At 45.2% G+C, this 132522-nt stretch overlaps 2 protein-coding genes and 2 pseudogenes across 4 annotated transcripts; all 4 read left to right on the top strand.

Annotated features, from left to right (window-relative positions):
* The first annotated feature begins 27451 nt into the window (after positions 1 to 27451).
* LOC144121434 (uncharacterized) lies at positions 27452 to 97559 on the top strand. 3 transcript variants are annotated; one of them, XM_077654624.1, is made up of 32 exons: positions 27458 to 27826; positions 30236 to 30378; positions 31258 to 31367; positions 34407 to 34540; positions 34801 to 34874; positions 38430 to 38488; positions 39069 to 39138; positions 39378 to 39451; positions 39934 to 40030; positions 40564 to 40658; positions 41731 to 41885; positions 42832 to 42878; positions 43324 to 43385; positions 43573 to 43736; positions 43836 to 43873; positions 47790 to 47926; positions 48200 to 48303; positions 48663 to 48768; positions 51119 to 51189; positions 55759 to 55840; positions 60782 to 60817; positions 63062 to 63103; positions 68017 to 68094; positions 68619 to 68657; positions 83396 to 83440; positions 83528 to 83572; positions 84298 to 84495; positions 84927 to 85133; positions 91267 to 91395; positions 91788 to 91946; positions 93027 to 93074; positions 97339 to 97559. In XM_077654624.1, the coding sequence occupies exons 2-32, from the start codon at positions 30267 to 30269 to the stop codon at positions 97480 to 97482; spliced, it is 2961 nt and encodes a 986-aa protein (XP_077510750.1). In that variant the 5' UTR covers positions 27458 to 27826; positions 30236 to 30266; the 3' UTR covers positions 97483 to 97559. The 3 variants fall into 3 exon arrangements, with proteins under 3 accessions (XP_077510752.1, XP_077510750.1, XP_077510751.1); XM_077654625.1 differs by lacking the exon at positions 84927 to 85133; XM_077654626.1 differs by lacking the exons at positions 83528 to 83572; positions 84927 to 85133 and having other exon boundaries at positions 27452 to 27826.
* Positions 97560 to 109562: 12003 nt separating this feature from the next.
* On the top strand, positions 109563 to 118784 carry LOC144118699 (uncharacterized). Its single transcript, XM_077651550.1, has 4 exons — positions 109563 to 109633; positions 109947 to 110054; positions 111684 to 111763; positions 118633 to 118784. The coding sequence occupies exons 1-4, from the start codon at positions 109574 to 109576 to the stop codon at positions 118778 to 118780; spliced, it is 396 nt and encodes a 131-aa protein (XP_077507676.1). The 5' UTR covers positions 109563 to 109573; the 3' UTR covers positions 118781 to 118784.
* Positions 118785 to 122092: 3308 nt separating this feature from the next.
* On the top strand, positions 122093 to 123692 carry LOC144119798 (uncharacterized; annotated as a pseudogene).
* A 112-nt stretch (positions 123693 to 123804) lies between these two features.
* On the top strand, positions 123805 to 125146 carry LOC144119799 (uncharacterized; annotated as a pseudogene).
* Positions 125147 to 132522: the final 7376 nt, after the last annotated feature.

Here is a 132522-nt window from a genome sequence, read left to right on the forward strand (position 1 = left end):
TCATTTTCATACTTCACAGGTTGTTTGTTCAAAGCGTACTTGAGCCCTTAAATGTGCAAATTTATAAAATCGCTCCGGCGCTAATCAGTGGTTCTTGTATTCAAATTGCCTTCGACGTCATTTTCCTTCAAAGTGCACAACATTTACCGCCCCGTTTTTTAAATAGACTATTATAAGATCATTTCAGGACCCTTCCTAGAAACATTGCGACAGCAACCTACGCCTCTAAACGCAAACAAAAAGACAGATGAGGGAATATAGTGTCCGCTTTTAGACTGATCTTTCTGACTGCGCCTTCCAGATTTACTCTTATTTTTCAAGCAGGGGTTTCTGACAGCAGTGCTTGCTCTAGGCAGTCTAGACGACCCTCTTCCGCAGTGGCAGTCACTACTGATTCCTTATATTTGTGTTCCTCCCTCTGCTCACCTGTTGACTCTCCGATTTTAAGCACATTCTTATCTATGCTTCCTTCACACTTGAACCTTGTACATTTAATATGGGTAACAGGCCAATGCAGTGTAACTATAAATGAGGTTCCTGACAACCTCGCAAAGGCGGCTTTATTCGGCACCATGCTGCCTGTCCTCCCGGCTACAGCCTATTTTAGAACAGCGCAAAACAGAGCACATTTAACATCAACGGATTTGAACATACTCCCGACGGAAGAAATTTTGCGAACTCGGCAGCTTGAAGTCTCTCTGACGAGGCCACACTCCACTATCCCTCCTCTAAATTTCTATCCGTACATGCCTGGTTTGCCGCTATCTAGCCTTCGCGCATTTTGCCATGAACCCGAATCTAGAGATAATTCTTGGCTCCATTGTTACCGCTTCACCAATTTGAGAATAAGGTTGCTGGAGATGCCCTTGCAGCATTTTGACCTTAATTTGAGCAGTCCGGTCTTGTTATCGTTTGGCGCCACCACACTTTGGTTCAACCACAGATCAGTTTTTTCCCGCTGGGCAAAATATCTTGCTGGAATCACATCGACTGCCGGGATAAGCATTAACACATTTTCTTTTATTTGCATTATTACGTGTTCAGTTATTTTATTTTTCTTTTTATTTTATCGTATTCAAAACTATATATCTTTTTTAGTCATTTCCTTACTTGAATTAAACCCACCGCTGTTGCACTCCCACATGTGTTTCGTCTGCCTTTATTTGTTTGCTTGTTTATTACTAACATTATTATTATATTTTAGACCCCGTAAAAGTACACATGGATAGCAATCTATGCCTGCCGATTCTTGGCTGATTATTCGGTGTGGGTTTATGCTATCTTTTGAAAGGCCAACAACAACAACTCAGCCAACAACAACATATCACGTTTAAAGAGGAGGCAGAAGAAGAAGAGTCCACGAAATCCTATGGAAATCCTATTGTAAAAAATTTGCTTATCCTTTAACTGTTCTTTTGTATAACATCCTTCCGACATAAAACAGTAGGTCCTCTGTATGAATTGTCTATGGTGACATTTTCCCGAAAAACGCTACGCATTTACCACCCCGCATTTTAAATGGATTACGCCGTTGTGTACTTTACATTTCATTCTCATTTTTGTTCGATGAACACAGTAAGGGGTCACAGGAGGAGCCAGACTCTCTAAATTGCATTTTTCGCGTCAAAGCGTGAGTGAGAGAGGGAGGAATCATCACTGTTCTTTGATTCATTCGCTTCTTTCACTTTTTCTTTCTACAGCTGCGGCTTTCTTTCGAAATAAGCCTTTAATCTGCAGCCGGGAGCCAAAAGTTCGGAAAGTTTGTTCCCAACCAACTAGGCTATGAACTACGTCAGTAAATCGCCCCTTGTGCTAGTTCACTGACACTGATGTTAACGGGTCGTGCCGCATGTTGTTTATTGTTGCCGTACAGAGTTGTATATCGGTGATACTAGGAATGTACTACAAAGTAGTTGAATATATATGAGAGCTGAACATTCTCGATGCCTACACTTTCATGTTCATGCCCGCAGCTCCAGGAGACTCCTGGATAAGTATTCTGATGGGATTCTGGAGCTTGCTCCTCATTTTCGTGTTCGTGGTTTGTATCTGCGCCTTCGCGTAAAGGCGAGTCCCACTGCTTTCCTTTACTTCTAACTTTTTAGAGCAGCGACCTTAAAAACTCATGCGGGTAACGGCGCAAATGACGGCGGTCAAAGACGGAACACAGGCCGAGTGCTCTTCGTCCCATTATTTTGCGCTGCTGTCCTCAATATTGTATAATAAACACGCCCATTTAGCAATTGCGTTGACCTTAAGAACACGCAGATTGGTGGCAGTCCGTTTTGCTTATGGAGCTCAGAAAATGCAGTTTCAATTAGCCGCGAACGCAGCTGCTGCAGTGAGCAGTTCCGCACAGCGTCGTGTCCTTATATGGAGCGCCGCATATTTCATGTTTTACCAAAGAATGCTGGGTAGAATGTTTTTGGAAAATTCCTGTGGCAGGTTTTCAAGAACCTTGACCACCCATGACGGATGGTGGCAGGGCTGTGTCCGTCCGCAAAGACGGCCCTGCGCTGCGGTTAAGATGGCGAGAGAAGGAAGCAGCTTTAAGAACAAGAGAGCCGATATACACAGCTAACAAGAAAACTCAACTCCAGCGCATCTTCTGAAACCTCGACATATTTTTTTTTTTTTGCTGTGCCTGCTTGGATAGTGGCTATTAAGAGCGATATATCACGATGATGTGAGGCTCGGACTTCGGGATACAGTTAAACTTGTTGGTGGGCCGATTAGGAAGAAATATAGAGGGATTAGGTAAAATTATAGTGCAGATTCTTGATTGTTGCTATCGTCTTTGGTGGTATACGGGGACGAGTGCATGATTGGTCAGAAAAAAAGTAAGCTAAAATCATATTTGGTCGTCACCCTCCTCTATATATTCCATGCTATGAATAGTTCCTAACTGTTTTTCGTCTTTAGAATGTTTGGTTTGGCCCCAAATTCCAACGAAATGTCTTTTGTGCGCTGGGAGGCGCTGCTGACCAGCGATAACCTGGAGGACCAACCGGACCTCATACAACAGGTCCGCAGGGCAGCTCAAGCCAGTGGAGCCCTGGAATGAGGGCCCCACCCTTAAGCTCGCCCAACTCCCCTTCACTTTAATAAAGTTTTTTCTCCTCCTCCTTCCTAACTGTATAGTCGAACTGTTGAGGTTCTGACCTGGCAGTTACCGGGCTTTAAACTTTGAGCGAGTGTTACTGGCGGTTTTACTGCATGGGCCCATTCAAGTTTTGCGTATGGTTTTATGATAACTATACAGTGATGATGTAGACGAATTAGCCCATGGTACTCTAGGAGTTTGGACGTAGTTTGCGTTGGTAAATGTTGCAATGTTATTGTGCTGGACGTGTTTCGAAAAGGGGTTTATTTGTTGATTTCAGCGTAATTTGCAGTGTTGGAGATATTTGCTGTCTTGTTTTCTTGATGGTATAAGAAGAATGGCGTTTAAATTTGTGAATGAAAGCGGAGTTGTGTGGCGCTGTACGCGATCACGTGACATACCTCGTTCACATCTCTGCCGCTACCTTTGCCCTCTTCCTTAGTTCGTCTTGGAAGCAAAGCTCTCGCCGGCCACGCTAGCTTTTCCCGTGATCACGTGACCACCTCGCCTACACAGCGCGTGCTTAGGGAGTCGTATAACGTTCGTTGCCATCGGGAAGGACGCGCGGTCCTATTACGCCGCCGAAGGCTTTCACACGTTTCTTGGTTGCTCTGTGCGCGTCTGTATAAGGGTTTATTAGTTTAAAAGAATGGCGCGTCAGCATCTTACACGGAGTGTACGCGTTAATCATACTTCGAAGGAAGGAAGCTGGAAGAAAAAAAACTTACTTGTTACGTTCAGGATTGTTTTCGGTGAGTGTCGCTATTTTATGCAACATACGTGAGGGTAGTCATTTTTCTCATGAAAATGATGAAAGAACAAAGTTATCGCTAAAAAATAAGGTAAAAGCTCCGTGGGATCTCGTAATGTCCTTCTTAATCCCTTCGACTCAGTCAATCCTAACAGCAGAGGATTCCGGCCGTCATGGACGCGAGGCTATGTCGTCATAGCGTCGCCGACATAGCCTCGCGTCTAGGGGCTTGGGCGTCCGCCTCGGCTGCGGAAGGTGGTTGGTTCGAAACCCACCGCCGGCCACCCACCGGTAAAAATGGGCACAAGCGTCCCCCGGCTCGGCATCCGGCTTCCTCAGGGGTATGTGCTTGGAAGAGGCTCCGCAAACCCCGCTGCACCCTACAGGGGGCAAAACCAGTTTCGAACACTCAGCCTGCAAAGGTGGTTCATGATTCAGATGAGACAGTGAGTTGATTTGGTGTTCGATGAAGTTTAAATGAGCTCGCTCTAGGGAGTTCGCAGATAATAATGTGCTCGAAGAAGTTCAGCATGCTGCGCCATCAAATACTTCATTTGGAGTATCGCGGAAAAGCAGGTGTGGGCATTTTTCCACTTTATTGGGTTGGTCCTTCCCCTGCGTCGTCCCGACTTTAATTGTTCTGGCAGAATGATAAAAATAGATACAGGCATGGAATAATTTCAAATAGATATAAGTAGAGTCGTTGACTCGTTCTCGCAAAATTTCATTTTTTTTAAACCTCAACAAAACAAAACTGACATGCTTTAAAACCCCCCATGAAATTTTTATTTTAAACCAACCACTGTATCTTCACGCATCCCATTGTTACCAGAGTAATTGTAAAGCTATGCAAATGGAAAGAAAGGTTCTCTATCTGGGCATCCACTTCGGCCAACACCTCGCATGGAGCGACCACATCGTCTACCTCTCTAGAAAGATAAGGGCCATTGCGGCTATGATGTATCACCTTCGTGGAAAATCTCCGCTTCATCTTAGACGATTGGTCCATACAGCATTCCATAGAACCTGTTTTAAAGTACGGCATTACTGTATATGGTAACTGCTCCGAATACAAGAAACAAGCATTAAATGTTATCCTAAAATGAATAGTGAACACTGTATCTTACGCCACCAGACTACACTTGGTTGACATGAAAGGGAAATACGATGAGTTAGACATCCTTCAGATTCGTGAACTCTTCCGCTTTGTTGTGTTAACGCAGTATTATTATTCAAATGAATATAAGACTCCCGTAAAAAAAAAAGGTGTCACCTTGAGAAAAACGGAACGTTTTGTTAAGCCACGGGTTTATGCAAACTATGGTAAAAAGATACGCAGTTTTAAGGTACCAACTTTATTTAATGAAATTCCCGATGATCTATGTATTGCAAATAACGAGCATAGGATGATGATGGACATAAGAAATTGGTGTGCAAATGTATTGCCTTGTGTATAGCTTGAGTTCTTTCATATGTGCTATTTCGTGTTCAGACTCTTTTCTCTGTGTTAGCATGACTGTTTAGAAAAGAAATATATTCATACAGAGTTATTTCTCCACCTGCTGCCTGACCAGCCAACAAGCAAAATGTGCTTAGGCAGACCAGAATTTATGAATATGTACCCATACAGACGAATGAACTTTGATTTGATTTGTTTTGAATTATTAGCAGAAATCTTAACCTTAGGTAAATTAGAATTCACTGTATCTCAAGTCATGGTTATTACGGACTGTGCCTATTTGTTCTTCATTACCTATATCCACTGAGTCTCGGGCATTACGCCTCTAAGTTCCTGATCCTGCTTCACCTACATTCGGTACGGTTGCTTTGGGTACCGGGGTACATGGGCATTCTCTTATATGAAGTTGTAGATTCGTTAGCAAGGGTCTCTCAACGCGGCAGAATTATTGCTTTCCTGCCAACCTGTGCATATACAGCCGTGGTCAGGTTTCGCAGCTACACAATATTTCAGGAATTTACTGCCTGGGCTCTTGCATCACCTCCCGATTGCTAGCATCTTCTGCATCCTTGCAGTAGCAAAAACCGGCGCTCGAGCAGGCTGAAGGTCTCTTTCACGTGCTTGGGTTCCCGAATTCCACTGCTTAACTTCTACCTTCCCAGATTTGGTCTGGCGGTCTCCCCAATGGGCCCATTTTGTGCCGAACCTGAGACAATTAATAGATCACTGCCTGCGGTTCTGCCACCGCGCTTATCACGAATTTCCTTTCAACACTAGTGTCTGCCTGCGTCCGCTGCGGTTGTTCTTTCGAGTGGCGCTTATTTGCTTGGAGGAAGAGACAGGAGTTTGCGCTCTGCTGGACAAAATTATCTTCTATGAACGCATTGGCTCCCATTCCGAGTGTTTTTTTTTTATTTCCCGCCCAGTCAATACGAACTTAAAACATCACAATCATTAGATCCCGATTTGAACATAACACCATTCTCCCGTAAAGCGTCCTAGTTAGCAGGTCCTCTATCGTTCCGCCGTCCAATCTGCCAGGAACTATTCCAATCATACTTTTCTCTTCTGTCCTCCAAACGCTCCTGTTTCCTGCAGTTCACTGCCTATGTCTTGGCCAATTCCCCGTAGTGAGTATGTGCAATCACTATTCGAGGCCATTTAACGAACCAACCCGTCACAGCTAACCACTCGGAATGGTAGGCGACAGCGATGGCGTAGTAAGGCCTGCATTACGTCTTACGTTTGCGCCGAGAGTTTGCAGTGTTTTTGTGGGGTTCCTCTTGGGAGCGCACAAGTCGAACCGACCTTTTACGGCCTGTCTGCGATGGAGGTCTTGGTTTAGGCTATTTGTTTGTCCGACAGTTACCCACTTTCATTTCTTTCGGGTTGATAGAAACCCCATTCTACGTGCTATTATTCAGCTGAAACTGGACAGAGGTTTGCCTGAATTGGTCATCACATGACACTGAACTCAAGGTGCTTTTCATGGATATTTGAAGGAAGTGGTACAATGATTTATTTTCTGCATACAAGCTTTTTCTCAGATATATCTTATTAGAGTGACTACAAAAATATTTACAAAGATCTTTGAGTCAGTCTGCCCTCCACTACTGTCCAGGACCATGTACGGTGCAGGTCCATCAAGTTTTGAAAAGGTTAACAAAACGATTTCTCCTGCTGCCGAAAACATTTCTTATTCGTTTACACAGCGGCACTGCGGCGTAGATGCAGGAGAAATTACAACCTTTGTCCGTAAAGTTCTGAGACTGAGTCCATTAAAAAATGCGTTTAACATTGAAATAATTTGTGCAGCACCCCTTCGAAATAGTCTCTCTTGCAGTCTATACACAACTTCCAACGCTTCTTGAGGTCTTGGAAACAGTTGGAAAACGCTTCTTTTGGCAGGGCTGTCAGCTCCTTTTTCATGGCGTCTTGAATGACTTCTACTCTTCCCATCCAGCGACATTTTAGGACTCTCTTCACACGCGGAAATAGGAAAAAATCGCATGGGGAGAGGTCAGGCGAGTATGGCGGATGGGGAAGTAAAGTAATGCTGTACTTGGCGAGAAAATTTGTCACACTGAGAGCAGTGTGCGGCCTTGCGTTATCGTGGAGAAGGCTCCATTGTCCAGGTGCCCATAAGTCAGGGCGACGGCGTCGCAGTGCATCACGCATGTGTTGGAGCACGCGGACATAAAACTCCTGATTCACCGTCTGTCCTTGTGGGACGAACTCGTGGTGTATGACACCTCTGGCATCGAAAAAAATCTATCAGCATCGTCTTTGTTTTGGTCTTCTGTCGCCACACCTTTCTCGACGCTGGACACCTTGTGGACCGCCATTCGGAGCTCTGCCTCTTTGTTTGAGGATCGTATTGAAAACACCTTGTTTCGTCTTCAGCAATGATGCTGTCGACGAATGCAGCATCCTTCTCTGCCTCGGAGATCAACTCAGCGCTGACTGATGCCCGCGTGTCCGTCTGGTCCTGTGTGAGGGAGTGTGACACAAGTCTGGCATTCAGCTTTCGTTTCCCCAAGTTCTCATCCAAAATTTGGTGGCATGTTGTCTTACTAATGTCTAGAGCATGTGATAGCATGCGAACTGTAATGGTGCGGTCTTGCTGTAGGATATCCCTGATCCGAGCCACGTTGTTTTCATTCCGTTAGGTTGAAGGGCGCCCCTACCTTGTGTCATCTTCCACCGACGTTCTCCCCGAAACAAACCTCTTGCGACACTCAAAAACCCTCGCCCGCGATAATGTCTCGTTGCCGTAAGCGTCACGAAGAAGCTCATACGTCTACATTACGTACGTCTACATGACGTCTTACGTCATACGCCTACATGACGTCATACTTTATACCTTAAAAACCTCTCCCGTATCACTCACATTAACCCTGCCCAGCTCCGGATGCGACCGCCTCACCCGCGGAAACTTCCGCATCTCATTGGCCCCTCAAACACGCCCCTATTGGGCTTTCTTCACTTGGAGCACAGTCCGACATCTTACAGGGACATTGAAGGGAAATGTCAGAATAGGCTTGACGGACACATTATTCCTCGAGAATACAACGACGTTTTTTCTGCGCGTAAAACTGCCTGCATTAATGAGAAAATCACACATGAAACTCACGATATTCGTACACATTCATGCCGCCGGCGAAAAATGAGCTCAGTTACGTCATTCGTAAGGCGCATTTGCAATGGAACTCCCCGTCTCCGACCGATCAGAGGCGCCGCATTCAGAAATCGGAAACGCAGCCATAATCCAGCAAAATGAGGACATCACAGCGCTCCCATGATACCCCGACCCTCATCGAATGGCACCTGATCTCCGCGGCATCGCAGGCGGGCGAGGCTCGTTGCAGCGCATTTGTATGGTAGAATTAGGCTCCGTAGGTGCGAAAGAAACTACGTGAATTTATCGAGGCCAGACGCAGACTGCAGAACAAACTCCTAATTGCGCTCACAAACGTTAACATCGGTGACGAAGACGTGAGCCCTATGTGCGTTGTGCGCTGTGGTGAAATTTACAGTTAAGCTACGGGGATACTGAAAATCAAGACCTGCTGAACAAGAGACCTGCACACTTGGCACTGCTCCAGCGCGCATCTTCTAGTTCATGTCTTTTGCCGCTAGGGAAGGGCACCTACGGGAGGCGTGGCGCTACAATTAACCTGTTGAGCAAGATGGCGTCGGTTATTTTAATTCAAGGATGTAATAGTTTGTCATTTGTCTACGTTATGAGTATTCATCATTCGTCCATTGCCTTAGCAAACATGCCAGAAAGTCTCATGCATGCATGCGCGCAAACAGTACATTCACCGCTAGGATTGTAAAAAATGTCATATTTGCATCGTTCATTACTAGGGTTCAAAATATTAAGACAGGACAGTAGACGAACAGGGAGCCAGCGAGAGGAGAGAAATCATTTGTGAAAAGCAGACGATGATGATGATAATGAGAAACAGACAGGTCAACCGAGCGCCCTCAACGGCCAAAAAGTTAACGAAAGTTGGCGCACGCAGTCCCATAGGACCCCGCTGACCCCGCCAAGTGTGCAGGTCTCTAGTTCAGTAGGTCTTGCTCAAAAGCACGCAAGCAGCAGGCCCGCACTAACGTATTTCGTGTGACCGAAAAATTGCACGCACATTGTGCATAAAAACGGCGCGCTGTGCAGTCTATAGATATTCGCGTGTTTGTTGAACTACGCAGGAAGTATGATTGCAGACGCCCTCGGTCGCGTGACTCTCCTGTACTAGTTGCGATTTGTACGCTCGTGACAATTGCTTCCTGCTGTGAGGTGCAAGGTGGAAAGAATCAGAGTTTGTTTCGCCTGACTTTCAGTCAGCCGTTAGCTGTCGCCTGGCAATACACGTATAAACTTGACCACATGTCGCCTTGTTAAAGCGTTTTCCTCGCGAAAGCGCTTCTGCCATTAGTACCAATTTAGCTGCATATCGCATCTATATGCTACAGCTTTGCCGTACAGCCCACTGAACACTGTGTCATCTTTCAGACGACTAGAAGTAATCTTGGAAAGATGTCCAACCTGTCTTGAAGACGTCCTAAGTGAATCTTCGAACAGTTTATAAACGTTTGGAAAATGTCTTGCCAAGACATATAACAAATGGCTTGAAAAATATTTCCAGATACCTTTCAGACGTTATGTAAATGTCCTCTAGCTCAGCTAATGCTGCACCTATTTGAGCTACAAGATGTCTTTAGAGGACGTTTCGTAGCTGGCCCAAGATAACTTCTAGACGCCCACAAAAGTTAATCGGACATTTTATAATCTAGATAAACCGTCTTATAGACATGTCAGCTGGCCTCTGAGGCAGTTACTAAACGTTTGTAAAATGTCGATATATTGTCGTCTGCTTGCAAAACATTTTTAGACATCTTGATACATCTTGTAGCCATCTTCTAGCTCAGCTAGGGCTCCCACAAGATATGTAGTCTCAACTGGCTAAGAATTTTTAAGCACTCCTTAATAAAGGCCACCACAGTCATCCATACAAGCCCACGAAACATCAAAGAATACAAACCCTGTAGCACTCACCTTATACTACCAGGAAACCTTAGCTGATCATCCTTATATACCCTACTCCAATGTCATCTGCAATGTGCATGGAGAGAACTGCCTATCTACAAAGTTCCTGCAGATATTTTCGTGTTTGTTAACTTATTCTTGGTGCATTAGAATTAGTCTGGTTTAAATGCGGCGTTCTATTACTTGCAAGTCTTTATTCATACCACAGAAGAAAAATAAACTCAGAAATGAAAGCTAATTCATGGGCACACACACGCATTCTACATAAAAAACGTCAAGCAGAAACGTCTTGTAGACGTCTGTGAAAGATTTCTCAAATTTTACTGAAACATCACTATTAGATTTCGGAGTCTTTAAGACGTACTGTGCTCAGTGAGCAGCCAGGCAGTATACTTTCGGGGACAGCTCAAAATGAGTTCTTGAGACTTCTGATTGTCATACATGTTTCCTGTTGAAGACAGTCACTCAAGCCGGTGTACACCTCTAGAATTTGTCTTTGAGAGATCTACCTGAAGTCTTGCAAAAATTTTGTAGCTCAAAAAGTGCGAGCATTAGCTGACCTAGAAGGAGTTTACAGAGTGTTTCAAGATGCCTAGAATCGCCTTGTAATCATCTGCAAGATGTCTTGGTCAAGACGTCTAAGAAATATCCAATACCTGTCTCAGAACTCAGTTGAGATGCCTTAATAAGATTGTTCATCTTGGGAAAACGCATTATATCTCTTTAGTAGATGGATTGGGGCTCAGTGGGCAGGGAGTTGCCACGCATGTGCCCCAGGAATCGGAATAGCGTGTCCGGGGCAATAAAATATTCCTGCCATATGTAGTCAGGCATGCGTGTACGTGCTGCCAAGATGTGAATTGAACTCTTTTCTATTGTCACGTTTCTGATGGCCACATGTCTCTCTAGGTGTTTCCTATTTAAACGTAAATATTTCACTGCAGCTATATATAAGTCGAGCCGTAAAACGTCTTGTGAGGAAGCCCTCCAGGCTTCTGAAGCAGAATGCATCGAAGACAACTTGCTTAAGCGGATTAGTAAGTAAAAATACTTCCTAAGACAGCTTCCGGACATCTTGGCTAAATATCTTCTAGACAAGTATCAAACAGCGTCTTGTAGATATCTTTTGTAGTCCAAGATGTCTATGACCATTACAGACCTTTCAAGACATCTACAAGATATGCTGTGCTCAGTGGGCAGAACGATGCACTCGAATCAAAGGCGCAAAAATCCGGCCGTGCGTGAAGGCGCGCTAACGCACTGCATGCATATGACGGCCCGCGCAGGGAAATTTTTTAGTGTGCTAGCACTTACAGTGGCCGTTCCTCGCATACAGCCGTTGTATGTTTGCCTGTTTTGGGGAGGATGCTATCTTGCAGACACGTAGGTGAACAACCTGCCTAGGTATGCCTTGCAACCTGCTCACCGTATCAGGTGGCAGCTCTATTAATCGTGAGAGGCTGCACGGGAAGGGCAACCTGAGTCGCAACCCGAGTTCCGCCGATGGCCGCAGCTGCCATAGGAGAAAAAAGCGCGGCAGCCACGCGTCTCGAGCGCATGCGCCTCATTTCGGCTCCGGCAATTTTCGTCCCGGTTACCGAAAAATTCTATGCGACCGCGGAAATTCTGCTTCTGCAGACGAATAACATCTAGTGGCGCCCAAAGATACTTCTCTCGACCACGTGGGCTAATGTTTGGGGTTTTTGGGCCCATTTATGTCTTCACCCTGTGGGAACTCCAGCTATATATTCCTCAGAACTATGTCGAGCATTTGTGGTTTTAAATCTAGAAGGAAATACTCTGATCACTTTCTCTCGCATGTCTCATAGTCAGTGATCAAATGACAAGCTAATGGTAAGGGGAAAAGAATGAGAACTCATGGAACGAAAGTTTTGCGCACGTGCCATAAAAATTTACTATATCGCGGAAAAAATTCTCTACGACGCGTGAGCCGTAAATGCGATAGCGCCGTAGCTGCTGGCTTGAAACGACACTTAATTGTAGAATTGAAAGTCAGACTCATGTACACTAAGGTTGTACTGTCGAATAAATTGATTGCTGCGAGATATTGCGCCCATTCAGCTTTTCGTACGTCTTGAATGTATTTATTTTCTCCCTCATACACGTTGCAACTTCCTTAAACGAGAGGCCTGTATCGATAGCTCAGAAGAATACTAACTATATAGTAATGTACGAGCAACTGTTAAGAAGCGCATTGTAATGCATTGTTCTCTGCTCGAAGCCGATGGCACGCGCATTTTCCGCTTTTGTTGTCAAACGAGAGGCCACCAGATTTCCCTGGAATGACTGTAGCCGCGCGCAAGCCTCTCTTCATGTTCAAAATTGTCGTAACCGCATTACGCGCCTATTGTTTCCCGTTCCTTGTCAGCTTTAACTTTTGCAAGGCCGCCAGCGACCGTCCTTCTGACCTTAGTTGACCCAGCGTTGTTTTATAGTTGCGTCGTTGTTGTGCCCGGACAACCAGCCCGGATCACAAATCTACGCGATGCAAAATTTCTCCTTCGAACGCCCTTGGATAAGCCCGGTGCTGCGCCGCAAGGCAACAGCGCCCTAACGCTTCATTGACACGCTAAGATGCTGTGCCGCCAGACAGCTGTGCCCTATGAAGAAGCATCGTCGTCCGACATGTCCAAACGCAACGTAACGTTGTTGGGAGATAGGGGAGTTTTAAAACTTACCGCATCTACTAACGTTGGTCTAAACGTGCGGCAAATTGCCAGACAGCCAGGCGCCAGTTCCCATTTCCCCCTGGATGTCACCGCGCGCGGCAAACTTGAAACCAGCGCGGTCGCTGGTTGGACCTCTCGGACGGCCGTCATGTGCTGGCTTTGTATTGGACCGTTTGAGTGACAACCGTTTCTCGGGGCTTTATAAGCCCCAACGCTGCCGTCTGGAGAGCACCTCCGATCCACCGAGCCCGATCTACAGAGAGACCGACCCACCGTGAGCCGATCGAGTGTCGCTCACGAGGGGAGTGGGATGTGTGACGCGTGGGAGCCTCGCCGGACGTCGCCGTGCGAGAACAGTCGCGTTTGATATTAGCTCTCGGCCCCCGTGGCGACCTTATAATGTGTAATGACTTCTACATAGTGTATAACATCCCCTTTTGTTATTCTCACCGACGCCTGACTCGGAGCCGTCGATCGCTACCGGCTTGAGAGCTGGCAACGCTCTGTCACAAAACGGGTAGCGAGCGCACCGGGTCCACCTCTAAGTCACAACTTCGCAGAGCTGCTTCCTGTTTGAGGGCACGAGTTCGCCCAATAAACAGTTTTCGAGTGGGACGCAAGCTTTCTTGTCGTCATTCTGGCCTAACAAACGTTAAGTACGTAACAGAAGCAACCAGTACACGCAGCGTACGCTGCCACAGATATGGACGCGTACTCGGTATTGCAATTCCAGGAAGTATGTATGTCCGGTGAGTGACTTCAGCTACCACAAAGAGCGTCATTTTTTGTTGACCACGTATAAACCTGCGGCGTGCCCTGAAGCTGCCTAAAACAATTTGGTTTAAATATCTTTACAAAAGATCACAGATTATGCAGGTGAATGTCCAATGCCCTCTATTCTCTTAAATTCAAGGACTTTTATTCACATGTAAGCATCGCAAATGTTAATTTTTAATTCCTTAGATTGTAAGCTAAGCCAGCCGGTATAACGCCCATTGCTGTGAGGTTTAGTGGAGCTCCGTTAGGTTGCGGAAAACCTCTTTAAGGGGTGGTATTTCGCTTCCTGAATGACGTGAGGAAAGTTCATAATTTCGGGAGGTTTATCGCAAGCGATGACGAGGCTGCAGAAATGCAGTAGGATAATGCAAAGCTGGTAGTCATCGCCTCTCAGATAAGTCCGTTCGCTCGTAAAGGCCGATTTTATTGAGACAGAGCGCAGTCCCGAACTAATTTTGCTTTGCTGGCAGTTAGTTCGTGCTTGCAGTTACTGTCAACAACTTAATTTCAGCGTTGTCATCGGGTGGGACGGGCGGTAGTGAGACGCCGCCAAACTTCAAAATGTCTTTCCAAGAGATCTTTGGTGTCGCATGCGTGCAACGTGCTCTGCTCCTGCGGCCAGGGTTGGGTTCCGTCTATAACCATTTCTTTCGTGAATAACATGCGTTTTTCTTGGGAGCACCATGAATTCTTAATACCGCTGTTGTGCAAAATTAAAGCAGCTGTGCCGGTATTATACCAAACGGCTTTAGATGCCCGCTAACTGCATCGCTGGCACCCACAGCGCTGTTGCGAGAGCGTGCCACCCTCCAACCATCGCTGCTCCAACGTTTATAGATATGCTTTAGTTTCGAAACTCTCCCACCGGAGCCGGGCGCGACTTTCCCCTAGGGAATGTGAGGGCGCTGCAGTCGACGCTTGCGCCGTCGTGGGCGTCGCGCGGTGCGGGCGACAGCTAGTGCTCATCTCGTTGGATGTGGTGGAGAATGTTTACTCTACGTCCAGTTTTTTTTTTTTTGTCGAGATGTCATTCCATTCATGCTTTCAGTAACGGCTAACCGTTCTCCTTCGCAGTTTCCTATCTATCAAGGAAAAGTTTGAAAGGTGCAAAAAACGACACTACCGCTCATGCATGTTGTCGCTTCCTGTGATCAGGAAGTGTTATTCTTATTGAACTTCCGAGCGTTTAAGTGGTGCGGCACTGCTTTATCTTCTCCGATTATCTGATATTCAACAAATATCACGGCCTGCTTCATACGCGGTTGCACTAGCGGCTGAGGATACATAAGAATGGCCGCAATTTGCTCACTATGTGAACCTCTGTTCCTGAAAAAGTGAGAAACATGAAAATCCTTGCGCTGTCAGGCTGCTCGAGAAAACACACAATATATGTGATTAAATTTCAAACAATCACTTAGCGTAAAAGCAGATACATCAATGGTGAAGTCGTGGAAATACACAAGACGCACTGAAGGAAAAATCCGCTCTTACGCGATTTCCGATCAGTTCTGCCAACTGATCTCCACCAGGGGGCTGTATGCCGCATCGGGTGCCCGAAAGTTAAGCCATCGGAAGTTGGGCAGCATGTCCCGGAAGTCAGCCTTTGGCAGAGCATGAAATTGGACATAAGCACGGTTTTTCTTGTTTTAGTTTTCGTTTTCCACTTAGCACATTGTCTTTTCGACGTTCTCGTCTTTTTTCATGACAATGCGTACCTGTAGCGCCTTCAACTGCATGAGGAGAGCAGCAAACTCCTCGGGAAAGACGTTTCAAAAATAATGGTCATTTGCATCGCTATGGAATGACACTTATAGTAGGATACAACTTAAAAAAACAGCAGTTGTTAACACTTGGCCACGGCCCGCGGCGTATTGTATTACTCCGCCACCCAGTCACAAAATTAAACGAAACAGCTTTTAAATGTTTGACTATTAAACAAGGCAGGTATCAAAATTCTAGAGCTTTTAACTTTTTTTCTCGTGGTTAGCTACTTCTTTAGGCGACAAGAGAAATTTTAGCAACGGACTATTTTTTTGTCGTGGAGGAATTCTGTAGACGTTACACGTAGACGTAGACGTAGACGTTACACGAAAACAACGCGAAAAAATGAGAACGGCGAAGGGCGAAAGACGCGACTTTTTGCATTGAAATACGCAGCAGACACCGAACTTCCGGGACATGCCTCCAAACTTCAGGTGGGTTCACTTGCGCCCACTTCGGAAAGCGGGAATGCGGCATTCAGCCACCTAGTACAGATCAGTGGTTCTGCCTATCGACCAGTCGTTATTTCATAAAGCGGCGATCACCGAAGAGGGTGGACGGAGTTTATAGCAGCACGCAACCAATATCTTTTTTTTTTCTGATACTGTAAGTCCCATCAAGGACTGCAACAGGAAGGGCTCTGAATGATACAGTTGTAGTACACATGTTGGTAGTAAACAATTTAACAGTAACATATGGCAAAAATAGTTACAAAATCGGTTAGAGAATACAAGTTGAGGTACAAATAATAGGCGGCAAACATGACGACAAGCATACCAAAAAAAGCAAATCGGCTGCAGTTAGTGTTGTATTTTCAATCTAGGCACAAACAAAACGGTAAAAATTAACAGGGCAGAAAAGTGCGGAAAATGAGAAAAACTACTGGGAAACAAACAGGTGATCTATAACCAGGGCACTGAACGCATCTAATGATGAGCTGTTAGTAATATCTATGTCTAGATTGTTCCATTCTCGTGTAGCTGGAGGAAAAAATGAGTATTTGAATATGTCAGTACGGAATTAAGACTCATTTAATTTGTGTGTGAGGTTGTGGCGGGTCGATCTAGTTTTTGTGGTCGTTATGTATTTTGTAGCGGGCACTTTTAGTTGGTTGTGTATTAGCTGATACATAAGTTTAAGTCTTGCGAATTTTGCTCTGTTCTCCAGGGTTAGGAGTTCTGCACGTTTTAGTAATTGTGTTGGTGAGTCTGTAAGGGAGTGTTTATTATATACACATCTTAGTGCCTTTCTCTGCACCCCTTCAAGTTTTTTAATGAGCTTGTTAGTAAAGGGAAACCAAACGGTGTTGCCGTATTCTAGAATTGGTCTGACAATAGTTTTATATGCTAGTAATTTTGTTTCAGAGGGTGCTATTTTAAGGCGTCTGTTAATGAAGAAGACTTGTTTTAGTGCATTAGATGTGATGATGTTAACGCGCGAATCCCATCTGAAATCAGAGGTTAGTGTCACACTAAGGTACTTATGCTCAAGGACAGATGCAAGATGACTATTATTAAGCGTGTACTGAAAAGCTGATGTGTGTTTTTCCTAGTTATAGATAAAAGAACAGATTTATTTAAATTGATGTCCATCTGCCAGTCCTGACACCACTGGTACACTGCTGTTAAGGCGTTATTTAAAACTATATGGTCATCAAAAGAGTTAATTTCCTTGTAAAGGACGCAGTCATCTGCGAAAAGTTTAGTATTCTGTGAAACACAAGCTGGTAGGTCATTTATAAATATTAGGAACAGTACTGGTGCTAGGACACTTCCTTGAGGTACTCCCGATGTAACATTAGTTGTCGCTGATTTCTCATTGTTAATTACAACAAATTGCATGCGATTACTAAGATAGTCTTTAATCCAGATTAGAATAGGGCCAGCTCCTAAAATAAGTTGAAGTTTTGCAATAAGTTTGGTATACGACACACGGTCAAATGCTTTCGAGAAGTCTAAAAATATAAGGTCAATTTGTTTCTGGTTATCAATGCTCATGGATATGTCATGTGTTAATTCAATTAATTGAGTAATAGTAGAAAGACCCTTACGAAAGCCGTGCTGACACGGGGTTAAAATGTCATTTACTTGAAGATAAGCGAAGCGTTTATGTTTTTTTAAAACAATATGTTCTAATAACTTGCAAACTGTGCTCGTTAGTGATATAGGTCTGAAGTTCGAAGGGTCGGAATTATTTCCTGATTTGTGTATCGGTGTTATCTTGGCTGTTTTCCAATCCCTAGGGAGGGTGCAAGTGGATAATAATTTGTTAAAAAGTAGTACCAGGAATTTAGCTATCCACTCGGCATATCTATGTAAGAATATGTTAGAGATGTTATCAGGCCCTGGTGCTTTCTTAGTATTCAAATTTAGTAAAAGGTTTAACACTCCTGGTTCAGTTACCGTTAGTGGTTCGATTGTCACGCCCTGTGCTAGAGCTCATTCCTGGTAGCTCTCCGTTGTGAAGATTGAGCAGAAGTAGTTATTTAAAGTAGTTGCTGCATTCCTGTCATCCTCCGGCGATGCCTGTCTTTCACCTTGTTTTTTAGGGTTTATATTACGCCAGAATTTTTGGGGAGAATTTTTCAGAAATTTAGGAAGTGTTTGTGTAAAATAATGTGTCTTGGCCCTCTTCATTTTTGATTTCAAATCATCAACAGCGGAAATAAGGTTTAGAACTGTTCGTTGTGACGGATGGCCTTTCTGTCTTTTTCTGAGTCGTCGAACTTTTCTTTTTGCGTGGATTACGGTTCGAGTTATCCAGGGGTTATGTTTGTGGGTCTTTTTAGTTTTCAATGGTACGTAGTTAGTGACACAGTATGACACAACTGTTTTAAATTTATGCCATAGGGATTCGATGTTTGTGTTTGTATCGTGTGCGAGTTGATGGAAGGATGAGAGTTCGAGTGATAGTGTATCAATGATGCCTGTATCATCTGCTCTGCTGTAATCTTTATACATTATTGTTGATCGTGAATAAGGTAGAGAACCATTATATGGGATAGCACAAAAGACCAGTTTGTGGTCTGACAGGCCGGCTGACACTTCGAATTTTGCCTCATGGATAGGCAAATGATTACAAAGAAATACTAGGTCTAAAATGTTTGAGCTAGATCTTTGTACCCGCGTAGGCTCGTTTATTATCTGGGTTAGATCGAAAGAAAGCATGATATCAAAAAGAACATTCGCGCAAGGTGATCGATGGTGTAGTGTGTGCCAGTTAATGTCAGGTAGATTGAAGTCGCCCAGTAATATCACCTTGTTTCCCTTCACATCCTGCTGCATATACGCGTACAAAGATTGCATTGTAATCAGACTGGAAGAAGGACAGCGATAGATGCATCCCACAGTGATGGTAGTATCTACAAGGCAAAGTTTACAAAAAACTGCTTCAACTCCTTCAACGTCCGGCAAGGTAATGAACGGTATTTCTTTTTTTATCAACAAAGCAACGCCTCCGCCTCGTGTTGGCCGATCTTTGCGAATAATGACGTAGTTTGGGGTAGTTATTTCAAAGTCTTTGATGTCTTTGGTTAGCCAAGTTTCTGTTATGGCGATGAATTCTGGCTCAAAGTCTAATATTATCGATTCGAGGGGATCAAGCTTGTTAATTATACTTCGAGCGTTAACATTAACGAAGGTTATTTTGGACACTGGGGGCGGCGTGGACGCTGGTTGCGCGTATCGGGGTCCTGGTTTTTTGGTTTATTAGAAGTGGATACTATGGGAGACACCGCATTTTTTTCTTCATCCCAAAAATAAAGACGACTGTTGATCTTTAGTTTGTCATAAACCAAAGCCACTTTATCACCAGAGTCCTTCTTTGGTTTCCCATATTCCCATAGCCTCCGCCTAATGTCTCAGTTTGGGTAAGAAAGGTGAGGCGCATAATTATTTGGAGAGCACTTATCTCGCAGCTGTTACCGAAAACGATGCTTCCCAACCTGCGACTTCCTCAGAATTGGAAGACCTCGCAAGATCAAATTACTTTAATGGCGCTTTTAGAACCGGAGCCTTATTTTCCGGAAGTGCATTTTCTTATGAAACGGAAATAAGAGGCTGTCTATCTTCAAGAGAATTGAGCGTTAGTTTTCGATAAGCTGCCTGGAACGCTAGATGAGCCCAATTGGTTCGTTTTTATTCAGTAACACACATGCATTTCTTTTTTTTTTTGCAAAAGTAAGATGCAAAAAAAAAATATCCGGCAAGGAGAGCGTCTCTAGTGGTGCTCCCGGGCCCAGAGCGAGGCTGGAGCAGCCTAACACCGCTTGGAAAAATAAAAGGAACGCTCGCTGGAGTTTACCTCTAAACACGTCCACAGTATAAAATGGCAAGAAATTCCAGTGCTTCCTTTCATTTTTAATAATAGCCTCAATATCGTAGTTTTATTATTCTCGATAGCTTTCTTGGTGTCACTTATCTTCGACGATTGCTTTCCCTCATACGCGATCCTTCATTAGGAATGTTCGCATTAAAACGATGGTACGTTCCCCAGTGGGGTGCAGTTAGAGTATATCATGATTCAGTAGATTGAGGAATGCTGCATCATGAGCAGCAACGTAAACGAGACAAACGGGGCGCTGAGCGCACTTAAAATTATTGGACGTTGCCGGGACCAGTGTGCACGGAGCTACGGTGGCCTTACACGACAGATGATGAGCAAGTGCTTTTCAAATTATACCGCAACACGCCTAAATTAGTGCCATATGCACACTAGCTCGTGTGCACTCTTGTCGCAGATGTCAGCATGGTGAACGCCGCATGTTGAAGCATCTCTCTGCTGCGTGCTAGCAGGAGCCGGTGCGCAGCGTATGCAATGCTACAAAAAAAAAACAAGCCAACCCTGCTCAAACTTTATCCGCGCAATAAAACAAGCGTGCCTAGTTGTCGAAGAGGGTCGCTGAGCAAACATTCTACCAGCGAACTCGGAAACCCCTGCGCAAGCGAAACGTTGGGTGCTAGCAGACGACGCTTGCTCCGACAGCTCAACCGTCGACCGCAGCGCCGCGGTGGCAGAAACCGTGGCGGGCCGGCTCCTCCTCGTGGGTAACGTGTACTAGAAGAGAGCAGTGGGCTCACTGGCCCTGGTGCCGTTTATGTCAAGTACGAGACGTGGCGCCACCAGAAACTTCAGGCCCCGCCGCGGTGGCTCAGTGGTTAGGGCGCTCGACTACTGCTCCGGTCTCCGGAGTTCCCGGGTTCGAACCCGACCGCGGCGGCTGCGTTTTTATGGAGGAAAAACGCTGACGCGCCCGTGTGCTGTGCGATGTCAGTGCACGTTAAAGATCCCCAGGTGGTCGAAATTACTCCGGAGCTCTCCACTACGGCACCTCTCTCTTCCTTTCTTCTTTCACTCCCTCCTTTACCCTTCCTTTACGGCGCTGTTCAGGTGTCCAACGTATATGAGACAGATACTGCGCCATTTCCTTTCCCCCCAAAACCAATTATTATTATTATATTAAACTTCACTGTAGCTTCTCGCTGGTCCAGCCTACGGTGCTTCTCGCTCGCGCACACTGATCGATGTACGCGCTGCTTTAATTCCTGCACCTACTTTTATGGGGGAAACGGCTGACGAACGGTCCGTACATCATCTGCAAAGGAATTTAGCGCTTTTATGCCACAGGCAGGGCGAGATGTAGCGCGGTACCCAATCAGCGATTCGTCATCATTAGCGATCTGATAGAGACAGATGGTGTCAAAGTAAATGCTACTTTTGTCAGGTTTTTGCGCCATGTTTCCATGCTGCTGAAGGTAGCGATTTTAAGTCTGGCGACACCGATCAAAGTGTTAGCCAGAGCTTATCTAACCTTTTATTTTTAGCCTCATGCAGGCCAACTAAATACAGATTGTAGCTCTAACTGTAGGACAAAATGTGTGGTAGTCTTTGATGTGGACGGAAATTCTGAGAGCATGCAGTATTCTTTGAAGCTTATCTTGGACATTAAGATAGTCAATAAGCGTCGGCGAATGCTCTGCAGTGAATCCTGAATGCGCATGGTTATAGCGCATGACCGTGGTTCACGGCCTCTTTTAACATTCTTTTAAGTGATTAATGTATGCACATTGAAGAGGGGCCTGACAAAAGTAATTCGTTATCAGGCCTCAAACAAAATTTGTCACTTAATTCAACAATACAGTTAAAAGCACTTCCACATATACATCATGAGCAACGGCTCAGCTTAAGATGCTTTACTTTTTCTCGCTTGCCCATATTCTTGGAGTCTATCCCTTTCACATAAAAGTGAAGCCGAGAGATTATGTAAAAGCTGATGATCCTGGCAGAAAAAATAGGTGCGTGAGCTGAGCAGCCAACCTCTTGTTCAAACCTTTCTTTCACAACTGCCAGCACGTTCTGGATGCTGTCAGTCTGCAGGTGATGGCAACTGAAGCATTCAGTGAGAAGGTTTTCAAGCTTGCTGACAAAGTCGAAGAGCACACTCGACGGGTACAGCAGTCCCCCTTTATCGAGAAAATGTGTTAACCGAGCGAGTTAGAAGTCATCACGAAAAATCGGCTTCCCACGTGGAATTCGTACTTCTTTTCCTTCGATGCTGTGCACATAGTCCCGAAGCACATATTGCGGCTCGAAATGCAATTCACAAACCGCGCTCGTGTATTCCAGGGTTCTGTACGCGCGGTGCATATTCTTCTCCCATTTTTTCGCAACTCTTCGTTCTTCAGGACTTCAAATAATGATATCTTTGGAGCACCCTTCACGTTAACGTAATCCGTCCTACCCCCAGGTGCGTAGTGGTGGTTTTGTCGGCCTTCAGACATGCTACAAAAATTTTACACGAAGTCTTGGTCACATTCGCTGCACACACCTTTTCTGCACGTTACTGGATAACAAAGGTTCATAGACAAAACGCGAGCAGCACAACGCTTCAAGAGAACGCGATAATAAATACAAGCACGCACGCACAGGATCCAACATAGTCGACACGGCCCGCTACAGTGAGGTTGACATCAGCGCCGCGACGCGGCCTTCCGGTGAATCAAAATCGTTGATCGCGGAGGCCACGCGTTGACATTTCCGGCGCGCCCGCCAGCACGGGCTTGGCTGGAGAGTAAGCCCACTGCCCTCTTCTAATACTCTTTACCGTAACTGAAGTACTAAAAACGTTGCTAAGGTGTATAGTGAAGAATAGTATTCTAGTTCACTGTACTAAGGTGGCTAGACAGTGGGCCACCATAACGCTGCGCTGCTCCACTATAGTGTACTAGAATTAGGAGTAGTGGGTCGAGGGAAGGCGGCGGGCTGAAGCTGCTTGCGCCGACGCCGACAGATGGCGCTGCCGCTCCCTTCACCTTAGGGAGCCTACATACATGCCGCCTGCCGCCTGGCCGGGAGGGGCGCGACATGTAGGCTCCCTACTTCACCTGGCAAGCAAGCGCTCGCTCGCAGCAGCTCGGCGAGTAGCTGGTGATCAGGCAGGTATGCTCCTGAAGTTATTCGGGCTCTGCGAGGTTTAATCTTACATCAGACATTTATGGAAGAAAGGCAGATAGTCATCTCTTGTAAAGTCATAAACGTTCCGTGTGACGTATGGCTGGCGTGCGTTCACTGTAGCTCACATAGGCATGTGAAAAGTCTCATTGCACTGGAAATATATACAAAATGGCTTTATTTGCAATAATTCCCAAATATTTCCAAGAAAACGCAAAGCTGCAGTGGTGTAACTGACTGCCGTGAATTTTACACACTCCTGCTCAGCTTAGCAAGTTTGGCTCTTTTTCGCTTTGCGCTATTTTCGCTGTTCAGTCCTTTGACGAGAAAGTGCAAACGCGTAAGGACATAGAAAGAGACCATCTTCATGCTGATCTCTTCCTTGTGTACACTGCACCCAACAGCATTAGAATGAATGAATGTTTGCCTCACAAGCGATATCACGTCGGAGGTGCTGTTGGCGTGCAATTCTCCGGTGCTGAAGCATTCTGTAAATAAATTTTCCAATTCAGCGACGAAGCAGTACAAATTTTTCGAGGGGAATAAAAGTCCACCCCAGTCACAATGTTTTGTATACTCGGATGGGAGATGGTGCACTGCTGCCTCATTTGGTTCCACGAGAAGAATGTCATTGCAAGACGCACAGTTAAGTTTCAAGACACATTTTCTGGCCACGTACCCTGCCATATAATAAATAAGTCTTGAGTCACTCTTTTCGACCACTAATGGCAAGTGTTGGTCATTTGCAGGTGGCACCTTAACGAGAGAAGTCTCAGCCTGGTCTAGTTTACCTTGGGCAAGAAGCTCATCGACTGTCTTTGGGGTTATAGTTTTGTCCTTGTCACTTACGTTCAGGAGGGCACTTATCGCTTCTGGAGTGGCGTTGGCCCCGTCAACGCTTCGAGCAAGGTTATAAAATGATAGGCAGTTTACAGTGATGAGGAACTGCTCTGGAGAAGGATGGGAATTGCATCCACTGGACTGCCGGATTATTCCGAACAAGTGCTCCACAGGGTCTGTGCACAAACGCGAAGTCATTAGGTACTTAAATCGAAGCGTCTCTGTCAAGTACTGCAGCAATGATAGCGTGCTAGCAAGGGTAACTCTAAGTCCAGTCGCTGTGGAATCGCTTAGAAATCCTTGTTTTCCAGAGGTGCCAGCTTCCCACTTGTCAAGATAGTCCAGAAAGTCCACAAGAATGGCAGCTGTTGGAGATGCTGGCCTGAGTGCTTCGGCGGGAAACCTTGACGTCATGGCCGCTATCAATTAGTTTATCTTCCTGAGAAGAAGACAAAAAGAAACACAAATCAAACGTTGTATGCAAGGCTAATGCCGACTGACAAATCAGTAATTCATGGATAGTATATCTTACGTGAAGAATTCTTGCGTAGCTTCGATGGAGCCGCATTTCCTTTCAATATCTTTCTTGTAAAATGCCATTCCTCTCAGGACGTTTGTCCCGAAAAGTTGGAAGGCGTACGAAACCCTCATTTTCTCAAAACAGTTGGGATCTGTATGCGCTTCAGTGAGTCCAGGCATGACTTTCAGTGTCCGCACGCTGCAGTCGCGTCGGAATGCTTCTCGAACAGGCCACATTGAAACCTAGAGAAATGCAAAAACAAGATTGCAGCTTTCCTCAATTACAAACAGCGATACGTAGTTTCAAGTGTGCCGAATTACCTTTCCTTCAGGGGTGGTAAAGTCAGCCCTCTGGAGTCCATTTCGTAAGCACTTAATCAGATGAGGGAAGTCCGAAACGAAATGCAACTTCCTCTCTCTGTCAACGGGATGATCCACTTTGCACGTAACACTCTTTGCTGATGCGCCAACCCCAGCAAGCCTCCACACTTTTCAGTTCCAGGCCGCCCCATCGCATGTTATGTAATCTACGAAAAGTCCGGCGTTCTCAACAATAATCACGGCTTCGATCATCATCTTCAATAAAATGTCGCCCTTTACATTTCCTTTTGTCGCAAAGACACCGACGATTTGGCTCCATTTTCCTACAAGGGGCACAAACATAATTACCATACCATGATCGCACGGTTGGTGTTTATCCTGTGGTTTCGTAAAAGTACCAAGGTCGACGAAGCCTTGAACTTCTCCTGACGAGGTTACGCTGAAGTGCTCAGACAGCTTTACCTCGTCGACTAGTAGACCCCCATGCCTTTGGAAATTTGACATGCTCGATGTCTTCTTTTTTAGAATATCCATTGTCGTCGCGCTAAAGCCAAACGATGACCGGTATGACCTCATATATTTTTTTATAGTAGTCTTGCTTGGTAGCACAAGGATCTCATGCTTTCGTATGTGTTCGTACAAACGGGGACTTTTGAGCTTCATCAGAATGCACTCTAGGATCCATTCCTGGTTGTAGCGCATACCCCTCCTGCTTGACCTTTTTGTTGCTTGAAAACACTGCCGCACACTAGCCTGCTGTTTTCGTGGAAGGCAACTGATGCTTTTTTCAAGCACATCTTCTTCAATCACTGCATTCTTGGCCCTCATTTCCTCCAGGCGTGCTGTTATACCAAGGAGCTTGGTTGAAATGCGGCGATTTTTCTGGCTCAAAAGTCAAAATTTTGTGGTCTTTGTGGCAGCTGTGCACTTTTGTACCCTCCGCTTCAAATGGCTTTTTCGTGTCAATAGGGCCTTCCGCAGGTACTTGCATGGAATGCATGTTGAGCCTGTAGAGAGTTTCAAAAGAAAAATATATTTCTACGCATTGCTTGGCAACAACGCTATCAATTGTTTTTTTTATGTTGATCCTTCTATTGTATTTTAATGGCATGCAGCTGCAATAGTGCGATATGCCGCACATGCAGTAAGATCTAATCAATGAACTGTAAAGGCTGCTTCAGCGAAGGTGAACCAGAATTTTCAAAAATAGGCTTTTCTAGATACAGCGATAACTGCTTGACATTGGGATACCTGTGTGTTTATATGAACAAACAGATAAACCATATTGATTTTCAACCTCATTAACTAATTGTTTAACATATGCATCAGTAAAACTCTGTTGCTCATTAAGAATTTGGCTAGGCCAGTAAAAAATGTGCATTGATGCAAGGGCTCACCTTTGTCATTTACAGTTCCGTTGCATTTGGTGCTCACAAAAAGGCCATCTGCATCCGATATCTGCTGCTTGAGTCTTTCTGTGAGCGGCACACCGACGAACTCTTCTGGTCTACCCACGCCTTTACAAATTTGCAAAGAATCTGCATCTTGTAGCACTTGCTCCCCTTCGCTCAGTGAGCTTAAAACCTTTTCGGAAATCAGTGTCTTGCGAACAAACGTGCGGCAAAGCACTGTACTTGGGCTTTCCCCATAGTTCATGAACACAGATTTCTCTATGCTGATAGCGTGTGTTTCACAATTGAGGGAGCCGTGGACGAAAGCAACACCATCGTAGTTCCAAAACTTGTGCAGTGCCCAGAGCTCAGATGGTTTAGAGACTTCGCTCAGCTGAAACGCATAATTCTCGCTAGGCTCACATAACTCCGCTGCTTCGTCATTCTGGGACGTAATAATCGGTGATATATCCTCTTGTGTGCACTGCCTCTTGGCTGACGGGTCGCTGGGCACTTGCGAAGACGTTCTTTTCCTTGCTGGCCTCTCGCGCGAGGGCTTTTTGGACAGATACGCGGGAAGGTTGGGCAGAATTGTTGGTTCTGCATCTGGCGAAAGAGATGGCTTGCCACGTGGTATGCGCACCTCCTTGCCGTTGATGATATGCACATAGTCTCTTAATATGTACTTCTCTTCAAAATGCAGCTCGCACACGGCATCTGTCATTTCCAGGGGCTTGTCCGCACGGTGCAAGTTGCGCTGCCATTTGCGGCGCCTTGCTTCGTCTTTAGGAACCCCGAATAATGACAACTTCGGAGCATCCTTCACTCCACTGTAGCCGGTCCTACATCCAGGAGCAAAACAATAGTTCCTCCGCCGAGGTTTGCTCATCTCGTAATATCATGGGCTGCACAGCGCAGCATAGATGAAATCAACACGCACATGAATTAACGTATGCAGGAAAAACGCTTGCCCACGACGATCTTGTTGAAACCAGCGCGCGTACCCTACGTAGATGAGTGCACGTGCTAAGATTGCCGCGCAAAGTGTTCCGTTTCTCGTACGGTCAGTGGATGGCCCCTACCTGTTCCCTGGAGAAAGTCACACCTATGTTAAACAACATAACAGAGCATGACACACTGAAAATACACTCCAAGGCAGAGCACGCTCCCCGTGTAACAAGCCGGCGCCTATCGCAGCGAGCTCCGGAGTGCGAGGGGGCTGCCAAGTGAAAGGCGCAGCAGCGCCGCCGCGCGGCGGCCCGAGATTTCGGCGCCGCCTGCTTCACGCGCTCCGCTGGCGCGGAGCTTCACTCGCCCCACTACTCCGAATACACTATAGCTCCACTTCGCGAAGCGACAGTGGCGGCAGCAGCGCGATTCCGGGTTTGCAAATTTTGCCAGTAACAAGAAAGAAACAAGTATCTTTTGTGCCTTGCGAGAAAAAATAGAGAGTAATATCTTTTATGTTGTCACTTTATCTAACTACATGTCCGTTGCTGAACTTAGTTTAATTTTCAAATTATAACGGCTTTCGTCTGCACGCCGTCTGGTATACCCATCAGTGCGCCCATCAGTGCGCAGTTGGTTCGCTGTATGTTTCATTGGCTGCTTTTGTGGCGCCAGCGCGTTCAACGAAAGTGAAAACCAGGTGAAAACATCGCCGGACATCACAAAGTGTCGTAATTCGCGACATCCTCGCCCCATTAACAACGGTAAGACCTAGGTATCGTGTTATTATTTATGTTGTAATTCTAGCTGTAAAGGATGTGTAGAACCGTGTGTGCAGTTTCGCTCCTTTGGTAGTTCGTAAACTTTGTAGCCTTTTTCATTTTGGTCTCAGTGTAGACGACAAAGGTGCAGAATATATATGCGATAGTCGTGTATAGTTAGCATTAACAGCTCGTGACTGAAAAGCATTTTTTTTTTCCTCGACTGCATGCGTTGGAGCGCCAGCGTACATTGCCCGCGCCAGACAGGTCGGTTTGTAGAGCATCTCGATATTGTGTTACATTTCCGATTTTCATATGCTAGTGCGCCGTATTTATTATTGATCGACCTTTTTTTCCCCCAGCAATATATGGTGAGCTTAATTGCTTTTTTATGGTGTAATGACAAGTTGGATGTCCCATACTTACACACGTATAGAACGGTGCACGCGCCCCGTAAAATGCTTCTCACGGTTAAACCACTCGCTTATTCGCGCAGGAATTTGACGCAGAGATGGCATACGACAGTCTTGCTTTCTCAATATACCAATTCTGGATGATGTACTTAATTTCCTCATGTGATCAGAATTGTAATAGTTTAGTAGCATTGGCGATCCATAAGAAGCAGCTTTCGCACAGCTGGTGCGCGTTTAGCGTTGCAACACGGTACTTAATTAGGGCATCCCGATGATCGATAAAAAATGTGCAGGTGGTGAAAGCACGGAAAATGTTAAATTTTTATTCGGTGATAAAAAAAATAGCAGGTATCTCATAATGTTTTTATTCTGGTTGTCTAGAGTGTGTTTTATTTTATCATGCAACTTCTGAGGAATGTCCGGCCCCGCTAGGCCTACTCGCCAAGCAGTCGCCATTTTTGTCGCTGTGGCACCCTCGACAGACGGTGTGGCGGGAAGGCTATTTGCCGCCATCTTGAATCGTTTAGGAGCCCATCTGAAAAACTGCAGCTGGGCAATGCGCCATGTATATAATTACGTAGGTCTGTAATCGAATCACCGTAATTATGATTCGCCCGCGGCTAACAATGTATGTTCTGCTGCTGGGACATGAAGAGGCGGCGCATATATACTGACACCATTTCGCGCAGCCTTGTCGCTTTTTCGCCGCTGTTGGGTATCAGCAGCTTTGGCTCTCAGTTTTTCGACTTCTGCAGAATGAGCCCTGTTTTGCAGCTTAGTGATTGTACCTAACAATTATGACTGAATTTTGTGCTTCTTGCAACCGTTCCAATTAATAGGCATTTAGTAGTCGAATTCCTAGATTAGTTCCAAAATACTGCACTGGCTTCTTGCTCCTCCATTTTTGCGAGTGGAAATCTAACATCACCATGTAATTAACTTGTTTACATATGCATGGTCATTAAGCAAATTTAATTTCAGTTCTGTAAGCATTCGTAATAAGCTTGTATAATGATACATATTACAGCTCTGATGAGCATGCAGATTTGCGCAGAGAAGGAGAGCATGTGGTCTTGTAGCTGGCTTAGCTGCAGAATTAAATTTACTTGAAAAAGTGCACTGAATCAAGTGTTGCTGCTGAATAGATTAGCTTTTGTATGAGAGGACTTTACAGCTGCTTCCGCTGCAATATACTGTCTGAGAAGTTTAATGAATGTGCAGCTTTACAGCTTCATTGCAGCAAGCACTGCAGTTAATTCACTGCGCTCTTCCCAGTTTGGCTTTTGGAAAGACCTCAGGAAAGAGCTGGCTTTCGATAGCGACTGTTGGATTCAGTAGCTGTAATATATGGCATTTAGTCTTGGACTACCTTACCTGCAGCGATGAAGAGATGACCAAAATCTACGGAATTCTACTGTGCAGCATCGAAAATGCGCACTGATGACAAGATAAATAACATGCTTGATTGTGCTGTCTGCATGTCCCTCGAAGTAAAATTGGCACTTGTGAAGCCCGATGTGTTTACTTAGCAATGATAGCTAAAAATGATAAAAATTTGATATTGGAAGGCACTCATGCAGTAGTGAATCATATGAATGATACAACAATGGGCAGGCAAAGGCTCAGTCTTCAGCTCACCTAACACTGAATGGGCTAATGCAGGTGCATTTGTCTGCACTCTTTTGTTTATCTTGTTATGGTTTGTTTTCTTGTAGCTGCATGGCACAAGTAGTGAGTGGTCATCGCTCACTTATTCCAAGTTATAATACATTAGATATATTGGCAGTTAACTCTGCCTCTTTAATTCTTCTAAAGTGGTGGTTTATGATGTATGAGATGCTTTCGTTGTGCCGCTTCTTCCATCTGATGTCTCCTTGTTTTTTTTTTTTGCCGTCCTTAGCAGAAGCAAATTTTTCTTACCATCTAGGTGGTACACCATGCATTGTTGATCTTTGTTCCTCTTGAATTTTTGAATGCTTGTATTTTTTCTTTTTTGTAGAAGACAACTATCCCACTGCACAGGAAACACAATGAGTGCAGACCGAGGCCAACATCAACGAATGCCAACAACACGAGTTGGAACTGTTGGTCCTGCACAGAATGGTGATTATGGATCCTCCAATGCTGCTGAGGGGCAACCTGGTAAGACAGCAGGATTAGGCGTTGTTATTGAGTTGAGCTCTAAGGTTTGAAGCTGCAGCTTCAGGACAGTTTAAACTGTCTTGCAGAAATTTTTGGCTCACTTGAGCCATCTAATTTACATATACTGTTGGGTTGCTTGGATAGAAAATGTGAGCGGATTTCTGCTTTTTCAATTTCTGGCTAAGTGTGAAACTTCGGTTGTGGCACGTTAGAAACTATGAAAATTGAAGTAATGGGCATATTTTCTTACGGTGCTTTGCTATTTAAGGGACATTATCAATGCAGAAGAGATGCAAAGGTGTAGCGCACAGGTAGGTTGACCTTCGAGTCTCCCGTGCAGGTGTGAAAGGGGGCTTGTACACAATTAAGTCAGGGGAAAGAGTTCGCGGCGGGCGACACAAAACGACGAGCAGGACAGCGAGCAGCGCCGACGGCCAGTCCAAAAAAACCAAGCGCTCTCGTGCAGCGCGGCGAAACTTTGCCTTTCACCAGCACCTCGTCTTCATCGGCGCTTCGTCAATGATCTGCCTATGCGGCATCAGGAGCAACCGTCATGGTTCGCTACAACTGCCCCGGGAACGAAACGGAGCCACCCTGGCTATCTAGGGCGAGGACAAGATGAGCGGGTCGTAGTAGGTCTTCAGGCGGCCGTCATGGTTCGCTACAGGTGCTTTTTTTTTTGCTGAATTGCGTAGCTGTGACACAGATTTGAGTTCTTTATCCTGTCCTTTTTTTGCACTTATTCCAGTTAGCTGACCGCTACTGCCCACAAATATGGCTGTTAGCTGACCATTGATTGTTCAGCTACAGTCATAGTTTATGTAGGAAACCACTGCTTATAGATTTTTTGTACGCACATGGCATTCTTTTCTTATGCAGGTGCAGGCGTGACCTTGAGGCAGCAAAGACCTTGCTACTCGGAAGATTTGGATTTCATAAGAGAGACACATGACAAGTTAATCGCATTGACATTGGAGCTCGAATTTAAGGTAAGAACTGTGCTGCTTTGTGCATCAGTTTTCTCATCACTAACAAAGGCAGATACGCATGAATGATACCTCAGTTGTTGAGCTTCTGGCTGTATTTGCACTAAAATTTTGCACAAATTATTGGTATTTTTCCTGCAGAATGTGGTCTCACTGAGTGTTATATCTGACACACACATTCACAGTACACAGTAAGCGCACTTTGATGAAGATTTCAAAAAGCATTAGCCAGGCTGTCACCGGCACAGTCATTCACAAGCAGTGTGAAGAGTACTCAATTTTAAGGCGAAAGCCTTATATGACCCATTAGCAATGAAACATGACATTGTCGGCGTCCAGGAAAATTGGTCGAGAAAATCGCCAATTAGAGTTGCTGTATAGTACCTAGAGTTGCACGTAGGTCTTTCATATTGCTATCCAAAGTAACCATACTAGTATGCGGAAAAGCCGCAACTCCTGCATGGAGGGGCGGACTTGATGTAGTGGTTAGAGAAAGTGCAGGCTCAATCCGCTTGATTCTGGCTACCAAACTTGCTCTATTTTTTGCATTGAATGAAACAACTTGCTAGTAATTCATCAGCTGCACTAATTAGGCATATCTCAATGAGCTATCAACAAAATGCTTGCCATGTGGTGGATGAGTGGCGCTGTCTGTTGTAGCACCTCAAATCACAAGCGTTTTCTTTTTAACAATATGCATACACTTGCTATAAAATTGCTTGTTATTGATAAAAAATCATCGACTCAAACATGTGCTCTCGGACAAAATTAAATGTCACGAAGCAGGAGAACAGTAGGCGTAAGAATGGACTGTTAGCAACCGTCTAGGGCTAGACGATATGCAGCAGCTGTGTTCTCCGCAATCCATGGATGCTTTTCAATCATGTAATCAGGTTTAGCCGTTAGAGGTGTGAGCAGCGCAGGGAAGACTAACGCGCAACTCTAGGTTTTTGTACAGTAACTCTACCCCCTTTGTATCGTGGTCAGCAAAGTAAAAGATTTCTTCCAAAGGTGTGTGGAATTGAACCCAGGAACGTCAGATCGTGAGGCGACCATGCAACCCATAGGACACAAAACCACATTGCTTCTTGGCGAATAATGGTGAACCTAGTGAATGCATGCATTGCCTTACGACTATATGCTAATGAGTAGGTGTGTCATTAGAAAGGAAGGAAAAATATAAATTAAAAATTAAGGATTTCACTTTCAAAGCATGTGTATTTGTTTCCTTAATTTTTTGTTGAAGGCACACACAAGGGAATTTTCTACTGTGGCTACGTTTAATAAATCAAGGTCTATAATTCTGACAAGTGTTTAGCCAACAACTTAATGCCCAACCTTTCCCGATCTCCACTTAGCACCTTCATATGTGCAAAAGCATCATGTTCACTTGGTTCCCTACAGCAAAATCTAAGATGTACTCTTGCTCGTGTCTAGAAATCAGCCTAAATAACCTTGGTACACCCCCCCAGCTGGATATCTCACCATATTTGCCTAGAGTTTCTGTAGAATTGCCTAAAAGTGATACTAAAAAAAATTGGGTAGCTGCATTTATTTTCAGTAACTATATATGCACAAGTTCAATGCATTCGAACTTGATAAGAGTTACTGGCACCCGCCTTTGTACAACAGCTGTTCGGTTTGGATCTTCTGCCTAATGCATAAGTATGGTTGTCAATAGCAGCTCTTCACCTGTGCCACTTGGCACTCCTCGGTGCATGTCTGGACATGCATAACCACCTTGTTTTTTTGCTCATGTTCAGACATGCATAGGACAGCAATTCATTGAGACTTATTCTTTATGCTATATATCACTTTGGAATTAGCTTCCTGATATTATTTCGCCTAGATCTAACCCATTTTCATTCAGAGTCCAGATATAGCTTGCATAGTGAGCACTATTTGTATTCTTTTGCTGCCTTCATATTCCTGTCTTTCTTACCACAAAATCCTTATCATATACTTTATCTCAATGCCTGAATTTGTTTTTTTTCTAATGGTAATCACAGGGCTGTGGTTTGTTTGTTCATTCATTCATTCATTAATTCAACTAAGGAAAAAAGGAATATTTGAAGACTTTATTCGGCCTTTGGCTGTACTATTGAGTATTCACAATTTTTGTATAGAGAAAAAATGGTGGAAACTGATAGTGACATTATTGCACTAACATGGACTGGTATTCACATGACTTAGTTGAAGATTGTAAGTTTCATTTTGTAGAAGTGGCGCAGGAACTGTCTCGCATATCTTGATGGACACCCAAACCACGCTTCAAGAGAAAGGAGGAAGGTGGGAGTGAAAAAAAAAAGATGTGCCATAGTCGAGGGCTGGAGGATAATTTCGACCACCTGGGGATCGCTTAACGTGCACTGACGTGCTGATTTAGTTTGTCGGTTTGACCAGTAGCGACTCATGCTGTTACCAGAACCACTCTTTCTTTGCAATGAAGTCTGTTCTAAACTTGCCAGCCGTCAGTTTTATAGTGGCATTATGAATGACATGATTAGCATTAATAGCGTGAGAAATGAGGACAGCCTCATCAGATGTGCTTTGAAAGATAGAAAAGATAAGCAAATTTGGCTCCAGGTACACAAGGCACAATAGTCTGTGCACTATTGTATGTCCTTTGCTAGGCTTGTGGTGCTTTGAGCAAGGATGTGGAACTGGTGAATTTTGATTGGGACATTGCTTACTCAGGTGACTATCTGGCTTAGTCTCAATGCTTTATGAGCCCCAGCTGAAAAATTTCATTGGTTCCAAATGGAATCTAATGAACCATTTGGAACTAATCAGGTTTTCGGACTCTTTTCAGCTGGTTCCAAATGGCTCCATTTAATAAATTGTAGTGGGATGTAATGGAAATTTTCAGCTGAATCCAATTGAAATTGGAACCAATTAGGCTGTTGTACAGTTCAAATCGGTTCAAGTTATAGTAATGTAATTTTGGATTCAAATTGGAATCAATGGATGTTTTTGTTGTTGTGCAGCAAATTTCTGAACTTGCACCTGCTTTCTGTCTCTTTGCTTTTTGATTTCTGCTAGGAGCGTAAATTAGCTGATTGCCAGTCATTGCTTGACAAGAGGGCATCTCGTGTGTCAAGTCTCTCAACCGAACTGTGTCATGTCAAGAGTGCCATGGAAGAACAGGTGCGACATCGTCAGGCAGCTGAAATGAGGTGAGTCACTGTGCATGTGCGCGGCCTTTCTATTTTTTTTACTCAACAATGTGTTTTCGTATAGATGCCATTTCCTGTGTCATGGCTGCCAATGTGAATGAGTAAACCATATGTAGACAAAATTAAAACTGTGGGGTGCATATAGTACTAACATTACTTACTAGAATACCCTATCCTAACTTTATTGTTCTTATTAGCTTATAAACTGTACCAAGCATACTCAGTTTTTGCTCTTTGTAAATGGAAACTTTTGCTTACAGAATCATGGACATCACTCTTAGGGAATACAGTAACTATGAAGGCTTCCAAGGTTTGCTGAAGAAATTACATGCATGTGAGTATTTGGTGCATGCACCATTAAGCCCTTGTGTATTTACCTCTTACTAGCTTGCATTCAGTGTAGCTTGTAAAAAATTCTAATAGCAGTGAATCTATTAATGCCGAAGGCAAGTGGCCGTGTTTTCATGAATTTTTTGTTGCATAAATGGGTTTGTAGCTGTGCCAGAGTGACAATAGGCCACTGATAGATGAAATATTGTTGGTGACTTTGATTGCCCATGCTTGACAGCACCACGGAGTATTTCAATTCGCATGGCAAGAGATGAAGTAGTGAGGTTTCCTGGTCTCGGGAAGTTTCGTTTTCCACATTGTTTCACTTGGAGGCAACACTTCTTTTGATTTCAGAAAAAAAAATTGTAAGGGGCACTTTAGCTCCACCTTTACGGTGTAATGCACGAAAGGGGTTAATTAATGCCCATATATGTTGAATTCGTCATTCTCGATTTTACATTCATAGATCCTTGGGAGTCATCGTACAACTGTTGGCGCAGTGGTTAAGCGATGCGTCACTGCACTGCGATGGCAGGTGCTGCCACCGGTGGCACTCAATTGTGCAACCCAGGTTGCTCTTCCCAGGGTGCCAATCATTAATTTAAATGCCATCTGCCACCGCGATCAGTTTGCTCACAATTCGGTAGGCAGGTTTTGATGACACCACTCTATAGGTCACGTGATCTATGTGGCCCATCTGGTCATGGTGCTCCTCCGAGGATTTCCCGCTCACAACGCCGGCGACATTCACGATACCGACAGATTTGCTGCACAACGGAAGCTTTGATGTTGTCGCATTAATAAGCTCTTCATAGTGGTTCGCTCAAAAGAGCACTGACAGCACGCCTATTTTTAAAAACCTTGCTGCTGGATCCCTTTCTTTGTTATTGCCAAGATCAAAATGGCACAGATGACAGTAGTACATCAAAGAAAAGGCACTAAACATAGTGCTGAATAACAACTGAAACCTTTTGCCTTGGTAAAGAAGATATATATATATATATATATATATATATATATATATATATATATATATATATATATATATATATATATATATATATATATATATATATATATAGGAGAACAAAGGTTTTAGAATGGGAGTGGAAACAAAGCAGCACATAAAACATGGGCATTATGTGTCGAGGGCAATATGTTCGGTGAAGGGGTATGGATACCAATATTAAGATCTAGCTGTGTTTGCTCTTGATATTGATGTGCAACACAGTAGTAAACGCAAACCATCATGTTGAATTCGCCTATGCATGGAAAATACGTATAAATTAATTTCTTTTCTGGTGCATTTCTAAGTTTCAGCAGTTGATCGAACAAAGGCTACGGTGTGCAAATAGACATCAGGTTATGGGAGGCATGAGAGAACTGTGGTATAATCACTGCTTTATTGTCTCCACTCTGACTGTTGTGTTAGTCAGCCCCAAGAGCTGGAATGAAAGTAAAGGAACAAGCAGCTATATAATACAGCAATTTCTTTATGCCGTCACATGACCTTAAGTCAAGTTATGCATCATACAGTCACTGTTTAGCTGTTGAAACTGGAACTGAAGCAGCATGAGAGAAACTTGGTCTTAAATTATTTACCAGGCAAAGGCAAATTTCAAGTTCTGATCCACGTGTATAAGATCTTCCAAAGAGAAAACATGCAAAGGAAGGTTTGGTGCAAGTACTCCATTAAAGGAGCTCTGAAACACCTTCAGAGGAAAGCACATCAACTCACTGTACCACTGCCATTGTGTTGTCATGAACACCTGATGAACCCACAATTATACGCGTAATTTGGCAAGCTTTTTCGATGACTTTTTCATGCTCGCACCCTCCTCTGTTGCACCGCTCCTGCCTATACCAGTTCAGCGATGGCTAATGGTTAGATTCTTTCAGACATCAGCCAGCTGCCATGGCTGCGGTCAGTATAGCGGTGTAGCTCCAGCAGGTCTGGAAGCTCTGGCCTCTCCAATGGGGCCAGCGAAAGAGTGCCAGCCTTTCAGCGTGCAAAAAAGTGACTAGAGAAGAGGGATGGGTGGGAAGATGCTGAAATTCAAATTTTAAATGCAGATAACTCGGCTTCTATGAAGTGCATCAAAAAAATCCTTGCTGGAGGATATTTGTGAAGTGGCGTCCTTTTAACATCACAGGCATACTGCAACTTTTTTGGAGCCCCTTTTGGGGCCTTTTAATGATGGAGCCTGTAAGGGGTTAGCAGAAATATAGAGGAAGGAAAAAGAGGAAAAGATTAAGTCTTTGTTTTCATAAATACAATTTCATCAAGCAGCTTTATTGTATGCATGGGTGCATATATTGCCTTGCCTAAAGACACAGGAGGCGTCGAAAATTTTGCGAGGATGAGCACTGAGCAGTAGACGTGTAAAATTTGCCAGCACTGTATCTTGTGTCTTTTCTTCCACATCTCGTCTTTTGCATTATTTTAACCGTGCCATTTTTTTTTCTTAGTCGCCAACCCCCTGAGGGTGCCATCCAACAGTGGTAATTGGACCTGCAAGATTTGTTTTAACTTTGTAGGGAAGTGAGCCAAACAGACAAGTCTGCATCACACAGAAGTAACATAATCTCAATATACATCCACAGAACATGCTTTTGCCCCCACTTACATATTCCAAACATGGGTGGCACCCTGATGCTGGAGCCAGCGGCACTTATTTGTTGAGCTAAGTTATTTCGCTTAATTGAGCCCACAGTAATGGGGCAAATAAAGAAAACAATTCAGCGGTTAAAGCTGCTAATATCTTTCTTTAAAAAAACTTATTTAGTTCTCTGTTCTGTGTTAATAGACTGCAATATGTCTATATGTACCAAGGAGTCATTGACTTAAAGTCGGATATCTGCGGTTGGAAATTTTCCAGTTGCGTATTTCGAACCACTTCATTGGAATGCCCAGTCCCACTAGTCTCGGTTGTACTACCACTTGGAGCTTGCAATTCCTAGCAAACACACTGTAATGAATTTTCAAGCTGGAAAGTCTCAAGACCCAATTGTGATGTCCAATTTGAATCTTAAGAACCTGTTGTATTCATCCAGCTGGTTTTGCAACTTCAAAAACGGTTCCTAACATTCCAATTGGTGTTAGCTCTCTCAACTGGGTTAGCAAGCTTGGAGAGAATAATTGGAACAGAAAGTTGGGAGCTGCAAAACCAGTTGTATAATCCAATGAAACCAACAAATTTGACTGCGGTGTTCATTGAATCTTGTTGGATCCAATTGGGTGTCCAGCTGGTTGCGTTCGGATCCAGCTGGAACCAGATGGATCCATTCAGGATTCCCATTTCGTCCTTGTGGCATTTTCTCTTGGAAGTATAAAGTTGGTATGTCAGGAGTTTGAGAGAACTAAGTAAAACAGAGCAAGTCCAGTTCAACGTATATTGTTGGCAATTTGCGAATTCTGTGGTAAAAGCAGACCACCACCAGTCTTGCAAGGTTGTTCTTTTTTTAATACCAGCTTTTTGCTTGAAGAGACAGCTAGGACCTGCTAAGTGGCGACATTCACTTACATGGTATCCCTTCTTCCTTTCACCTCTTTGGCAAGGCTACGAAGTAAGTACAGCACTTTCAGAAGAAATCAAGGAACTGAGAAAAGTCAACACTGTACGTAGCCCTTGCACATTTTCAGTCATTTGTTTATTCTTTGCTGGGCGAATACTGTGCTTGTTTTTTTAATCTTGGCCTTCATTTGTGCTATCTGGATGATGGACAACTGGCTACACTATATGAATGTAAACCATTTTTACTAATAGATGAGATAGAGCAAAACCTAATTGCTATTTCTATCGAGTGCCCCTTGAAGACCTTTACTCACTCCTTACAAATGCAGTCCAGTCTCACCCCAGGAGTGGGAGTGGCAACATCTCATTCATATATCACTCTTTATTGGATGAACGGACCTGAAAAAATCAGCTCATTGGAAGGAATTTCCTTTTAAAATCTATGCCTTTTATTTTTCTAGCTTCTCATATCCTTTGCTTCATTGCTTGCTGGCCTTCTTCAAATAAAGATGATCTGTTTAAAATTTTTCATTTGTAGAGGATGTCTACTGTAATTTGGTGTTACACGATTGTGTAAGTGGCACTTACAGCCTTGCTTATAGTGTGCAGGGTTCATAAACGATGTGGTGGCATTTTTAGTGCCTGCATTGTAGCTGAACATAAAGTTTACTGTTTCATTGCAGCTGCTTCCAAACTTCCTGGACTGTACTAAGAAGAAGATGAAAGATGCACATGCTCACATGGTGTCTATTAGTGAGTTTCCTTTTGGACAACCTTCTTTATTTTCACTAGTTTTGTGATTGAATGGAAGGGCGGGAAGAAGATGCAGTGAATGAAAGGCAATGTGGTTTAGATATGTCACTTTACTGACAGCTTTGCATGAATGAAGGAATGGGTGCACCTTGGTATGCCTGTGTTGCCATCCAATTGCATACTGCGTGTGGCATCTGCACTGCACTTGGTTTTAATGTGATCCTCCACCATGTTTACAGGGATGATATGGAGCAAGAAGAATAAACAGTTGAGTGCAGAGCTCGTGAGCTGCAAAAAGGAATTGGACATCAAGGTATCGTAGTTGGTTATGCCGTTCACTTACCAACTCTGTCTATGCGTAGCATAAAAACAGAAAAACAGAAAAGGTTTGGTTATATCTGAATCTTACATGCCATAAGTATAGAAGAGGATGAGTACGATCCTGAGGGAGGTTTCACACTTAATCATTTAAGGTTCGTGCTCTGCTAATTGATTAAAACCATGCACTGTTTAAATTTACTTTCACCAATTTTTCTTTTTTACAATTTTGGCACTAGACCTATCATACCGAATGAAGTTAGTTGTTTACTTTTACTTCTGTACATTGAGTTTTAGGCAAAAATGGAGTTATGCCTACTTGTCATGTTCAGAAAGCTAGGAGGGTATTCTGTGGACTACAAACGTTGTAGGAATCGTATTTTTGTGGCATCAAGATTGCAAGGTGTTTTTTTGTGCACTGTACACTCAATACACAAAGACTGTGAACTGAATGAAATGACCAGTTTCTACATGCAGTTGCAGGTTTGCCAGGATGCAGAGGCTTCGAACCAAGTTCTGAGAGGCCGCCTCAATGATCTTGAGCTGCGGATTGTTGCACTAACGGCTGACAATGGTGATGCTTGATTTCACTCACACAATTAATTTCTGCTCCCTACTGTGAGAGCTTTAAGAGTTCTTTCATTGGTTTTGGGCTGAGTGCCATTGACAGAAGTAGACATTAACTTGCCTGCCTAAATATGCACGACTAGACATTGCCATATCTGTCTGTTGCTGTTAATGTGCAATAGCTCTCTACTGACATACGTAATAGCATGGCCACCTATAATTACCTGGTGATATTGCACTTTAGGCAATGTCTCATCGCTCTCTGAAAGACATGCACTACCTAAAGTCCGGACCCCAAAAACGTGTTCTTGAGGAACCAGGTTCAGCAAATCTGTCCCATAACTGCTTTGAGTTTTCTTGTCTTGCTGACCCCTGTGTGCTGATAAGGTTGAGAACTGTGTGGTACAGTGTATTGTGGGTATGCGACAGCTTGAAGTGCCGGCATTCCTCACCATCTGGACACTGCATATACGGCAGCCTCACTCATGCTGTTGCTCAGTGAAGTGACTAACTGCTGTTCATTCTCTCTCCCTCGTACAGCTGAGTGCCGCCAGAATATGCAGCGCCTTGTTGAAGAGCATTCAAATGTGCTTGCGGACAACAAAAGTCTGGTACTCCAGCATAGAACTGAAAAGGTTTGTTCATCGTAATTTCGCCTGGGTAATTAAGCCTATAGAGACTGTATTCGTTCTCAGGTTTGGCAGGCGGATGGAAGTTTGCGTGTGGCAACTCTGTGTACTTACAGGCACACTGCTAGCAAGTTTTGAACAAAAAAATTGTCAAGGTTTCAACTTGGTTAAACCTACTGTAGTGTGAAAGCATTCCCAAATTGTGAAGGCCAAATTTTTGCAATGGTGTGGCTTAAATTTGGAGGTCCTCATCGTGTCAGGCTTGCTCAGTTACGTTTGAACATCAATTTTGGTCCAAATTGGTGAAGGTAAAATTTTGGGCGTGGCCCAGGGAAAATTTGCAGGTTGCCAACTTGTTGGGCATGCCTATTTATGATTGGACATTGATTTTGGTTCAAATCAGCTAAAGTGAAATTTCGGGTTTGGGTGAGCCAAATTTTTGAGGGTGCCCAGGCCAAATTTGGAGGTCACCTTACTGTTGTGTGCGGTCAGTTATGGCTAGCCATCGATTTTGGTTCAAATTTGCCAAGGTCAAATTTTGGGGGTGGGTGGGCCAATTTTTGGGGGTGGACAGAGGTCAAGATCAAAGAGCATGTCACCATAGTGGAACAGAGCGGTCATGATGAACCTTGTAGGCATGGTACACCTTATGCAGCTTACACACTTTTCCTGTGGTAGGCATCATAAGGTTATTTCAAGGTCATCTGGAGGCTATGAATCGGAGATCAAAATTTACATGGAGTTGAGCCTTCCATCTAAAAGCTCCAATATAGAAGCCAGTATTTGAGCAGCAGGAGCAGGTTTTCTGCTTTTGCTCAGCAGTGCTGTAATATGCTTGCAGCCTACAGGGAGCTGGGCCTCCTGATCAGATTATTCCAAAAATTGTGACACTCTTGAGGCTGCCATGCGATGATATGAGCGGCGACTGGCTATGTGTTCGAATGCCATGTTTTAAAGTCATAGTTGCCTGCATTCTCTGTGCTACTGACATCATATGCATGAGTAATCTCTATACTGTTGTTCGCTCAGATGTGGTTGCAATTAAAATACCTTTTGTTTTTGTCACGCCTGACCCCAGGAGGAGAAGGACCAGCTCATTGCACAACTGCGAATGCTGGCCAGCAAGCTGTGCGACCTGTCTGACTTGGACGATGGGTCGGCCCTGAAACTTTTTGAGGCCTTAGGCAGTGCAGTGCAGCACCTCAGTGATGAGTGCAGCTCCTTGCATGATAGGTAAAAGTTGGGCAGGGTTCAGTGCAGCCACGAGCTTGTCATCCCACCTCTGATATGTTGTTGTTTTCACCTTCAGAGAGGACTCCACTGCAGGATAAAGATTTTTGCCAATAACCTTCAACATTTTTTGTTTTTCTTTGTGTGGCTGCCATTAGGGAAAACGAAGTGATGTGCTACCAATATGTCTGAGTTCTATTTTGCTTCCTGGTGGAATGTTTAAGCTCATTCATTTGTGAGAACAGCCATTATTTAAGGCAATTGCAAGTTTTTCAGCACGGGAGTTCAGCATATGGTGTGGCCAAGATGTATACCTAAAGTATTTTTGTTCATCTGTCTTAGCAGTTGTCTCCTGTATCCATTTCTACAGCCGTGATGTAGACGTAGGCCGAGTCTACTGATTCAACAAAAGTTAATCCTTACTTATAAGGTTGTGATAGAAACCTACATTATGTTTACTTTTAATAGCTGTAACATATAAATGAGAGAGGGTTTTACCAAATTAGGATAAAGGCACTAGCTCAAGCACGCCTGACAGAGTAGAATGGGCAGAAAAAGAAATAAAGAACTCCTAAGAACAACGGGCCAGCACCACTGAAAGTAAGAAGCATATGTTGGGTGCATTGCTCTGCAGTTTGAAGGGGCAACTTCTTTTTAGCCTTTTTTTTTTCTTGCACTTTGATGACACGTGCCTCAGCAAAGAATTTCAGATGATGTTTGTTCCCATGCATGCAACTTTTTGAATACCATGTACATTTTGTTTTCCTTTTTATTTTCTTGCTTTTTCATCATCAGACTTTATCCTCCTGATTACCTTTTCACATGCAGCTTAGGATATATTCAGGTGGCTGGCTATAGCTATGTTGAAGACCTATTCTTCTAATTATAGCCTTCATCTTTTCCCAACAAATTTTTCGGCGCATCTGACAGCCTTGCTTCTGTTTTGCAGAGAAAGAGCGGCAAAGACCACTATAGAAGCTCTGACGGGAGAGAGAGGTATACTTACAAATTTATCCTCATTTTTTTTTAACATCTAATGTCGAAGTTTTGGATTCTCTGTTTATGTCAATATGTTTTGAAATGTATGATATCCACATTCACCTAGTTATATTGACTCATGCAAACTGTACTAAGAACAGTGCACTCTGAAACAAGGGTGCTCTTGGGAAGCATACAGATATAACTGCATGCACACTAAATAGAGATTTTTCATAAATATTTGCATGCTGTTTAATGCCATGAAGTTATTTTGACTTGTGCGTAGACTGGAATTGCTATTGGAGGATATAGTCTTTAATACCTTTGCAATCGAGTTGCAATGTGCTGCCATGCCATTTCCTTTTGCAGTGTCGCTGCATGACCTTTACTACTGTGTAATATAGTTCTGCATTTGCATCATAATACGTTGACAAATAATGATGACCATTTACACATTTTGCAGATGCCCTAATGGCTGAAAACAGAGCCCTTGCAGAAAAACAGAAGGACTACAATGAGCTTCAGGTCACTTAATTAATGCCATTTGCCAACAGCATATGTGTTACATTTTTTTCTTCTTTATTGCCTGCTCAAAAAAGTTGCAGTCCAACTGCATGTTGTTTCCATACACAAATTCTCACAGTAGCTAGCATGGTTTCTCATAAAGATATAATAGCTGTTTTGAGCATGGCATCCACTTCTATTTCTACAGCAAGCAAAAGAAAGTCTTGAGGATCACCTCACAATTCATAAAGATGTTGCCGAAAACATAACACGGGAAGTACACCATCAACTGACCAGTGTCATGGATACCTTGAAGCAAGTGATACAGGAAAACACAAATGCTCAAGGTCCTTTTCAGGCCACTTTGCAGACGTAAGTTGTCATTCCTGTCTGATTACCAGCTCACATGTGTGAATAGAGATTGCATATGTATTTGACTGCATTGCTTGCTGACCTTCCTCTTGGCTCCAGTGTTGTGGGGGAAGCAGTGCAGCTGCGCACACAGATCGGTGAGTTCCACATTTCTATTTTCTTTTTGTGCATGTTGCAGGCAGAGACGGCGTTGCAACATTCTTGGATAACTGGCACATCTAGTTGCGCTCAGAATGATGTGCATGTGATGTGCATTTTGTGCTGCAGAACTATAAGCAGGAAAACCTTCAAGTTTGTTGCGTGCATCACGTTATTTGGTTCCGCATTTTTGGGGGTATATCTTTTGTAGAGTGGCAGTGTGGTTTTGTGTGATTTCATTCACTTTAGAAACCCGGCATTAGTCATTGCACTAAATTTGCTCTCTGTATAAGCAGGTGCTAAGTATTCTTTTTAGGCAAGGTGCCACCCACCACGGTGGTTCACTGGTTAGGGCACTCGGTTACTGATCTGGAGTACCTGGGTTCAAACCCGACTGTGGCGGCTGCGTTTCGATGGAGGCGAAACTCTAAGGCGCCCCGTGTGCTGTGCAATGTGTAGTGCATGTTAAAGGTCCCCAGGTAGTTGGAGCCCTCCACTGTGGCACCTCTTTTTTCCTTTCTTCTCTTAGTCCCTTCTTTCAGGGTTTGCTGATATATGAGACAGATAATGCACCATTTCCATTTTCCCAAAACCAATTCCCAATTTCTAGGCAAGATGCACTGACATTCTTCGCTGCAGGAAGATGCCTGCACTTTTGAAAACATGTTCTGCACTTTATTTTTGGTGCTATTTGGACTACTGTTGGAGTTAATATAGGAAATGCATACCTAATAACTTGTTATTTCAACATGGAGCTAGCTGTGACGCTGTTGCTCTGTATGGCAGCTGAAAAGAGCCTGTTGTGACATTTTTTTTCAGTTTAACTCTCAGTGCTGCCAGCTTTTGGAAACATCAGTACTTCTTGCTGGATGGCATTTTTAAATGCACCTGTGAACAGGTTCTCGTATTCCATAATGGAAAATTTAAGTCAGCCACATCATATTAGCTAAACTGATGCCGGAAGTCGAGGCTGTGTTACTATTGGTAGTTGTAACACTTCCCAGAACTTTCCTCTTTGTCTTAGCCTCCACCCAAAGATGACTCACATTATTCTCAGGTGGAAATTTGTAACAGGTTTCCAACTGGTTTCCAACTGGTCCCAGTCCATCTGATTTAAAGAAGAGATTTCCAGTTGCAATTTGGACCAGTTGCATCTAGGACCAGTTGCATCTGGAACCAGTTGCAATCCCTGATGCATCTGGGACCCGTTGCAATCCCAGGTGCAACGGGGGCCTACTGTGACCCAGTCATAGATGTCTCTACTGGAGCGTCGGGACGTCCATGCACTAGCTAGCTCAAATACATTTGAGTAAGCAAGTATATACATGGCCGTCACTGGAGCCTGAAACACTGAGGATGAGTTTTGAGTCTGTCAATGTTTATTGCCATCAATGTTTATTGCCCTTTGCGCCTTCACTGAATATTGAATCTTCTCGCTGGGTACGTTCATGTTTTAGACAGATGCGGTGGCATAATACTCTTCTGCCGAGCCTAAAAGGTCAGGGTTGCTGCAAAACAAAACAATAGTTCATTTTTATAGGTGACAAACAAGAGAATAACACACAGCAACTACAAACAAGCCCAGTAGTTTACGCTGTCTTTACCGAGGCAAGTCTATGAGGCAACAAGGGGTGCTCTCTGCAGCATTAAAACGCAGTCGTGCTGAGCGGAGTTTGCTTCCTCATGCAATTCGGCACACGATCCGAATCCACGCCCACTTCTCGTATAGTAGAGGTCAGTTGCGTACATCACCAGCCTTTGTTTCAATGCACAGTGAGTTTGGCAAGACAGCCAAACGAGTGAGCGCAAAAATATAACGTGCCGCTAAATGTGTTGGAATTTTTTCACTACGAATGCAAAAATAGCATAAAATACACTGAAATGGGCAAACTGAGTATGCACATGGAAAGGGCAGGATTCCAGCTGGTGAAAACGACTTGTGGTCCTAATTCGTGTTGACAAGTTCACTTCGCTGAGTAGTAAAAGCAAGCAAAGTGTCTTCCTTCAGCCCCATCATGGAAAGATTTGTTCAACAATCTCACCAACAATAGGAGGCGAAAAATTAATTCTATGTCGAGGTTCTTCGACCCCAATGTTAGTGCGGAACACGATGAGAAATTGCACACACAATCCGCGCGCCCATTGCCGCTATGGCTACCCTAGGAAGGCGGTGTGCGTGAAACTGACGCTTGTTTTGTATCGGCAACCTTTTGTACTTTGTCCTCTGTTTTCTCTAGCATGAAGAATAAGTTGATAATTTAAAACTCTAACATGTTATTTTTCTCACAGCTGTAATCGCCGTGCATTGTTTGTGCTATTATTGATAAAATACACTAGGAACTTCAGTGATGGCGGCGTAGAGAATGACACTCGCAACCTGTTCGCTGGAGTTCCGGTTGGTGACGGTAGTCACGGTCTCCGAAATGGAAGTTCGTTTGGGTGGTTGGGCAATTATAAATAAATAAATATGATGTTACCCTGCCTGAAATGTCTATCTCACAACGGGTTGGAGACAGAAGAGAACGGGCTTAATAAAAACGAAGAAAAAATTAAGCTGTAACGCGGGCATACGATAGGTTCGCAGCATGTGCGTGTTGACCCATGCTAACAGCGCAGAGTTTCGAGGGAAGTGGTGTCATTCGCCAGGAGAGTGTCTACGGGCATTTTCGCATGCAGTGCACACAGTGCGATCGGAATGATGCTCGCGAATAAGCCAGCTTTCATCTAATTTCACAGTACGTTCACTTCTGCGCCTAATGACTGTATGATGTGCTGAGCCGCAGCAGCATTTATTTCCTTGTCAGCATCCCTCCAAGCAGTAAAAAGCTTCCCATTTGGTTTTTACCCATGACCAGTTCAGTCCAGTTGATCATGATCCATAACAGCGCGACAGACGGGACAAAGAAGAGGAGACACAACACACAGCGCTGTGTGTTGTGTCTCCTCTTCTTTGTCCCGTCTGTCGCGCTGTTATGGATCATCGTCAGCACCAACTCGCCCAACAACTGGTATTGTCAGTCCAGTTGGCCCTCAGTTGGGAATTTTTGCTTCCCATTTGACCCACAAATGGAACCACTTACTTCCCAGTTAGTTCCCAGTTCCTACTGTTTGGCTCTTAACTGGGAATTGATGTTTCTGAGTTGGTGGAAAATCTGACCATTTGCCTCCCACTTGGTTCCCAACTGGGTTTCAAAGTGGAACCAGTTGGCTTCCAACTGGGACCAGTTGATGTCTAACTGAGACCAGCTGGTTTCTGAGTGGTATTAGTGACTCCCAGTTAAATTTCCAGGTGAAGATCTTCACCTGGGTTATGTTCTAGCAGCATCCTCTCTGGACGATTGGAGCGACTGAAAATGACCGCAAGTGTCTCGAGCCATATACTGGAATGCTTGGGCTTCTAGATGGCATTTGGGCAATGACAAGCTAGGGATTAAAAAAAAAACTTGTTCTTGAGTCTACAGCCGACTGGTTCGGGTCGTTCCTCCTAATGGCGCTCTCAGCATTATTGTTTAGACAAATATATTCTAATAGCCTTTTCTTGTGTCAAGTAGCGTGACAAATAATGGATGTCTGCAACTTCCAAATGTGCATGGTGGGCATCATTGTACTAATATCTTTGCCTTTGCTGTGTGACAAATCAGAATGCAAGTTGTGAATAGTCAGAAAACAAAGCAACTACATAGGGAAAGAAGTGAAAAATGCACCAATCTTCTCTCGGGAAGGTGACATCAAGGTGATGTTGACGAGCTCTGTGCAGAATACTATTTTATTTGTTATTCAATGGAACGTCTCCAAAAGGAGAGAAATGCTGTTGCTGTTATTGTGCAGGGGGCTTGTTTATTTTAAGTCTGGAGCATTTTTGTGTAGAAATATCCATTCTCAATGCAAGGTGGGGTATTATTTGTTCCCAAACAGGCTTGTTCTATGATGACTGGAGCCGCTCCCAGGCAGTGACCTCTGACATGAGTGAAGAATTGGCCAGGAAAAAAGAAGAAGTTCAGAGACTCTCTGCGGAGTGCGCAAGAATGGACTCTGTCATCAGGGAACAGATGGTAGGCTGTTTCCCATGCTTGCTTTGGACCTGAGAGCTTAGGATGAATGGTTGTGTATGGTAAATGAAGTTTCAATGTCCCAAAGCTGCATGTGAGCTGTGAGGGATGCCGTAGTGCATGAACATTATGAATAATTTCCAGTGATATGGAATTCCTTTATGTGCACTTATAGCGGACAGCAAACCGGAGCCATTGTCACCACACCGCTTCTCAGAGGCGGGACGTTCACAGCACGTATGAGTTCCATTGAATATCTCTGGTTTCTACCTGCAGGCTGAAATTGAAGGCCTCCGCAGTGGTATCACCAACTTTGAGCAGCTTGCTGCTGATAGTGCTAATGACCTAGCACGAGTGCAGGCTGAAGCTGAGTCCCTCAAGTGAGCTTTTATTTCTGATCTTTTTTTCCACACTTACCAGAACTGTCCCTTAATTGTAACTTGCACTTAGCTGCACATAACTGAGAGCGGCACAGTTGAAGTTTTTTGTTCTGTTTGGATCTCGCATAACCTGGCTATAGGACCTTTTGCAAATATGTCTCAGTGTACCCAACTTTGATGATCCTTGGCCATAACCACAGCTACTCACTGTGGTGTGCTCGCATGTTAATTAGTGGAAGGCATGACTTCACGGGAGCCTGAAGCATTTACTGCAACTCACTGCTCTGTGACTCAATTCTGTAGCTGTGCTAGCAGTGTGAATGATTTTTGAGTACATTTCTCTGTGCTCATGCCACCAGGGAGTCCCTGGCTGCAGCCCAGATGGAGGCTGAAGAACGAGAGGAGGCTGCTCTGCTGCTTCTCGAAAAGGACACACAGATTTCCATGCTGGAAGGAGAGCTGCAGGTAGTCCAGGGGCTCGATGAATTGCTTGCACGTATTTGATTGCATGCAGTTGTGTATTAATGAGGCACAGAACCTGACGACTTGGCTTGCTATCTGTGCCTATCAAGCAGGACTGGGTGCAGTTTTAGCTCAAATAATTTAATTAACTTTTAATACCTTAATAACCGAGCATATTGTTGTGTGGGCACAGATCGCACACACTTCTGCAGCAGAAAGTTTTTTTTTTTTTTTGGCTTGCTTGCTGGCATATCAAGTGTTCTCAATCATTCTCTGGAACTGCATGCTTACAACAGCCGCCTTCTTGTCTATCTTTGCTAGAAGGGCAAGCCTGTTGTCATTGCATTTTCTGAACATGCTAAACATGTTGCTAGGAAAGACACTGTAACTGTGCCTGGCATGTCCTTTTGCAGTGAAAGTTAGACTACTGAATGCATAAATTCACTTCAACCATGTACTTCCATAACTTTGAGAAGGCACACTTTGTGCGGTTTGGTCGTCCATTGTTTTGACAAGATATTACCTCCAAACATCAGCCAACATTCTGACTTGGTCAGCAAACAATGCACTTTCTATTTGCCGCTTTGCCGGACGTAATTCCTGTAGAACAATTGGTTAATAAGTTTGATCTTGGTGAAGCCTTACTCATTTGTGTAGTTAATTGATTGGTATCTCAGCCCTGATGTTAAATGATGGGCTTAATGTGCAGCCTTACTGGGGGAGTAGGTGGGTGTGTGAGTGTGGGCATCAGTGGGTGGACTTCATGCTTCATATGGATGAAAAATTCAGCAAGTTTGTGGTGGATACTTTGCTCAGCATTTTGCTTGGTAAGAAAGTAAACAGTACATTTTGACCATTTCTTCTGAAGACTGTCTTGCAAAGTAGTTTGCTACTAGTTCAGTGGTTGTTCCTGTTTGGTCTTATCAGTGCAATTACAGTAAATCTCCACTAACTCCATCTCGCATATCTTTAAATATATCTGGGATCGAAGTTGAGCGAGTTTTTCCATGTCATGCAGTGGAGAGCATTACTTACTGTACATAGTATCTTGAAAGGTTTTTATGACGAAATTTGGATATCTTGGAAATATGATTTGTGAGGACTTGGCAAAGGAAAGGAAGGTTGTAGGCCAGTGCTTCTTGCAGCCTACAGGCCGTGCTGCTGACGAACAGGTGGGTCTGCACTAGTACAGTGTATGCCCATTACTGCCACTCTGTTTCCCTGCATGCTTTTGTGCGATTTTGACTTCACACGAGGCATGGACAGAGTCTGCTTCCTAGGACAATGACGGTGGGACAGGCAGGAAGAGGGTACATGCGGGTGAATCTCTGAATCTTCTTTACAATGAGCAGCAGTATCATTTGAAACATGGCAGGGATGGTGGCGCAACCGGTGGCCCTTACTGCCTCCACATTATGAGCACGATAACAGGTTCAAGCTAGCGCACTGGTCTTTGTCGCCTGGGTTTCTTGCACTGCTGCGCCGCTCGCCAGACTCTTCTATTAAATGGTCAAGTGCTTATTCTTCAGAAGGGAATTAGCACTGTTAGATCCACAGTTATAAAATGCATGATCAGTACATTTGAAAGTTTTGTGCTTTGTTGACCTCAAGGCTCTGTTTATTTCAATTTTTCCTTGGTTTTGTGAGTTAGAGGTCTTGAGGTTTTAGTGTATGTGCACTGAACTTTCTGTCAGGCCACAATTATTCAACTGTGAGCACCTTTGCGCTTTCAGTTTTCACTGCTGAGTAGAGAGTCAAATCTTTTGCACCTTGGTTGTCACTTGTTGCATTGCTCAAGTGTGTAAAATATGCGAGCATAATTGACAGCTGCACACGGGAAACTGATGTCTGTGTTGGATTGCCATATACCTCAACCATTACTTTTTTTTAACGGTGCCTTTAAATCACTAAAAGTGGCTTTCATTATGCTTTCAGTTACCCTGAAGAATAATCTTGAAGGGCATGCTTCTCAGTGTTTACCATTCACATGTATGTACAGTGGCGGGGCATTGTTTTCATGTCTCTACACGGTGTTTGCACCTTAGCATGGTTGTCGCTAGCTTCCGGTAGCTCACTTTATGTTAACCCTTAAAGTATAAGAGCTTAACTCTTTAAGCTTTGTTTATGAAACCAGTTATCACTTTTGTGCATGCTTCACTTGCCATGTTTTCCAGAGACCTGTCTTGCAGCCTTGTGAGTGTTTAGATTGCAGTTGCTATATTGAGGAGTTGGCTGACTCTGAACTACTTTGTTTTTGTGAAGTTGAATGTTTTTGTTCATTTCACTGATGCTCAGAATTGTTGATTGTGCACAGCACTAAATGCATCCTTGTCTTTTCTTGAAAAACTATCAGGAAAAGAGAGAGGAACTTGCCAGTCTTGTCCAGGAAAAGGTAGCAGCAATGGATGAGGCAGAGAGGTTCAGGTGTGTGGCAACAGTTGTTTTGTGCAGCTTGTTTGTTTAGTCAGCCCTTTGTAGGTCACTTGGGTTCTTTGCGAATCTGCTCCACGAAGATTGCAGACACTGAAACTTAACATGATTGCGTGTTTATGCATTTAGATTGGTTGCTGTGATGTTATGTGGCATTCCTTACTGCTGAAAACATTTTGCTGTGCATGTTTTGTTAGAACAGCCCCTGGCCATTAGTACCAAAGAAGGAGGAGGCACTCTCTAATGGTAACCCAGTATGCTTGCCTGATATCATAATTTGCAGGCTACTACAAAGGAAGTGATGCAACATGAAGTGATGCACACTATCATACTCAAGCTGTTCACAGGAAGCATTTGATACAGTATAGGATATCTGAATTTAGCGGGCAAACACTATCTTCTACTTATGCACAACTCACAAATCACAATGATATGGTGATGATAGGCAGTGCTATGCACTTTGCTTGAAAAGGATTTGTAGTACGCTTTTTAATGTGACAGTGTTAAGGAGCTCGTGTTGCAGAAAATCCGGCGTCGGCAGCGATGGTGTTGTTGATCATGAGCAAAAAATCCCTAGAGAAGTTAACTAGGATGCAAGCAGGCCACCTAGGTAATGTGATATTGCAGTGTCATCACTACCTTTCCACCGGATTGTGAGCAAACTGCCCACCATAGCAGGTGGTAGTTAATGATTGGCTGCTCAGGAAGATCAATCTGGGATGCACAAGGCCCACCAGTAGCAGCACCTGCTTCACAGAGCAGTGCCGCATCACTTAACCTCTACCACTGTGCCAGGAGTGGTAGGCGACTTCCGGGGATTAATGAATGTAGAGAATGACCAATTCGGCATATATGAGCGTAAACCCCTTGAGCTATCACGTCAAACACTTAAGGCGAAGCTTAGGTGTTACCTTCATTTATTTTTTAGCGATAGCTACTTTACACTGGAATTTCGAGCCATCAGCGTGGCACACCTTGAGCTTCGTGGCGGCGCCATCGCTGGTTATGTGGTGTGGAGCAGATGCCGGCGGCATGGCGCACCAGTGAAACCGAGTCAGAAGGGGGGAGTCAATCCACGTCAACGGACAAAGATGAAGACAGAACGCGCAGCGAAACGGAGCAGCGAAAGACTGACTTTGCAATTCGACTGAGCGAGTTCCGTTCGGCGAGCTGTAGCCATCGCGTCACTCTAAGTATAACCAGAGCTTAACCACCACCATTTTTTTTTCCAGTGAAACTGCCGCAAATGAGTGATTATCTCTGTCCTGTCCATAGATACTACTGTAGCTCTGATGGTGCAGTTTTGGTTCTTGGTCGCTGCAAAATGCACTAAGAGGCAAAGACTAGTGAAAAACACAGACATGGCTCTGGTACACAACAGTGGCACCACTCGTATAACATCTGATACTGTGGAGTTGACATTTCAACTTAAGGATTAAAAATGAATTTATGAAAGCAGTGTGGCCTTCAAAGCATATCATGAGAAGTAGTAATCTTTTTTAGAGGTATTGTGATTTCTGTTTTTATGCATAGTCAATGCAAGTCTGCTCTCATCAGTATGTGGTCCTTAAGATTGTAATGATCATTTGCAAACCCATTATGTGGCAAGAGCTTATTCAAATTGAGGCAGTGAGTCAAGAGGCACTGAGATATTTTCCATGTGATAGGAGCCTATGAGAAACCCTGCAGATAACAGAGACTACTGCAGACTTTCCTTGTAGAGCATTGCACACAGGTGCATGAAAGAGCCAGTGGAGCATTGACATATGCCGCTGGAGGGTGTTTAGATGGCGAAAACATAGAAGTAGAGTTTGCATAATAAATCTCGAGCATGTAGTGACCATGACATATGCTTTTTCTACTGTATTTCAGAATTTGTGGGTTTTCACTTACAGTATGAAGCTGTTGGCAACTTTGAGTATGTAATACAAAAGATTGCGCTCGGTGAATGTGATTGCAGCATGCATATTGGAAGGCATCACAAAGCCTTATTTTCTTTCAAATGCCTCTGACAGGTTGATCACCTGCCATAGTTGCACATGAGGATGTGGTGTGCGTCGTATTTCCAGAGCACTGAAGTAAATGTCATCGGCACATAGAGAAATCCCAAGTGAGGGTGGCATGCAAAAGATAAAAGAATAGAAAGGTTCTGCTGTCGAGACATGACTGGTTTAGGTCATTGTCCACTGGCAGCATGGTGTCTTTTCGTCTGTTTTGTGAAATCGTCTTCGACATATAATGACTGCTCAGTTACATTCCCTCTTTAACAAAAAAAAAGAGGACTACAACAGAACCCTACTGTTACATTTTTCACAGTACCGCATAAAAAGATGTACCAGCTGGGACAATAACCAAGAAGCATGTGGGAAAAAATGATACATTGTTTGCTGGCGAGATCTTCTTGTTTACTTCTAGTAAAAAAAGGGCAGTGGCACATCACTTTACCGCTGCACCACTGCACCAGGAGTGGTACGAGGACCCCCAGTGATCTATGAATGTATCTAGATCTGCGTAAAGCATTTGATTCTGTGTCATGATGTCCTCCTAGTTAAACTGAATAGGTATGGGATCCGCAGAATACCACTATAATTAATAAAAAGCTATCTGTCAAACTGCTATCAATTTGTCAGTTTTAATAAATATTCATCTCCAGTTCTGCCAGTTAAAAAAAGCGTTCCACAGGGATCTATTCTCGGGCCTTTGCTGTTCATAACATACGTAAATGATTTATCCTCTATTCCTAATACCCCGAAACTAATCATGTATACAGATGACACAAACGTATTTTTCTCTAGCCATTCACTCCTGGATATTGAACATGCTGTCAATAACTATTTGTTCCACCTGTCTACTTGGTTAAACACAAATAAATTATGCTTGAACATTGAGAAAACGAAATACATATTGTTTGCACCGTTAAACAAGCCTAGGAAATCTCCCACAGAAATTCTGTTTGATGGCAAAGAAATAGCTCAAGTCAAGGCTAAAAAATTTTTGGGCATGTGGTTTGAAGAAATCTTATCGTGGAATTCTCATGTTAACAGCCTCATAGCTGACCTAAGTAAAACAATTGCTGCCTCTTTAAGATTTGTCCACTCATCCCTCAATGGTTACGAACTGTACTTAATTACTCACTCTTTTACTCCAAGCTTTCCTACTGTGCTTTAGTCTGGGGTACCACTACAAGTCACAGTTACAAAATATTAATTACCATGCAAAAAAAAAGTATAAAGAATATTTGGGCAATATCACGGCCCACCGGAACTACTGCGGACAAGGCCGCTTTTTCTGAGATACAAAATGCTAAAAGCCAATCAAATTTATTATTTCAAATTGCTTCAGTACATAAAAAAGCGAAGCTTTACAGTGTACAAAAATCCAATGCAGCTCCAGCATACCCACTCCGTAGGGAAACTTTACGGCCGCCAAAAATAAGAACGAATTATGGACGACAACATATTGAATATCAAACAGCTAACCTTCTAAATAAAATACAAGGATTAACAGATCTGAGTGCTAATGTCTCCAAAAACAGGCTTAGAGCTCTGCTGCTGGAAAATAATTTAGAACTCACATAATCTGCCGTGTTTCTGTCCCTAATTGCTATTTTTAGTGCATTTTCATTTGTATCTTGCTGTTGTTTTGTTATTATGATCTTGCAATTTTTGTTGTTTCAAAGCTTGCAACAACCATGTTCAGAATTTTGTTATATTTGCAATCTTTGTACCAAGTACTTTGTGTCGGCATGTAAGAATTATTGTTTGTTGTATACTGTTATTTTTTCGTTACATGGTTTATTTACCTTTTTTTTCCCCTTATTATTTCCTCCCAGAAGATTTTGGTGTGAAAGTTTTTTTAAAGCTATGTTTAACGTTTGTGCCAAAGTGTATCTGGGGCAAGAGCCATCGTCAGGCATTTCGCCTTTTGCTCTTGCTCCTCTTTCTGCATCAGAAAGAAACAAATAAATCAAATCAAATCAAAAGTAGAGAATGACCAATTCCGCATACACCCTTGAGGTGGAGCTTAGTGCACTACCACTAAGGACCCCACTCACCAATTTCGCCAAACTTTTAAGCCTGCTTGAGCTTGAAAACCGAGCCTCAGCTTGAGACTGAAATGCCAGCACACCTAATTGGCATTTGGCCTAACCACACTAAATCATCCGTCATTTTTTGATGGCAAGCGTAGGTCAGTTTTGTTGCCTGAGCTGCTAAAGGTGACACCGAGGCTATGTCTGCGCATTGGTTATAACCTCACTAATGTGTGCCAGCAGTGCACTGCACTATTTGAATAAAAGTAGTCTATGCTTACAGTAGCCTGCTCATAGCAAAAGCTGTGATGGATGTCGTCACAGGGAACCCCAATTGAGTGAAATCGACTTTGTAACCATTCCATTGTCGGTGTGATATGAACTGCAACACATGTTGAATATGCTGCAGGTTGGTCTTTTTACCTGCTCATTTGTTAAAGATAAAGAGAAGTCTGATTTATGCTGTGCAACTATTTTTAAACTGCCAAGAAAAGATTACAGCATTAAAATTAAACATCTTCATCACATTGCAGGGAGGCCAATCAAAACTTGGAAGAAACCGTATTCAGCCTTTCCAAACAGCTTGAGCAAGAACGGAACCGGTGGGAGAGCATGGTAAGTTGCATTTTTATCTGTGCAAGCCTTCTGCAGTGGTGGTTCTTAGAAGTGAGATCTTTGTAGTCCTGTGCAGGATGTATACCTCTGCATTCTTGAAATCAGATAAAACTGAAAAACATTCAGAGGAAAAATAATTGCAAATTTGTAATAATAAATAAGTCTGAATGCCAAGGACATCTTGTTCTTCAGCTCGAAATGTTTGGTCAGGAAAAGGGCAACATCCGCTAAGGTATATCTGACCTTCGTGATGTTAAATTTATATTGGAAAACAAAATACAGTAAAAGCTCGTTAATTCAAACTGACAGTTAATTCGACATAGTCCAGGCATAGCCCTGTGTATTTCAATGGGGGGAAAACTGATAATTCGAGCAAGTCGGCGTCCGCTACGGTTAATTCGAATAGGAGCCACTGGCTGACACCGTTCCTCGTAGATAGAAGTTGACCCAGATCGAGTACAATGTGCTGGAAGTTTACTAGAGATGTAAAACAATGAAAAAAAAAATCCGAGTGCAAAAGGCTGGCGGAGCCCGCGCTTCGGTGTATGCCGAAGCAGGTTTTCGCTACCATCACACAAGCCCGCTCCACCGATGCTTCGGTGCAAGCCGTTCCAGGTTTTCATTGTGCCGCGGTAGCTGGGTCGCGATCACATGGTGTACACGATGCAGTATGGCGGTTCGAGCGCAGGCGTCATGCTTTTTGTTGGTGCCGCGAGCTATGTAGACAGCAGTGTGGAGACGTTGGAGCCCTCTAGTGGTGCCAGTATAATTGAGGCAGCATTTTATCAGTAGACAACACAGTGCTCACGGGCGGTGAGCACAGCCGATAGTGATGAGTCCAACTTCGGCGATTAGCAAGTGCATGAGTGCATGTGAAGTAGCGTCGGCGCTCGATGTTGCAGCACGCTACATCTCTGCCAGTGAGAACTCGGACGTTGCGCTGGAGCTCTTGGGCTAGCTTGAAATGATGCTGATGGAGTCTCAGTGGAAGAAACGCAAGCAAATGGACATCACTGATTCCTTCTAACTTCAACAACCTTTCCCCGTAAATAATTGTTTTGAAGCATAAAGAGCATCCTATATTCCAGCACTAAAGCTCGCTGCTCACGCGAATGCATTCCAGTACTTGTTTCTGGCGCAAAACTGGCCGATCAGTTTATTTCATTTGCTATTAGGACTGCATGAATTTAATTCTCAGAATCTCCTGCCACTAACTTATAGTAGCGTCTTGCTCGCAGTAACGGGTCTAGATGTGACTGCTTTGGATTCTGTAATGCTGCTCATTCCAGTGCCCGTTCAATAATTTGAACTTCACTTAATTCAAACAATTGTCTGGTCCCCTTCGAGTTCGAAATAATGAGCTTTTGATTGTTATCAGGTTTCCTTGTTGCAAAGCTTATTCGCCTGTGGTACTAGTTCATGTTTGTCTGATGTACTACATTTACTACAGTTTTCCATGTGCAGCATAGGCGGCAAAAGGAACTACAGCGTTTTATGTCACTAGTTGGATGAGATGCACTGTGACAAGTGACTGCAACATAGAGACATGGAAGTGAGCGGTGATGAATCCACTCAACTTTATGAATGCCAGCTGCAGTGGTTTATTCAATCCAGATCTGAAGTAATGCTTTATGAAAGCCTGAAAGCTATGTACACTGTAAATGAAGTATTTTAAGAAACGAGAAGCTGAATTTTCTGTAAAAAATAAATGCTGTCTGAAAATGCTGAGCCTTAATTGCATCATAAGGCACAGTTACAGTTTTACACACATATATCGAAGTCATAAAAAAAGCCTAAAAATTCGATATAACGTGTAATTCGATGTAAAACTTGCAGTAAATTTAACACACAACAGCTCTATGGTAGGCATTTACTGTGTGCAGATTACCAAGTGAAATAGTTGTGAATTTATCATGTTTTTTCATCTTCATTGCCTAGGAGAAAACTCATTTTTCAGTGTTACCAATGGACTTTAAACAGCTGAGACCTCAGCCTGCTATTGATGTGCAATATATCGACGAACCATGTTGAGCACACAGAGCATGTGGGCACATGTTCTCTCAATTCCACATCACAATTCGCATTAGCGCTGTTCTGGTTACCCTCAGCGTCGGCAATGATGTGTTTGCCTGCAAGCTCTTCCACAGTCTTAACATCATCATCTGCGACGAGGAATTCATCTACGGCTGCCCCATCATAAATAGCATCAGAAAATTCGGACAACAGGTTCCACAAATCATCATAACCCACGAGCTCCTGCAAAGCAGAGACCAGAATGGCGGAAGTAGTTCTGTATAGTTTTGGTTTTGGAATCATTCCACAATTCAACCAGTGCAGGCGTGGTGCCTATGAGGTCGATTTTAGGTCTCTTCCAGTCCTCAGGTCTGCACTGCAGGAGCCTTTTTACTACAACTAACTTTCACTGCGCAGATTACCCCTTGCTGCAAGGGTTTTAACGCCAGTGTAGCTTTCAGTGGCAGGAAGCCAAGTGCAATGTTGCTGAAACTTGCACTGAAGCGCTCGGCAGAGCCGTTGTCTATAGCGAGGCAGACATCGAGGAACCATTTGTATGCAGCTGCCTGAACATGTTCATATGGTTCTGTATGTACACATCTGCCGCGAGTGCCAAGTCTCTTCTCCACTTTGGCCCGAACGTCATCCTCCTTCTTCAGAATGTTGCTCAGCGTGCCTCTAGGAATCCTGTACGCTGCGGTGACTTAGGATTTCTCTCGTTCAACTCGCGTGATAATTTCCAGCTTCGTGGAAAAGGGGAGGTTCTGCCGTTCGTTTTGCGGCTGTCATCGTGTGCACATGGAGACTAACGAAAACCATGCGAAACTGCCAGCGGCAGCACGATGCACTGTGCGAACTGTGGGACAACGTGGGCACAACTGGCACAATGCACGATTTCTACGCATCCGCTGCTTACGTCACAGAAAATCCGCTTCATCATTGGTCTGAGGATGCTAGTGGGAAAGTGAACCCCTGGTGTGTTGAAGAAAACCCAGCTTCTTGAGTCGCCTGGCGTTCCCCAAAGTTTGATCTATCTGGTGTGGCTAATTTTTGTATGATGTAGCTATATATTTTCCTATACATTCAGGTTATAGCTTTATGGTGCACAGAAATTATCCTATATCCAACCGAGTTCGATATAATTGGGTTCGAGTTAATCGGGTTCGACTGTAACCATTTAAAAGTAGTGAATGCCAAATGTGCTTTAATTTTGAAGCATCGACTTTAATATATACTTTCTTAGTGCTGGGGACACCATTGTTTCAAAGAAACAAAATTTGTTTGCTGGAGCTGATTGTGATATGTACAGACTTTCTGTGGAGCTTTATGCCATAGTTTTTCTTTTACTTTGAAACATGTACAGATTTTTATTTTTACTTTGGAGAACATGTACAGATCTGCTTTTGTTGTGTGTTTCCACACAGGTGGATTCAAATGCTACTCTTGATGTGTAGAAAATGATTTTTTATTTTTCCTTTTGTTTTGCTTATTCCTGCTTTTCTGAATTGAATTATTTAGTTATGCCTGCATTCTTTATCATGGTTTATGATTTGCTTTTCTGGATCCTTACGGTAAGATATATCGTATTTACACGATTTTAAGTCGACCTATTTTTTTAATTTTGAAAATCCAAAGTGTTGGGGCGACTTACAATCAAAAACGAAAACATCACGCAGTAAGCGATAAGTAAATGCGAGACAAACGATATATCAGGCATGCTACAGCGTGGTTGCATTTTTGTTGCATGGCTCCATCGCATCGCTCTTAGTGCTGGCCTTGAGGAGCTGCTGTGCCAACGCGCAAAGCTGGCATCCCCTCCCCGTGTGCGCAGGTGGCGGCCGATGAGGCTATCGATAAGCAGCAAACTGGCGCCCCACATGTGGCTGCTGACTGCGGTTGCTGATAAGTGGCGGCGGCCCAATCACGCAACTACGGGAAGCTCAAGCCTCCAACAAGTTTTCTTTTTATTTTCAAATGCGCGCTCGGCGCTCAAGGGAGCATTGATAGTTGATGGAAGGGCCACTGTTCCAATCGAGACGGCACCCCCACTCGGAACAGCAGCGGTGCCGGGGAGTGTTGGTAGCCATCGGAAGAGCCGACGCCATTTACGCATAGTTTCTGTTTGGCTCTGACGCATGACTACTGCCGGCCGCGTTTCACAAGTTTTTGATGTAGTGCTTCGTCAGTCATTATTTGTGCTCTAGGTCCGGCAAGCGACCAGTGCTCGTTCACGGCTACATTCAAGATGGCTGCCATTTTTTATGCTGAAGAAACGAAGAGCCGCGTGCCAGGCCGCAAGCTCGACGTTCGCAACGGGTGATACAGGTGTGGCAACTACAGCGAGGAAAATTGTCAGCTGTTCCACGCGATGTCGTGATGTGACTGTTTGCGAAGTGCGGGATTTCGCTGGAGGACGACGATAGAATGACGTGCTGTGGGACTGCAGCAGTGATCACGACGGCAGCGCTAGTGGGGGCGATGGTGCATGTGTGGACGAATAGTCCAGTGCCTAATATATTTTCGTTTCGGAATGTGCCTGCGTGCGCCCGTGCGCAGCAGTTGATAGCACGGCGGCTGCTGGATATTGCTATCGCATTCAACTTTTCAAGGCCAAGCCTAAACAACCTTGGAAGTTTGTTTTATTTTTCGGAAATGTGATTTAGGGGGCTCGACTTTTATCCGAGTCGACTTACAATTGTGTAAATACGGTGTATAGGTTCATTTTGTATTTTAAAGCTTTCTTCAGCTGTTAAGTTTATGTGACAACAGGCTTCTCTCACAGTTTTATTGCAATACAAAGACTAGAGATACAGTTAAGACAGAGTTAATGTACCTTGCATCTGGTTTTGAACTGACACCCTCAGTGTCTTTTCTCAGGAGTCTCTGTTAGGTTCCTTAACTCATTTGGGATGATTTTTTCTTTTGCAGGATGATTTTGCCATGCAGACTGAAGAGGTTGTGAAGGTGCTCTTTACTTTGTTACATCTCTTGCTCAGATCTAATCGTTTGCTCTCTTACTTAATTTTCCTATTGTATTTCAGTACCCTCTCACATGCTTCCTAGTTAATTTTTGAGCAAAGCAATGTCAGTAAATCAGAACTGTATAGAGATATTTTGTACATTTTATGCACAAGCAGCATGTCATGAACAATGTAATTGTGCTGTTATTGATGCACATAACAAGCTGGCCTTGAAATGAAAATTGAGAATTGTAAAGACAAGGGCTATGCGAACATTCGATAATACTGAATATTTGGTAGAATTGTAAAATAATCTGTAGTTAAGTATTCTAAATCTCTGAAGTATTTTTGTCGACCGAATCATGCTTCTGGAACGCTTGCTTCATGCGGTTTCGGTTCAGTGTACTCAATTTTCCGGTATGGCTTTGCGGCATGTGCGCTGCCAAAGCCACGACACTGTGAACACCTGCCAGGTGTGTGTGCTGCATGCCTGTGTATCCGTGTGTACGCCGAAGCCAGCCTACGGATGTGCATGGCAGCAGATGCGAGTGTGGGAAAGTGTGGCACCCAGATCTGCACCTGTAGGGTGTCTGTGCCTGTGTTATTTGCAATGCACATGTGCCAGAACCAGTATGGCGGCTTGCACAGTTGAAAGACACACGGCTCCCATGACTTTCCTGGGACGAGTCTAAGCTGACTGCAGCTGCTGCAGCCACTCTGCTCCGCATGAAATTTATAATCAAGTGGACCATGCGAGCACCAAGGGAAGCTAATGTGAGACACGTGGAGATGGGTGCCCCCTTCCGACGCTTCACGCAGGGTAGCACTGGGCACTGAGGCGCGTGATGTGTACGTGCCTAGCAGCTAGGTGCTCATGGAGGCAGTGCTGAAAAAGCAGTGGTTGTGCAGCGACACATTCGCAATTGAGAGCATCACTCAGAGGTCCCAAAACCCGGAATAGATCAGCACCGCATGTAGGACGACTCCCCAAATTTCCAACGGCTAATTTTTTCAGAAAGGCAACACAGCTTTAGTGATTTTGGTAAAGCTTCAATGCACTCATTCTTTTTTTCATGTAATGACTTTGTGTGTTGAAAGAAAAATATGTGATTTTGAAAATGTTTATTATTGTGCCGTTCAACCTTTTTGTGCGCCAGAAGTATTTGAAATATTCTCTGCGAAATTATTTAGAGGAAATTACTGTTTGTTTAGAATCGGATTCAAACCAGAAAAACCACTTTTCGCAGCTAGTAAAAACTCAGGAAGGCTTTAAATTTAATTTGAGTTGATCTATCCCACTTAGGAAGCGACAAATGTCCCTCAAAGGAGACCCTTCAGCCAATGGCATCGACTGATTTTCATAACATTGTGGTTAATGTCATTGGACCTGCTGGCATGACAATGCAGGGGTTGCAGATGCAAAGATAGCCACAGCCTGAAAATCGGTCAATGCCATTGGCTGGAGGGGGCCACCTTTGAGGGGCATCTGCTGCTTCGCTCATTAGTTCTATCTGACTATAGTCTTTGTTTCCTGAGCTGCAAAATTGTGATATTTTGTTCTTGCAAAATACCGTTGTCCACTTTTTGCGACTAGCAAGCTTTTTCAGACAAACTGTTTGGCTTGTTGAAGAGTAAAGATAACTTAATTTTGTTGTGGGGCTCCTTTCACTTTTTTGCACAGTTTCATTAAAAACAATTATATTCATTAGATCATTTTTCCAACAATAATTTAAAACAACCTTGGCACACCTTTGGCTGTTTCTGGTTTAATTCAGTCTTGAAATAGCCGGCATGGCAGGACTGCCTCTTGCATAAACATTGTGCTTTTCATTTTGAGTTAAAGTTTTAATTTACTTTCTGGCGTGGAGATTTTATTCATGAGGCTGTAGACGCATGGGCAATTTGGCTGCTCATGTTCCAGCTAAGGAAACATAACAAACAAGTCGTGAGAAAGAAGGTTGCAAACAGGGAGGTACCAGCCCTGCTTGCTAGTTCTGGCAATAGAACACGTTTCTATTGCCACTGAAGTTGATGTTGAAACACATTGCAGTGGTGAACTGTGCATACCCTGTTGCCACAACAACTGAGAAATAATCGCAGGATAAAAATAGCAAACACTCAACAAGGAGTGAATTATGTTTATTATAGAATATTAAATTGCATTTCTTTAGCTTGAATTCACAAGCTTTTGCTGTGGCTCATTTGGCAGTGTGCTAAACTGCATGCACACACTTGGTTATATTTTCAGGTCACTGATGCAGTGCAGACTGATGGCTGCCTTGTGCCCGAGGTAAGCCTCTCTCTTGCACGTTGACAGTGTTACACAACAATAGAGGTCAAGACCACAGATGTTCTGTGCCACTTGTGTGGGTAAGTTAGCAGACTTGGACTTGTACTGCCCTGAGCTTGCATGCACCGTACTCCACCTCACCAACTCTGTGGAATGCTGTAGAAGCTGGAAGCTGTGTGGAGTGTCGGAGCACTGGAACATGTGCAATAAGATGTAGTGATCTGGTAGCGAGGTGCTGGAAATGGTAAGGGAATACCTCTTAGGGCAGGTAGTGTCCGCTGATCTAGATTATGAGAGGGATATAACTAGAAGAATAAGAACGGGGTGGAGTGCATGCGGCAGGGTCCCTCAGATCGTGAATGGCAATTTGCCAATATCCTGAAGAGAAAAGTATTCAACACCTGTATCTTACTGGTACTCACCTATGGGGCAGAAACGTGGAGGCCAGCGAAAAGGGTTCAGCTTAAGAACAGTGCAGAGAGCTATGGAAAGGAAAGGGATAGGGGTAACATTAAGAGACAGGAAGAGGGTGGGGTGAATGAGGGAACAAAGGCGGGTAAATGACATCCTAGTCGAATTCAATTAAGATGAGGAAATGGGCTTGGGCAGAGCATGTAATGTGAAGGAAAGATAACTGCTGGTCTTTCAGAGTAACGGAATGGATTCCAAGAGAAGGCAGTCATAGCAGGGGGCAGCAGAAAGTTTGGTGGGCGAATGGATTCCAAGAGAAGGCAGTCAAAGCAGGGGGTAGCAGAAAGTTAGATGGGCGGATGAGATTAAGAAGTTTGCAGGAATAAAGGGGCCACGGCTGGCAAAGGACAGGGTTAATTGGCCGATTGTGAGGTGCAGACATCCGGCAATGATGATGAGCTTCTGTTCGAGGTAAGTCACTTTTGGATGCCAAGTTTCTACAAGAGTGCATTTGATTTACTGGATGCTTTTGCCTTGGAAGTGCTTTTAATATTGCCCCAGAAGCAAAAGCGTGAAATACATGTAGTGTCAGTGACGAACAAGGGCTGCAAAATCTCTCTGTCTGCAAAACTGCTCTGTTGGCTTATTCATCCACTATGATTTTCAAATCTTGCGATGATTGTTTGGCCACAGTTCGTCAATGAGAGGTGGTGGAAACTTGTGCTTTTATCAGTAAGCAGAGCTGGGTGCCAAGCTAGCCTAAAATCCTTATCAGCTTAGAAGCGGTGTAGCTAGCAATCGTTCTGTGACCAAGATTGCTTCAAAATTAAGGTAGGCACCCAATTGCAAGAATGCTTGCATAGTAGCAAAGCTTTTTTCACCGTTTCAGTCTCTCAATTGTCTATAGTGCATTTCCCCCAAAGTTTTTCACATAGAAGGGAATGTTTTTTGCAGATCTGGCTATATAGGCTTTTACTCAGCAGTGTTTGTGCTTTAATTTATAGCTGGAAAGCTCTGAGCATGAGGTTAATTTATTGAAATCCTCTATATGTCGCATCTGACTTGATAATGCTGCCCTCGGCAGTATGTACATGGTCAGTGAATAGTTCTGGACCTTACCATTTCCTTTGCTTAGTGCACGTTTATATCCCTAGCAAAAAGAGAGCAATAGGAAACCAGTAGCCTATCAGATTATTGACAGCTATGGGTGTGTTAGTGTACTGATCCTATATGCTTGCTGGAATATTGGTTTTTAAGGCCAAATAGTGTTTCGGTATATACCAACAGGCTTATAAGACCAGTACGCTGGCACACAAATAGGTGTCAATAATCTGATAGGGTATTGGTTTCCTAATTGTTTTGTAGGTCTCATCCGTGTATGGGTCTCATTGTGTCTACTGGTTCAGATTTCTGGAGGGTACGGACAGCAATCTTCCTTGTCCCTCCAGAGCTCAGAAGTTCCAGGAGTGGAGATGTTAGGCAGCAGTTTCATGCATACACAGTTTAATACACAATGAGAGCAGCAATGCATAATGGAGTATCACCAAAACTTTGACTGCAAGTAGAGGTGGATTGCAAGATAGTGAGCTCTGGCTAATTGGGTAGTCTCTCCAAACCTAAGGCATCTGAAAAATAAAAAAAGCACAATGCTCTTTGCCAAATAAAAAAGTTCTCAAGGGCAGGACACCGCATCACTTGTTCAAAAATTGGTGCTTCCTACTGTACAGCAGTGACGTGCCACTGATGCATGCATGTAAATTTTTTGGTGCATTAAAAAGAAGAATCATCTTATATACCAGGTCAACGCGCAACTGGTCTCTCCTGGTAATGGCACCGTATGTTTGGAAGAACTGTTCGAAAGCTCTGGCAAGCAAATCAGCCTGGAAAATGCCCTGTCCACTATGCTTTCTGCTCCAACGTGACTATGCGCAAGCTACGTTCACCAGTAGTGCCCGTGGCTCGGCATGCTTGGTGGGGCACGATCTGATGAGCGAATACGTGCTGATATAGTCTTTTGATATGACTTTCCAGCTTGGAACACACCTGTGCTAGCTGATTACACAGGCTATCGACTGCCGGCGAGAAAATAGTCACGTTGGAATCGAAAGTGAAGTGTTCAGAGCATTCCTCGAATCTCGACAGCTGGTTTAAACGTCTTGCAAAGGGGTGGCCCAACTTTAAAAAGCCACAGCAAGACGTTATATGGACGCATAGCCGCGTGGAGGGAGGGAACTGCTGAGCTGCAGTGAGCATCGCCAGCTAGAACGAAGCGAGTCTTGGTGCAAGCTTAGCGCCTTGCATGCCTTTGAAACGAACGTTACTTTGACTTTACTATGCGAAATACAAAAATGGGTAGACAAGACGTATCTTAGAGGCACTACTGACTGAAAATTGGGACTGGAATAGGCTGCGAGTGTGAACCTGACCAAATCTTCTGTGCTAAGCCTCTGGGGCACAGCTTGCCACCTGAGGAATGCAGATAGCAGCACAGTAGAAAGCAAAATTAAGGTTAAAAACTTAAGTTTAAACAACTCTCTCAAGAAATTGCACCTACAATATTAATACTCTCCACTGCATTACGTTATACGGCACGATTCAGTTTCCTTTGTTTGTAGCAACAGGGCAAAACTAATAACTATGACCACCAGCCCACAGTTGTAACTAATGCATACGCATCTCATTAAAAGCCGCACGAGTGCTATAACGTTGATATCCACGAGAACTAGTTCTCCTCACTGTCCCTTTAAGTTTAACCAACCCTGTCAAGGAATCGTGCCTGTAATATTAAAACTCTCTATTGCATTACGTCATACGGCGTGATTCAAATTTCTTTGTTCGCGGCAACGGCCGTTAGCGACGCAAAGCCACAGGGCAAAATTAGTAATTATGAGCGCCAGCCCACGTTTATCTAATGAAAACGCACCTCACTAAAAGCCGAACAAGCGCTAGAATGTTGATATCCACGAGATGTATGTTTTAGAACGTTGAATTCACGCCGGTGAACATTGCTATAAACTCACGCTACTGACACGCACGCAGGCGAACAAAAAACCAAAACAGCTAACCAGTGTTGCCGTCCTTCGACTACAGACTAAGACTGTTTCGCTAGATTGTGTATAAAACTCAGTCGATAACTGAAAAAAAGTAACAAACACTCCCAGTGTGGTCTCAGCATGTGTTATTGCATAATTGCCTACTAAAATACAAAATATGAGAAAAAAAACAAGCTTTACCCACGATAGTCACATGGCCCTACATTGGAGAGTCGGCATGCGGGCAACCATAGCTGGTCATTTTTTTCTTTCTTGGTTGTTTTCTTTCGTTTTTGGGAGAGAGAGGAAACAAGTATTCCTCTTTCGTGAATTTTCCTGTTGTGAGCACCAGCCTTCCCATTCTTCGCTGCGGGCACTGCGTTGTCCGTGGCTTGCAGCGTTAAACTCAAACGTAGTTTGTTCGAGAGATTGTGCGCCGGATCTTGTGGGATGGGAGGCGGCAATTTTTCTGTATGCCTCAGTGTACTTATTCTTAATGTGGCAAATAATTTACATTATTGCAATGTATCATAAGCGCTGGGATCAGCATGTGTTGATTTTAAGATCAGAGTCTGAGCTGGAGGAGGAAAAAATGAAAAACAACCAGAGCCACCAACCGACTGATCTTGTCGGACCCTTTGACTAATTCATGTCGGTCTGTCAGTCCCATGGAAAATAAGTATTAATCTACGTGGCAAATATGTATCAGTCGATAAGGTGTACTGGATTCTGTATGGGTCTAATAATATTTATATACAGCTCATAGATAGGCCAATGCAGCCAACACCATAGCTTATAAGACATATGTATCAATCAAGAAAGTGTATTGCTTTCTGTATTGGTCTAGTAAAAACGCAGATACAACCCGCAGAGATACTATAGCACCAATACTAATTTTTATAAGACCAATAAATTTCTCTATGGGTTTTTTTATAGGGATAGATAGCTGGAGTGAGAAGAAAGGGATCTTTCTTGTGACTTGCTCCTTTGAATCAATTGTGGGCATGTAAAATGGAATTCACACGGGGGGCTGGGTGGGGATGGGGAGGTGTTGGATGACAGTACTGGTTAGTGGAAGTCCCTGCCACACCACTTTGGTGGTGAGGCGAGGGGAGACCAGTCTGGCCCCTGCCACCCCAGTTGGGTTCAGTTGGTTTATTTGCCCTGTGGCTCTGTTTGCCTTCACCTCTGGTGGCTACTGGCGATCTCCCCGCCACAGTGGGTAGCAGTTTATACTGACCGAGCAAACCCCTCCTCCTCCCCCCTTCCCCCCTGGAAGGTTGGCATCACCACAGTGGCACCGAAAGGCACGCTATTTTTGTGATGTGTACACTCTCCTCGCTGGAGAGGGGTCGAATTTTTCCCCCATGTGGATAGCCAAGAAAAGGAGTGGCTGAGAGCCACAGTGACACCATAGACATCTGCTGTGCCTTTAGTTACGATCTTGCCTTCTGCCTTGCCATTCTGCAGGAACGTCGGGGCCAGTTGACTCAAGTCAGTGAGACTTGCCATGCCTTGGAAGAGCAGATGAAAAGGCTCGCTGAAGAGGTGTGATATTTTTGAGAACTAATTGTCTTCAGATGCTCTTGCATGACATGTTCAGTGTTATGTGTAATGCAACATGATTGCTTTAATGTGATGCTTATTTTTATTGCATGACATGGCTGGAAAAAAGTTCTATCACCTGCTTATTTAAGTGTGCACTGCTCCTTTATTGCTGTGTCAGGGACTTGACTGCAATTCTCAAAAACAGCTTGTGGCGTCAGTCCTTCCTTGTTGGTTCCAATAGTTCTCCTGCTGGCAAAAACTTATTATATTAATGTAAATGTCATGGGAGCCTTACCTTTGAAGGCTGTTCTCATCATTGAGGGCAATTGCAGCCACTGTGTAGCCTATTGCAGCACTAACATGATATAAACTTGGCAACAGCAAAAAGGACGAGACATAGAAGAAGCACACTGGACGAACCATTTCATATGACTTCATCCTGTACTTTAGTGCCAAGGTTATAGCATGAATCACCAACACGCCCAGCTTTCTGCATTACTTGAAGCTCTGTCATTTTTGTGCAGCTGAAAGCAAGCAAGACTGACAAGGAAGCACTGCAGGTGGTAAGTTCTCTATTCATTTCATTCTCTCGTTAATCCTCTCAGCTGGCTGTTCTCTCCATGGAGCAACAACAACATTCTAGAAAGAGGGTGACAGTTACTTTGTTCAAGAAACAGCAGCCTAATGGCATATTTGCTTTTGAGGACAGCTTGCATTTCACGGACCAGTGTCAGTTTCACTGCTTTAAGCTAGAATGGGAAAAGTTGATTGTTTGCGTTGAGTCCCACTTCCGAGAAAATCAGGAAATCAGTCTATATTAAACTGCATTTGATAACAGTGCACTTTTCTCGAAATGGCTTATATGAACATTATTTTTCCTCTGGACAGTAGCTGAGTGAAATAGTTCATTTAACATCCTAGGTATTTCTCTTTTATTGCTGTTGTTTCATTGTGTCATTGTTGCGTTTTGTCATCCATCCCTCTCAGACATTCACAGGGTTTGCATATGCAGTGAATGAAATTGTTTTTAAATGGCTGCATGTTTTTTCTGGGGGGGGGGGGGGCTACTGATTTTGAAGTACATTTCCAGGCACTGCCTAGTTTTTAAAGGCCATCTTGAATAAAATTTTGCTTGCTGTGCAGATTTATCAAGGCACTTAAAAGATAGGGAAGATGCTCAGTGTAAAACAGCACACTCCGAAATACCAGGGATTGCATCAGAAATTGTCCACAAGAAGCGTTTGTGTGTTAATGGAACTGAAAATATTTTCAGTTGGTCTCGCTATCGAAAGTAGGTGCCAGTATGAAATGCTTCGCAGGATGAGCATAGCACATTTTAGTATTGCACATAGATGCAGCTAGCTGCACACCTCTAATCGGTTTCACCTAGGTCATGTCTAGTTGCAGCCATGCATCGTGTTTACTTGCGTAATTTGCACACCTCTTTTTTTAAATTAAGCCTTAAAAAAAGTGGTGCGCAAATTATGCAAAATTTTCTGAACATGTCCTAAAAATTTTACGAAGGTCATAATGCACAATATATTTGCATATTGCTGCCTATACATGGATGTGCATGTAGATCTGTGTAGAACCTGTGTGTGTTCTTCAGGTCCAGCTCTGATGTTAATTCTTGCATGAGTTTTGCAACTCGACTCGGATCGCTCTTTTCTGACAGTGATATTTGCTATAAATATAAACTCTATTTGGTTATTTCTGTAGCCAAGCAAGGTCTCAATATCAGTACTTCCAGTTCATCCCTTGTTCTGCATCATTCAGTTGTACATGGCGTCTTGTCACAATTTTGAGCTTGAGTAATGGAGCATGATAATGTTTTTGTGCGAAGAAGGAAGTTCTGCCAAGGGAATTCATAGTGAAATGTGTTGCTGTAAATTTCCTTTATATGCTAGAGGAGCTCGTCGGTTCAAAGAGTTAAAACACGGCTGTGTGGACGTGCAAGACAACTCAAGGTCACGCAATTGCCGAGCACTTCATCTGAATTGGATCATTCAGCCGCAGCTGAAAGCCTCATCAGAAAGAACTGCTCAATTAAAATGTCTGCAGTTGCCACAGAATTGAACACTGTGTATGGCAACGCTTTCACTATTATTCATAACGTTTTGGGTATGTCAATGGTCTGGGTATAATGGATGTCACGGAACCTTTCAAAGCAAGATCAACATTACTGTGTGCATTCATCAAAGTACCTTTTGTGCCTCTATTCAAGTGACCTTCATAGCCCACATATCATTTCTGGGCATTAAACCCCACAATTTACACTTTATATTCTCTATCACTGTGTTTTATGAGTGATGTTTCAGTGATACCTGAAGGTATGTGACAGAAACTTTTTACTGGTAAATGTGTTGCATAAAGAGTGCAAAAGTTTTAATAGTCAAACAAAAGGAGAAGACAGCCAGTTTTAACCATGGTTCTGTGTGCTTTGTGCTGTGCGTAGAGGTGTAATATTCAAGTCACACATTCATGGAACCACGAATCCAAGAACTAGACAGGCTGATCTGCGATGTTCAATTATTAATGCACATTTGGATCCTGAACATGTATTTTAATATCAAGATTATTTCACAGATGTGAAATCTGAGGACTTGGCCTTGTTTAGTTGTTTATGCATCTTGGTTAAGCATCAGTTTGGAGCTTAGCCTTTCTGGTATAATTTGGCTGTGTTAGAACATGACTAGCCTGGTGTTGAGTGTAGTGAGTACATCATGTCAGCAGTGTGCAGTGCCATGGTACCGCTGACTTTAGCTATGCTGCAGTACAACGCGCTCATATAGTCATCAATTTGCAGTTTTATCCACCAAAGCTATCATAGTATTGGCGAAAATTTCCCCTGTAAAAGTGAGTGCTGTGCAGCTGTGCCCTAGTGTCATACCTAGTTATCAGATCAGTGTGAAACTGGATGGTAAGCATTGGATGCTAATAAGCTTGATACAAAAGCCAGCTCCAAATGAAAAAAATGTGGCCATGACTACAATGAAATGATATGACAGTTTAGAATAACTACAAGATTATTGTAATATTTAAACGGAAACGAAAAAAGAAAACAAGCAGTAACTGAGGCAAGCTCTGTAGAATTTACAGCGCTAAGGTTATCAACTTAGCGCATTACTCAGTGAAAGCTGTTGTAGCTTTGGTTTAGCCATTTAGCCTTGTGTTTTACTGGAGTCTGCATGGTCAGCCATAAAAGAAAGTCTATCCTAGTCGCCTCCCACCTTCTCCCTCTCCTCTCGCACCTGCCTTCTTCCTCTTCTCCCCTAAACATGGAGAGGGGGATTTCTTGGCCGCTACCTTCCATGCTTGGCAAGTGACAGCTAGCCATTGAATTGAACTACATTAAGTTGTTTTAATTGAATTTATTGAATAAAATTAGATTAATTGACTAAGTAGTTATGGTTTTACGCCTGTTGCTATGATTGCATGATAGAGTGTAAGGCTATATGGCTAAACCAAAGCTATAACAGCTTTCATTCTAAAAAGGGAAACATAACAGAGGAATAATTCTAGTCTTCACTTTGAAAAGGGCACTTCACCAGACCAACAGCCCACGCTCAAGCTTTTGTATCACGGCAATATTTTTTTGTGCTGCAAAGCATCTTTGCCTTCGCGAAAAAAAAGAGTAGTTCTTGTCGACAACATTACACGTTGCCCACGAGTCTAACATAGATTATTGGTATCAGTGTTACAGGTATGTTAGAAGGTTAGTTACATATATCATATACCTATGTTTCAACTTTGTAGTGAACCTGATGTGGCAGTCTGACTTGTATCATTTCAGTTGTTTTGTACATGTACTTGTTTTGAACACAATGTTAGAACTGCAAGTGCTGGAAAGATGAGGCAGGCAGTATAAACTATCTCTGAAGTGAGACTTACACAGCATTATCAGACACATCAAATGTCAAGTGTATGTTTGTAGCTGCTCTGGGATAACCCACTTAGTTTTGTCACCTCAGGTTCCTGACTAAACAAGGCCTGTGGTATATTCACAGTTCTTGTTAGAAATATATATCTTAAAGGGTTTTCTTCTGGGCCATGCATTTCCAGTGTTCCAGATCTCTTGATGGGGAGAGGAACTCTTGTCATCGCCCCTCAAGTAATTGGGACTTCCATAGATGCTCCGATGACATGGCTCAGAAACGAAACCTTTGGGCTTTTCACTTTTGAAAAAGCTAAAAGCCGTATCTACCTATATTTGTATACAATAATCCATACAAAAAGCAATGATGACAGCAGTGGAAAATAGGCCATCTACTTTCAAATATGGCTTCAAGAGTAAAACTTTTTGCTGGACTAATTGGTGCTTCCTTCTCTTAGGTAAAAAATTAGTGCAATACAAAGACATTCACAAGTGAGAAAGACAGGAGAGCGCTGTACTGACAACTGATTTTTTTTATTGATAGACACAGCTGATATATGCAGGCAGTCACAACACCTATCTTATGCGCAAAACATCATAAAGGTATGGAGGCAATAAAAGGGAAAAAAGAAAACACATTTGCCATGGAATTGGGCTAAAAGTGACAAAAGCAAACAATAAAGTAACACATTTGACACAGAGGTGGGCTAAAAGCGATAAAAGCCACCGATTAATCTTTAAAGGTGAACAGTAATATGACACTGGATGTAAAGGGCCAAAGAAGCATGTTTCATTCGATGATGATGATTGGAAGGCAGAGAGCTGAAAAAAGATGCATTAAGAGGTGAATGAAAAAAACCTGAAACAGCATGAAACCTTCGGAGATGGTTGCGTGCATCCAACAGTTCAGACCAGTGAAGGTAACGAGCAAAGTTCATGTGATCATTAACTTAAAAAAATTCATCTAAAAAGCTTACTTCAGTCTTATATAGGAATACCAAGGCATCACTGGCAAATTACATCCTCTGTTTTGTTCTGATCAAGTAAGCTTCTTTCACTTCATGGGCAAGGTGTTTGTCACTTCTATATAAAACAAGTTTCCTCAAGATTGCATAGACCATTCATCCCTTCTTTTAAGACTTTCGTGGCCTTATACACCTTTACAATGTTTTCTGCAGCTGATAGCCATTGTAACTGGCTGCATATGGGCCATTCCATGCCGAACATCCCAGATGTTTTGCTTCACCATCTCCATTTGTTAAAAAAATTCATACAAAACTTATCCTAATGTGCGTAATCAAAGCCTGAAATATTTTTGCTGAAAAAAATTATTCGTGAGGTGACGGCAGTTTGAATATTTAGAAAAGGCAAAAAAACCGGGCACTGCTCAATAATTAATAAAAAATTCAAATATTTAGAAAACACTTTATAATTTTTGTCACTGACACTTGCAGATTCTGGCTTTTGATACAAAATGGTAGCATGCAGCTTTATAGAGCATAAATATTTTTTAAAAATCGAAAAAGAAGTATGAAAACGTTCCATTTTTGTCGTTTTTTGTTTTAAATATCAACTTGCTCTCGGAAGTTGAGAAATAGCCGTTTTGTTTCTCTAGATGTCTAGTACCTATAACAAATGTTACAGGTGATTAAACTGTATACATCAAAGTAAAAAAAAATACTATATTTGCAAAAAGTGCTTTTTGAGACAAAAACACTTGTCAATTTTACCTTGGGGTGGTCCAAGTAAAAATACAAACATTAGCGGGTTACGTAGAACAGTTTATTGCCTTTCATTTCTGAAATTTTTATCGGTGTAATCTTTGTTTGAAACGAGAAAAGAATTTTTGAAGTTGAGCTCTCACGCCGCAAGTTGTGTCGTCTCTTAACGCCTCTTCACCGCAGAACACGGCACCTGGCGTGGCACAACACTTGTGGCCATGTAACAAGTTGAGTTTGCAGTCGTTCGCTTTTTTAGGGACGGAGCTAAAGAAGATATCGCATAACATTCGGCGGATGGTATGCAATAAATGGGATAGTTTTCGCTTTCGAAGTTCGAGCAGACAGCCTTTGGTGTGGCGCATCCAGGGGAGGAAAAACAAGAGTATTCAGCGTGCTGTTTGCATGGACCACAAGGAGGGATGATCAGCTAGCATGGGAGGTGCATCACAAGTGCGTTATTTATATCCGAATGAGATCGTGGAGAGTGCGTGTGCCTCGGAGTGCACATGAGCGTGCGAAGTGCTCATTGCTGTGGCGAGTAGCGAGAGATGCACTGGCGGTGAACGCCGTCCGCTCGCCTATAGGTGCGCCTCTCGCATGAAGGTGCTTTGTCATTATAGTGGCTTGTTTTTCCTAGAGTATTAATGGAGAAATTGCATTGAATAAATTAAATACAACCAAGACATCACATCAGAAACAAATGGGCGTGAGCCTCTGACGGCCACAAGGGTCAGGTACTACGTGGTAGTGCTGCTTCGCGGATTGTTTCAACACCGGATCTTTCTGCTCATTTCTAGATTGGTGTATCACAAGCTTTTATGCTGATGCTTACGTCTGTTATGACACTGAAAAGAATGACTGTGACAGAACCGTACCAAACTGCTAGCTCACTTGGGCATGTGCCATGCCGGCAGCGTTAAGAAAACCTTTTCCCATGAATACCTGTTCGACTACTGAATGTTCCCATTCTTGCCTGCAGTGCAAACCTCACTTAAGAACAAGAACTCTACATTTCATCTGGCCACACTGTGTCGGCAGTTTCGTGCTCTGCGATCAAGAGGCATTAAGAGGCTACGCAACTTGCGGCGCGAGTGCTCAACTTCAAAAATTTTTTTCTCGCTTTAAACAAACATTACCTCGATAAAAATTACAGAAATTAAAGGCAATAAACATGTCTACGTTACCCATATTGTTTGTATTTTTACTTGGACCACCTTTGGGTGAAATTAACAAATGTTTTTGGCTCAAAAGACCCTTTTTGCATCTTTTTTTTTTTTCTTGATGTACGCAGTTTCATCACCTGTAACATTTGCTTTAGGTACTAGACATCTAGAGAAACAAAGCGGCTATTTGTGAACTTCCGAGAGCAAGTTGATATATGAAACAAAAACAACAAAAATGAAACATTTTCATACTTTTTTTTAATTTCTGAAAAATATCTATGCCCTATGGACCTCCTTCACCCCGCGACGTCACGAAGATGCGGTGGAAACTCATTTCAGCAACGAGATTCGCACGGTAGGCAAAATAGGTTCCGTCTACCTGTGCCTACCGTAGCTGCCATAGCTACCGGCAGCTGCATCATGCCTGCGCAATGCAGAGGCAGCATTTATTGACCAGCTGCGTCACCACTGGATCCGCATAGTAGCATAAAAGGAAATGTAATTCAACCTCGATAAGATTCTTGCAGATAAACACCACATTAGGAAACTGGCTATCAGGCAGCGGGCCACGGTAGTAAAGCGCGAAGTCTGGGAGTTGATCGGCACCACCACTCAAAGTACTTAATAGCATGCAAGTTATTGCGTTATTCACCTGAACTTCAGCATACATATGTAGCAGCACGCATATTTAATACATCACCTTGAGCACAGCAGGTTTTTATGGTGCGTTTTATGGCATTTAATATCTACTTGAAATTTTTTCTTAATATGACCAACGTAATTATTTGATTGGAGTATATAGAAGTCTGGTAAGTGTTGTCAATCTTGTGTGTCATGTGTCATATTTCCTGAGGTAGTACATGGTTGCGAAGCTTGTTTGGAAAGAAGCAGGCGTGGTACTAACGGAAACGTGGCAAGATTGAGTGGGGATGCGGCAGTGAAAAGTGTTTTCGATATTTATGCATGTGATATAAAACTAAATTTGGCGCAGATAAGAAATTGCTACACTAGTTTTAGTAATGAATTTAATTTTTAGTTATGTCTTGTGCAGTTCTTGGGTAATTATAATTAACACCTTCATCAAGTTGCCCCAAGGTCTTAATAATTGAGTGGAAAGTGCGGAAATTTTTTCATGCCAGTACGTACACTAATTGCTGTTCTGTATAATGACATTATTAGTTCTTTCTTTAGATGATCAGTATTTGGGCATGCATGTCTCTACATGAAAACGTTTCTTACAAAAATAACTAACACAGTACTGCACATGTAGGAAAAAAAAATCGAGACATTTACTACACTCCTCAGTGTCTCAGGAATTGTTTGAGACGAATAGAAACATTCAATTTTCATGTGTTAATGAAATTACGAAGGGGTGAGGGATGCAAATCGCAGAAAATGTGAAAGGTCAGAAAACGAACCTTTAAGTTTATTCCCTGGTTTATGGCTTTTTCACTTGAGCTTCAGTCAAAGAAATGTGGCACTGAAATCAAAGAAAACCTCAAAGAAATTACCTCATAAATTTCGATGACCACACATCTAGAAAGTGCATTTTATAAATTTCTACTGAATATTTTGCTATAAATTTTCGTCACGAAACAGAAGACTCCAGGGCTAGCAAAGAAAAGAATTCAACCAAAAAAGTTTCACCAAATCGACCAGTTTAACAAGGGGAGAAGTCAGCCTGGCTGGTGCATGATCTTGAGGGCTAAAAAGAGCGCTTAAGCAAGACAGAGGAGATCAGGGACACGACGCTGTCCCCGCTTTTTGCACAGCGCGACGTGTGTCAACAGATGGTGAGCGCACGTCTGCTCCGCCGAAGCAACGCCAGCACTTCCCCTCACTACTGTCCTGAAGTAAAATCATTCCGGCAAGTGCAGAGTGTCAAAAACTAAGTTTTGTCAGTGCCTAGCGTAGAAATCTATGGCATGAACGCTTTCTGTTTACTACTAACATATTGTAACGAAGACAGGACCGGCACAAATCACAGTCTCGGCGAAGTCCAGCGCACAGCAGGGAACTCACAAGATGGCTGTCCGAACCACACACACACTTCGTCTTTGTCCACCGGCACACGCACACTTCGTCTTCATCGTCGGCGCGCTCCCATGAGCACGCGCCATTAGCCCCTCCATCAAGGCGGCGGCCCGACGCCGGAAACGAACACGGACAGCAAAGGTAATGTTCGGTATAGACGGCGGACGGCAGAGAATACAGAGAGCTGTTAAGCTGGTAAAGCGGCGGGTTGCAGCCTGTCATGGTAGGGCTTCATGCGCACCACGTGGACAGTCTCGGTCGGATGGCGCCGACGTGGTGAGGAGGTCGTGTCCCGCGGAAAAACTTCGTATGTGACATCACTTATACGACGAACCACCTCGTACGGACCGAAGTAGCGTCGGAGGAGCTTTTCGGAGAGTCCGCGGCGGCGCACAGGTGTCCATACCCATACAGAGTCGCCGGGCTCGTACCGAACGCATCGATGTCGGAGGTTGTAGCGACCAGCGTCGAGTTGTTGTTGATGTCGAATCCGGCACCTTGTGAGTTGGCGGGCTTCTTCAGCCCGCTAGACGAATGTGTCAACGTCAGCGTAGGGGCCGATGTCTCCGTCGTTGTGAGCAGCGGGTAGCATAGCATCCAGCATGGTAGTGACACACCGTCCGTAGACCAGCTGGAAAGGTGTAAGACGGGTAGTCTCCTGTTCTGCCGTATTGTAGGCGAAGGTTGCATAAGGAAGAACTTCGTCCCACGTACGATGCTCAGCGTCGACATACATAGCAAGCATATCTGCAAGCGTCCGGTTGAGGCGTTCAGTCAAACCATTTGTTTGGGGATGATAGGCTGTTGTCTTCCGGTGACTGGTGTGGGTGAGTTCGAAGAGAGATTGCATTAATGCCACCGTAAAGGCGGTTCCACAGTCCATGATGACGACTGATGGCGCACCGTGACGCAAGACGATTGATGTCATAAAAAACTGAGCCACTTCTGCAGCACTAGCGTGGGGGAGCGCCTGTGTCTCGGCGTACCGCATTAAGTAGTCCGTCACCACAACAATCCATTTGTTCCCAGAGGAAGACAATGGGAATGGGCCCAGCAAGTCCATGCCCTACTTGTTGGAAAGGTGTTGGAGGCGGTGGGATGGGCTGGAGAAGCCCTGCGGGTTTAACTGGTGGTGTCCTTCGTCGCTGGCAGTCACGGCAGGTCCTCACATATTGCTGGACTGATGAGAGCAACTTTGGCCAGTAATACTTCGCACGAATGCGGGCATACGTCCGCGTAACACCCAAATGGCCAGCCGATGGCTCGTCGTGGCAGGCGTGCAAGATTTCTGGACGGAGTTCGGATGGCACAACCAGAAGAAAGGTTTCCGTGTTATGGGCGAAGTTCCTCTTGTAAAGGACGCCATCTCGGAGACTGTAGGAACCCAAACCTCGAACGAAAAGCCGCGGAACAGCGACGTTAAGGCCCTCCAGATGCTCGATTAGCGGACGCAACTCTGAGTCAGCCCGTTGACGCCGGGCCATATCGGACGCCGTGACGAGAGCAAAAAACGGGAAGTCGTCCTCCGTTTCGGCCGGATCAACGTTGGCAGGTGCACGTGACAAGCAATCGGCGTCATTGTGCTTACGGCTGGACTTGTACACTACCGTGATGTCGTATTCCTGGAGGCGAAGGCTCCATCTCGCAAGCCGTCCCGAAGGGTCTTTGAGATTGGCTAGCCAGCATAACGAATGATTGTCACTGACAGCTCGAAACGGGCGACCATAGAGATATGGTCGGAACTTGCTAATCGCCCACACTACCGCAAGGCATTCCTTCTCTGTGGTAGAGTAGTTTGCCTCTGCTTTCGAGAGGGAGCGGCTGGCATACGCTATTACTTTCTCATTGCCATCCTGCCACTGAACGAGAATAGCGCCGAGACCAACATTGCTGGCGTCAGTATGAATTTCAGTGGCAGCTCGTTCATCAAAATGGGCGAGTATTGGGACAGTTTGTAGGCGGCTGCGTAGCTCGTTGATGGCAGATTTCTTATCATCATGCCACACAAAAGATACATTGTCTCTAGTAAGCATTGTAAGGGGCTCGGCAATTGTGGAAAAGTTTTCAACGAAACGTCTGTAATAGGCACAGAGGCCCAGAAACGTACGAACGGACTTTTTGTCGGTTGGGCGCGGGAACTGTGCCACAGCGGCAGTCTTCTCTGGGTCAGGACGGACTCCGTCAGCGCTTATCACGTGACCAAGAAAACTGAGCTCTTCGAAACCAAAGTGACACTTTTGTGGCTTTATCGTCAACTGTGCCGAACGGAGCGCCTGTAACACCATTCGCAGCCGGTTGAGGTGTTCCTCGAAGCTAGGAGCAAAAATGACAACATCATCAAGGTACACTAGGCATGTCTGCCATTTCAGCCCAGAAAGAACGGTGTCCATCATGCGTTGGAAGGTTGCTGGCGCAGAACAGAGTCCAAAGGGAAGCACTTTGAATTCATAAAGGCCGTCAGGTGTCACGAACGCTGTCTTCTCTCTGTCCCTTTCGTCCACTTCGATCTGCCAGTAGCCATTCTTAAGGTCGAGTGAAGAAAAATATTTAGCCTCACGCAGTCGATCCAAGACGTCGTCGATACGTGGAAGGGGGTAAACGTCACGTTTCGTGACACGATTCAACTTCCGATAATCGACGCAGAATCGCAAGGTGTTATCTTTTTTCTTCACCAATACCACAGGCGAAGCCCAGGGGCTCGTGGATGGCTGGACTACGTCGTCTGCAAGCATTTCTTGCACTTGGGATCGTATAGCCTCCCGTTCCACCGGCGACACTCTGTACGGGTGTTGGGATATGGGGCTAGTCTCCTCGTTGACGATGATGCGGTGTTTGGCTACCGGGGTGCGCCCTACCTTTGATGTCATGGCGAAGCACTCTGCGAAATCGTGAAGGAGCTCTAACAAGCGCTGCTTCTGACCCACCGACAAGCCGGGATTAATGTCCACGGTAGACAGAACGGTTGCTGCATCGCGTCCGTCCGGCGACGGTAGCTCCAGAGCACATATTTCTGCGGGCTCAACGAAGTCGGTAACGAATGCGACGGCCGTTCCTTTCGCAATAGGCTGGAACTCTGTTCCGAAGTTGGTGATCAAGAGTGTCGCAGAGCGATCCCGTAAGCGAACAAGCCCTCTTGCAGCGCAGACTCCTTTCTTGAGTAGAAGGCTGACGTTTCTTTCTGCCATAACGTCTCGATCACCGGGCGAGTCACTTTGCACGGGGACCATCATGCTGCACCGCGGAGGCACCATCACGTCATCAGCAGCAATACGCAGGGTGGGTATCCTGGAGTCGTCTGGGTCGGCTATTTCAATTGCTTGCGTCGGCGAAAACGTCACGCGCAGCTCTTGTAAATTGATAACGGCGCCATTAGATTGTAAAAAGTCCAGGCTGAGAATGACATCGCGCGAACAGTGAGGTAGGACAACAAAGTCACAAACGTAAATAAATCCGTCGATTGCAACTCTCCCCGTACACCGGCCAACAGGGGTAATTAGGTGCCCACCAGCTGTGCGAATCTGAGGCCCAGTCCACGCGGTTAAAACTTTCCTCAGTTCTTTTTATAGCTCGTTGCTCATAACCGAATAGTCCGCTCCTGTATCAACCAATGCCGTAACTGCTAAATCGTCGATATCGACCGGTAAGTTCGAAGCTGCACATCCTTTGTGATCGTCACGTGTCCTCGTTTGATAGCCGCCGTCTGGTCGGGACCGCAATGGAGGATGTTCAGCTGTTCGCTCGTCAGCGGCCTTACCTCCGCAGGCCACTGGGTCTAGTTTCCCCGGCGAGGACTCGGTGAGCGGCTGAAACGGCTTGTCAAAGGACGGGGACTCGGCAAACGATAGCGGGTAGAGGTTGGTGGGCGGTAGTCAGGGCGAGGGAAATCAGTGTGAGTGTGATCCCGCCGCGTTGACAGGTGCTCCTCAATTTCGCGGGACCGTTCGCCATTGGGCGGACAGGGGACTCGCGGATGAAATCCGCGAATTCCAGCTCGACGATAAGGGCACCACCGCAAAATATGGCCAGCCTCACCGCAGTGGTAGCGAAGAGGCCGCTGGTCAGGTGCCCGCCACACGTCCGTCTTCCGCAGCCTGGCTTCGGGCAACACAGGGACAGGCGGGGGTTGCGGCTGGAAAGCAGATGCAGATGGGCTGGTGCTCCAAGGGGCGAGGTCGCAGTTCTGTCGGAGTACCGACGCGTACGTCTGGCACGGGGGCGTCGGTGTAAGGGCAGCAGGGACAACAGGTTCAGGAACCACCTGCTGCACTTCCTCTCGGATAATTTGTGCTAACGATGGACACTGCGGCTGCGACTGGGCAGAGAGGCGCATTTTGTGCAGCTCTTCTTTGACGATAGATCGAACCAGCTCCCGAAGGGTGTCAGCGGAGTCGCTGGAGGCTGGCACAATGTCGGCAGTTGATACGGTGTTCACGGTGCGATTGTAATAGCGGGCGCGTTGTTGCAGGGTCTTTTCGACGGTAGTGGCCTCTGATAGAAACTCCGAAGTGGTGTTAGGTGGGTTTCGCACAAGCCCAGCAAACAGTTCTTCTTTTATCCCGCGCATCAGGTGGCGCACTTTCTTGTCCTCGGCCATGTTTTGATCCGCCCTTCTGAACAGTCGTGTCATGTCCTCATAATACATTGCGACGCTCTCATTGGGTCGCTGGTTCCCTGACTGCAGCGCCGACTCAGCTCGTTCCCGACGGTCGGTGTTGACGTAGGTCGCCAGCAACTGGCTACGGAACCGTTCCCAAGAAGGAAACATTGTCTCGTGGTTCTCGTACCACGTCCGCGCCGAGTCGTCATGAGCGAAGTAAACATTGTGCAGCTTCCGCTCCGCATCCCAGCCGTTGTACCTGGCAACGCGCTCGAACTGGTCAAGCCAGTCCTCCGCGTCCTCAAACACTTCGCCATGGAAGGTCGGCGGCGTTCGCGGCTGGAGGACCAGGAAATGAGCAGCTGAGTTCTCGTTGTCAGCCATAGCTGCCGCGTCTCCGTTGCTAGCCATAGGTGCCGCGTCAGTCCTGCGCGTCGCAGCTGGAGCTCTGGTTCTAGGGGATAACGGACCGTACTCTGGTGACTGACCTTGGATTCGGCGGCTCGTACTGCGATGAATCGGAGTCAAATCCGTGTTCATAGAGAGCCTTCGGGGCACGTAGATGTTGGAAAGTACCCAGCACCTCCACCAAAAATGTAACGAAGACAGGACCGGCACAGATCACAGTCTCAGCGAAGTCCAGCGCACAGCAGGGAACTCACAAGATGGCTGTCCAAACCACACACACACTTCGTCTTTGTCCACCGGCACACGCACACTTCGTCTTCATCGTCGGCGCGCTCCCATGAGCACGCGCCAATATATATATGTATATATGCCAATATATATATATATATATATATATATATATATATATATATATATATATATATATATATATATATATATATATATATATATATACACAATACACAGCAGTGAGCCATTTCTCTGAATACGCGGCACGTGCCTAATGCGAGCTTGTGTAATTCGAGAAATTATTAAGTTGAAGGCATCAACCATTGCTGTGATTCGCAGAAACTGAAAACGCGCCTACAAGCCTTGAAAACCAGCGCTCAACACCTCTGTGAAGCTACTCCCTGCCTTGTGCCTACCGCGAGCCCGCTAGCAAGTGCCGCGCCCCCTAATTTGCTTGCAAACATGCAGAAGGTCTATAAAGCTGCATGTTCTGAGTTATATCGGAAGCCATAATCTGCAAATGCCAATGAGAAAAGTAGTGACGTGCTTTCTAATATTTTGAATTTTTATTAATTATTGAGCAGTGCCTGGTTTCTTGCCTTTTCTAAAGATTCAAACTGCCGTCACCACGAATAAATTTTTTTCGGCAAAAATATTTCAGGCTTTGATTATGCACATTAGGATAAGGTTCCATGAATTTTTTTGAACAAATTGGAGATAGTCAAGCGCAATGTCTGAGACGTTTGCTGTGAAATGACCCCTATATAATCTGTCTTTCAATAAAAGAATCTATTGTCAGTAGCATGTTGGTCTGTGTTTTGCATTTGCAATCATCTTTATGTTGCGTTAATTTTTTACCTACGAGAATGACTTCCAAACAAGGGGCACACACTGAAAAGCAGCGGGAAGGCTAGCGACGGGTAAAGCAGTCAAGTCCACATCATGTCTGCTTTGTTGGATAACTCAGTGACTCAACATGAAGGGCAAGCATCGTCTGCTAGAGTGAATTGAAACTTGTAAATGAGAAATACATGTCTGACAACTATGTCATTTTGTTTTATTTCTTTTCTTCGTGTTCTGCAAAACTGCAGCCTGATTAGATTGATTAAAATTTAATTCAAGTAGGCCTCTAAACTGAAAGTGCATTGCATTGTGTTAGGGAGGGCTTTCCTGTACAATTTGTGAAGCTTTTACTCTAAACAGTTCTTTCAGTGTACATCAATGTTTTCCTAGTTCAAGCATGCTGCTAAGTGTATCGGTCCTCTTTGTGCAGAAAATCCAATCTCTTGAAGCCTCAGTTGGAGAAAGAGCCCAGAAGGTAGGTGCCATTTTTATGTCACATTTGTCAGCTTAACAGTAGAACTGGATATAATCGTTGTCAATCATTTTCTGATCTGATGCATAGCCTTCTGAGCACAGTAGGCAGGCACTGGCCGCACTCAAGACTGAGGTAAGCAAGCATGTGCATGCTGTATGCTGTGCACTTAACCTGACAGTACTTAACCTAAGGTGCTGTCACTAGCTCAGTTAGTGCACACTCTGAAAAATTCTTTGAGGGATGTGCAAAGCTTGGGCCAAAGGGGTGCATCCACGGAGGTGAGCGGGGTGTGCTGTCCAGCATTTGATGTCGCTTTTCCGTGGAAGTAGGGAATAGTGGAGGAAGGGGGGGGATGGTGCAGGAAGAGTCAGACTGTTAGTAGAGTGCAGTCCTTCGGAGTCCTTCCTGCATAATGTGTCGTCTTCGTCCTCGGCAATATTTGGCTAGTCAGTTGTCCAAGTAGCAGAGTGAAATGCCACTTGGAAGGTGGCTAGCAGCATAACATGCCACCTGCCAGCGGTGGTAGGTGAAGGCAGATGAAGAGCTGCACTCAAATCTTGCATTACCAACTATAGTAATCATCAGTCAATTTTTTTGCCTCTCCTCCTCTCTTCCACGTCTCTGACAACCCTCACCTGCCCCATTTGTGCCATGAGTGGCTGTAGCAGCTTTGTCTGGCCGATTAGCCTGAACAGAGGTGGAAGACTTTCACTGCCTCAGCCTATCTCTGAAACTGAGTCTTATTGCATGTGGCAGCCGTTGCCTGCTTTGTAGCAGGAAGCAGCCCTCATTGCATTAACAGTGCCTATGCACAAAGCCTCTGGTATGAATTTCGCTTCCTTCTCTCTGAAATGTAGAACAAGCATCTCAAGGAAGAAGTGTCGAAGCTGCAGGAGAAGGTGCACAACCTAACCAGCGAGACGGCAGAAACAAGGGATGCAGAAGCACTGAAACCTGAGCACATTGAGTGTCCATACCGGGAAGCCAAAGAAGAGAACCAGTTCATGAGGAGAGCCGGCAGTGCTGCCAAGGCAGGGGTGACCCCAAGCCACCAGGTAGGTTCTGCAGCAGTGAATGTGAGAAAGAAAATAGTGGTTCCCTAATTGGATCGAGGCTCATTAAACTGCATCCAGTCATTTTGCCAACTGTACGTGTGAGAAGTGGGTGCAAGTGCTGACTAATAGGAACTTGTTTTGCAAGCTTTGTGGCCTAAAATTCATATAGGCAGCTAGCAGTTGCATACTCCTATTCTATGGTGGTTGTGAATGATTGATTACATGTGGTGGCAAAATTATTCGCACTGCAATTTACACAAATTGATCCGATACTTTGGCTACAGAACTCTGTTCTAAAGCTGCTTTGCATGAAAGCTTGTTGAAGTAAGGAAGAGTTGCACTCAGTTTAAGCTGGTGGTCTGTTGCTGCTAAATAAGATCATGAGTTGCACTCAGTTTACGCTGGTGGTCTGTTGTGGCTGTTTTGACCAGGCTTTAACACCTGTTCAACGGGGAAGCGGACCTGTTCCTGCAGCACCACAAGAAGTGCCCAAGTGCATGCCAACACAGGGAGGCCCTTTCACATCGTCATCTCTGCACATTCCACGAAAGCCTAGCACTTCCTTGGCCCAAGCCCCATCATTGATTGCACGTGCTTTTGCAGAAGCACCGGGTAGCAGCACCTTTAGAGGCAGATTGGTGAGGGCTGGAGCATACGTTTAGCCGCCCACTCTAACTGCTTCCTGAGGGTGTGTAGCTTTGGTCAAAATGAAGCCTCACAGACCACTGGTAGAACATCTCTAGTGTTGCGCCCAGGTTGCCTGAACAACTGCTGAAGCAGCACAGCTACTGATACAGGCCCTTTTTGGATTGTTTTCTAAATTTGTTCTAGGCGAGCTGAATGTGAATGAATCAGCAATGTTTCTGTTGTTCCTGCTTGGCACTAGCCTTGTGTGCTTGCAAAATGTTGATTTTGAGTCAACAGAAGGCAGTATTGCTTAAGAAACTTTTAATGCATGGTAGAACTGGCACATGCGTGATGAGATGGAGATAGTGAAAGGTAGCATAACTGTTTTAAAAGCCTTCACAGAATATTCACGGCCAAAAAAATGTGATAGCTGCATTGTTTGGCCCAATTTGACAGGGACAAAGTTTTTTGTGCTCAACTGTGCCAAAGATATAAACCTGACTGAAATCACATTGAACTATGAGCAGTGCAGAAGGTTTAGGTGATGCATCCCCATCAGGGATTCAACGTTCACTGTGAACCTTTCTGGTCTTTATGCAATGCTTCTGTATTGCCAATGAGGTGTGATCAAGAACCATTGCAGTCTTTTTGTTATATATATATTGGATATCTGAATTGCTATAAGACCTCAAGTGCTATTTACACCATCAAAAGTCGACTCGAATGCAAGTCGACCCCCCCAAATCACATTTCCAAAAAATAAAAAACTTCCGAGGTTGTTTAAGCTTGGCCCTGAATAGTTGAACGCGATAGCATTATGCAGTGGCTGCTATCGGTTGCTGCGTGCAGGCGTGCACGTGGGCACATTCCAAAATGAAAATGTATTAGTCACTGGGCTACTCGTGCACACTTGCATCATCGTCTTCACTAGCGCTGCTGTCACGTTCGCTGCTGCAGTTCCACAGCCTGTCGTTCTAACGTCGTCTTTCAGCGAAATCCCGCACTTCGCAAACAGCCATATCACGACATTGCATGGAGCAGGTAAAAATTTTCCTTGCTGCAGCTGCCACACCTGTATCACCTGTTGAGAACGTTGAACTTGTGGCCCAGCGCGCAGTTGTTTGTTTCTTCGGCGTAAAAAATGGCACCCATCTTGAATGTAGACATGAACAAGCGCCGGTCGCTTGCCGGACCTGGAGCGAAAACTTGTGAAACGATGCCGGCAGTAGTCAAATACGTCAGATCAGAGCCAAAGATAAACTATTCGTGAATGGCGTCGGCTCTTCCGTCGGCTATTGACACTCCCCCGGCACCGCTGCCATTCCGAGTGGGGGTGCCACCTCAATTGGAACTGCGGCCCTTCCATCAACTATCAACACTCCCTTGCGCGCCGAGTGCGCATTCGAAAGTAAAAAGAAAGCTTGTTTGACGCTTGAGCTTCCCTTAGAACGTGATTGCGTTATCGGGCCACCGCTGCTAATCAGCAACCACGGTCAGTAGCCACCTGTGGGGTTCCAGTTTGCTGCTTATTGACAGCCGCCATCGGCTGCCACCCGTGTGCGGGGAGGGGATATCAGTTCTGCGCCTTGACGTAGCAGCTGCTCAAGGCCAGCATTAAGAGCAATGCTACGGAGCCACGCAGCAAAAATTCAACCATGCTTTAGCATGCCTGATATCTCATTTGTCTCACCTTTACTTATAGTGCAATGTTTTCGTTTCGATTGTAAGTGAACCCCCCAACTTCGGATTTTCAAATATTAAAAAATAGGTCGACTTACAATAGTGTAAACACGGTAATCAATAGCTCTCATTGCTTTCCGGTGGGTGGCAAATATTGAACGGTGGCATTACCAGGGTCACTATACTTAATAGGCAAAAGTTTTATCCTTTGCTTCCCAGCTTCCCATTAATTGTGTACCTGACACTGTGCGCTATACTCGCTTTAACAATCTTTTTCTAGGATATATGTAGATCAACACCATGTTTACAGACATAGGGGGTGCTCGCAGATGCCGGAGTCTGGGGTGCCAAACTTGGGAGTCTAGGGTTAGGTGGTGACATCTCCACCTTTTTGGAGCACAATCTCATTTAGCCACAATAAAATATTTCTCCAGAACTCAGCATTTCCTTGTCTTTGGCACATGAGAGCATTTAATACTGCTTCCACACACTGAAAATTTATTTCAGAATAAATTTTAGCATCTTTTTGTTCAAAATAGGGTTCGGCGCAACCCCTGTGATTCAAATTGGCATCCTTTAATCAGATAATGGGTGTCTCCACCCTACGAACGGAAGCTCTATCAAGGTGCTCTACCGAAGTCGGCTGAAGGTATCCTGTGTGCTGTCGTCTGCTATTGTGCGCAGTTCACTTATTATGCTGTTTGAGAGATGGCTTCTATGTAAAGCTGTCTAAACTATCTAGTTTGAATGATTTTATATTTTTGAGCAAAACTCTTTAAATTTAAACTCGTCAGCTGTGAACAAACGTCCGCCGCCTTCATTGGTGCATTGTGAAAATAGAAAATAATTTTGGAAAGTTTTCTTTACATCTGTTATGCTCCCGCACTGTGTACCCCCAAGTCAAGGTAACTCCAACTTGCACACACTATGTGTTGTGTTGTTTTGGGTTTTTAGTTGTGTTTTGTTCTTGTATAGGCAAGCTCATTGGTGCTCTGTGAAATCAAAGAGCTAATTTGAAAATTTTTCTTTGCATGCATTTCTATGGGCCGTATCCCCGCATTACCACTACCCAGTTACAGCAGCACTATCGTTGCTTGCACTACAGATTGCTGTTGCTCTGTATGTAATTTTCTTGAGAATTTGAACCATTGAAGAGGTTCCATGCATCTGCTTGCACAAAGCACTGTGAAAGTGCTTTCACTAAATTGGCTCCCACTCCTCACAGAATGTATTGGGTAACTTCGATCAAGACGTGTACTAAGAAGTGTTGCGGATGGGGTCTACAGTACGACTGTATGACTCAGGGCATTGATCAGCAGCAGTGTACAGTTGAACCTCTATGTAACGAACCTCTATGTAACGAATTCCTGGATTTTACGAAATTTTTCAATTCCCCAGCACATCCCCCATTGAAGCCCATGTATAGGCGACCTCCATGTAACGAACTCGTTGCGGCAGTTGACCTTGATGTAACGAATCCGTGGCTCTGATCATCGAGCTGTATCTTGTAATGTTTTGCCCGAAATTTGACCGGGCAGTGCGCAACTTTAATGAATATTGTTTAAGTAAGTTTTTATATTAAAAGGTAAAGTAGACCGCGAGCAGAACGCTTGCAATCGCAGCAAACAAGCAGACCTCAGTGATGATGATGATGTTGAGCGCCGCTATCGCCGCTCCGTGGCAAGCGTAGCAACTTTTAAGCTTTCATTTTGTAGCTTGACACTAGGTGGCACTACTATGACAAATTTTTCGTGGTGTTGCGGCGCAGTTATGGTAAGTCTTCTTCGTCAGCGTGTTGACGTGTGTGTGTTGGTGTGTGTTTACGGTGTCGGTTCGTTACGATGAGTTCTGCTGTGAGGAAACGCAAAGTTTTGTTGCTTGAAGATAAGCTCTCGATTTTGAATGCGGTTACCGCCGGCGAAAAAAAGAAGGATGTCGCTGCCCGCTTCAATATACCAGCCAGCTCCCTGTCAACCATTCTTGCTGCAGAACAAAGCATCCGCAGTGCGATGGAGTCGGGCACAAGCGCCCAGAAGAAAAGACTGAAGACGTCGACGTATGCTGATGTGGACAACGCCGTGTTTGCATGGTTTTTGGACAGACGAGCACAAAACGTGCCCATAAGTGGCGCGATTTTGCAGCAGAAAGCCATAGATTTTGCTTGTATCCTGGGCCACGACGACTTCAAAGCGAGTAACAGCTGGCTACAAGGATTTAAAAGCCGGCACGGTGTCGTCGGAAAAGTGGTATCTGGCGAGTCTGCCTCCGCAGACAGCGATGCTGCTGCCTCGTGGGTGGCCAAGAAGCTTCCCGGCATTTTCAGCCACTATGAAGCTGCCGACATTTATAATGCTGATGAGACGGCCCTGTTTTTTTAAATGTTACCGAGCCGCACGTTCTCACTGAAAGGAGAAGACTGCCGCGGTGGAAAGCAAATTAAACTCCGCGTGATGGTTTTGCTTTGCGCCAACACTGATGCCAGCGATAAGCGAATCCTGTTTGTTATTTTCCGCAATGCCCGATCCGGATGTTTTAAAGGAACAGGGCGGATGCCAGTAAAATATGTGGCAAACTTCAAAGCTTGGATGTCGCGGGCAATTTTTTACGACTGGCTGAAGGAGCTCAACCAAGATGTCAAGCGACAAGTTCGCAGCATTTGTTTGCTGCTTGACAACTGCTCCGCGCACCATGTGGAAGGCCTACAGCTTTCTAAGGTCGAGCTGCAGCATTTGCCACCTAACTGCACTTCTCTGGTACAGCCCTTAGACAAATGGGTTATTAACAGCTTTAAATGCTGTTACCGGCGTCGATTGATACAGAAGATGCTCCTGGACATCCGCCTTGAATGGCCAACAAAAGTGGATATCTACCAAGCAATCGAAATGCTTGCTGCGTCGTGGCAAGAGGTCGGATCACAAGTGATCACCAATTGCTTCGCCAAGGCTCAGGTAAATAAGGCCATTCAAGCTACAGTCACTGAAGACGAACCTTCAAGCCCACCCGAGGTCGCAGAAGCGTGGGATGAACTACGCATGAACGGTGGGGTGCCCGACGGTGTCGAGCTGTGCAACTTTTTGTTCGTGGACAACGGCGCCGTGGCTACGGAAGAGATGACTGATGCGGCACTTGTCGAAACCGTTAAAGATAGCCTTGAAGGTGACGGTTCGTCAGAGCCTGATACGTTTTGTGCTGTTCCCACCGCGAGGGAACTGATGGACGCGGTGGACGTTCTGCGCCATTTCGTCGGCTCGCAGGACGATGAAGCAGCCATGGATGCCTTAGTTTCCTTGGAGCGCCGAGTAGTGGCTTCGATCGGGCAAAAACAGCAAGCGAAAATTACGCAGTTTTTCTCTATTAAATAAATTCTTTGAATGGCGAGTTCACTTGAATTGATATCTGTCGAATTTTTATTTCGTTTTGGCATAATCCTTACCAGTCTTAACCCGAAACTGCATGTAACGAAAACCTGGATATAACGAAAAATTGCGAACTTTTTTCAATTTCGTTATATCCAGGTTTGACTGTAGTACTTGGAAGCAAAACATTATTTTTTAAGCAAATAGGGTGCTGGTCACTGGTGTGGTGGTGCTGGCAAGTATAGGCAGGTGCATATAAGAGTCCTGAGCCTGGTAATGTGAACTCCTGGGCACCAGTGTGGCATTTGAAAGTTTGAGTGAAGAATTGTGAAAAGCGTAAGAATTTTTTCATGCCTAGGATAGGCAATCAGGCAAGATTGCAGACGTGAATGCTTGATTCTGTCCTCCTGTGTGTTTTGCTTATCTCTGTTTGTCTGCCTGGATCATGGATTAATCTTAATTAAATGCATGCCAGCACTTATTTAGCTGAAAAACATGTCAAACATGCTGTTGAAGTCTGCACTGTGTAGGTCCGTTGCATTAGCTTAGGCTGGGTGTTAATATGCAGTAAATGTAGAAGTGGAAGTACACTGAAAGGTGTTGCAGACAAACCAAGCAATTGACAGCCCTAAAAAAGCACTGGCTATGTTACCAATACAAAGGAGGTCATACTTATGGCTGGCAGTTTATGTTGTTTTCCAGCATGCAGGAAACGGACATTTCATGGTCTGAATGAAACATTGCGGTTTGCACTCTGTACTATTTCAGATAATCTTGGTGAAGTAGGGAATCGCATTTATATGTCAGGCAGTGCTCAGTTTGTTCGGAAGATTTTCAGTGATGTGCCTTGCCTAACATACCTTGTACATTTGCAAGGTCAACTGCAAAGCATCCTGTGGGGTGCCTTCAGTATTAAAACATCAGTTTGTCATGTGCCACCCAACATGTTAGACAATTGGTTTGCATGAAAGCTCATAGCACTAGATGCCACTCTCTTAAGCTAGCATTCTGAGCTGCCACTGAATTCAGTTTTTGCCTGGTTTTAGCATTGTCACAAGCTGAGGAGGATTCTGTGCTTGATCCAATGCCCATGACTTTGACACTGCAGGCTGTGCGTGAGCCTGTGCTGAAGCAGGAAAAAACACTCTTCACATCAGCGTCATCTCCTTCATCCGGACTTAAGGTTGCTGTGATGCCTGCTGAATCATCACAGGGAAGCTCATCGAGTGAAGTATCGGTGAGGGCTTGAAGGTTGCATGCAAGGTTGATAGAGAGGAGCATTTTGGATTGTTTCTGAGAATGTATGCATAATGGTAATTGGAATGACACGGTGGTAGCTATGGGGTTTATCCCAGAGTGACATTTTGCTTCAAAATATGAACCTTGAACTGTAATGCAGATTTTGTCGCGTTTACAACCCGTGTGCAACATAAGTTATTTCGAGTTGTGAGCTTTTTCTTTAAGTAAAAGAGCATTGTTTTTTGAAAGATGTCGAAGTTTGGTTGTTTTCTGTGAGCATTGCGTGTTTCTCTATTTTCTAGAGAAAGCACCCTGATGGTGAGATGATATGATTAAGTACATTTGTTCATGAATGTTTCCTCTTACCCTTTCTATTAATTTTTTTCTTAGCTCTCTGAGTTGGTTAGAATCTGCGAAGCAATCCCAATCAAGCCGAAGCCTCCGAGTGCTAACACCTTGCAAGTGACCGGTAAGGCTGGAGGGAAATCCTACTCAACCAAATCTTATGGAGTCGCTGCAACAAAGGCATCAAAACATCTGCAGGAGGCAGTGAGTGCTTTACTTTTGTGTGGAGCTCATTCATTCTTACAAAGTGCTTATTCACACATAAGACAGAAATTGTGCAGTCTAACAAGGGCTGTCATCAGGCTTTCTTTGCTGCCATGTTTCTTATCAAGTTTCGTTGAGCTGTACTTGTGCCTATAATTGTTATCTTAGTCCCTTGTTTCTGCTTGTCTATCATAGAAGCTGAAAAATGCTAATACTTATTATTTTCCTCATGGGAGCTTTAACCACCACAGTGGCTGACTGGTTATAGTGCTGTGCTACTGATGCAAGGGTGTGGGCTGGGATCCATAAACCAATTATGGGAGCTGTGGCTTGCATGCATCAGTGCACACAGAAGCAAATAAAGGGTTTCCCTTTATTGTGTGCCAACCACAGTCACATAGTAGTTTTGCAGTTGGCTGCTGACCGCTAGGTCATATGGGCTCGAACTTGTGGTCAGTCAGTCTCTAGGTTGAGGGGTGGCTTTGTTTTTTCAGGCGATTGCATGACTTCTCTGCAAGTGCCTTAAAGCATGAACAAGGCTCCTCGTTGCCCTGTTTAAATTTGAAACCAGCAGCAGCTGCAATGAAGCAGCGATAAGTGTGTCACTGTGAGGTTTCATGCCTCCCTGGTCGAACAAAAGCTTCAGTGGAGTGAAAGGAGTTCAGTGATAAATATTATGCATGTTTCACAGGAGCATTGTGCAGTGTGCTGGGCACTTCTTTCAAAAAAATTAAGAATACAAACTCAATTTTGTACTTGGAAGTAGCTGGCCAGGGGACAGGGTAGCTGTGCTTAATACAAAGTTAGCATGTCAATTGTTAATATAATTGTTTGCATGCCATGCCACAGGAAAGTCTTGCAAGGTGCTAAACTCAAAGCAATCTGTGAGCAGGATTTCTGGGTCCTCATCATGTTGCCACATTACTGCCTATTCGTTTCTCTTGAACCCTCACATTTAAAGCAACTGGGAGAGCGTGCTTCCAGTTGGAACATTTTTCTTTTCCTGACATATAGTAGTCATATTTTGTGCATGTATCGCTAGACACACAATCACTGATCTGACAGTAAGCCTTCTTGCAGAAACCACCAGTAAAGGCTTCACCATGCAAGGGAAAGCGTCCTGGCAGTGTAAGTGGCTCCTTTTAGCAGTTGAAAACTATTGTATTTTATTAATTTTTAGCCTCTGAAGTGGCGTGAAGCTTCTGATCTCTGCAGAATGCCACAAGTATTTTTTTCTTCATCTGAAGTGAAATGGTTGTACTATAGATTGCTACTTTATCTGGAAACTTAGAAAGGAATGTAAGAGGTCATTTTGTTATTAATATTTTGTTTGCTTTGCAAAAAACTGCATGTGAATTTTCATGTTACTACTTTGTTCAAGTTTTAAACAAAGTGTAGCCAAAACCTTGTGGTGCAGCTGTGCAGCTTTTTTGGGGCACTTTTAACGGGTCAAGTTTTTCCAGCAAAGGGGAGGCATGACCACACATAGCTACATTGTTTCATACTTAGTGTACAATGCTGTGAAACATAGAAGCAAATTACATTTCAACTGGCAAACATAACTTCGTCGTGCATCATTTATTCAAAGTGAAAACTTCTTCAAAAAGATGCGGAGTGAATGAGCGCTTGATGAATAAATTGAAAACTTCTTCAAAAAGACGTAGAGTGAATGAGCGCATAACTAAACGCATTTTGATAGATAAATTTAGTATTTCTTGGAGAGATGTCTAAGCTCATGTTTACTATTACTAATGTATTTCATGTCATGCCCTGTCGTGTTTTTCATGCTGTGTTGGTGGGCCAAAAACAATGAATTCAGCCATCAGTTAGGGGATCCCACTGTGCATGCACAAGCTATAATTAGCTTGACTGACAGAGGCTTTTAAATTGAGTACTGAGCAGTAGCAGCATCGCATGTTGACTTGATCAGCACACTTTCATCAAGTGCTGCTTTCAGCTTGGACGTTCATCCTTTAAAGCTGTTCATTTTATTCATAAAGCTCTCAAGAATAATGCCATGAGCAAATCAGATGAAATTATCTGAATGCCTGTACAGGGGCAGCTGCAGCAGTGCTACTGCAAATGTACTGACCAAATCACTCTGTCATTTAGTGGTGTCACTGTTTGTTGGCTTAGTGACTGGAGACAAGAGAGGTGACCAGCGCATGCATAGAGTGTCCCTCTCACAAGCATCCTAGGGAGGTGGAAGCGAAGAAGCAGGTTTCAGGGATCTAGTTGAAAACTTTCTGAACACGCCTTGTGTGTTGCATTATTAAGAGACCGACAGCCGACCGAAACGTGTTGCGAGATTAAGATAAAAATGATGATGACTGAAACAGTTTAGTGCTGCAGTATTAAAGAAACATAAATTTAGTTTGGCACTGAAAATTGCATAAAACACCCGAAAAGTCATCTTGCATCGAAACATTGGTATTATCGGTGCATCGCGATTTTGAAATGTTTCCATAAAATTTTGCTGATTTGCTAAGTGCAGTTCCCCTTCCTCTCAGTAGTGTTTGTTATATTCTACTTATGTTTACGTTCTTTCTAGTGCACCCTTTGATCCTTTCATGAAAGTCAACGCCGTTCACACACTGCAGATGAGGTGCTTTTAGCTTTTGTCTGTAGGTGGCATCATAGTGTTTTGCATTTCTTGGATAAAGCAGTAACCACAGTCCACTGAAGTTTTTGTCGATGAGGCGTAGATCACTGTGCTGTAACAGCTTTGGGTGTAGAAACTCAAATGGTTGCTACTCTTGGAACTCTGTGTAATTGCTGTTCAACGCGATGGCAAGACAGTCGAGTTGGTGATATATACATCTGGGAAAACAGTGCAAAAGATGAGGACAACAAAGAAAGGAAACAACAGGACCAGCGCGATTTTTACTCACAACTAAAGGCTTGTTCACAGGAATCAAAAAATACAAAGAGGGCAAACAATCAATAAGCAAAGCAAACACACATGTAGCTACGTGGAACCGAGGAGACGAACCTCACTGTCATGCAGGCATACAGATGGGCTGCTAACGCACAGTTTAGTTTTTGTCTTCATGCGAATAGCCTCCATAATCTCTCTTGTTAACTGTGTTGGGTGACTGTATAATACATCACTGTGATGCAAAGTATGGAAGCAAGATTTGCAGTCTCTAACATGTTCGGCTAGATTAGTAGATTTATTAGCCTCCAAGGCATTAGCATGCTCAGTTAGGCGCGTGTTAATGCAATGACCCATCTGTCCAGACGGGTAAATGTATTAACTGTGAAAACTTAAAAAAAGAGGGTATTTGGTTTATTAGAGTTTAACGTCCCAAAGCGACCCAGGCTATGAGAGACGCCGTAGTGAAGGGCTCTGCAAATTTCGACCACCTCGGGTTCTTTAACGTGCACTGACATCGCACAGTACACGGGCCTCTAGAATTTCGCCTCCATAGATATTCGGCTGCCGCGGCCGCGATCGAACCCGTGTCTTTCGGATCAGTAGCTGAATGCCGTAACCACTGAGCCACCACGGTGGGACGAATAGAGGGTCTTTAGTCGTAAGAAGTGACTTGCATACCTTTTACAAGTTTTAAAAGGCTAAGCATGAAGCTTGGTATTCAGCTGCACTTGAGAAGGTGATAAAAGATGATCCAGTGTTTCCACTTTAGTATTTCCATATTGAGCCTGGGGTTATTGAACTGTGCTTACGGCTGCTGTTTTTGTATGTAGTCCTGTCCTCTTGGGAGTAGCATTCCTGCCACTTGTTTTACATTCTTACAGCATTCTATCTGGTAGTCTGTTTCAAAAGGACTCTAGTATAAACTTTCAGGTACCTCAAAATTAAGCCTATTATGAAGCCACCCTCCTGGCTTCAAGCAGATTGCTGCCTTGTACCGTAAAATTTTTAATAGGTGCCCCCACCTATGCTAGGGCCCTCCCTAACTTCACTGTTAATTTCACATTTCCGTTCCGTTCCGGGAAAGCACCCCCTGCCCGCTCCATGCCCTATTATTCATCTTGCCCAGGCGCACTGGCCTGCCCCATCGAGTTCAAGAATCCAATCCAATACTTTTTTTCAAGCCTTCAACGCGTTCATTAGCATGTCCGTTCGGCACGCGCCATTTGTCATCTTGCTTTGGTGTTCTCAAGTCGGCACTGCATTCAAACAGAGTGACGAAGGAAATTAAGATCATGCAGTGGCATCAGGAAAACGGAGGGAACATTGACAAATATCTTGAGACTTCAAGCTCAACCCACAACGGATACTGGAATGAGACAAAAATGCCGGGAAGTTGCTACAGCAAACCTACAGGAAAGCAAAACTTCGAAGAAAGTTGAGCAACAGCGCGCGGGTTTTTAGTGAATGCGTGGACGATGCGCTCTTAGAGTTCTTCGAGCGGGAATGAATGGCAGGATGTTTTAAATTCATGTGCACTGCACTTTTTTTTTATGGCGGGAAAATGTCGCCACGGTCTTGATTTTAAGCCCTGTTCCGGGATAGCGCCCCCCTCTACTTCGCCAGTAATCAGTAATTTCCACTTGCGGGGGTGGGGGCTCTTGCTCAGAATTTTACAGTAAGTAGAATAAATTCCATTCAGCATTTATGCTTTATACAAGTCCTCAAAATCTTGCAATGCAATGACATGTGGCCCGCTTGACGTCGGTAATGAAGAGACTAATTGGCTTGCCAAAAACCCCAAAGATATTCGTAAATAATGGAGGTGGGGGCCATGACCAGCTGAAGAAGATCCAGTCTATAGTGCTGTGGCAGGGGGGTGAGCAGCCAAAAATAAAAGTAAACTGAGCCAAGAAGGTGCAGTGTAGTACCGGCCTGTAAATTTTTTTTTTCTGTTTTGCTCTCGTACGAGTGGAAGAGAAAAGAAAGGGGTTCATTTTTAATTATTGATATCTGTGGTGCTACATAAGCTAGATCTAAAATTTTTGTAGGAGGATGATGGGCAATTCAGTATCTATCAGTACTGATAGATTTTGAATTACCCATCTCTTGCAAGAATCCTAAGTGGTTAAACGGGTTTAAAGAACAAGTTGCGACTTAATTCCAACAATACCAGTTGATATCTAACTGGTTTTCGACTTGTTCCATTTGGAATCTACTGGGAGTTTGTTCCTTAAACCAAGATTGATGCAGATTGATGAAGAGTGGCACATAGTCACTGCTCTTTACTCTTGTGTCCTATCCTGTCCCTTCTTTCTTCCTGCACTGCCACTAAAGTCCTTACACCAGTTTGACCAGCTATGATTTTCACCTGGCTTTTGCTTTTCTTAGCCTTGGTGCAAACTATTTCAGGTACCGCTTAAGTGTTGGATTTAAATATATGCATGCCACTTTCATATTTGTTGTTTGGTTAACCTCAGTGCTTCAGTTTTACATGGGCTTAATGATTTCTCGCAGGCATCTGCAGTTCCAGCATTGTCCAAAAAATCAGCGCAGCTGGAGGAGAAAGGGGACTCAAGTTCAACTGGAATGCTTACAGGTGCATCGTCCCCGAAGAAGCACAGATTTTTCAACCCAAGCTCGAGTTTCTATGACTTCTAGCAGCCCCGATTTATCTTTTCATGGTTTCCAAGTTGTGCCTCATTAAAGAATTCTGAGTGCACCAAATGTCCCTGTGAGCATCGCTTATGTAAATCCTTTTTTATTTTGTCTGCATTAGAATATGCATCATTCTTTTCCTTGAAAAAAAATTTCGATGTGCATGAACTTCAAAGTTAGTGATATCAAGCCATTTGTACTTCTTCCAATTGCATTTAGTTACAGTGTCTTGACCGTAAAGCCTGTGTCCAGTTAGGCTGAGCTCTGCTTGTGCTCAAAGCAGTTTAAGCTTCATGCTTACGTTTTGTGTCATTCGATGAGAGTTTTAAGTTTACTCCGGCTTTCATTATATGATGTGCCTCCGCATAATGTAGGTACTTGTCACATTTGTTTTTCAAAGCAACAAGTGAGCCTAGCAGTGAGGATGTTGCTTTGTTCCTGGCTGCCTGCCTCCTGCGGTGACTTTGCCTCCATCCACCTCTATCATGAGAACAGAGGCAAACCAAATTGGGTGGTGGATCTGCATTGACTTGGCCTAGCCCGAACTTTCCCCGCACGGCTGTGGTGGGGCGAACGTTGCCGCCAGCAAAAATGCCTGGGTGCCAAGGGCCGCTCTCCTTCTCCAAGAAAGTCCCATGCAAAAGCCAAATCGAGGTGAAACCGCACCGATGCTTTGGCGAGGAAACACTGAGACAAAGTGGTGGTATAGTAATGTAGTTGCTAAGCATAACTGCTGTGTTCGACAAAAGGAAAAGTGGTAGGTTTTCTAGAAGAGTACGCAGAATGAGCAGTCTATCAAACCGTATTCTTGAATTTCAAAACTTCGGCACTTGTTTTTACAACGGTGAGAAAACAAAACATTATGACAGTATGGTGATATGGTTTGCTCCAGCTTACCTAGAAAAAAATGTAAGCTGGATATCTGAAGAGCACCCAGTCATCATCACAGCCGCTCAAGTTCTGATGACTATATGGTTCATGTGGGTATGGGGAGTTCAACATACCGAGGCTGCATGCAAGATGACTTGGGGGATGCCATAGGGGAGGGCTCCGTGTTAATTTCGACCTGTTGGGGGTGCCTCGCACATAGACGCTTTCGCATTTCACCACTGAAACCGATACTCGCCTATGATGCAGTAACATGGAGGCTAACGAAAAGGGTTCAGCTTGACAGTGCAGCAAGCAATGGAAAGAAAAATGACGAGTGTGACGTAAATTTAGGGTTGTTAAACACGGGTTAATGACATATCCTAATCGAAGAAGTGGACTTGGGCAAGACATGTAGAGCGAAGGTAAGATAATCGATGGTCTTTAAGGGTAATGGAGTGGATTCCAAAGGAAGGGATGCATAGCAAGGGGTGGCAGAAAGTTAGGTAGGTGGATGAGATTGAGAAGCTTTGCAAGGATAGGGTCAACGTTTTGAGATACGGTGGCCGCAGCTGGCACAGGGCAGGGTTAATTGGAGAGATATGGGAGAGGCCTTTGTCCTCTACAGTGGGCGTAGACAGGCTGACGCTGATATCGAAGCGGCCCGGATTCGAACCCGCGGCATCGGGGATCAGCCAAATGGCTTATATACACTGAAAGCAAGGGGAGTTCATTGTGTTCAAGTAAACCGGCAAGCTATCTCAGGAGACAAAAGATCGGATTAAGAAACGGCAAAGCATGTGGGCGTCTAGCCCTAGAGACAACATAGAAATAACAGCTATCGAAGTTCATAAATCAGCGCAAGGTAGCTGACGTAAGGAATATAGAGAATCGAGCATGCTCTGAAGTACTGAGTTAGCCTAAATGTGGCGAACAGAAAACTAGGCATAGGTAAAAAAAAATGGCGGTGGTTTAGCTCTGGTTAAACCTGGAGTGACGCGATAGTTACAGCTGGCCGAGTGGGACTTGCTCATTTGAATTGCGAAGTCAGTCTTTCGCCGCTCCGTTTCGCTGGGCGTTCCTTCGTGTTCGTCCCACTTGACACGGCGCATGCGCAGCTGTGTCATCTCGGTTTCGCTGTCGCGCCGCGCTTCCGGCAGCAGCAGCTGCTCCGCACCACGTGATCAGTCACTGCGCAGCGCCCCGGCAGCTGCTCCGCACCACGTGACCAACCACGTGCGTGGCGGCGCTGCCACGCTGAAGGCTCGAAATGCTACTGTAATGTAGCTATCGGTATAATTAAATCAGATGTATGCGTTAAGAGACAAGGAGGCCAATGTCATTAGCAATATGGATAAGACAGTTAACGTAGCCGAAGAGTTCTGCTCAAATATATACAGTAGCCAGTGTAATCAGAATGTCACACGAGCGAACACCAATGCGTCATCCCGTCATTAACAAGAGAGAAGTAAAGAAAGTCTTAGGAGCATAATAATAATAATAATAATAATTGGTTTTGGGGGAAATGAAATGGCGCAGTGTCTGTCTCATATATCGTTGGACACCTGAACCGCGCCGTAAGGGAAGGGATAAAGGAGGGAGTGAAAGAAGAAAGGAAGAAGTGCCGTAGTGGAGGGCTCCGGAATAATTTCGACCACCTGGGGATCTTTAACGTGCACTGACATCACACAGCACACGGGCGCCTTAGCGTTTTTCCTCCATAAAAACGCAGCCGCCGCGGTCGGGTTCGAACCCGGGAACTCCGAATCAGTAGTCGAGCGCCCTAACCACTGAGCCACCGCGGCGGGTATAGGAGCATTGCAAATGGGAAAAGCTGCATGGTGAGGATCAGGTAACAGTGTCACGTACGGATCTCCCCGGATAACACTCGATAGGTGTACCCGTACACAGACGCACATTTCATACACCCTACATGACACACACAGACTAGCATACAAAAATAACTAACAAAACACGACTATCAATACACAGGACCCGGAACACTGCTACTACTACTAGCGTTCTACTGTTATAGCGGTCGGCGTTCGTGCCCACGGTTGGTTCGGTGTGGATGCGGTGTTGCATGGGCCCAGTAGCCGGCGTCTAGATGGCGTTCGACGTGCTCAGGCTGGCATCGCTGGTGCGTCGTTGGGTGCGTCGTACAAGCTCCCGCTCCAAGCGCCCGTGGAGGTGATGCCGGTGATGGCGTTGGGGGAACCACCCGGTTGGGTGGCAACAGCGCTCGAGACACCCCTGGCCGTAGCAGGTAATAGCGTCCTCCGTTGACTCCCCGGAACGGGCTCAGGAACGGCAGGAAGTCCGCGGTGCGATGCTGTAGAACAAGAGCTCACCGGAGCAGCAGCCAGCGTCGCTCTCTTCCAGCCGAAGCGGAGGCTCCGGCGGGTCAGGGACGCACTTCGTCCATGACCCGCCGGAGCCTCCGCTTCTCGGTTCTTCCCCGCCGTACCTCGCTCTCCCTCGCGCTTTTATAGCCTTGGCGTTATTCCACGTTGTTGTTGTTGCCTTGGTGACGTGGCACATACCCATGACGGGGGATTGGCCATGCAGGTCTCAGGGGGCCGGGAGACCCCATAGATTAGTAGTAGTAGTAGTTGTCCTCATAATATGGCACGTGCCCACATAGGGGGATTGGCCAAGAATTGGGTGGCAATGAGTGTTTTTCGGGTAAATAATTCCTGGACGAAATTAAAATGAAGGGTAAGGATGGAAGAAGTAAAGAAAAAGGAACAACGAAATGAAACGGGAAACGCAGAACGTACGCATGAGATCGAGACTGATGTTTATAGCTGAGTAGTTAAATGATAATGATAATTGTAAGAATAAAAATTATATTGAAAAAAATTTAAAAAATGAACAAGGTAGCCGCCCTGATTCCACTAAAAAATTTTGCACGGCGGTAAAAACATACTTTTGGATGTACCCAAGTACGGTGGCTCTAAACGACAATATGAATTGGCTGCTCAAACAAAGTTGTTTCTCTAAAAACCGTATTCGCATCAAGTTGTACCGGCGACAAAACAACAAAAAATGGTCTATGGTTTCGTGCTCACCACAAAATACGCAGACGGGATTAAACGCCAACCCAGACCTGTGCAAATAAAAATTTAAGGGTGGGATCCTGCAGCGGAGCCTTGATAGAGATACCTCAACCTGCCGTGAATGGCATGATTGCCTGCTCCACGAATACTTCAGGTGCAGGTAATCATCAGATCTTAAAAGAGATCCAGTTGTCACTCTTAACAAATTCTGTCGCCGGAACCTTGCTGCTGTAATGTACGCTGTAGACGGAACGATTGGTAGCACGGGGCCATTGAGGGACGCCTTTGCCCGGCAGTCCGCAACTTCATTGGCTGTCACACCGCTATGACTGGCACCCATATCACGTGAACAAGGCTCAAATGTGGAGGGAGTAATGAATGGAAGGTGTTTAGGGATCGGCGAATCTACAGCCGAAGCAAGGGACGAACACAAAGAAAGAGAGTCTGTAATGGCAGCCACTGAAGAGAAAGCTGGCTCTAGTTTGCGAAGAGCAAGCACCACCGCCAGAAACTCAGCTTGGAAAATTGGGGTGTAGTCGGGAAGCCGCTGAGAAAAAGACCAATCTGGAAGCGGGCAATTGATATATTCCCGACCCTGCCTTTCCATCACATTCGGAGGCGTCACTAGCTATCGTTAAGCTAATAGTAGGCTTTGTAAATGGTCTTCTAATAACCCATTTAAAATGCGGGGTGGTAAATGCTTAGTTTTTTTCGAGAAAATGTCATCACAGACAATTTCTACACAGTACCCACTGTTTTTTTTTGTCGGAAGCATGTTATACAAAAGAACATTTAAAGGTTCAAGCAAGTTTTGCACCCTAACTACCTGCGGGGTATGAAATCTAGGCCAGTGGACTCCCAAAAAGGAAGTCGGCTGGCAACAAAAAACAGACAAGGACCGGTGTAAATCTGATTCATATATCCTTAGGTACGTCTGAACTGTTAGGAATTGAAATCTAGATGATAAAGGAGGAATACGGGCTTCAGGTTAAAGCACGTTATTGGCCACACATTTGGGGAGGCCAAGGCACAACCGAAGCGCTTCCCGCTCCAAAAGAACGAGCAGGCGAATTTTGTAAGCAGCCGTACCAGAAAACAGCACAGATCCAAATTATAAAATTGGTCGGACATACGAAACATATATCAGCAAAAGTGCATCTCTCCGCATTCCAGACCGGGGATTACTTCATCTACGCAACATGCCCACAGCACGAGCCCCATTCGCTGCGACATGGTCAATGTGAGAGCGCCATGTGAGGCTGTCACCATAAATGACACCAAGATATTTTAAAGACTTAACTTGAATATTTTGTCGCCGTTAACGAGAGACAGATGAACAGGATATTTCATTTGAAAAACAAGTACAGCGCACTTGTTTACATTTAAGGTGAGACGTAAGTCACACAACCATCTTTCAAGAAAATTCAGGTACGATTGCAGACACACATAGATTGAATGTCAGCTGCAGCAGTGAAAAATGCAATGTCGTCCGCATAGACGTACGTGCGAATGTTTGGATGGCTGGGAATAGAGCTCATTAGAATATTAAAGAGCACAGGCGACACGACTGCCCCTTGCGGAACACCTCTGGATTGTTTATATCTTCCAGAATTCACACCATTTAGTATGCAAAAAAACTGTCTGTTTTCAGGAACGCAGATATCCACGCAAGTAATTAATTCGGAAACTGCAGAGTATATAACCTTTGCAATAATATGTAGTGTTCTACGCTGTCATAAGCTTTGGCTACATCTAATGTCACCAACGCAGCGTGCATTTTTTGGTGCCGCGCAAGACGGATGCGACTCTCAAGATCGGTGTGAGCATTCCGTATGGAACATTTTTGACGGAAACCAATTTGACAGGGACTAAGGATATCATTACGGTCCACAAACGCCGAAACACGTAGGAGTTCGACCCTTTCAATTAACTTAACCACGTTTTATGTCAATGAAATGGGTCTAGTATTATCCAGTGAACAGCCACCACGATTGTTTTTGGGTAAAGGCATCACTTTTGCGATTTTCCACTCAGGAGGAATTCATGCGTGTTTGATTGAAAAATTAACCAGCTGCAATAAAGAGGGGACTCCTCAAACAGGATCCTTAACATTTTTGATGTTACCCCATCAGGGCCAGGAGCAGCAGTTGGTAACCTCAACACTATCGGGGAATGCTCGGGAAGGGTAATAGGGGGGACATATTCTGAAACTGGTCCACTGACGCCACAAACGCGGAGCGCAAAGGAAGTACACAGGCTTAACGCTGCTCTAATCCTTTGGCAATTTGTTTGGGCCTGTGCAAAGGCCTACAGTATTGTTAAATAAAACTGTTTCTATTGCTTCTTGCGGGGTCAAAACACACGAGGGTGAATTTTCTGAAACCGGAATCTTGTTCCGCGATCTTAAGAAACCGAAAAGTGCACGATGATTTCCTGATTTTGATAGGAAATCAAAATGCTCGAATTCATAATTTTATTTCGCTTGTGAGACTGTGCGTTTAAAAGTAGCCGCAATTAATTTATAATATTGCCAATTTTTTGGGCACTGATTGTGTAGAAATCATCTTCCATGCAGCCTTTCTGTGTCTGTAATCCCGCGAGCAATCTGCATTCCACCATCTAGCTGAAGTGCTCCCTCTTGATGTACGTACCAAGAATTCGGATCTCTTTCAGCATTCCTCAATAGCCAAGCATATGCCTTTCGCTGTATGCTCTTCAGCGGAATAAACCGCTGAACTAAGAGTGGAGCGCAAAGAGGACTGAAACTGGTAATAGTTTACATATGACCTCAGCCGAGAGCACGCCGGAGTTAAGCGGAAATTAACATCATAAACGATAGGTATGTGATCGCTAGATGTTCCACAATCCACAGTCGACCAATTGAGTGCAGAAACACTAGGACTGGTGAAAGTTAAATATAACACCGATCGAATTTGTGCGCGGAGAAATGTGGCCGAACCTGAATTCATACACGAAAGGTTGTTATCAGTAACCCAATTCCAAAGGCGCTTACCACAGAAATCTGTCTTAAAGCCCCACGACACATGATGAGAATTAAAGTCACCGGCCAACTAAGTGACTTCTGACGTTTAAGGAGCAGGAGATCTAGCAGCCTGGTATCCTGCACACCGCAAGGAAAATAAACATTTACTAATAAAAGCGGATAGCACCCTGGAATTTCAGTCTAAATCCAATAACTCACAGTCTATAGTAAAGGACTGAAAAGTAATCTTAGCCCAGCGACAAAATTTAGAAGAAACTAGTATGAGTAAGCCCACACCTCTTGTCTGACGATCTTGTCGAAATGAAGAATAATTTTGCAAATGGAAGTGTTTTTCAGCTGTAAGCCACGTTTCTTGTAAATTAATTATGTCTGGACTATGTTAAGATATAAGGTGCAGTACGCATGTTGAAGCTGAAAGAAGTTACCGACAGTTCCACTGGAGAACTCTTAACACCCCTATGGTTGAGAAATCCGGGCAGCAGCAACTGCCTGCCCTAAAATAGTATATTTCGGCTTAGAGCCAATCTGATGCTTCTTTTTTTTTGCTGAGGATGTGAAGAAAAAGGGTTAAACACGGATCCGCTGCGTTTGAGGATTCGTGTATCCGAATCCACCATCTCTGTATCATTAATAAATTGAGCATTATCTGAATTAGTGGACCGAGGAAGTGGAGAAACAGCAGTAACTTGTTCTTGGGGCTAAGACTGCTCAGGCAAGCAACGTTGGGTCATTAAAGAAGCCATGGCTGAAATGGCAGCAGTCATTCCAATTTGCATGGCCTGGGTAATCTGCGTTTCCAGAGCATTAGATATGCACTCTGTGACAGTGGACACTATCCTGTCAACCATCTTAGCCATAGAGGCTTCCACAGCAGTCATTTTTCCTGGGAGATAGATGAATCTAGTGTCACTCCTGAACGGGCTGACACACCTGCATAGCCGTGAGCTCTCTCTTTAATTTCTGATATTGTCTCGCACCGCGAACAGCGTTTGCGGTCGGTTATGTCTTGAATTTGCAATTCATTATCCCGAGAAGGACAATCCATGGAATTTGCAGCGTGAGATCCACCACAAAGGCAACTGTTCTCGTTTGGATCAGAGCATAAATTTGCTGGTTGGTCGTTGCCGCATTTGCAACAGCGCCAGGTGGACTTGCAGCCACGAGCACTATGACCATATCGCCAGCAATTGCTGCACTGCTGTGGCTTAGACGGAATGGGATCTACACGGAAGATTAGGGACCATGCTTTTATTTCTGAGGGGCATGCAGTACCCGCAAAAGTGGCAATAACCGTTTCCGTTGGCACCCGCTCATTGTAAACCTCCCGGCTACAGCGATACACAGCAACAACACCCGCTGCAGAGAAAAGGTCGAGGGTCTCAACTGAAGACAAGCAAGAGTCCACACCGTGAACGAAACCTTTTGTACAGGCCAGATGAGACGGAATGAAGCTGTTTACCGAAAGAGGCCCAAAAGATGAGCAGTTTAGAAGATCCCCTACGCACGACAGGTCTGGCGAACGGCACAGAATACCGCCACGTCCAAACTGCCTTACCTCAGTGATTGCCTCATATAGGGAAGTGGCCGCCTGGAGAGCAGCTCGAACAGGCCCTGCATTGTTAATTTTGATAAAACCACCATCCTTTGGCACCAGCGCCACAGGAATGCTGCGGACGCCGGAGCATTGAAAAGCTTCCAGAGGCATCTCATGAGGTGGTAAGGAAGCCGAACAAGGGGCCTCCCCTGGCCGGGAGACTGCGCAGACATTACCTGTGATTTAGAAACCCACCGCGTGCGTTCTCTACACAAGAAATAAGGTGCAAAGGCACAGGGCGAAAAGGAAAAAACAGGACCAGCCACCCAATAGGAAGGAAGGAAGGAAGGCCTCAGACGTTGCTGGCACATACCCACTACGGGGGAGTGGCCAAGACACAGGCGGTTAATTACTGGATACAGGAAATTTTTGATGGGAAAAGCAGTGGAAATAGTATGTAGTCTGATAGATTGGAAGAGGGAAGGAAAGGGGTCCAGTTAACTTGGAGATCGAAGACGGGACAATTACTTAATGTGCATAATAGTACACAATGCCTGTAATGTTGCAATGTCTTACTGACAGAGATCAGGAAAAAGAAATTAGAATGGGAGTCGCTGCGTTTCTTGAAGAAAATTTTGCACAGCAGAGCGCACACTCCTGTCGCTTCGTCCAAGCAAAGAAGCGCCAATGGAAAGAACAACCGCGGAAGACACAGGCAAGCCCAGTTGATGAAATGGAATTTGCAAAAGACGCTTCCTCAAATGAGAAAAGCGGCGGCAGAACAGCAGGAAGTGATCTATTGTCTCAGGTTCGGCACAAAAAGGGCACAGTGGGGAAGCTGCCAGGCCAGATCTGTGAAGGTAGAAGTTTAGAAGGGGAACCCGGCAACGCAAGCGCGTGAAAGAGACCTCTAGTCTGCGTGAGCGCCAGTCTTTGCTACTCCAAGGATGCAGAAGATGCTGATATTCGGGAGACGATGTAAGAGCCGAGGCAGCAAATTCCTGAAATATTGTGTAGCTGCGAAACCTCACCGCAGCTGTATATGCACACGATGGCAGGACAGCAACAATTGGGCCGCTGAGAGAGGCTCTTGCTAAGGAATCTGCAACCTCATTTAAGTGAAAGCCCATGTGACCTGGTACCCAAAGCAACCTTACCGAATTTAGATGCAGCGGAATCAGGAACTTAAAGAGGCGTAATGGCCGAGAGTCAGTGGGCGAGGATAAGGAAGAGCAAATGGACAGAGAGTCTGTCATAACCACGACCTGGGAAACGGTAGATTCTAATTTTCGTAAGGCTAAGATTACTGCTAATAATTCAGCCAGAAAAATTGGAGTGAAGTCAGGAAGACGGAGAGAAAAAGACCAATCCAGTGAAGGTGAAAAAATTCCCACACCTGCCTTTTCGCGATCCTGCGAGGCATCGGTAGCAATAAGAACATGAGAGGGAAAGGACCTTAGGTGGTCCTGCAATAGACCTTGAAGAAGCGGAAAGGGCTGCAGCTTTGCATTCAATGGGAAAATGTCATCGAATTCAATCTAGACAGATGAGGAGTTGTTATATATTTGGCGGACATCAGTGAAATGAATATTTATGCGATCAAGGAGGGACTGCACGTAACATATCTGCGGGGTATGAAATCGAGACCAGGCAGCACTAAAAAAGGCGGAAGGTTGACTAAGAAATATTATACTGGAAGCGTGAAGAGGGGAGTCGCACAATTTTAAAAATGTTTGAACTGTTAAAAGGCGAAACCTAGCTGATAACGAAGGCATTCGCGCCTCAAGGTGCAGAACAGCATTGGCGACATATTTTGGAAGCCCCAGACAAAGGCGCAACGCCTCACGCTCCAAAAGCACAAGAGGGCGAAGTGTATAGGCAGGAGCTCCTGAGAATAAAACACACCCGAACTCCAAAATTGGGCGGACGTACATTTTATAAATCATCAGAAGCGTATGCCTTCTCATGCCTGACCTAGCACTACAAAGCCTGCGCAGGATGCCAATGGCCCGAACTCCGTTTGCAGAAACTTGCTCAATGTGTGGCCGCCAGGAGAGAGTAGAGTCGTATATTACACCGAGATACTTCACCGTCTGAACTTGAGGTATTATGTTATTTCTATAGACCAGGCAGATGTTTACAGGAACAGAAACTGGAAATACTAACAATGCGCATTTCTTCACATTAAGGGACAGATGAATTCTTCCTAGCCAGTTGTCAAGAACATTGAGGTAATTTTGCAGGGTTCGATAAAGAGTGTGAATGTCACCTGCTGATGCAAAAAATGCAATATCGTCGGCGTACACATAAGTTTTCACATTTTGAATGCATGGAATTGAGCTTAGAAAAATGTTAAAAAGAACAGGGGAGAGAACTGATCCTTGCGGAACACCTCTTGTCTGTGGAAATCTCCTTGAGGAAATACCATTTTGGCAGCATTAAAATTCTCTATTTTCTAAAAAAACAGAAATCCAGGCTACAAAATAGCTTGGGAAGTTGAGTTCCTGTAATCTTAGTAATAGAGTCGAGTGCTCCACGCTGTCGTATGCTTTACTTATATCCAAGGTGACAAGCGCAGCAAACTGTTTTCTATTGCGAGCTAATTTAATACGACTCTCAAGATCAGTATGAGCACACCAAATTGAACAACGCGGCCTGAAACCAATTTGACATGGATTCAATACAGCATTTTCTGAAATGAATGACATGACACGGCCGAGAAGGACCCTTTCCACCAATTTCACTAGGTTCGATGTTAACGAAATACTGGCCCTAAAAGGTGATGATTCAATAGAACAAACTTAGCAAAAACTAAAGAAGACGACAGTAATATTTGCCTTACGTGCCTGGCAGCGTTACCTGTCTGCAATGTGTAAAACACCTGTATAAGTAATCATGTTGCACTTCTAAAAAAATTGTAGAGCACTGCAGTTTTCTGCATAGGAGAAATGCGGGAGCATTTGCGCTCGAACATCAACAACTCTTTTTGCAAGTCAAGTCATCGTTGTCGCGTGACACTTATCACTTGACCCTTGGATGACTTCAGCAATTTTTTTGCAAGTAATCTTCAACTCACCTTACCATCGTACATACCACAATGCGTTCACTTCGTGCCCCTTTAATACCAACGACCCTTCGTGGCGTATAGCAATAAGGATAAAAAAAGACCCTTCGTGGCGTATGCGTTGCGTGGCCTGGCACACAGAGGGCCTGGGCTCAAACCGCAAAGCCGCCGAATGTGATATTTTTTCGAATGGCCACTTTAGTGTGGACAGGCTTCGCTGACAGGTCTACTACACGCCACTCAAGGGCAAGAAATGCTTGGGCATTAACGAAATTATAACCAGAATAGCGCGCACTAAGACACGGACACGAAGGGAGACACGACACACACGAGCGCTCGTGTGTGTCGTGTCTCCCTTCGTGTCCGTGTCTTAGTGCGCGCTGTTCTGGTTAAAATGAGTTACCAACTCGCCCAAGCATCTGTTTTAACATTAACGAAAGCGACATTATCAATGCGTTCATTCGGCCTCACATCGCATACGAGCGCTTCACATCTATCCCCTCTTAACAGCCTCTGAAGATGATGCAGGAAACAATATTTCTCCTCGACAGGTGGCGCAGCAGGCTATGGAGGGCATACTAGAACCCCTGCTCTCCGAAGTCGCGATGATTGCCCCGTTGCAACAGGTATGGTTCCCTGAGAATAAATCAAGGTATGCGTTACCCAGCACGCTGAAGTGTTTTGTAACCTTTGTGTTGCATTGCGTAGCCTCACTGAGTAATCTTTGATAGTGTTATAGAGTGCCGTATACACTGACGAGCAACGTAGCGTGCAAAAGTTGATGCGAATGGCACGCAAAGCAGGAATCAAGATCCTGCAGCTGAAAATGTCTGCGAAGAGCATTTTTACAGATGTAGAAAAGAGACAATCTAATCTTTAGTGTAGGTGCCTCTTGATTACATTGTTGCGCTGGCGCGTAATTTTGTTTCATTCCCACAGATGTACGAGGTGATAAAATCGAAGATCAGCAAGACGGACCCAGGTCTTTGGGAGAGAGGCTTCGGTCGATATCGGCAACTGCATCTCTTTTATTTCTTCCTCATCGAGGTGTGTACAGCAGTGTCCTAGCTGATGCTTACCAAGCTGTCGCTTTAATAGTGTTGCTATTCTCCTGTAAAGCACAAATGAAGCAGAGGATTTGGAAACCTAGCTTGTTACAACGGCTTTACTCTCGTTTCTTCGGATCAGTGCCGCAGATGGCAATTTTACCACTATAGTTTTACATTCTACCGTCCCCAAGACATGTGTAGCTAGTGAACCCAGGTGTCAGTACTGGCTTGTCTGCTTGTAGCGCAGGCTAGAGGGCCTTAAGAAGAGACAATACACACCGTGATGAAGTTTCAGCCGAGCATCACTATGTTTTCGTCTTTTGCTTCCGACTGGGCTTGTAGTCTCCAGCGTGCATAATACATAAACGATGCTCTGCTAAGCCATAGCGGAAACCTTCTGTAGATCCAACGATAGAATGGCTTTGAGCACAGGCTCATATCTGCTAACCAAGAGTAGTGTGTTTACGAGCACTAGCTTATAGAGCGGCGCTCGCCTACCTTAGGGATAGCGAATAAATGTCACTGCTCCCTCACAGTTGCTGCCTTTCTTTCGTAAGTTCTTCCTATCGCATTGTCAACGGTGCATATAGGTTGTCTTCGTGTCGGACAATATGTAGTCCTCGGGCTGCTCGCAGTCCTTCCATGCAGCGCAAGTGCAAGTGGCAAATTAATGCCAGTGACGAAATACGTGGAAACGTGAAGACAAACAATTCACAAGGACCCCTAGTTACATTGTGAGTCGGTAATGCGATGCCATTGCAAGCTATTGATTCCTGTACCACTGTCATGTTGCTTCTGGTTTGGAGACTTCAAACCGTAACGTTCCTTCTGGTAAAGGCATCAACAGCTTATTATGCTATCGCACCACCAACAAATAATGTATTTACGTGTCCCTGATAAATTTCCTCAAGAGTCCTATTGAGAAATAGTGGCCCGGTTGCATCCCGAGAATTACCAGCAAATTATTTTGCACTCTTCGCGTTCACCTGTCGCCACACTCTCGCGAGGGTTCGTGAGTGTCCTTTGCGCCGTCCCGAGTGCACACTGTGTACTATTGCAAGTGTAGTATAGGTTGGATATATATAGTTATTGATCCAAATTTAGCAGAGTAAAAGCAGTTATGCCAGTTTAATCATACACGTACATGAGCTCTGGCAAGCTACATACCATTCCATGCACAGTTTGACCGGCAACTCTTTGGCAGTGCATGAATTTTATATGAATTTGGCGTAAATGCGTCGAGCTGCCACTGAACTCCACTTCTTTCCATTTGTGTTAACTGCTGCGACATTATCGCTGTGAAGTACAAGGCTTATCTCCACTCCGCAGCATGCTCCTCGCGCTCCCGAGAAAGCGCTAGCTGTTCTCTTACGTAGTTCCGCTGAGAGGGTGGCTATTTTGGACCCACCTCCGATGTTAAAATTGCAACCTCCAATGTCAAAGCTGGTATTTTAAGCTTCAATTGCGAACAAAAATCAGCATTTCATTGATCATTGGCGAAATTTCGCGTTTTTTTTTAATTTCCAGTAAGCGGGGAAAAAAGTCTCATACCCTGCATTCCTATCACTAAAGCTAGCGACACCATCATCTCATGATACAGCTGCGGCGCTGCCTGTTTTGTTTTCAGTCTCAATGCGAGTCTTCTGCGGGACCACCGGAGGTGTCGAAGGAGATCTTTATCCAGCAAGGAGTGCCAGCACGACTGAGGTGGGTGTGAGTTCGTTGGCACCTTTTCTAACCAAGCACACACAAAGCGAAGTTAGGTGGGAATTAGAGGGCACCATGGACGGCGGAAAGTCAGGAGGGATCCTCTACTCTCTACTCTCATGCTGAGCCTAAAAGTCATCTGGCTCTTAGTTTGACCTCTAGCGTCCGGCACGCCGCATGTGCAATAATCGCCCGTGGTAACTGCCTCGACTTTCGTCATCGACGCCATAGCTGCGCGCTTGGCAGTCACGTCCGCCGCCGCGATTGCTGCTGATCGGCCCCTCCTTCTCGCCAGTAGTGGCATGTGATGTGTCACGTGATTCACTCTTGCACTTGGCAGTCACGTCCGCCGCTGCGCTGGCTGCTGCTCGGCTACTCCTTGCCATTTGTGGCATGTGATTTGTCACGTGGTTCGCTCTTGCACTTGGCAGTGACGTCCGCCGCTGCGCTGGCTGCTGCTTGGCCACTCCTTGCCATTTGTGGCATGTGATTTGTCCCGTGGTTCGCTCTTGCACTTGGCAGTCACGTCCGCCGCTGCGCTGGCTGCTGCTTGGCCACTCCTTGCCATTTGTGGCATGTGATTTGTCACGTGGTTCGCTCTTGCACTTGGCAGTGACGTCCGCCGCTGCGCTGGCTGCTGCTTGGCCACTCCTTGCCATTTGTGGCATGTGATTTGTCACGTGGTTCGCTCTTGCACTTGGCAGTGACGTCCGCCGCTGCGCTGGCTGCTGCTTGTCCACTCCTTGCCATTTGTGGCATGTGATTTGTCACGTGGTTCGCTCTTGCACTTGGCAGTGACGTCCGCCGCTGCGCTGGCTGCTGCTTGGCCACTCCTTGCCATTTGTGGCATGTGATTTGTCACGTGGTTCGCTCTTGCACTTGGCAGTCACGTCCGCCGCTGCGCTGGCTGCTGCTTGGCCACTCCTTGCCATTTGTGGCATGTGATTTGTCACGTGGTTCGCTCTTGCACTTGGCAGTGACGTCCGCCGCTGCGCTGGCTGCTGCTTGGCCACTCCTTGCCATTTGTGGCATGTGATTTGTCACGTGGTTCGCTCTTGCACTTGGCAGTCACGTCCGCCGCTGCGCTGGCTGCTGCTTGGCCACTCCTTGCCATTTGTGGCATGTGATTTGTCACGTGGTTCGCTCTTGCACTTGGCAGTCACGTCCGCCGCTGCGCTGGCTGCTGCTTGGCCACTCCTTGCCATTTGTGGCATGTGATTTGTCACGTGGTTCGCTCTTGCACTTGGCAGCGACGTCCGCCGCTGCGCTGGCTGCTGCTTGGCCACTCCTTGCTATTTGTGGCATGTGATTTGTCACGTGGTTCGCTCTTGCACATGGCAGTCACGTCCGCCGCTGCGCTGGCTGCTGCTTGGCCACTCCTTGCCATTTGTGGCATGTGATTTGTCACGTGGTTCGCTCTTGCACTTGGCAGTGACGTCCGCCGCTGCGCTGGCTGCTGCTTGGCCACTCCTTGCCATTTGTGGCATGTGATTTGTCACGTGGTTCGCTCTTGCACTTGGCAGTGACGTCCGCCGCTGCGCTGGCTGCTGCTTGGCCACTCCTTGCCATTTGTGGCATGTGATTTGTCACGTGGTTCGCTCTTGCACTTGGCAGTCACGTCCGCCGCTGCGCTGGCTGCTGCTCGGCTACTCCTTGCCATTTGTGGCATGTGATTTGTCACGTGGTTCGCTCTTGCACTTGGCAGTGACGTCCGCCGCTGCGCTGGCTGCTGCTTGGCCACTCCTTGCCATTTGTGGCATGTGATTTGTCACGTGGTTCGCTCTTGCACTTGGCAGTCACGTCCGCCGCTGCGCTGGCTGCTGCTTCGCCACTCCTTGCCATTTGTGGCATGTGATTTGTCACGTGATTCGCTCTTGCACTTGGCAGTCACGTCCGCCGCTGCGCTGGCTGCTGCTTGGCCACGCCTTGCCATTTGTGGCATGTGATTTGTCACGTGATTCGCTCTTGCACTTGGCAGTCACGTCCGCCACTGCGCTGGCTGCTGCTTGGCCACTCCTTGCCATTTGTGGCATGTGATTTGTCACGTGGTTCGCTCTTGCACTTGGCAGTGACGTCCGCCGCTGCGCTGGTTGCTGCTCGGCTGCTCCTTGCCATTTGTGGCATGTGATTTGTCACGTGATTCGCTCTTGCATTTGACAGTCACGTCCGCCGCTGCGCTGGCTGCTGCTCGGTCACTCTTTCTCGCCATTTGTGGCTTGTGATGTGTCCCGTGATTCACTCTTACACTTGGCAGTCACGTCCGCCGCTGCGCTGGCTGCTGTTCGGTCACTCTTTCTCGCCAGTAGTGGCATGTGATGTGTCCCGTGATTCACTCTTACACTTGGCAGTCACGTCCGCCGCTGCGCTGGCTGCTGCTCGGTCACTCTTTCTCGCCATTTGTGGCATGTGATTTGTCACGTGATTCGCTCTTGCGCTTGACAGTCACGTCCGCCGCTGCGCTGGCTGCTGCTCGGGCACTCTTTCTCGCCAGTTGTGGCATGTGATTTGTCACGTGATTCGCTCTTGCGCTTGACACTCACGTCCGCCGCTGCGCTGGCTGCTGCTCGGTCACTCTTTCTCGCCATTTGTGGCATGTGATTTGTCACGTGATTCGCTCTTGCGCTTGACAGTCCCGTCCGCCGCTGCGCTGGCTGCTGCTCGGCCACTTCTCGCCAGATGTGGCATGTGATGTGTCCCGTGATTCACTCTTACACTTGGCAGTCACGTCCGCCGCTGCGCTGGCTGCTGCTCGGTCACTCTTTCTCGCCATTTGTGGCATGTGATTTGTCTCGTGATTCGCTCTTGCACTTGACAGTCACGTCCGCCGCCGCGCTGGCTGCTGCTCGGCCACTTCTTCTCGCCAGTTGTGGCATGTGATGTGTACCGTGATTCACTCTTACACTTGGCAGTCACGTCCACCGCTGCGCTGGCTGCTGCTCGGTCACTCTTTCTCGCCATTTGTGGCATGTGATTTGTCACGTGATTCGCTCTTGCGCTTGACAGTCACGTCCGCCGCTGCGCTGGCTGCTGCTCGGCAACTTCTTCTCGCCAGTTGTGGCATGTGATGTGTCCCGTGATTCACTCTTACACTTGGCAGTCACGTCCGTCGCTGCGCTGGCTGCTGCTCGGTCACTCTTTCTCGCCATTTGTGGCATGTGATTTGTCACGTGATTCGCTCTTGCGCTTGACAGTCCCGTCCGCCGCTGCGCTGGCTGCTGCTCGGCCACTTCTCGCCAGTTGTGGCATGTGATGTGTCCCGTGATTCACTCTTACACTCGGCAGTCACGTCCGCCGCGGCGCTGGCTGCTGCTCGGTCACTCTTTCTCGCCATTTGTGGCATGTGATTTGTCTCGTGATTCGCTCTTGCGCTTGACAGTCACGTCCGCCGCCGCGCTGGCTGCTACTCGGCCACTTCTCGCCAGTTGTGGCATGTGATGTGTCCCGTGATTCCCTCTTACACTTGGCAGTCACGTCCGCCGCTGCGCTGGCTGCTGCTCGGTCACTCTTTCTGGTCATTTGTGGCATGTGATTTGTCTCGTGATTCGCTCTTGCACTTGACAGTCACGTCCGCCGCCGCGCTGGCCGCTGCTCGGCCACTTCTTCTCGCCAGTTGTGGCATGTGATGTGTCCCGTGATTCACTCTTACACTTGGCAGTCACGTCCGCCGCTGCGCTGGCTGATGCTCTGTCACTCTTTCTCGCCATTTGTGGCATGTGATTTTTCTCGTGATTCGCTCTTGCGCTTGACATTCACGTCCGCCGCCGCGCTGGCTGCTGCTCGGCCACTTCTTTTCGCCAGTTGTGGCATGTGATGTGTCCCGTGATTCACTCTTACACTTGGCAGTCACGTCCGCCGCTGCGCTGGCTGCTGCTCGGTCACTCTTTCTCGCCATTTGTGGCATGTGATTTGTCACGTGATTCGCTCTTGCGCTTGACAGTCACGTCCGCCGCCGCGCTGGCTGCTGCTCGGTCACTCTTTCTCGCCAGTTGTGGCATGTGATGTGTCCCGTGATTCACTCTTACACTTGGCAGTCACGTCCGCCGCTGCGCTGGCTGCTGCTCGGTCACTCTTTCTCGCCATTTGTGGCATGTGATTTGTCACGTGATTCGCTCTTGCGCTTGACAGTCACGTCCGCCGCTGTGCTGGCTGCTGCTCGGTCACTCTTTCTCGCCAGTTGTGGCATGTGATGTGTCCCGTGATTCACTCTTACACTTGGCAGTCACGTCCGCCGCTGCGCTGGCTGCTGCTCGGTCACTCTTCCTCGCCATTTGTGGCATGTGATTTGTCACGTGATTCGCTCTTGCGCTTGACAGTCACGTCCGCCCCTACGCCAACCGCCGCTCTGGACGCTCGCTCTTGGACTTCTGGCACGTCATTTGCTCTCGCTGGAACAATTTGCTATCGTTGAAGTCTTGAAAAAATAAACATGAACCAAAGCTAAACCGTCTCTAATCATGCTTAACAGACCTTTGGCTCTTTACACCTTGGCTGAGATGAGTTGAGCCATAGCCAGTTTTCTTCAGTCGGAAGTTGCGATCTTTCCACGGAGTATTTGTTCAATCTTTTATGGCCTTTTTTAGTTGCGCCTCTGCATTCACGCCCTCTGTCCATTTTTTTATTAGGCTGTAGCTATGAACCAAGTATAACGGCGCTTCTATGCGCAGCCGAATAGTGTTTGATAATTGAAAACCAGCGTCCTGCATCTTTGTCCCTAAACAATGGAAAGCGTTTCTGAAATTAGCAATTTTTACATTTCGAAAATAACGTACATACTTTACGAGTTACAGTGAAATATCTGAGCAACTTAACATGCACGTAAATCACTATGCTGCGTAGTCTGTAGGTTGTACTCGTGCGACGACCAGGGTTTTACGGTCATTTCTGCGTCATGTAGACTCCTCTTTTCAGACCTGCAAACAAAAAATAAGTGAAGATGTTGGTATGATAACCATGCTTCTTCCGCCTTCTGCTGGACTGCTTTAGGGGAACCTCGAATGTTGATTTTTTTAGCTGAATCCCGCGATGCTAGTAGTAGCCATTTTTTTAATGCAAACCAGCTAAGACTAAAACTTGCTTCATCAGTATACGTTCTGCATATCGCTAGCACGATGTACTGTAGCAAAGATGTGCAAATCTTATGCGACACCCTTAGAAGACATAAGCTTGACCTACCAATGAAGGTGCGCAGTGCACTTGTTTATCGTTTGTGTTGTTCCAGGAATATTTCTTCCCGCAGGCGCAGTATTATGCATGTTTTCTTTTGTTAGCTGAAGTCGATAATTTTACTCCTTTGTTCGCTGTCCATTGTTCACTGAATTTGAAAGGAACAAAGCAAAATTAGAAATAAAACATGAAGTATTTGGACGATCTCGAGAGGCGTGAAGTATTCATTTTAGGAGCAGAAATCAATGTAATAATGGCTGTAACCGATAGTTACAGTTGAGAACGCTTTAAGAGAGCGGTGTCATGACCAGTTATTTTTTTAATCGAGAAGAAAATATTGTGCTGTAAATGCTTCTCTTTATCGATAGCAGTGCTTTGCTTCATGCAGCATATTGTATGCTGAGATACATGCAAGCTAAGTATCTCACTTTTGTTTAGCCCTTACTGAACTTCAAAGGGTAACATAAACTATGTTGCTGTTCCCTAGAGCCTGTTTTAGCAATTCAAAGGCACAAATACTGGCATGCGATGCTCTGTTTTAGTGCGAAACCAGTACTTCACGAAGTCTAGCCGGCTCACTTCGTGTGAGGCTGGACCCTGGCTTGACCTTGCGGGCGACTTTAGGCCATCCAGAAATAAAATGAATATAAAAATGACTGGTAGTTTAGCGTTCCTGAGCACTAAATATTGCACGAAGGCACAGTTTATGCAGTTGGACATCACAGCCGCGTGCATGAAGGCGTGATTGATGTTTCCTCTCACCAAGTGCTCCAGATATGCGCGTCTTCAACTTTTTACCCAATGCACGCCGGCGGCCTGTCCACCGGCGCCGCGTTTCTGCAGAAATGTCAAAGCCTGCGAGTATTGCTGCATTCCCTTGTTTCTGCCAGATCATTCTCCACGCCAACGCATGCATGCAGTGTACATCTCTCTGTCACCAGTGGCACATAGCTCAAAGCGCGAATATTATTTTGATAGCAGCATTAGTTGATGAATAAGGCGATGTGCTATGCAGAGCGTGAGAGTATGTTGCACTTTAACAGGAGGCGTGTCTGGCTGCAGCGATAGCCAAGAGCTCTCGCGCAATGGCCAGCGAAGCTGACCTGTTCGCGCCGCCACGTGTTCGAATTCCAGTCGGGAATATATATTTGAGTTATTTTTATTTGTTTCTTTCACTTGAAAAAAGCCACAAACTTTTAGAGATCTTGCTCGGGGTTTACGCATTGATATAGTGATTTCGCAATAAAACATTGCCGCGCCTGGGGGTCGAACCCGCACTGGCACGAACGGATCAGCGTCTCTGGCCACTGCGCGAGACCACTATGCTTTAGCCGCTGCCGACCACTCCTCGTGTTAAACTGCAACACAGTCTCGTGCTGTGCAATGCACATCATCGTCTTCACCAACTTCCATCTGCGGCGCGACCAAATCACATCAGCTTACTCAATCAGAACTTATCCTGAGTATAATGCCACCAGACCAGACGTGTCGACGATCCAGCAAAGCAAAACCTGGAGCCAACCAGGCTAAACACGTTTTCGCACGTCTACTACGCTTAACTACGTAAAAACCAAACCAGGTTTTAATTACCATTCGTACTTGCACCATTCAGTTTTTTCGTACTCAGTCTGCACATTCTTCTCGGTCCCCTTAGAAGTCATTTCCTTGCAGTGGCAGCTGAGAGTCTTCCTGTCCTCTTGTTGCAGACTGACGAAGTCCATTTCAACAATTCAGGAGTTCGCCGACGCCTTCAACTGCAGAAGCACCGACGACATGAGCGGGACCAGGAAATTCAACTGCTCTATATATGAAGCGAGGAGGCATCACGAAGTTTCTGGCATACTGTTTAAGTAGCCATTTGCACGCATAAATAACGATATTTCACTCCAGCTACACTTCCTTGACCTCAACTTTACTTTGTTATTTTACTGAAGACGTTCTCATCGTGATATGTGCGAAAAAAATGCTGCTCCTTTTAATCTCAAAATGAGGTTTCATTTTATGCATGTCCATATGTTTTTTTCATATAGTGCACTCATAGTGGGGCTCGTGCAGGAGAGAGGGGGGGGGGAACTGAACTTTAATATCTGCGGATACGTAGTAGCTCTATGAAAGAATTGCCGTCTATCCTGTCGTCCGTGATAAATACATACAACCAGTGCACTGTTAAACATTTCTAAATGTTCTCTCCCGAAGTATATTGACGGGTGCAAAAATTTCAAAAGTGAGCAAAAATGGACACGATGCCCTCGTTCCTTTAGCAATGTTGCCAAGACATGGAAGAAGGCAAGCTCACATTAACCTAATCGGTTCAGCGGAATGGATTCATCTCAACTGGATATAATTCAAGCCAGGTAATAGCAGAACACATTCGTCTGTTTGCAAACGTCAAGCAGCGCGCTGCCTATACGGAGGCAGACCGTTTGGCCAAACCGCCGCTGCGATGTGGCCAAAGTGGGCATCGGTGAGAACACGGCAGCAGCACTCTTTGTAAGTTTATTTTCGATTTGAACCATTGTATGAAGGCCAGTGTAAACTGCGAGCAGCTTCTTCAATTATGGACCTTTTCGCATTTACCGGCCCGGAGCCACTGCATCACCTCTGGCCCTGTTATGTAAGTTTGATCTGGTGAAAAATTATTGAGAATATAGCTAATCTGTTCTGTTAAGTATTTGGTACTTAGTTCGGGTTAGTTTATTTTGGGTTGTTAGGCGAACGGCGTCATTGCTGACAGAACGCCTTGCTGACAGAACCTGTCTCTACCGTTTGAAGACTGCAAAGCAGGTTATTCATTCCTGCGGCAGTCCCGTGAATGTACTCCGGCAGCCTGCAGTCAGGAATTTTGCTGCCATGCGCGTTGCTGGCTATTCTCCATCCTTCTCTGGCAACGAGAGTAATCTGGCAACGGTGTACCCTTGGGCGACGAAAGCACGGGAGTGTCTCTGCCCGCGCTCCTGGCTTTTTTTTTTTAATCTGCCTCTTCGGCGCCACATGCTCTAACTTTAATCTTGCTGCTTAAGGGATGCTTGCGGCATGTGCTCTCTTGGGTTCTTCGTACCTGCCGTACATACCCAACAATTATGGACAAAAGAATTTATGGATAGAAAATAGTTTATGAACGCAATTTTTATCTATTGTAAGATTTCATTATAACAATATATCCACAGATCTCACGTCGGCAGGTTTGCATTGTTTTTGCTAATAACGTTTTTGCTATCGTCAAAAGCGCTCCCCTTTTAGTTTTCTATGACATGCTTAACTACTCGATGCTAGCGATGGAAAAACTAAAAAAACAAAGATCTTAGTACATATCGCTAGAATGAACAATTAAAGTGGTTGTTGGAGAAAGGAAATGATGCAGTATCTGCCTCCCATCTGAGCGAACACCTGAACCGCGCCGTAAGGGAAGAGATAAAGCAGGGACGGAGAGAAGAAAATATTTCCGTATCAGTACCCTACAGCTTCCAATATTCAAAATGTAACCCCAGGCGGTGAGCCGGCAACAGAGGATACCGGCGATCTCGAACTCATGGTCTCACTCAATTCTTTTGTAGTTGCCGACTCCTTAACTTCCCCCAATTTTCCTCGCGTCGGTCCTGCTTCCCAGATGCGTACGAAGGAGCGAGGCATTGCCGGAACAAAGAACAGTGCGGCATTTTAATACCTTCCTACACCACAAATTATTACATAATTAATTGGTAGAGGACGTAAGTAATTCATTGCATTCCAAGTTACTGGCAAAATTTTTTAAAGTGTTCTTATTACAACGCAAACAGAGCGAACAACGATGGAGGGAGCTTCATGGTGGTGCTTAGACGACGTTTCGACAAGATGACTCGTTCTCGTCTGGGTAAAGCGTTTATCATTAGCGGGGTATAATATGCCCTTCGTACCTAGGAGCAAGCTCCGGTGTAGAACAATGGTGTAATGCAACAAGTGAGGTAAGGGGATAAATGTGAAGTTTAAATGTGTTAACCAGCCGGGAAAGTTGCTGAAGAGGATTCGCTGGTTGACCTCCAAAACTGTCATAAATGCCCCAGGCCAGCAGAACGAAATCCGAGGGGTGGTAGAGCATGGACATGAAAAGATTGGTTTATGGTTTATGGGGGTTTAACGTCCCAAAGCGACTGAGGCTATGAACGACGCTGTAGTGAAGGGCTACGGAAATTTCTACCCCCTAGATTCTTTAACGTGCACTGACATCGCACAGCACACGGGCCTCTAGGATTTCGCCTTCATCGAAATTCGACCACCGCGGCGGGGATCGAACACGCGTCGTCCGGCTCAGCAGCCGAACGCTATAGCCACTGAGCCACCGTCGCGGCTAGGACTTGAAAACACTGTTTCCGCATGGGAGTGCGACAGGTGACCTGGTAGGACTCGTTGGGTTCACCTGAAAAACTAGAAAGGTGGTGGTGGTGGTGGGGGTAAAACTATTTAATGCACTGCGGTGGGTTTTACAGGAGAGTGGAGGGTTTCACCACTCCCGTGCCTGGGTGGTAGTCCTCATTCCGGGGCACTATTGGCGGTGGCCGCTGCCCGCGCTCTTTGTACCAGAGCCCTTTGATACTCCAGGTCCAAGCAGCCGGACAACATCGCCTCCCAGCCTTCTCTCGTTGGCTGATTTACTCTCTTTATTTGCGAATTTTTCTGGCAGGCCCATACCATATCATATGCGTCTGCCCGCAACTCACAAAATTTACAGAACCCCGAAAAATTTGGGTCTATGTGTTTTAGAATCGAAGGGCTGTTGCTGAAGGATCTTGGGCGCTTCCGGTGAGATCCTGCATCTTCCAAAATTTTGAATGGAAGTCGTACGTCACTTACTACGAATTTTGCTTTTATTCCTACGCAGACAAGCGCTATAGCAACTTTCTCCGCAATCTTTATGTTGCGTCCCCGGATGGCCGCCGCAGAGACTGCAGCCCATCGGCTAGAGTGCACAAGAAATAGGCTGAGTGGCGCGAACGCTCGCCGCTGCCCTTGCTTTTGCGTGGCGCTCGGCGCATAGAAAGTTGGTGCGGGGGCGCTGCGGTCGAGGTGGATTGGGAAGCGCCATGTCCCACTCGGAAAGAAGTGCCGATGGCCGCACGATTGTGATGCATCGTAGGTTATTTTTTGCTTGGAATTTCTTCACCGCGCGGCTGTGCTTGTGATGTGGTTAGTATGCCGACGGACCGGCATCGGTACTCCTATGCGCCTGGCTGTCGCACCGGCTACGCTGGTGTTAAACCCACTTGGAAACTTTCTTTGTTCGGCGTTCCTAAGGACAAAGCCCGTAGGAAGCAATGGGAAAAGAATGGATGAAAAATGTGCTGTGTGTGAACTAAATTTTGAGGAGCGCTATATTATCCGTGAGTACGTGCATATTGTGGCCGGGAAAGAAGTTAGGATTCCTCGCGGAGTGCCGGCGCTTGCGAGTGATGCCATGCCGACAATACTGCCAAATGCCCCCAAGTACCTCATCAAGACAGCCCCGATCGAACGTGCATCTCGTAAACGGGAGGCGTTTGAACAGTTGCATGGTGCAAGACAAGAAAAGAAGAGGGAAGAGAGTCCATGCACTTTACGTGATGGGCTCGCCAAACATTGATGCGAGAAATTTGAATAATCTCAGCACTCCGTCGGCCACGTGGTTCGTACATCATTTTGGAAACTTCGAAGGAACCGTCTACGCGCTCACACACCTCGAGGCATGCACTGAAACGTTGCGCTCGGACAGGGTGGTCCTTTTTAGTCTCGATGAAATGCAGCATGTCTCCTTCAAGACATTTCTCGGAGGAAAATTGGTTTCCAAAGGAATTGTAAAAACTCTGAGGGAAGCGGAAGAAGCACTCCTTCATGCCTCAGGTCTAGTTGCGTGCCCTAGTGCTATTTATGCATCTGCAATTGTGATAGAGGACTTGACCAAATCGATTCTGCAAAAAAAAAACAGATGTCCAGCAGGGCACTTTCCGCCGAAAAAAATGCATGGTGACAACAGCAAGGAAAGATAAGTATTGCTTCTTCTACAAACTATAAATTGCATGGACCTGCACATTATTTTCATGTATACCTCCGTAGGGGGCTCACAAAGATGTAAAAGCTGCAAACATTGCCTGCTGTTCAAATCGTAAAGTTACAGTGCCTTTCCCGCCTAGGGACAGAAGCACTGGTTCAGTTAATTTATTAGCGGTTCCTTGTTGCAGCATATTTGTTTGCTAACAAGATGGCACATGCATATTCTTCTAGGAGTGCCCTGCCTGTCCTGTCGCTGCCTGCGAAAAGTTCTCCTCCCGAGATTCTCCTGGCTGAAGAGCCATCGGCGCAAACGGGCAAGGACAGTTTCCCAGAAGCAGAGGTCGACTTTGCAAAACCACCGGCGGCTTTCCAAAAAGGTGCTGAGCCTAAAAGGCCAAATTCAAAGCTTGCGAGCCAAGAATGCTGTTATGGAAGAAGATGTACTCAAGGAGAAAAATCTCTAACTTACCACCGAGGCAGCAGGGGAGCGTGCGGCATTGTTTTGATACATCAAGAACAAAAAGCACCAATGGTCTGCACTTCACAAATGAATGGATGCTTGAGTGCATTTTGATGAACATGAAGAGTTCAAAGCTGCACAGACATATTAGAAGACATAACATCCTTGTTCTTCCTGGCGATGCGACACTTAGGAAGTACACTACTTCGTACAGGAGTGTATTCGGTTTTTGCAGCAAAGTTCTCGAAACGCTGAAGCAAAAAACAAGCACTATGCACAACTTCAGCCGTCATGGTGGCATCCTAATCGACGAGATGAAACTTTCCGACCATCTTTCTGTGGAGAAATGTGTACGGCTGCAAGGCTTTGTAAACTGGTCAGTTTACTCGTCCCGAATATACACACCATCCGTGTAGCCATGGTGTCTGTATATTTTGTCCAGGAAACATTCAATCTTGACAAAGACCTTGAAGGCGATGCCAACGTTGACCACCAGCCACCTTGACCCGAATGGTTTCGAAAAAAATGAGAGTTTCACTGGCTTTCCAACTTTTTGCGACTCGGTTCTGCGGGGCCTGCACCACTACTAGGATAAACTCGAGGCAAGTTGAAGAAAGGGGGCTATCGATGGAACGGAATCATTCTTCAGGTAGTGAAATATTTAGATTCCGTATGCCATCCAGTAGCCTTACAGGGATTTTCGAATCAATTTCTTCTGATCGCTGTAGTAATCTTTTTTTCCCAGGATGATGAATCAACTCATTAAATCCATGACATCCCGGTTCAGGTCGGAAGCCCTTTGGCCGCACTCACATGTTACTTCTGTGCTCTTGGGCTTCTTCGACTACATCACCAAGTGGGAGCAGCACACTATCGACGGCTGAGAATTCTTGAGCAAGCCAACAGCTACCGGCCTGAGGGTTATTATTTCTAGAGTGCTCTGCTTGCTCAAATCTATGTCACCAAGGAACTTGGTTACCAATATCTAATGATGTCGACACTCAGCCAAGATCCCTTTGAGAACTTGTTTGGTGTTATTCGCCAGTCATCAGGGTGTAATGATCACCCAACCCCTGAGCAATTCTTGATTTCTGTTAACAGTCTAAGCTTCTACAGCCTAGCCAAACCAGTTCATTGCACAATGGTCGAAGCATTGGTACTGACATCACTTCTTGACACGACGGATGCACACTGTAGTGAGGATACAAACATGCTTAAAGCAATATATGTGCATATTTCTGAAGGCAATCTCACCAGGGCTGAAAGTGCTGCCTGCGAGTGTCTCCCCACTGAACACTCCAGCCTTGTCACAAGAGGCAGTGATGCCCACTTAGTACATTATATGGCTGGACATCTTGGCAGAAAATGTGTGAAAAAGTCTGGCCGTGAACTTGTTTTCTTCTTGTAGCTACAGCAGAGGGCAAAGAAGTAAATGCTCTGGGTTTACACTTTTCTCTGATAAAGGTGGTTTGCTCTAGCCGTCAAAGCAGCTGTTTTACTTTGTAAGCCACTTGGAAAGTGCACTCACTGACTGCTTCAGTGTGAATAAGCTTCACTCTGCAAGCATTTTAGATGTGTTTGCTCTGGTTAAGGCTGAAGAATGGAGTCTTGGCTGCATTCTGGATGAAGCTGCAGTGAATGCCGGCATAGTGAAATTTTATATTGTCACCCGCTTGCACTTCTTCGTGAAGGGAATAAATAAGGCCGAAAAAGAGTGGCGCAAGATACTACAGCACCTGCAAATACGTAGGTGTGTGTAACTTCGTTTGTTGTTTTGTTTACCATTCAGGCTGCCACATTGCTTTTGTATTTTTACCCATGCACATACTTTCAGAGAATTGTTAATGCTGTCAACTGTTTTATGCGCAATGTATGATATCCCATTTTTTTCCCCAGGGCTCTTATCTTGCAATCGAAAATCTTCTGTATTTTAAACATTCTGAAATGTAATTACTCACTCTATTGTAAATAAATGCTTCTTTGTGGTACTTAAGGTGTGTTTTTTACACATGCTAAAGTTATGTTGAAAAATACACATGCTGTTGGTGGTGTTCGTTGGTTTTCTTATGCTTTGTGAAACAGTCTTTAAAAGGGGAGTTCTGTGATTGAATTTAATAAATATTTTCAGTTGGATTAGCGTAAATATCTGCTAAAGTAATAAATTCGGCCTCCATATTAGGCCTTTGAGAAAGTGTAAAGGTTAGTGACGGGAAAGCAAAACTAATTAAGCCACCGCATTAATAGAGCACAAATATCTTACAAGGTTTGGTGCGGTCGGAAAGATGTTACGTGGTTTCACGTGTACTTCACGCTCGACACTAGGTTTAAATTGTATTAGACTGTGAGTGTTGTACACTGGCGTAGCAAAGAAGGCAACAGTCGTGTAAATTCCAGCGTTTACAGTTCCGACGCAACGCCTATCATTGCTGGACTTTCGGCGCATTCCATTTTCAACATGATGCCGTTATCGGTAGACTTGTCTAGGTGATCACCGTGGTCGGAAAAAGTTAGGAATAGTGATTACGCAGCGCGTAATCCGTCCCCGCAGCAGACCCTCCGACCAAGCAATTCCCTCGACAATAATTGATTGCTTCTCGGGCACATTTAGCCTGTTACCGTGCAGACTGTTATTTAAAGTATATCCATGCAAATTTTCGTGCGTACTGATTTAAACTGTGCTGGACTAAATGTAATGATACATGACACGACATAATAAGAAACGCGACAGCCGTCTAAACCAGGGTGGCATGGCGCACGACCTACTACGAAGTCGACATAAAACAAATCGCCAGTCCTTGTAGCTTCCGCTTCCTACACACATTAAATTCAAACTTGCGTTTGCAACAAGACTCGTCTGGGTTGCCACTACGGTTAAACCAAGAAGAAAGACTGCGCGTAGACTCGTAACTTTTGTCACCGTAGCAGACGCTCCAGCCAAGCAGCACCCATGACAGAGGTGACAACCGGAGACAGCCGATCAGCGCGCAGAACCGCTCTTCGTTTGCTTTGACAATGTCATTGTAAACTTACGTCCTTTATGTACAACGTAGTCTGCCACCGCAACTCTACCAAAACGCACTAATACGTGCGACGCCGCAGGCTGCAAGGTCGGCTGCACCAAGCCAGGTTGCTCGCAGCGCCTTCTATTCGTTCCATATGCCGCGCCTCGAAAACGCCGCCACGCTCGGGCCACTCAACCTACAGGCATTTCTAGTACACTCCACCTCGGCCGTTCACGACCGAATTAAGCTACTGCCACCCGCCGCATCAACATACGCTGCGTCCACTTTCTCGATATTACCGAACCTCAGCTCTAGAGCCTCGGCTCACTTGGCCCTGTGTTCTACATTGAACTCCGGGTGCATATTTTTCGGGAAGGGTGGTCCACCAAGGCGTTCCTTTGTTCTTTGTCGATTTCAACTTTCATTTCAATCCCTCTTTCGGGATTTATTCCCACTTTTGCTAGGAATACCCTGCCTGTTTCCGTTGTGCTGAGTCTCTCAATTTGAGAGGCGCGCACTGCCTCCACTACTTGTATTCACGTGTTATGTACCCCTCACCCAAGCAGTCTCTCTATAGAGGTACCCATGGGTAGCTCTAGTGCCTCTATAATACATTTTCGAATAAGGGCATATATTTTCTCCTCTTTCTCCGGCTTTTATATCTAAGTGGGGCGTCGCGTAACTAATTCTACTAATTACGTACGTCTGTATTAGCCTCCGCAAGTTCTTCCCTTTCAATCCCCTACCTTTCAACGCGATTCATCTTATGAGGCCTGCAGTATGCATCGTGTATTGCTCCAACTTGGTAAGGACCTCCCCGTTGTACCCGTGGGATTGGATTATTAAACCCAACATCCTTATTTTATACACCTTTGGCTTAGCATATGGATGTCCGCCACATTAATTTTAATATCCCCGCGTTCTTTACGTCGGCGGTGTGTAGGGTTTTTTACAAAAAGTTCTGACTTTTGCGGTGAACACGCGAGCCCCCTCTCGTCTGCATACGCTACAATTATCTCTGTTGTGGCCTGTAACCGCTCTTCCGTGTGTGCATCACTCCCACGGTTGACACCGAGATTTTTATCGTCCGCGTAAATGCTGAAATTCATCCCCTCTAGCTCATTTAACTTGCTCGGGAGGTCTCTCATTGCCACGTCGAAGAGAAACGGCAACAATACCGATTCCTGCTGCGTTCCCCTCCTTCCCAGGTCAATGGGGGATAATTCTAAGCTTTGCAATGTCATACAGGCTTTCCTGCCCGGTGGGAAGTCCTTGATATCTTCGTAAATTCTCTTCTCCACTCACAGCTCGTGTAGCCCGTTGAGGATCGCCTCATGTTTTAAAAACGCTTTGATGAGGCCTAGGCCAAAAATTTCTTTCGCGTCTCTGGAGCGCGAGCCTATGATGTTCTGTTTATGTCGAAACATCCTGTCCTGCGTGCATAAGTGTGGCCGGAAACCGACCATCTCGTGCGGCCACAGGTTGTTTTGCTGCACGAAGCCCGACAGACTTGTTTGCACGACGTGCTCCATCGATTCCCCTACGCATGACGTAAGAGAAATTGGCCTTAGGTTGTCTGGCTGCGGGGGTTTCCCAACTTCGGTAAGAGTATAATGTTTGCTGTCTTCCTTTGTTCGGGAAGCTTACCTTTATTCCAAACTTCTCCAATATATTCAGTTAAGAGTCTAATTATTCATCACCTAATTTCTTAGCATCTTATTCCACACATCAGCATCACGGAGACACAGACTTGACATTGCTCTCCTCAGGAGAGAGGAGACGACGGGTGCCTTGTGGCTAGCAGGGTGGTCAGAATTAAAATTATGTAGCGGCCGGTATGAGTCGGCTTCCTATATACACACCGAGCTTTAGATCTCCCAATTGTCTTCTTATAGAGACATCCAGGAATGGCAACGTGTTGTTCACTTCTCATTCCACTGTGAACAGAATAGAAGGATCGACACAGTTGAGGTGTGCAAGTAAATTTTCGACCTACGATGTCTTCAGAATGCAGAGTCGTCAATGTAACGAATGAAAACTTTTGGTTCTTCCTCAAACGGCATTAGTGCTTTCTCTTCGGTGGCCTCCACCATTAGGTTGGCAGCACTGTCACCGAGATCATCGCGGCCATGGCATTGCCGCTGGTCTCCTTATAAAACTCGCCTTTGAAGGAGAAAAGCTGTGCTGCTTAGACGAAAATCCAAAAGCCGGCAGAGTTTTTCGGTGTTCAGGCTTGTCCTGGTACCTTGGTCAGCGTCCGCTTCGAGGGCTTCATTCGCTGTGGACACGGCAAAGGGCACGGGAACGCTGGTAAAATGCGAGACCACGTCGAATGAAACCATGCACTCGTCCGCTTCCAGTTATACGTGGGAAAGACGTTCCACGAAGTGGCTCGAGTAGCGCACGTGCGTTGATGACTTCCCTGTCAGGGGCGATAGGACTCGGTGGAGGAAGGCCGAGAGGGCCTTATGCGGCGCGGTTGTGAAGTCGACGATCGGGCGCAGCGGAACGCCAGCTTTATGAATTTTTGGCAGTCCGTAAAAGGCCAGTGCTGAGCCATTCCAGCAGATCAAGCGTAAGTAAAGGCGTTTTCATTCCGGGTGGTGCTTGAAGGTGGATTCTAAAAGTTTGTTCATTCTGGTCGGAAGTTGCGAAGTTTGAACCTTTATTAATGTTTCGTAAGCTGGGCTGTCGAGGAGTGTTCGAACTTTTTCCTCGTAATCCTGCCGGTCCAGAACCACCATGGAACTTCCTTTGTCTGACGGGAGGATGACGATGTTTTGGTCGCTGCGAAGTTCTTGGAAAGAGTACATTTCGGACGGACTGCCAAAAATTCAGAAACCTGGCGTTCCGCTGTGCCCCGTCGTCTCCTCTCTCCTCAGGAGAACAAAGTCAATCAGTTTATCAGTGTTTAACAATGCACTGGTTGCACGTATTCGTGACGGACGACAAGAATTAGTGCAATTTTTACATTCAGCTGATTTCCTATCGCCACTGAACGATGGAATTAATCTCTAGCAGAAATGTGTTCTTATGAGGTTTTGATATTGCACGGCATTCCATTATTTTATTGAGCGCTGTTGTAGTGTTGGTATTCTTTTGTATCCCTTATTGTGCCGTATTCAGCTTTAATGCGAAAGCATTTCTTGACTCATGAGTGGCGTGGAGAGGATGTGTCACACTTTCATGAATCCAGAGACATTCCACAATCCAGACCATAGCCATCCAACAAGTCAATCCATAATCCAAAAAGTCAAACAGTAATCTACAATCCAATCCATAATTAAACAAGGCACGAACTGCCAATGAGGGAAAATAACAGAAAATTCAGGAAAAGGCGGCAATCGAATCCGGACCTGCGGCGTGCATGACGATTCCACTGCGCCACGCTGGTCCGCGTTTGCAGCTGAATAAAAGCGCGTCTAGTGAATGCAGAGTTGCCTTAGAAGCGTATCTACGAGATATGTACTGAGGCGTACATGAGCATTTGAATTACAGATGTCGCTATTAATCGAGTTCAAAAGTATGTTTCAGGTAAATTTACTTCTTGCTTGGCGTGTCGTAGCGTCATCATGCGGCAACCACAGAAAATCCCCCTGGCATATATACGACGCTGGCCCAGCAGATGGCGTGCGCGTTGTACCGCAGCACTAGGTGCCCACGGGAAAACCACAAACGAGGCAGTACAGGGGGATATGGGCTGGACAACGTTCGATGCACGGGAAGCTCAGAGTAAAGTACTATACGAAGAACGCCTGAGGAAATTGGATGATAACAGGTGGGCAGCTAAGGTATTTAAATACCTGTACAGAAAGAGCGTCGACACACAGTGGCGGAAACGAACTAGAAATCTGGCCAGTAAGTTTGTCAGAGACGAGGAAGGAGAAAGCAAGAGCATTAAACGACAGGTTAAAAACGTCGAAGGTAAAAATTGGATAGATTCAATGGAAAAGAAGCATAGTGTAGAACTATATCGATGCTGGAAAAGGCAGATCAGGAAGGAAACGTTTTATGATAACTCAAGAGGCAGTGCCCTCCTCTTTGAAGCTAGGTCAGGGTGTCTTAGAACGCGCAGCTACAGAAAAAATAATTTAACGAAGAAGATGACACATGTGCTGTGTGCGGTAAATCTGAAGAAACAATAGAACACCTCATCCTAAAATGCGATGGTATCCATTCCGATGTCGATGCAGGCACAGTCACTCTTCCTGAGGCCTTAGGGTTTAGAGATAGCAATGGTCATGTAAATAAATCTGCGGTGGAAATTAGCAAAAAGCGATTGGAGGATTGGTGGCACAAAAGCAGAGAGGTGACATAAGTTTTAAAGTGTAGGAAGACGTTTTTTTAAAGGAAATGGCGAATTCTATTAACAACTTACAGCAGAGTAAACAAAAATAAAGGAAAAAAACAGCATAGTGGCAACAACCACTGCCCCGTGTCAAAGGGGACGCTCCTACCTTCCATCCATCCATCCATCCAGCGGACGCTATCTCGGCCACTTTACCATGCCCCAAGACGCCTCGCAGCAAACAGCGTCGCCGGCCACACCATCGGTTATACCAGAGTTGGCGCGAAGTCCCAAGCGCAAACATCAGCACCAACAGAACAGCACCACCAGAAGCAGTAGCAGAAGCAGCAACAGGCGACCAAACAGTCATAATGAAAGCATACTTTCGCATTAGCGCACGTAGGTTGTCTCAAATGCCTCCCTTTTCACTGCCTATCCGTCCATATTAACATTCAATTTCCTCTTTTTTTCCTCTCCTGCTGTAGCCTCACTATGGCGCACTATTTGAAAGTAAATCTGGACATGAAATAAAAATTGAAACCACATTTTGAGATTATAAGAAGCCGCTTTTTTGCACATAGTACGATGAGAATCTCTTCACTAAAACACCAAAGTTGTACTGATGCCAAGGAACTGTAGCTGGAGCGAAAAATTTTTTAGGCGTATAAACAGCTGCCTAAACAGTATGCCAGAAACTTCTTGATGCTTCCTCGCTTCATATATAGAGCAGTTGAATTCCTTGGCACCCGCTCATGCCGTCGGTGCTTTTGCAGTTGAAGGCGTCGGCGAACTTCCGAATTGTTGAAATAGACTTCGTCAGTCTGCAACAAGAGGACAAAGAGACTCTCAGCTGCCACTGCAAGGAAATGACTTGTGAGGAGAAGGAGAATAATGCGCAGACAGAGTACGAAAAAATTCAATGGCGCAGGTATGAATGGTAATTAAAAGGTGATTTGGTTTTTACATAGTTAAACATAGTAGACGAGCGAAAACATGTGTTTAGCCTAGTTGGCTCCAAGTTTTGTTTCGCGGGATCGTCGGCACGTCTGGTCTGGCGATGATATTAGACTCAGGTTAAGCTCTGATTGAGATTAAGGTGATCTGATCTTTTCGCGCCGCAGATGGAAGTTGGTGAAGACGATGATGTGCAATGCACAGCGCGAGGAAGACGAGGAAGACGAGGGATTGGCTAAGTATTGGGTGGCTTGTTTTTCCTTTTCGCCCTGTGCCTTTGCACCTTATTTCTTGTGTAGAGAACGCACGCGGTGGGTTTTTAAATCACATGTAATGTCTGCGCAGTCTCCCGGCCAGGGGAGGTCCCCTTGGTCGGCTTCCTTGCCACCTCATGAGATGCCTCTGGAAGCTTTTCAATGCTCCGGCGTCCGCAGCATTCCTGTGGCGCTGGTGCCAAAGGATGGTGGTTTTATCAAAATTAACAATGCAGGGTCTGTTCGAGCTGCTCTCCAGGCGGCCACTTCCCTTTATGAGGCAATCACTGAGGTAAGGCGGTTTGGAGGTGGCGGTATTCTGTGCCGTTCGCCAGACCTGTCGTGCGTAGAGGATCTTCTAAACTGCTCATCTTTTGGGCCTCTTTCGGTAAACAGCTTCATTCCGTCTCATCTGGCCTGTACAAAAGGTTTCGTTCACGGTGTGAACTCTTGCTTGTCTTCAGTTGAGACCCTCGACCTTTTCTCTGTAGCGGGTGTTGTTGCTGTGTATCGCAGTAGCCGGGAGGTGTACAATAAGCGGGTGCCAACGGAAACGGTTATTGCCACTTTTGCGGGTACTGCATGCCCCTCAGAAATAAAAGCATGGTCCCTAATCTTCCGTGTAGATCCCCTTCCGT

The sequence above is a fragment of the Amblyomma americanum genome, chromosome 2 (genome assembly GCF_052857255.1).
Source record: "Amblyomma americanum isolate KBUSLIRL-KWMA chromosome 2, ASM5285725v1, whole genome shotgun sequence".
NCBI lineage: Eukaryota > Metazoa > Arthropoda > Arachnida > Ixodida > Ixodidae > Amblyomma > Amblyomma americanum.

What these genes read in the sequence shown, in the direction of transcription:
- LOC144121434 (XM_077654624.1), top strand. Translation starts at nt 30,267, where the DNA reads ATGAGTGCAGACCGAGGCCAACATCAACGAATGCCAACAACACGAGTT. An exon ending in GATGAGGCAGAGAGGTTCAG is followed by an intron (nt 51,190 to 55,758) that starts GTGTGTGGCAAC and finishes ATCACATTGCAG; the next exon opens with GGAGGCCAATCAAAACTTGG. An exon ending in TTGGAGAAAGAGCCCAGAAG is followed by an intron (nt 83,441 to 83,527) that starts GTAGGTGCCATT and finishes TCTGATGCATAG; the next exon opens with CCTTCTGAGCACAGTAGGCA.
- LOC144118699 (XM_077651550.1), top strand. Translation starts at nt 109,574, where the DNA reads ATGGAGGGCATACTAGAACCCCTGCTCTCCGAAGTCGCGATGATTGCC. An exon ending in TGATTGCCCCGTTGCAACAG is followed by an intron (nt 109,634 to 109,946) that starts GTATGGTTCCCT and finishes TCATTCCCACAG; the next exon opens with ATGTACGAGGTGATAAAATC. An exon ending in TTTATTTCTTCCTCATCGAG is followed by an intron (nt 110,055 to 111,683) that starts GTGTGTACAGCA and finishes TTTTGTTTTCAG; the next exon opens with TCTCAATGCGAGTCTTCTGC.